Source organism: Podarcis raffonei, chromosome 16 (genome assembly GCF_027172205.1).
Source record: "Podarcis raffonei isolate rPodRaf1 chromosome 16, rPodRaf1.pri, whole genome shotgun sequence".
Lineage (NCBI taxonomy): Eukaryota > Metazoa > Chordata > Lepidosauria > Squamata > Lacertidae > Podarcis > Podarcis raffonei.
Window position 1 is genome coordinate 15,390,106 of NC_070617.1, and position 104,886 is coordinate 15,494,991.

The following is a 104,886-nucleotide window of genomic DNA, read 5'->3' on the forward strand; positions in this document are numbered from 1 at the left end:
CCAGCGTACAGCTTCCGGGTCATGTGGCCAGCATGACTAAGCCGCTTCTGGTGAACCAGAGCAGCGCAAGGAAACACCGTTTACCTTCCCGCCGGAGCGGTAACTATTTATCTACTTGCACTTTGACATGCTTTTGAACTGCTAGGTTGGCAGGAGCAGGGACCGAGCAACGGGAGCTCACCCCGTCACAGGGATTTGAACCTTCTGATCAGCAAGTCCTAGGCTCTGTGGTTTAACCCACAGCGCAAACAATTTTGGTGGTTTGCTTAAAAAAAATTGTGCACACTAGGAACATTTTACTTTTTGAAACAGGGCAACTCTAAGCAAGACTGGCTAGGCCAGTAATTAAAAACTATCTTACCATAAGGCTTACTCCCCCCCTTTCCACAAACTCAAAAGCAATGATTTTAATATTTCTCATAACTGAGCAGGGTACAAAGTTTGGGTCTCTGTCCCATGACATTCCCCCCCTAAACCGCTAAATGACAAAAATAGGGGGAAAAAAGTGGGCAAACGAAATTATAAAACAAAAGCTTTTGTCTTAACCCTGGAAAAACCTATAGATTTGGTATATTAGAATTATTAAAGGAGATAATTGAATTTGGAAAACTGGCTCATAATAATAATAATAATAATAATAATAATAATAATAATAATAATAATAATACCAACTAATTAAAAAAAAACCCGTGAAACCAGCAGGTGCGATGAAGGCAACCAAGCCTCCAGCGAGGTTCGCCGTGGCGGAGAGAAGCGGAGGCGGCGCGAGCCTTTCCCGCCCCGCGGCTGCTCCTCCCCGCTGCCGCAGCGAACGTGGCAGGTCCCCAGGAGGAAGAGGAGGAGGAGAGAGGAGGTGGTTGCTGTTGCGGCTGCCGCTGAAGCCGCCGCCTCTCCGGTCCCGCCTCCCGCCATTTTGAGTCCCCGGAGCCGGGAGAGCGAAGAAGAGCTTCCCCCTTGGGCGGGCTGTGGGAGGCCGCGGCGGCGACCCCTTTCCTCCCTACCCGCCAGCGCTTCAGTGAGGCGAGGAAAAAGGGGCTGGCGGGCGGAAGCGTACGCGTGAGGGTCTGAGGTGCTTTTACTCTTAGGTGGGTTTTGTTTTCGTTTTTATTACTACTACTATTAGTGATACGGCTGCTGCGGCCGTTGCCTGTAACGGCCACGCGAGCAAGGGCGACGGGACGAGGGAGGAGAAGGAGGGTCGTAGAACGGAGAAGAAGAGCTTCTCAGTTAGTGAGGGGAGCGCAAAGACGTGGCAGAACAGATGCCGGTGCGCGCGTGCGCAAGGCAAGCGGCCCCCGGTGCATGGCGGGAAGTGTAGTTCTTTAAAGGCGACCTTCACCACCCCACCCCACCCGCATCCTTCAGCAGTGTACAAAGGACCAGGGTGGTGGGGTTGGGGGGGGGGACAGACGGACCCTGCTGTTGAATTGCAACTCCCATCGTCTCCAGCTTGGACAGATGATGAGGATGATGGGAGTTGTAGTCTCAACGCCTGGAGCCTCCACTTCCCCGCCCTTGTACAAAGGGAGCCAAGGTGGGAAGGCTGGGGGAGATTGCTTCTCACTTACTTGCTGGCTCCCTCCGCCAGCAGTGGTGGTTGGTTGTTAGACTGTAGAAGGCCCAGAAGTCATACCTGACCCAAATGGGTGGTTGGGTGCTCAGGGTGGGCACCCCATCCTCCCAATTCCATCCTCACAACAGCCCTGTGAGGTAAATTAGGCTAAGAGAAGGTGAATTTTGCCCCAGGTTATCACAACAGCCCTATGAGGTAGACTAGGCTGATGAAGGATGCCTGGACTAAATATTCCTCTCTCCTTCCCCCAAACACCATACCCTCCAACATTTCTCTGATGAAAATAGGGACATCCTAAATAATAATAATTGGGACGCGGGTGGCGCTGTGGGTTAAATTGACCTGGAAGCTGTACGCTGGTTCCCTTGGCCAATAAAGCTAGATGAGCGCCGCAACCCCAGAGTCGGTCATGACTGGACCTAATGGTCAGGGGTCTCTTTACCTTTACCTTTAAATAGTAGTAGTAGTAGTCATAATAATCATAATAATCATAATAATCATAATAATGGTCTACCCCTCTGACTGGGTTGCCGCAGTCACTCTGGGCGGCTTCCAACATACATAAAAACATAATAAAACATTAAACAACGTCCCTATACGGACTGCCTTCAGATGTCTTCTAAAGGTTGTATAATTACTTATTTCCTTGGCTTGGGGGTCGCACAAACTTATCTTCATAATAACCTCTTCAGAATTTTGCTGAGAAGCTATGTGTATTATAACTTTCATTGTTGTCCATGCACCCACACTTTAAATCCTAATTATCAGGCACCAGGTTGGAAAAAATTGCACCAGCTGTTGTTCTTCTGTGTGTCTGAACACACTGGAAGTTCAGACACCTCTGAGTCAGACTTTGAGTACTGACATATTTTAAGTACTGACAGAGGTTTGGCCTACTCCTGGTCCTGTAAATTGGCAGTTTTAAGCAGCCAGTACTAGATGTACATGATGCAGCAGCTGTTTGTTTCATTTCAATCCAATTTCTCTTTCTTTCCAGCTCTGTGTTGCTGAAGGAAAATGATGGAAGAGAGTGGGATAGAGACTACTCCACCTGGAACGCCCCCACTGAGCACAGCGGGGGCGGGGCCTGCACCCACCACCACTGCCCCAGTCTCATTAGGTATAAGTGTTTCATCAGTGACTAGTCTTGTTTGTTCACATGGGGCTTTTTCCTTTTACATTTAGTAGTTCTGAGTCAGTAAAAGGAAAGGTTGCAGTTCCTTCTGTTTGACGAAAGAAGGGCTCCTCTTCTGGAAGGGACTCGGATCCAGTGGAGGGTCCTGCTGGACGTGGGGGTGGAGGGTTTTTTTGCTAGCCCCTTTTGTAGTCCTACCTTTCAGTCTTTTCTGGAGCGTCTTGCAAACATTCAGAGCAGCATTTTGGGGGGCTGCAAGGGAAGAAGAGACTGGCAGAAGTAATCTGTCCTTCCACTTCCAGGTGAGCATCCCATGCGGGGAACTCTGCTCAGGAGAAATCTGGACCCAGCCCAATAAACTTTTCCACACTATTTTTTAAGTATTTAATTTGTTGCTTATTTCTAACTCACCTTTCGCTAGCTGGTCCCAGGGAGGAATACAATAAGAAGTCAAGAAAGCTGTGACTATATAAATACACGTGTAGGTGGCAGACAGCTTTATACTTTATTATTTGCCCCTCCCAACAGCTCCTTAGCTGACACAAAGAGTTTGAGCAGATGCTAAGAATTACATTTCTTGCTTATGAAATTGTGCTGGGGTATCAGACGTTCATTTTAGGATACGAGGGGAATAGCTGGTTTATGGGCCGATGTCATTTTAGGATATGGGGGGAATAGCTGGTTTATGGGCCAATGTTGGGACATCAAAGCACCTTGCGTTATGAGGTGCATGTCTGAACCCACATGCATGCCCACATGTGCATATGAACCCAGCATACACCATTGACAGGAATGGAACCACTGATACACACCCACCCATGGCTAGAAAGCAGAATTCAAGATACATCTGCATTTGGGAAAGTGCACACATGAGATGCTGCTCTCAGCCGAGTGCTATCTTACATGCCATGTCTTGCCAGATCAAAGTCAGAGTGGTAGTTTAGTTCAAAAAGTGGATTGAGCTTAGAAAAGGTATTTCAGAAGGAAAGGAGGAGCTCTTCTAACTTCAAGGGTCTGGAGCCTTTGCTTGCTGCCAGCCACACTAATTAATTGGGGAGGGTTTTCATTTGAGCTTAAAGTGTCACTTAAATTAATGCTAACATTTCAATCCAATGACCTGCTTCAATTGCATTTTAAAACATTTGCCGTTTGATCTCTAAATTATAACTTCGTTGGTTGAAAATGCTTGATATTTGCAGCTCAGTAATAAACCTTTGCTTTCTCAGGAAGAGCTGGCTATGCATTGTGTCACATGGTTAATCATTGACTTCTTACCTGTTGGGCTATTTCCTTACTATAAGTTATTTGCTAATCTGCTACAAATATAATATGTTTTAGTTCTATTGTTCTGCTGCAGATCTTTAATTTGTATTATTCTAAAAGTTTAAAAAAGCCCCTCTACTAAAACTTGCCTTCTCCTTTTCCTCTCTCTCGCCCTCAGCCTTAACTCCTTCCCTCCCTCCTCCCTCCTCTTTTCCTCCTTCCCAAGCACCATTTTCCTCACCTTTGCCATCTGCAGTCTCCTCTGTTCCATCCATGACGACATCCCCGGTGCCTTTGCCTTTCGTGCCTCCCATGGCCCTTTCAGCGGGAGCCTCCCTTGGGACCTCGAGGCCACCCATGATGACACCGCCAGTCGCCTCGTCCCCTTTCAGCAGCCCCTGTCCCCAGTTCTCGTCCCCTCCACCCCTGAGTTCAACTCCTGGCCCTGTGCTTTCTGCCCCTCCCACTGGTCCTCCCATATCAGGGTTTTCTATGGCATCGACCCACGACATCACCAAAGGCCATGCGGGACGAGCACCACAGACGCCCCTGATGCCCTCGTTTTCTGCACCTTCAGTTACTGGTAATCATAGCGTTTTTTACTTGGCTTTTTAAAACAAGAGTTTAAGTTTATCTATATTGGTTGTTGTTTTACCGAGGAAACCAGTACTGATTCTTTACCAGGAAATGCTGGCTGGTTCCAAATGGTTTGGGGCTAGCCCCTGCACCCTTGCCCTACCTTGCGTGGACCTTGACCAGGAAATGCATATCTATGTAGGCCACACTCACGTGGGTTGCCTTCCTTCCTCCTTTTTATTTTTAAATGCTATTTATTAAAAGTTCTCTACGCTGCTTTTCAGTTATGGAAAACCAAAGCGATTCACATAGCGATAAAACATAACAATGTCCAAGAAAAACAATTGTCAATAACATCAGTAAAATCATCACTGATTTATATTTAATAATAATAATAATTTATACCCTTCCCATCTGGCTGGGTTTCCCCAGCCACTCTGGGCAGCTCCCAACAGAATATTTAAAACACAATAAAACACCAGAGACCAGTAGTAAGGGTCAAAGCAAGCCTGTGTCTTCAAGTTGACTGTGAAAACACCCAACAGTTGTTGCTCACCTGTTCTCATTGTGGAGAGTGTTCCACATTACAGGCTCCACAACAGAGAACACTCCCTCTCCACACACACATCAGATGCAGCTATGTGGGTCACGGTATGGTCAGAATGGCCCCATCTGTAAGACCAGTGTCTTACCTGGTCTTACAGATCTAACCTGGTCCCAAGCTGTTTTCAGCCACTTTTTAAACCCACAAACATTGTATTGCAAGTGTGAGGTTGACTTCTAGGCTGTGGGATATATACAGCCCTTAGGACGTTTCCCAGCCCACATTTCCCCCTCCCTCCTCTCACACCAGCTCTCCTCAGGTACTTTAGCCAGGCTGGAAGGTGTTATTGGTAACATCGGAATGGCTTGTTGATTAATTAAGCAGTGTGATATTAGATGATCAGCACTTCGTGAAATTCACAGCATGGGAAGTCACCCAAAGATATAAAATTCGGCATTTATATTTGGCTTTTTTATTGTATTGTAATTTGGAATGTTTTAATGTGGTTTTTATTGGATTATTAAATTGGAAAACTTAATAAATATTATAATAAAAAGCAAGATATTATTGAACTGTGATAATGCCTCTTGCTTGCCAAGATGGAGGTTGGAAAGAGGCCTGTGTGAGGGTTGAAACTGCCACTAGTTTTACGTGGTCAGAATGTGGCAGTCTCTTCCATTGTACAGTTACCTCCAAACTCAAATTGTGTCTTTAAACTGGTAAAGGTCTTTCGACATAAACAGGTTTTTTTCTGGAAAACTGAAGATGTGCAGTATTGTTTTAATTGTTGAATAAGAAAAGGCAGGTTACAGCAGTTGTGAACCATAGTGGGTTATGCAAAACATTTCCTTGCTGTTGGTTTTCAGGTGTCTTCACCGGCCCGGCATCACAGCAGCCCTGTGGGCCACCCCCACTAGCCCCTGGCTTTGGAGCAGGCTCTTCAATTACTTTCCCAGAGGAACACGAAGACCCCCGGGGAGCTGTTGTGCAGAGTGACGCATCTGCTGGAGGAGGACTATGGGGCTTTATCAAAGTAAGGCTGAAAAGCAAAGGTAGCTGTGCTGCTGGTCCATAAGAAAAGCCTCCAAACCACACAGTCAGACAATAGTTTCTTTGTGACCAAGCATATATTACAGAAGTGAGGCAGGTTTTTGAGTTCTCCAGATCCTTTTATCAGGCAAGATGCTACACAGAGCAGGAGGGCAGCAGGGAGTAAAAAAAAAATTAGGCTGGGATTGTAGCCATGAGAATAGAGTGGTACCTTGGTTTACAACCATAATCCGTTCCAGAGGTCCATTTGTAAACCAAAACAGGTTGTAACCCAAGACGTGCTTTCGCCAACAGGGCTTGCCCAAAAAAATTGTCATTAAAAAAAAAAGGGTTGTAATCCAAAAAAAGCTTGCAAACCAGGACACATACTTCCGGGTTTGACATGTTTGTAATCCAAAACGTATGCAAACCAAGACGTATGCAAACCAAGGTACCATTGTAGTTTTTAGACTGTTCTGAGTTTGAGCACATGGTGTTGGGGCACAGAGAGATATTGAGAGTGGGGCCAGCATGCGTGCCCTCACTCTCTCTGCTTGTGTTTTGCATTCCCTGAGCTGGCGTAATATATTTACTTGTATAAGATATTGACAAGCCGCTCTTCACCTCAGTAGCAATCCCAGGGCCACCTGATGAAAATAGAGATGTCCCCTCTTAACATTTCTCCGATGAAAGTAGGGATGTCCTAAGGGAAAGCAGGACATTTCTGGATCAAATCAGAAACTGGGATAGCTTCTGTAAATCTGGGACTGTCCCAGGAAATTAGGGACACTTGGAGGGTCTGAAATACAACATCTGCAAGAAGCAAATGGCTGAATCAGGCATAGCCTTGAGAGCAAAGGAGCTGAATGAGTTGTGCCTTTTCCCTGCAGGGTGTGGCGGGGAATCCTGTGGTGAAGTCCGTGCTGGATAAAACCAAGCACTCAGTGGAGACAATGATCACGACTCTGGATCCTGGCATGGCTCCCTATATCAGTAAGTGAAGAAAGCCTGTGGAACTTGGGGGGTGGGGTGGGCAGCATGCAATTTGTCCTACTTAGGGCCCTCACAAACCTAGGCTGCAGCAAAGCCTCTCTTTTGGGGTTGTTGGTTGATGAGACATTGTCTCTTTCTTTCTTTTTTTATTTTATAAGATATTTATTAAAGTTGTTTTTTTTAAAGTACAAAAAGCAACATCAAAAAAAACATCTTTTTAAACAAAACAAGATGAAATACAAAAAAGAAAAAAGAAAGATCAAAAAGAAAAAAACAAAGAATTAATATCCATTTAAACAAAGAAAAAAGTCAAGAAAAAAAAAGAAAATACATCAACTCTTCCCATTTGTTTTCTTTCATTAGCTTATTTCCTTGAGCTCCTCACACCTCCCTTTTTTGTATTCTAGGTCACTTTTCCATTTCAGCAAATCCTTTCCCTCCTTTCAAATTTTTGTCCTGTAAATTTATCTTGATATTAATATAACTTTACTTTCCCTCCTTTCACCAATTAACAGTCTGTTTTTTCCTAAACCTTTATAGCATTCCTGCTAAAGTCACATAAATTCATTCCAACATCATTGTAACATTCATTAATTTTGCAGTATTTCTGTAAATAGTCTTTAAATTTCTTCCAATCTTCTTCCACCGACTCTTCTCCCTCGTCTCGGATTCTGCCAGTCATTTCCACCAGTTCCATATAGTCCATCACCTTCATCTGCCATTCTTCCAGGGTGGGTAGATCTTGTGTCTTCCAATACTTTGCAATAAGTATTCTTGCTGCTGTTGTAGCATACATAAAGAAAGTTCTATCCTTCTTTGGCACCAATTGGCCGACCATGCCCAGGAGAAAGGCCTCTGGTTTCTTCAGAAAGGTATATTTAAATACCTTTTTCATTTCATTATAGATCATCTCCCAGAAAGCCTTAATCCTTGGGCATGTCCACCAAAGGTGAAAGAATGTACCTTCAGTTTCTTTACATTTCCAACATTTATTATTGGGCAAATGATAAATTTTCGCAAGCTTGACTGGTGTCATGTACCACCTGTATATCATTTTCATTATATTCTCTCTTAAGGCATTGCATGCCGTGAACCTCATACCTGTGGTCCATAACTGTTCCCAGTCAGCCATCATGATATTGTGTCCAACATCTTGTGCCCATTTAATCATAGCAGATTTCACCGTTTCATCCTGAGTATTCCATTTCAACAGCAAGTTATACATTCTTGACAAATTCTTAGTTTTGGGATCTAACAGTTCTGTTTCCAATTTTGATTTTTCCACCTGGAAGCCAATTTTTTTATCCAAATTATATGCCTCCATTATCTGATAATAGTGAAGCCAATCTCGCACTCTATTTTTTAATTTTTCAAAACTCTGCAGTTTTAATCTGTCTCCCTCTTGTTCCAAAATTTCCCAATATTTCGGCCATTTGGCCTCCATATTGAGCTTTTTCTGAGCCTTCGCTTCCATTGGTGACAGCCACCTTGGGGTTTTATTTTCAAGCAAATCCTTGTATCTTATCCAAACATTAAACAGTGCTTTTCTGACAATATGGTTTTTAAACGCTTTATGTGCTTTGACCTTATCATACCACAAATATGCATGCCACCCAAAAACATTGTTAAAACCTTCTAAATCCAACACATCAGTGTTCTCAAGAAGCATCCATTCTCTCAGCCAGCAAAAAGCGGCTGATTCATAATAAAGTTTTAAGTCTGGCAGGGCAAATCCACCTCTTTCCTTAGCATTGGTTAATATCTTAAATTTTATTCGAGGTTTCTTACCCTGCCAGACAAATCTAGAGATATCTCTCTGCCACTTCTTGAAACACTCCCTGTTATCTAATATTTGCAATGTTTGGAACAAAAACAACATCCTTGGCAATACATTCATCTTTATCGCAGCAATTCGGCCTAGCAATGATAACTTCAGGTTTCACCATATTTCTAGATCCTTTTTCACTTCCATCCAACATTTTTCATAGTTATCCTTAAACAGATTCACATTCTTGGCAGTCATATTAACCCCTAGTCAAAACAAAAAATTTTTTTCCTTCCAGTAGCACCTTAAAGACCAACTAAGTTAGTTCTTGGTATGAGCTTTCGTGTGCATGCACACTTCTTCAGATACACTTCTTCAGATGTGTATCTGAAGAAGTGTGCATGCACACGAAAGCTCATACCAAGAACTAACTTAGTTGGTCTTTAAGGTGCTACTGGAAGGAAAAAAATTTTTTGTTTTGACTATGGCAGACCAACACGGCTACCTTTCTGTAATATTAACCCCTAGGTATTTCACTTTCTTAACCAGTGTTAACCCTGTCTCCTTCTGAAACCTTTCTCTCTCCATCACTGTTAGATTTTTCTCTAAGGCTTTAGTTTTCATCTTATTCAACTTAAATCCCGCTACTTGTCCGAATTCTTGAATCAATTCCAGTACTCTTTTAGTACTAGATTCTGGCTCCTGTAATGTCAATACCAAATCATCAGCAAATGCTTTCAGTATGTACTGTTTAGCTCCAACTTGTATACCTTTAACTATTTGGTCCCTTCTAATCATGTTTAGAAGAACCTCCAGGACCGATATAAAAAGCAATTGAGAGATTGGGCAACCTTGTCGTGTTCCTTTCTCTATCTTAAATTCTTCCGTCACCACATTATTCACAATTAATTTGGCCTTTTGTTCTGAATAAATTGCACCTATACCATTTTCAAAACCTTGACATTGTCTCTTTCTGTTTCTAATTGATGGATCACAATCTCGGCTCCTCCTGCAAACATAAGGCCACACAGCCAGTGGAGGCATTTTGCAGATTTGTCAAGTGCATCTTCATAGCAATACAAGCTTCACTGGTGTTGCTACCGGTGTGTTTTGAAGAGTGAACTCATAAAGGAAGTTACAACGGCCGCTAATTTTATAGTATTGGGTATCTAGTGGTGGGACTTTTTGGGAAAGGGCTCCTCCCCCATGAAAAGCCTCTAGTTAAACAGGACCAAAAACTTGTCTAAAGTAATCGTGTGCTTCTCTTAGCAAGCCACGTAGAGAGAGACCACGTTGTACATAAGTGTTGAAGGCTGACATTTAAAAAAGTTGTAGCAGCCAATGGCTGCATATGGTTTTGTGATAAGTGAAAGTGTCTAGCTGGCCTCCTCCCAGCCTTATGTGCTCCCCCACTCACCCATCTTTCTCATACATGGTCAGGAGAAGAACGGTGGGGGGGAGGGATATTTTGCTTCCACTTTCAGTTAACCACAGCTTGGCATGTCATTCAGACCTAGAACAGTCATCAGTCTTATCTATGGTTAGTTTAAACAAGTTGGCTTCCTGAAGCCATGCTTTGAAGTTGGTTTGTTTGAAGGTAACCATAATGAGGATTAACAATTGGTCTAGATTACCTGACAAACAGCATTGTGGAAGCTTCCAGACTCTTGGCCATGCAGGAGGTGGGGGAGTGGGTAACCCCATATGGAAGCCACTTATTCACATCTCATTAAACCATAGCAGAGCACGACGCAGGGCTTTTAGCATGGCTGCAGCTGTCCTGATATGTACCTGCTATCTGCACCTTCGAGAAAAGAATTGAAGACATTTTTGTTCGGTCAACATCTAGACTGGTGTGTGTGTGTGTCTGCCATGAGTGTCTGCATTGTATAGTTTTTTTAAAGCTAGTTTCTGCTGTCTGCTGTTTTCTGTGCCATTTTAAATATATATAGTGCATTGCCTTGAGACACGTGTGTGAAAGATGACAATAAATATGCACCCTGGTCCATTTCCAGATAATTGCTTTGCCAAGAAAAGGGAGGGATCCTGACTGGCAAGCACAGGTTCTCTCCCACCCCAACCCACGGTCTGAATGTATCTGCCTGTATAGGATTATATTTTAATGTTTTTTGTTATAGAATCTGGGGGAGAACTGGACATTGTTGTCACTTCTACTAAAGAAGTCAAGGTTGCTGCTGTAAGAGAAGCTTTTCAGGAAGTGTTTGGAATGGCCACAGTTACAGGAGAAGCTGGGCAGTCCAACATTGCGCCACAGCCAGTTGGCTACGCAGCTGGATTGAAGGCGAGTTGCCGTCGTTTCCTGGAGATTTGTATCACTTTTGTGATATTTTTAAAAATCATTTAAAATGTGTCTTCACTTGTTTCATACACAACAACGTAGCACCTAATAACTCTTTGGCAATGTTTTCTTTTTCACACGACTACATTTTATAATCTACAAAAATGAAACAAAGCATAATCCATTTTTATAAAAGCACAAAATAAGGACTTGGTCACTAAGGAACCAAAGACACACTGAGATTGCAGTTGAGTGTCCCATTTCCCTTCTGTAAACATGAATATTTGTAGTTGGTTTACTTCAGGTCCCTGATTTTGCTTTTGGGTAAGGTTCATCGCAAGCAGTAAGTCCTGAATGAGAGCTGTATTGACTGTATCGACTGCTTCTTTTCCTTGCCCTTTAGGGAGCTCAAGAAAGGATTGACAGCTTGCGCAGGACAGGAGTCATTCATGAGAAGCAGCCTGCCGTGTCTGTGGAAAATTTCATTGCGGAATTGCTTCCTGACAAGTAAGGCCATTTAACATGTTACTCAAGATAAAAGTCAATTAGTGTCATATCCACAGGACTTGTTGATACTCTAAACAGGAGCTGAAATAAGAGTTGTCTGCCTGTTGCAGTTGCTTGGTATAATTCACCCTCTTGTCCCTAGTGCTTAAAACTGGGCATAGTTTGCATAACCCATAATTAAATAATTCACTTTCAAGCGTGGCCAGATCCTGCAATGTTTAGCAAGCAAAAAACCCTGCCGGAACAGACCTCTGACATTTTGTAATTAACTTCCTTAGAGTTTGGAACGTGACTATAAATTCTGGAACAAAAGCTAGTTCTTCCTTGTTAGCTTTTGGCTGGGAAAACTAAAAATTGTTTCCAAAGGGAAAGTGTTAGTGGAGGTGCCTTGGCTGCCTGCCTTTCAAAACTACTAAGCACTCTAGACAGTTAATACGCGGAATTCAGATTTAATATGATTTGATAATAACCTTTTTGTCACTGTAACAGGTGGTTTGATATTGGCTGCCTAATTATCGAGGATCCCATCCACGGCATTCACCTCGAAACATTTACACAAGCAACGCCAGTGCCTTTGGAATATGTACAACAGGTAAGTTTTAATCTCTAAGGGGCTGAATCCTTTTCCAACGCAGTAGGTTGGTAAAGCCTCTTCTAAGGGATGGTAGCCAAGAACCCCAGAAGATCACTCTAGGAGTTGTACACACTTCTAAAAATGATTGCCATTAAATTCTATCACCTTTAGTGTCTCTTTCATTGCATATATTTTTAAAAATAATGGGGATTACATTTTATTGATATCTATACCGCTTAATATATTGAACATTTGTGAGTGAGCTGGCAGTAAGCATTGGGGGATGTTTCTTAAGATGGTCTGTACGCTGGAGGGCTTAGAAACCACCTCATTCATTCTGAGGCACCTTTGAACATCCTGCACTGCCAGGAAGCTCAGAATCACAGAATTGTAGAGTTGGAAGGGACCCCAAGGACCATCTAGTCCAACCCCAGCAATGCAGGAATCTTTTTGCCCAATGGGGGGCTCAAACTCGCAGCTCTGAGATTAAAAGTCTCATTCTCTACCAACCGAGCTAGCGCAGGCTCCTCATGTTTAGTGAGATTCCCCTTCTGATTTGGGCCCATTGGTTCCACTTCCACCCTCTGGAGCAACAGAAAGCAAATGTGAGAGCCTTCTAGCCGTCTATGCTGCATGCTAAACGTACCCAGCTCTTTCAACCTCATCTCAGATAACCTAGTCATGGGCACTGATGGTGCTCTGAAAAAATGTTTATAATCTGCTGTCACTGGGTGAATGTTTGGCCAATTTGTTCCTGAAAAGGAGAAAATAAAGTGTTCCTGTTGTCCCTTAGCCTGTTAAACCAGAGGTTCTTTTCACAACAAATTTCACTAGCAGCACTTTAAATTCTGTAGAATTTCTATAGAACTTATAGCTGCTATAAAACTTTGACTGTTACACTTGTTAAGTCAAATGCTAACAGCAGTATTATTTATGCTTTTTAATGAACTTTGAACTATGGCGATATAGCTCTGGAGGAGGTTGAACTTGCTTGGGTGCTTCTCCTTTTCCCCTGTACTCACTCCCGATTTAAATTATTTCACAGGCTCAAAGTCTAACTCCTCAGGATTATAACCTAAGATGGTCAGGTTTGTTGGTGACAGTGGGGGAAGTGATAGAGAAGCAATTACTGCACGTCAACAGAACGGATTGGCACTCTGCATTCACCGGCATGTCCCGTCGACAGATGATCTACAGCACAGCCAAAGCTATTGCAGGGATGTACAAGCAGCGTTTACCACCCAGGAGCATTTGAGAGGAAACGGACTCTGAAAATGACGCATTCCTTAAAAACTGGTGTTGAAAAGAAATGGTTGCATCTGTTCCATGGCCCTCTGTTGACGCCCCTCAGTTTTGTAATCTACATATAAAATGTAATTTTGTTTTAAAAGTGGTACTCTTTGGATAATGGAAATGAGGCATTCTTAGTCACATAATAAAATGGCTCCCAGAACCAGTAGGCATATTTATAGAGCAAGGTCAGAAAGCATTAAAATGTATTTCATTTCAAACACTAAATCAGGGATGGGAATCCTGATGCTGTTGGACTCCAAACTCCCATCAGCCCCGGCAGACAGCATGGCCAGTAGTCAGGGATGATGGGAGTTGCAGTCCAGAAACAACCGGAGGCCCCTCTCCAACATGTCCCCCACCCTTGAACCAAATGGGTGTTTGACAGACATTTTGGACTTTATTTAAGAGGCATGTTAGTCATTCACAGCACCTAGGATAGGTTTGAAATCCAAGGCCAGAGTCACTGGCATATGTGTTGCAGGTGTGGTCAGATTTGGTTAGGGTTTCAAAGAGGAAGCTGTTTATAAAGTTCCTCTTTGCAGTCATCCTCCTTAACACCAGGGGGTCAAGAAGCAGACAAAAGAAACCTATTTTCTTGGTTATATTTCACAGCAAAGAAAAATATTAGAAATCACCTAGCTAAGTGCCTTTTGCTGCATAAATAGGTACAAGGCTGCTATCGGTTAACTTTTACAATGCATCTTAAGCTATGGGCCATTACTGAGCAATTTGTTTACCTCCATCGCAAATGCTGCCCCAGATTGTATGCTCAAAATTGTGCATATTTATAAACTGCACAGAGTATTTTGATAACTTTTTTTTTAAAAAAACACTCTTTCTGCCTTAAAATAAAAGTTTCTCAATTTCTACTTAGTCTTTATCTTTTGTAGATGCTTTCAAAAGACACTTTTATATAGACTAGTTAGCTAGTTTATTATATTTTTATCCAGCGAAAAATCTGTAGTTTTTCCAGTTAATATATTTTGGCTTGCCATGTAAAATCAGAATTAGATGTTGCTCCTGTAGGATTTTAATTATTCTTCTTCAAAAGGTTTTAATACTTCATTCATCACTGGACCTTTCCAAAAGCATGAGTATGGCCATGGTTTGATTCTGACAGAACAAAGTGTTTTTGGTGAGTTAGTGGGTATATAGGGAGAGAAAATCTTGCTATATTTATTTTGTGTTATCAATGCAACAGGGAAAACTCAACTAGAGAGAGAATGAGTACATCTTTTTCTTCACAAGCACCAAAAGTTCCATTCTTTATGTACCCTCTTGGAAAATCTTATGAGGGATGTATAAAAGCATTAAATGTTTCATGTTCAATCAAGTCTGAGATTTTTCTTTAGGTTTACATTATCTCTGTCCATTGGCCAAGCTGGCACTTGAATTTGTTTTCTCTTTCCTATCCATCATCATTTTGATCCTCTCCACATTTTTAATGTTTATAGACTTTAAAGCCTGGCTTCCCATACATCAGAAAATTCAAGGGCATTAATAAAAGCTCAATAAAGGAAAATAACACCATTGGATGGCTCTTCTCTGGACTTGAAATGGAACTGTGACAGTATGTGTCTAAACCCACATATGTGTCCAACGTGTGTTCATACATATGCACACACCAACAGAGGGTTTGGGGTCTTTTGCTGGGTTATAATATGTGTAAGTTCATGAATGTGTTTCCCCCTATTCTTGCCTAAATAAAAACTCCTGACACCCGATACTTTATTTTATTCTGGGCTGGGGATCCTAGAGACCTTTTAAATGCCAGGAAGGCAAGCCAGTAGTGTTTAGAGGCGAACAAATTAACAACAACAACAATTTATTATTTATACCCCACCACTCTGAGCGGCTTCCAACAAAATAGTAAAATACAATAATTCATCAAATATTAAAAGCTTCCCTAAACAGGACTGCCTTCTAAAAGTCAGATATTTGTTTATTTCCTTGACATCTGATGGGAGGGTGTTCCACAGGGCAGGCACCACTACCGAGAAGGACCTCTGCCTGGTTCCCTGTACGTTTGCTTCTCGCAGGGTGGGAACCTCCAGAAGGCTCTCGCCGCTGGACCTCAGCGTCCGGGCAGAATGATGGGGGTGGAGACTCTTGAGACATGTTAAGAAAGATTGGTTTATTATACATAAATGTTTCAGACAACAAAATCACAACTCAAGCAGGCAGCATCTACCATACATATACACCTTGATCTAAAGAGAGGAAGAATCCCTACCTATTATCAAAAACCTACAGAAGTGAGCATGACAATTTTGCCAGCACCACACACACAAATAGTGAGTTAATGAAATGGGAGCAATTGCCTAATATAATTCTTACTGTGTTTAAATCATATGCAATGTCCTTATAGGAAATCTATCAGTAAAATCACACTCTATAATCTTTGCTAAATTCACAAAAGCACAGAAAGGACAGCAAGAGTTGAAAAATATAGGAGTTGCATTGGAAGCAAGCAAGGACACCGCAGGGACTTGAACCCCATCCTGGAAACCAGGAGTGCCGACCACCAGTGTCTTTTGCTTTTTTTTTTTTGTAATGCAGCAAGGTGAAAAGCAAAACCTGAGAAAACACAAGATTGTTCTCTCAGGAAAAGAAAAACCTTAAGAGAGATTTGGAGATTTGAATGAATCTGCTTCATAAAGCTTCTGCTTCTGACTACTCCCTGATTGCGACCTGAAAGAGTCTTAGCACAAGAGTTGCAACACCCTCCCCAATGCCACTCTGTGGATCACAACTGGAAATCTGCTGCCTAGCCAAGCACATGGTACCCACCCATTATGTCTCACGATCACAACACGTACAAGCGCTGGTTACTGCTTTTATCATACAGCATTTAGATGTTTACTTGTTCAGAGTCTGTGCCTGTCATATCATCAGTATTTTGCTCTCGGATAACGTCAAGGGTTTCAGTAGTTACCTTCCTTCAACTGCGATGTTAGCTTTGGAGTGAGAGGTTACTGGCCAAACAAGCCGATTGCTAGCTCTGGTTTTGAAATTGGTATTTTAAGGGATTACCTTGAGAACAGAAGTACTGGAGAGGATCCAAGCTTTAGTATGGAGTCAACGCTTTGTGTTGGCTGAGTTATGTGCGCAATAGCTGTTCCTGGAAGATTCTTAGCAGAAAAGCGGGTTGCGGCATAATCCCACCCCCCACAAAACCTCTTAAAGCACTTGTCAAGTCAATGACTTAAAAAACTCCAAGATGGCCATGATTCAGTGTTAGCACCACCATGGCCACAGACACCTTACAGTCTGGTGGCAATTCTGCCAGCCCATTGCAGAGTTATCACAAAGGGCCCCATCCTGCCAATGACACTGGGCAAGCCAGTCTTCTCAGGAGGTTCTTCAATTCTTTGCCATTAGTTCTGCCTCCACTCCAACTATGCATTACAAGCTGTCTGGAGAGGCTTTGGAGCATGAAGCTCCTCTTTCAGTGGGGATCCCTTTCGGCTGTTAAAGCTTATCGGGTCTCAACCCACCATTGCCTCAAGCATGCATCCGTTAAGGATGGAATTTACATACAGTATTTACTCCCATTGTGATTGGTGTTTCAGCATGAAGCTGAACCTACAGAGGCAGAACGGGAAGATGCATTAAAAACTTCCCAGTCTCTTAACATTCTGGCTTCATGATTCCTGCTGTGAAAAGAGAGAAAATGTGGTTCACCTGTTCTTTTGTCCATTGAAGTGTGAATTCTTGTGTCTGGCAGTTCCTTCTACTGGTCTGTGAAAAGCAATCTAGAGACACTGGTTTGTCACCAGCCCCCTCCCACTCATCCCATACAAAAGTGCTTTGACCACAACTGTTTCTTACTGCCATGACTTCTGTGGCTCCTCGAGGAGAGCTGGCTTTATTGGGGTGTTGTGTGCTGTTGCTCAAAACTGTGAGGAAACTGAAAAAGGAGAGACCCACACAAAAGCATTGCACAGAAAATACGACCACTAACTGGTGGAATGTGATGTTCGCTTCTTGATGGTTTGTTGGGTTGGAAGGGTTTTATTTCTGGTGTCTGTGAGATGTGAAGATGCATCTGGAAGAGACTTAAAGGCTTCAGTACCCTCGCCCCCTCCCCCAGCAGCCAAAGAAGAACAAAACAGCAGGTTACCTAAAGCAGCACAGTCAAAATGCACGTGTCTCTCAGTCATACAACGAGCGTTTACACGGCAGGGTTTTTACTGGACATCGGATTCAAGAGCTCCTTTCAAACCACAGGCATTTTGTCACTCAGCGATTTATTTCTCCTTCAACAATCACTACTCCACACAAGGGAAAGGAGGCAGATTCATATTCTCTACGCAAGCAGATCAAGCACACTGCCATCATTTATTACTTGCCAACTGAACAGATCTGCTTCAGACACGCTTCTCTCTGTGAAGTCTGCAAAAAAGAAGAGCTGGGACAATGTGAGCCCCTCCCGCCACCCCCAAGGTGATCAAGTCAGAACAGCTGTTAAGTGTACAAGAGCGTCAGTCAACTCACTGCAAAGGCCTTCACATGCGCACAGAGAATGTGGCAACAGGAGAGAGTCATCATCCTGAGCAGCTTCACAAATGGTGCGTTAGGGTCTAGGCATTATGAGATGAAGCCTCTGAAACAAGACACTGAAACAGTTGCCCCCATATCACCCCCCTCAGCCCAGCCCTGCATGTTGTTAACTGGAAAGAGATGAGAGCGCTAGCACTACAGAGATGGATGGCAAGCATATCAAAGGGGCATGCAAGTTTCTACATAGGCAATGCTAGGCAAGACCAACAAGTGTTAATCTTTGGTTTAAAGTACACAGACGTACACACTTGTACTAATTCTGTCCTCCTCCTGTGTCTGGATTTTTGCCTGGTAAAATTGCCAAGGCTCAAGTTCTGGGAAGAACACAGCTTCTTCAGCTGCAAGATGTGAACTTAGGCATTTACTTACCCCAAACCGCTAAGTGTTTTTCCCCACTGGTCTAGTTTTAAGCATTTTAGAACTCCTCCCTTGGTCAGATCATATTCCTTAGTTACAAGACCTCTGTATGCCAAGTGCCTGGATCTACCATCTGCCTCAGTGGAATGGGGAAAGGAGGAAAAATAGGCTGCAAAGATTTCCTGCCTGATTTAGAGAACCAGTCTTCCGTTCAGTTTCTGTGCTTGTCCAATAAAGACGGGGGTGTTCACGGAGAAAGAGTCTGAAAGAACAACAAGAATGCCCCCCTACCCCCACCAAACAACCCGAGAGCGATTCACAAACAGCAGCAACATCAACAGCAGCATGGTTTATTTAAGAACAAAGACGACAACTTCCTATTCTTGGAGTACTTTGGTCATTTTATTGCAAGTGTATTAATGTGCCACCTCTAGGAGGTCTTGCACAAGTGCTTTGAATGCTACCATTACTTTGCTCTCTGCTGCATGCTTCTGCGATTGGACTGGCATTGAATACACCCTCTAAAGGGCAGGGATGCGCCACCTATAGCGGTCTGCTCCTATCAAGTGGGCAAGGCGAGGCCCAGACACCCAGCAAATAACAGAAAGCATGATCATCAGATTAGTAGAGCTGTAGCTCCCCCTTTGAGGGCAACTGGGGGCCATAGGCAACCCAGCAAGAAGCGTGGTTAGCAAGCAGCCAGTAGGGCTGATCCAAATGACTCCGGCACCTACCACAACTTGGAAAGATTAAGCCACCCACCTTTCTGACATGCAATTCTGGCAGAATAGGTAAAACTTATCTGTAACAGATGCCTGCTCGCTTATACAGCTCCCCGATGGAACGAAGCACATTTCCTCTCCTTAGGAGTGCTGAGCACCTGTCTGAGGTAAAGAAGGACAACAGCACAAGGCGCCTCCTCTCCTCTCCAACACACGTTTGATCCAACACTAGCGTGGCTTTGCATTATTCTCTCTTCGTTTCCATTTAGATTTAGGAATATTTCAACATCGCATTATTCTCTCTTCCAATTCCATTAAGATTTAGCAATATTGCGTATCAAATAATGGGCATCACACTTTGGTAGAAAGCTTATTTGCCGCTCCCCTGAAGATTCTTTTTCAATTTTGCTCCCACACTGAAGAAATGGGATCTCTCTCACTGCTTTAATGCCAACTCCTCCTCCTCCTCCTCATTGCATTGATTTTGGGAATTTCACAGAATATCATCATGGCATTTCACACTCAATCCACACACTTCAAATCTGCCTGCTTCATTGCTTATGACCTTGTGGGTTTTCCCCCCTTGGTTGGCACTGGACTTTCACTTGTTTAACATCTGGGACTTTTTCCATCAATCAAAGGAGTAATAGCATAGGATGGTTCTGCCTTTACTTATCCTCCACCAAGAAGCTGCTCCCTCTGCTTATGAGGCCTTGTATTTCTCAGGCTCCTTGAGGCTAGTATTCTGAAGACGGATCTGAAAAAGGGCTAGACAAGAAATGTTTCCCTACCAAGCCCCCCCACCGCCCGTAGAAGACAAGACACATATCGAACTATGAGCATTAGACAATCTTTTTTTTCCGTTTTAATGGTAGGACTTAATCATTAATCTGCTTACATGAGCTGTTTAAGTCTTGTCATTGTTAACGTTGAATTGTTTTCAGTATGTTACAGGATTCATTACGCAAGAATGTTCATCAATGCAAATAATTCCTATACTTGGAACTCATACACAAGACAAAGCAATCAAAAGCAGAATCTTACTTGGAAAAATTATACAAGCTACCATCAGAAGGAATCCCACACCAGGATCATTAAGCTCCTCCTTTCTCCCTGAAGCCTCTACAGTGGCATTAAGACATATTAAGCACCTGCAAAAAATGCCAAAAGAAAACCACAAACCACTAAAGGCATGAAGAGTTCAACCCCACCCCTGCCAACTCTTAGCTAAGCAGGTCTCCCCCGCAAAGACCCTCCATATCTGCAAGTTGTTTTCTGCTCCTGCCCTTTAGAGGGAATGCAAGAGAAGCAGCTCTGTTCATTTTGGACCCAAGGGATTCACAGAGACCTTTCCATGAGTATTGGCCATTACTTGGAAGGAAAGTCTTTTCTGAATATTTCAAGTAGTACTTGCCAGTCTAGAAGCTTAATAATCTTATTTTTTTTCCAGGCCTAACGTTACGATTATCCTGGGAAAAGAATCCGAGAACAAGTTATCATCCCCCGTGCCCTCCCTAAAACCCGCCCCGCCCCCGTCCAACCAGACAGCCCCTTCCACATGATACACTGACGCTGGAGAATTCTCTGCTTTTTAGCCCCCTAAGGAAAACTTAGCTTTCAAGTTCCCAGCTCTTCCGAAAGGAGTGGCTGAACGACCAGGGCTCCAGCACAAACGCCAACTTTAAGCACTGTCCTTTCTTCCTAGGCAAAGAGAGCTCCAGCCTCTGGGGTGGTGACCTTGCCACAATACTGCAGGACTACCGTTCTAAACCAAGCCACCTGGGGACGCTACAGTACCTGCAAAGAGGCTAGAATGAAGCGGGTGTTTATCCCTCTCCCCAGTGCATTCCCCACTCCCCCCATCAAGGCTAGCATGATTGATTGTCAAGAAGGTTGTATACTTAGCACTTTCCAAAGAGAAAACATGCAATTTGACCCCGGCAGGATCCTCGACTGGACATTGCTCTAAGCAAAAGCTCCTCTCCAGTGGCTGCTGCTCCTTCCCAGGTGCCAAGAGGCGGCCACCTCTTTTTCTAAGCGCTGCCATCAGCAGGATGTTCCTCCTCAAAAAGGCTCCTGTTTTTCCCCACACTGGAATCATTCTCAACAGGCTTCCTTCCTTTTTTTGCTTTAAGTTAATTATCAAGACTGGAACATTGGGAATCCTCTAGATCTACATTCACAAACACACCTGAAGGGACAAAAACTAAACAAGATTTGGGTGCCTACCCTCCTCCCTCGACAGGAGGCCCGCAACAGGAGTCCAACAGGCTGGTTTCTCTCACCCCTTTTTCTGTGGGTGTTTTTGCTGCTGCTACCTGCAGTGTTCTGTCTGTCCACCAGGTTCTCGACTCGCTCATTCTGGGGAGGGTTGCAGATGCTAACCATTCTCGGGGCTGGATGGAAAAAACGCTAACCTCAGGAACCGGTGGGACGGAAACGAAGCACGTGCAGACTGCCTGTTAGCTTCTCAGCAATAGCTTCTCGGCAACAGACAACGGGCGCAATTATGCCTGCAAAGAGAGAAACCTACAACACCAACACCCCTGCTCCCCGCACCCCACAAAACAGCCCTTGACAAGGAAAACTAAGATTACAGAGCCTTCCCATTAGGTTACCAACTACCGAGAAGTTCACCGTCTTCACCGCATATTTGCTCCTTCATTCTTGATCTAAAGCTAAGTAAGGCTCTTCCCTCAGGAGGTTTCTTGCTTTTTTTCTCAATGCTTTCAGTATCTTTTCTAGCTTCACCAATTTGCACTGGCTGCTGGAATGACTCTTCCTAACTTCAGAATTAGGTGTCAGGTGCCAACCCATTTTAAGGCTGGTGTATCAGATGCTTATTTTAGTCCTTGACACCTTATATTTTAAGGAAATCCTTCCCACTGCATCCCTTTGAAAAAGAACATCTTTCACAAAGTCCTTGAGGAGAAGCTGCCACAAAATGGCTGCAAACAATTACAACTCTCTGTCCTTTTCATCTCCTCCTTCCTCTTTGCTACCCTTTTCAGACACAGTTGTTACAGATTTTGCTCCTTTTCCTTCCCTCCCTTTTCTCTCTTCCTGGATCCTCTTCTAAGTTGCCTTCTACCCTTCTATCTTCTATGGCTCCTTCCTCTCTTCCAAGTCTTCCCAGTCTTGGTTTTTCTACCTTCAGCAACAAAAGCCTAACCCTTTCTTCAGATGGAAAGGCCTCTCTCTAGTTGCCTTTTAAAACAAAAGCCTGCCATCTTCTCTTCATTTTGCACTCTGCTTGAAGCAGACTTCAGAGCAATCTACTTTTACATTCAAAACTAGTCCTCAATTAGTTTGAAATGTAAATATAGCTCCCCCCTCTATCTTCTTTTATTTCTATCTTCAAATATTTTCTTGTTCTTGATTTTCTTTAAAATCTTCATCTTTATATTTTTCTTAGTTTTCAGTTAAGTTTTGTTTACCTGCCTTTTCTTTTGGGACTTTTAAACGCCCATAATCTGCCAACAATTAACCGTTTCCCCTGTTTTTTAAAGGTTTAGTTCTTCTTCAGTCTTCTGTTTGCTTTCCATTCTCTTTTTAATTAAATTATTTCCTGTCCTAATGCGTTTTAGTTTGCAGTTTTGTTCATCTGTTTTCTTTGGAGACTTTTGAAAAGCCCATAATCTTTAAACAATTATCTGTTCCTACCTCTTTTATTAATATTCAGTTGCCTGTTTCTTTCTTTTTTTTATTTAAGACAACTGCCTCTCCTGATACTGCTTAAGAATACCTAATTATCTTTTCCTGTTTATAAACTACTTAACCTCCGCTAATCTCTTCCCATCGTCCCTCCGTGACGCTCCCTGCAACTGTCCTAGAGCGCCGGCGGAGGCCAGTAATTATACCCAGGAACAGCCTCACTCACTCAAGTGCGCCTGCTCCTTCCGCCACCTAGTGGTCACAATAGCACAAAATATAGTCCCTCAACCAACGTGGATGTGTTTTGTTTTCAAGGCGACTTTTCTGCAAGGTCTGGGTGGGGAAATGAACGTTTTCTCCCAAAATTCCTGAGAATAAGAATCAAGGGCACTTCTTGGTTACCGTGTTGTTAAAGTGACAACCCCCCCCACCCGCAAAGCACACACAGGGGAATCCTAGGGGGTGTTTGCTCAAAAGTTACTATGTTGTTGTTGTTGTTTAGTCGTTTAATCGTGTCCGACTCTTCGTGACCCCCTGGACCAGAGCACGCCAGGCACTCCTGTCTTCCACTGACTCCCGCAGTGGAAAAAGTTACTATACACTACTGCATATTCTGTGAGCCTTCCACCCTAGTTAAGTGTGAAGGGTAGGTAATATATTTACATGAACAACAACAACTTTCTCCTCCATTAATTTGTTCAGTCTTTTAAAGCTGTCCCAAGTTCCTGACCATCACTGCTTCCTGTGGCAGCGAGTTCCATAGCTTAATCATGCACTGCAAGCACAAGGACTTGCCTTTCTTTGTCCTGGCGCTTTGTAGGCAGCTGGGTGGAGCTCAAAGCATTCCTAAAAAGAGGCGGCTAAAGTTCAGCAGCAGCAGGATGTTGGGTGGTGATGTGGAGCTGGGGGATCCTGCTGCATTTGGCCACCGGCCTCCAGGGCTGAAATGACGTGGCAGCAGGTGGCCAGGAGCCTTACAGGCTCCGGTAAGGGCAATTGCCTTTTCTTCCTGCCTAAGTCCAACCCTCTTCCAAGTCACACGTTCCAGTCACATCCTGTTTTGCTGCAATTGATCTATTTGGGGAAAGGTAAAAACATCCCGGAAGGCAGAGGCAGAAGTTCTGTTGTGTCTTTAGGGCCTCCTGGTGGCCAGTGAGAGAACTGCAGAAAAGGCTCCGCTCCAGAATTAAGCCTGATAGCACATTTCTGTTTACACTGACTGCACCAAGTACAATTCCCACTGCTAGTTTGAGAAGTGGTGTATATGGCCAACGTTAGCCACAATCCACATCTATCCTGTATTTATCATGTAGTTTTAAATTAAACATTGCATTTTGATGTGTTGCTCCCACAAACTAGATTCAATCCAAATTGAAAAAGGACCTAGCTGGTCCAGCATGGCGGGGGGGTTGGGCTAGAGACCTCTTGGTGTCCTTCCATTCCTGCAGTTCTAGGATTCTATGCATTTTAAGACAAACCTAGACAGCATCTTAAAAAGTAGAGGCATCACCTTGCCAACAAAGGTCCGTATAGTAAATGCTATGGTTTTCCCAGTAGTGATGTATGGAAGTGAGTGCTGGACCATAAAGGAGGCTGATCGCCGAAGAATTGATGCTTTTGAATTATGGTGCTGGAGGAGCCTCTTGAGAGTCCCATGGACTGCAAGAAGATCAAACGTATCCATTCTGAAGGAAATCAGCCCTGAGTGCTCACTGGAAGGACAGATCCTGAAGCTGAGGCTCCAGTACTTTGGCCACCTCATGAGAAGGGAAGACTCCCTGGACAAGACCCTGATGTTGGGAAAGATGGAGGGCACAAGGAGAAGGGGACGACAGAGGACGAGATGGTTGGACAGTGTTCTTGAAGCTACAAACATGAGTCTGACCAAACTGCGGGAGGCAGTGGAAGACAGAAGTGCCTGGCGTGCTCTGGTCCACGGGGTCACGAAGAGTCGGACACGACTAAACAACAACAAAATGCATTTTAGGCCGGCCAGGTGTATGCTGACCTGCTGACCTATCATGATGTCACAGCTTCACTTGAGAATATTATAGTAATTTAAATACAATAAATGCAAAGATATATAACTTTCCAGTTTAAAACATAACACAACAGTAATGTTTATAACATGATTGGGGGGGAAGGCATGGATAAAGAATTCCTTATAAATTCAGGGGTCACCTGATAAAACTGATGAGCAGTAGATTCAGGACAAGCACAATAATGCATTTTGTTGGTACTATATAGTGTGACAAACTGCGTTATTGGAAATGCTTCATTCTACAGTATTTGGCATGGTTTTATTGTTTATAAGAATAACGAAGCCCATGGAAGTGCCTTCAGCTTAAAGTATGGGCTGGCTTGTTTATAAATTTGTATTATCATTTTATTTTATTTTTTTGACCCATCACTGTCTGATTCCTGTAATAAGGAAAATAGAGAAACCATTAATAACAAAATAGCTGAAATAATAAGAAGCAGATGCTGGACTAGATGGGGCTCTTCCTATATTCTACCCTTTGCATTGGGATGCTCACATCTCCTCAAAGCAAGAAAGAGACTTTGGAGGTCTTGAACTTCTTGCTTTCTTCCCCCTCCAGCAGCTGATATTCTGGCTAATAATAATAATTTATTATTTATACCCCCCCTATATCCTTAGACAAAGTGAGAGGGCTGCCTCAGTTAGCAGCAGCAGCTCCTACACCCTGTTTATCCTGACCTTCTCCACTTCTTTAGCTATCTGCTGCTGTTGGAAGGGCAGAGTTGTGGGTGCCACGTGACCTGTCCTGCACCCCCATAACTAACCAGTGGTCCCGAGGTACAGAGATGACACTCCCCCTTGGGCAACATTGAAGTCAGTTTCAACTACCAACCCAGTTGTTTTGTGGATATGGAGAACTGGAGGGCATCCGAGGAGTGGGGAGAGGAGATGTCAGGGGTCTGGGAGCCCCTTCTCTTTCTTTCTCCACCTGCAGGGGAAACATCTGAGCGGAGAGTCATGGGAAGTGCAACGTGTTGGATACATGAAGCTATCACTCCGGGTGACGCTGCTTCTGAGCATGTGTGGAGCGCGCTTCCAAGGCTGGAGTGGGTGGACGGGCAGCAGTCAGTGTTTGAAACAGGGATTTGGGGTTGATAGGAAATGCTCCCCTCCCCAATCGAGCGGATTCTCTCCCCCACAAAAAAAATTATACCCCAATGAATTGGGTACTGTATATGGGTGGTAAATCCCAATGAATTCAATGGGAGGTTGCAGCGGGTGGACTAGATGACTCTTGGAGTCCCTTCCGACTCTAAAGTTCTATGCTTCCAGGGCCCTCGGGTAAGCGCGTCAAAGAACTCGATGTTGGCGCGTCTCGTGTGAATGCAGCGCGTTCCCCTTTCCCGCCGCAGTACGGGCCGCCGCTTTTTGGCCAGGGGTGCGCCTCCCTCTCCCCATCCTTGCACGTGTGAGTGTAGCGCCGCGAGAAGACCTCGCGTCTCGGAGCCCCTCTCCTCCGCCGCCGGCGCTCTGTGCATGCTCGGGCGCGCCCTCTCTCCAAGCACTTCCGGGGCTGCGAAGAGGATCCGGGGCTAAGCCAGCCTCCCGGCCGGCCGAGGAAAACAGCGCCTGCCTAGCTGGCGGGGCTGGTGACGTCCGCGGAGCCGCCTCCGCTGCTGCTGCCGCCGCTGCCCACCGGGGTCCCCGTCCCCGACCTCCAGCCGGGGAGCCGCCATGTGGTTCTTCTCCCGGGACCCGATCCGGGACTTCCCCTTCGAGGTCGTCTCGCCTCCGGAGGCGCCGCCGCTGCCCTTGCCGGGGGGATCCTGGCTGTTGCACCGCGGCAGGAGGAAGGTCTGTCCGCTCGCCTTTCTCTGTGCGCACGCGCGGGAAGAAGGGGGCGCAGGCTGAAGTCCAACCGGGAGAGAGAGAGAGAGAGATGGGAAAGGGTTTTCTCCCCTCCCCACTTCATTGGAGTTGCCGAACCCATTGCCCCGGGCAGAGCCTCATCTGGGTTGAGGGTGGTGGGGGTGGTGGCAAGTCTTCCCCAGTTCTCCAGTGCATGCAGGGTGGGAGATGCAATGTTGGGGTGCCCTTAAAAAGACGGGAGGCCGCATCTGTGCTGCTGAAATGGAGGAGGGAGCTGGGAGAAGCACCCTTCTCCCACTTTTTGTGAGCTGGAAAAGTGATCTCTTCAGCCCCAGGCGGAGGTCTTCTCTGGGGAGGGCCACAGTGCATAGGAGGCCAAGAATTTCACTTAGTAACTCCAAGCCAGTCTCTGTCTCTTTCCTTCAGCTCAACCTACCTCACAGGGTTGTTGTCAAGCTAAGATATAGCAGCACCCTAAGGACGCGGGTGGCGCTGTGAGTTAAACCACAGAGCCTAGGACTTGCCGATCGAATCCCCATGACGGGGTGAGCTCCTGTTGCTCGGTCCCAGCTCCTGCCAACCTAGCAGTTCGAAAGCATATCAAAGTGCAAGTAGATAAATAGGTACCACTCCGACGGGAAGGTAAACTGTGTTTCCGTGCGCTGCTCCAGTTCACCAGAAGCAGCTTAGTCATGCTGGCCACATGACCCGGAAGCTGTACGCCGGCTCCCTCGGCCAGTAAAGCGAGATGAGCGCCGCAACCCCAAAGTCGGTCACGATGGACCTAATGGTCAGGGGTCCCTTTACCTTTAAGGTGCTATGGCACGCACAAGGGTCATAGGTTCAGCCTCCAGTTAGGAATGTCAGGGAGCTGCTGGTGGGGAAGACTGGGCTAGATGTTTTGACCCAGTCCAAGGCAGTCTGCGCCCTCGCCGCATTCAGGGAATTGTTCTCCTCCGCCAACTTGGGAGCTGCTCCACCCCAGAGGGAGCTGCCGTCACCATTGCTGGTCCGATCCTGCTGCCCCAGGTCCAGTCTTAGAGTGTGAGGTGTCTGCCTCAGGCAAGTGACTTTGGGTGTTGTGAAATGGCTATTTAATTTGTGTTTTTTTCTATTGAAGAACGCGGGGCAAGTTCCTGTATCGCAATATTTACTGTATTTAGCTATGATTCCTGCATGGACCCATTGACCGTTTGGGTCTCTTCCAACTCTGAAATTCTACGGTTCTGCTCTCAGGAGGCCACTTTGGGGGCTTAGTGCCTTGGGTGCTTACAATCATAGGGTCAAGCTTTGGTACTTTGCACCCTGGCTTTGAAGCCTGGGAGGTGGTGGGAAGCCCTGTTCCACTTCAAAAAGCAAAAGGTCTCCTTGCTCCTCAGCAGCTGCAAAGAGAGCTCAACGTCCTTTTCTTTCTTTCTTTCCAACAGGCCACGGGGGAACCAGTGTCTCTGTTTGTGTACGATGTGAAACCCGGCAACGAAGAACAGACTCAGATCGCCAAGGCGGCCTTCAAACACCTCAAAACCCTACGGCACCCCAATATCCTGTCCTACATTGACGGGTTAGAGGTAGTATATTGAGGGGAGTTGCTAAAGGGGTTTTTTTTTGTTTGTGGAGTGCTAGGCAGGCCTAAGACATTTTGGCACCTGAGGTGAGGCCCAAAACGGCATCCCGTCAGCCAGGGAAGGAGTGACTGATCAGGGAAGGTCTCCATCAGGAACAAGGGGGGAACGAACATCTGGGGAACAAGGCTGGGAGCAGACCAGCAGCACCTCCTATTCTCCAAGAGGCTGCTGTCAAGGTTGCGTGGGGTAGGCCTGCTGAGGAGGCGGCAGACCCGACCTCCAAGGTTTCAGGTCCTCCAGAACTCTTCATCGGGCTGGATCGAGGTTTGGGAGCCTGTGAGAGCCCTGCAGATGACACTGGGCCCTCAATTCAAACCTTCCCAGCTTTCTTGCCAGGGCTGATGGGAGTCGTAGTCCATCAGATTGTGGAGGAAGTGGGAAACTGAGGTTGGAGCCACAGAGTTTGCATTTAGCTGCCCTAGTTAAGATGGAATGTGGCCGTGGAAGTTTTGGGCAATAGAATAGACTAGAATAGGATAGAATAGAATCAAAGAAGATTGGATACAAAAACTTATGGGCTATGCAGAAATGGCAAAACTTACCCAGAAAAATAAGAAATCAAGACAACAAACTTTTTATTTATTTATAAAAGATTGGAAATGGTTTATAGAATATGTACAAATACATTGTAAACAGATAAGGACGTTGGCAGGATTATTGTAACAGCCTGCAGTTTCATAAGAGTAAATAATTAAAGTAGATAAAAGAATAAGTTAAGTTAATTTAGAATATGCAGGAAATGATAAATAGAAATGTAACGAACCACAGGAAGAGAAGGAATTAAGTTTTGAAATGTTAAAATGACTGTAAAACTATTGAAATGTATATAACTGAAAATCACAAATAAAATATAAATATAATATAACAATAACAACAACAACAACAATTTTATTATTTATAGCCCGCTCATCTTACCCAGATCTGTCTCCATCTTTATGCAAAACACACAGAGGCTCCTTTGTAGGTATAAAAAGCAGAAATAAAGGGAGGCCAGGCTGCTTGTATATATTTTTTAAAAAGCTAGAAAAACAATTAAGTGATGCCCTATGGGGGAAAAACACATATTGACTCCAGCCACTGAGTTGCTTTCCCCCTTAGATGGCGGAACCTCAGAAGGTGGCCAACTCTCCTTCATTGGAGGTTTTTAAAGAGAGGTTGGGTGGCCACCTTGCCAGGGATTCTTTAGCTGGGATTCCTGTGTTTCAGGGGGTTGGACTAGATGAACCTTGGGGGTTCCCTTCCAACTCTACAGTGCTGTGATTCTGTAACTCGGTTCCAGCAAAAGAAAGTGAGGGTCCTAGTGAGGAGTGTGAAAGGGAGGGGGCTGTGGCTGAGTGGTCCTGTCTGAGAAGCCGCTACATGTGGATGTGTAATAAGGTAGCTTCCTGGGTTCTTAAGGGGGACGTGACTCCTAACATGGTGACGTGTCCTTGGCTTTGGCAGACAGAAAAATGCTTGCACGTGGTGACGGAGCCAGTGATGCCGCTTCCGGCCTACCTGGAGTCCAGAGGTGAAGGGCGAGAGCTGAGCGAGCTGGAGATCTCGTGGGGCCTCCATCAGATTGTGGTGAGATGTGTGGGGTTGTCTTGGGAAAGGACTGCTTGCTGCCCCTGGGCCCAGGACCCTGCATACGGGGAAAACACCTGCTGCTTGGGGCGGGGCTGTGGCCCTCCCCATGTTGCTGGACTACCACTCCCACGCCCCTTACCATCACCCATGTAGACTGGGGTTGATGGGAGGGGTAGTCCAAAAACATCTGGAATTCACTTCCTCCAGAAGCCGTGATGGCCACTCTAGGCCATGTGGGCATCCCATGAAACTGGATGTTGGAGGATTTGGGATGGATAAGAGAAAGTCCTTCTTCCCACAGCACCATGGAACTCACTTCCGCAGGAGGCAGGGATGGCCACCGGCTTGAGTGGCTTGAAAAGGAAGATTGGACAAAATCATGGAGGGGATGACTATCAATGGCTGTGAGCCATGATGGCTGTGTCCTCCACGATCAGAGGCAGCAACGCTTCTAAATACTAATTGCGGGAAATGGCAGGAGGGGAGAGTGCTCTTTTGGTCGAATCCTGCTTGCAGGTTCTCCACAGGCACTCTGAGAACAGGATGCTGGCCTCTTGGCCTGATCCGTCAGGCTCTCCTTACGTTCTCATGGAGGCCACCGGATTGGTGAAGGCTGATGCTTTTGAAGAGTATAATAAAACAAACGAGGCTTTGTGGGAGAGTTGATGGGGAGCAGGGTGGAGATCTCTGTCCTGCTAACCACCTGCTTCCTTCTTGGGGCCGATGGCCTTCCTAGAAAGCCCTCAGCTTCTTGGTCAACGACTGCCACCTCATCCACAACCACGTCTGCCCGGCGGCCATCTTTGTGGACCGTGCCGGCGAGTGGAAGCTGGGCGGTTTGGACTACATGTGCTCAGCTCAGGGGGATGCTGCCGTGCCGAGGAAAGGGGTCCCCGAGCTGGAGAAGTACGACCCTCCAGAGTTAGCAGACAGCAGCAAGAGCGTTGGAGAAAAATGGTGAGCTTGCTTGGCTTCCCCCGCACCCTTTCTTTAAAAAACCAGCCAACCCCCTTCTAGTTTGGTCCAGCCTCTAAAATGCAAGCAGTGGGGTTTCCATTCACCTCTGCCGGTAAGGTGTGGTGGTTAGAATGTTGGACTGGGGAGATCCAGGTTCGAATCCCACTGCTCAGCCCTGAATCTCGCCTGGTGACCTTGTAGCACTCACTGTCTCTTGGCCTGATCTCCCTGGCAGGCTTGTTGTGAGAATAAAATGAGGGAAGAAAGGAAGTGCCTGGTTAAATTTGCTTGTTAAATTTATCAGTCCCCTCATGCCATGAGCCTCTGGGTGACCCCGAGAAGCTTGAGCGGTATATGCATGAAATAAAAAAAATGAAAACAAGGAATGTTCTCCAGATCCCTGCCTCTTAAGAAGACAGCTTTCAGTCAGGGTTGTGGCTCAGTCAAGACCTTAACTATGCAAACCTAAAGTTTTGGTAGGTGCTTGAATTTCCTCCCCCAAAATACGGACTGCCTGTAAGCCCCTGGAGCCAAAACACCCTGCAAGTTTTGAGCAAGCAAATCAAGAGGGAAGCTGAATAAAGGGGTCAACTGCAGGAGCCCTTGGTCTTTGATTATTTTATTGAATTTCTATTCCAAATTTTTCTCCAAAGAGCTCTGGGTGGTGTATGTGGTTCTCCTGCTCCTCCTTTAATCACCACAACAACCCTGTGAGGTTGTGACTGGCCCAAAGTCACACCCAGTGAGCTTTTTTTTTTTTTTTTTGAGAAGCAAAGCAGCTAGTAAGCCTGCTCTTTATTGAACTGTTGCAACAGGGTACTCCCCTCACGTGCAAGAAAGGAGGAGGACCCAGAACCCAGGTGTGCCTGCCCTTATATAGACATTTTAAATTCCCTGCCCTGGAGCTCAAGACCACCCCCACAAACCCCATCATAGAAGGGGTGTAACCCAAGACCACCCCCCCACAAACATCATACCTACATCACAGAAAAGGTTGGTCTACAACAGAAATTTGAATGTTGTTGTTTTTCCTGTCTGCCAGGTTATCTGATAATGCCTTATCTGATTGCCTTTCCTGGTAGTCTGGCCATTCCTTTGAGATGGTGATTACCCAATTCCTGAGACGATGGGAAGGTTCCCTCACCCCCTCCCTCCTTGCAGAGCAAACATTTGGTCAGTTTGGGAGTCAAAATGGCTTCAGGGCGGTCTTCCTGTGCTGCTCCAGGCATGTGGTACCCGGTGAGCTTTCAGGACAAAGTGGGGGATTTGAACCCAGGTCTCTTCCAGGTCCTAGCCAGATACTCTAACCACTACAACATCCTGGCTCTCAGGTGCCTCAGGACTCGCCTGAGCTTGCCATAGCATATCAAGGCAGCTGCCTCACTGGAATCAGAGCATGTTAGGAATATTTGTTTCTCCCTAGACTGTCAGTAAGTTATGGGCATCAGTCAAGACTTTAAAAAAATACAGAATTTCTGTTTTCAGATGGCAAAGTGGGTGGGCTACTTGGAAAGGGATTAGCAGTGGCCAAAATAAGACAGAGGTGCATGGGTGCTCGTGTACCTATATGTCAGTCAGAGCTGTGGGGTTTTTTTTGGGGGGGGAGGCTTTAATCAAACACACTTAACCACCGCTTTCTGTGTCATGACAGGTCAGCCGACATGTGGCGCCTTGGCTGCCTCATCTGGGAGGTCTTCAATGGCCCCCTGCCTCGGCCATCTTCCCTCCGGTCTCTTGGCAAGGTGTGTGTACCTCTCTGTCCTGGAAAAAACAGCAGCCTTGTAGGTTAGCAGGGTGGAGTCACATGCCACTGGAGGGCTGCTGGAGCTGGTGGAACAATCTCAGGCTCCTGAAGACCTTAGGCTTTAGAGGAGCAATGGGGGACCCGTGGCTCTCCCGGTGTTGCTAGAAAAAAAACACCAATCATTAAAAAGCAATTAAGCATTGATAAAATTAAATCTATATCTATCTATCATCTATCTATCTATCTATCTATCTATCTATCTATCTATCTATCTATGTCATCTATCTATCATCTATCTATCATCTATCTATCTGTCTGTCTATCTAAACTATCATCTATCTATCTATATCTATCTATCTCTATCATCTATCTATCTATTTATCTATTTATCTATCATCTATCTAATCTCATCTATATCTATTGATCTATCTATCTATCATCTATCTATCTATCTATCTATCTATATCTATCTGTATCTATCATCTATCTATCATCTATCTATCTAATCTATCATCTATAGCTATCTATCCATCCATCCATCTTATCTATCTATCATCTATCTATCTATCTATCTATCATCTATCTATCTATCTATCTATCTATCTATCTATCTATCTATCTATCATCTATCTATCTCAGATAATTGCAATAAAAACATCACAACACCAGCCCTTTCCTTTAAAATCAGCCAGCCTGTTAGGACAAGAATTCTAACGGGGCAACAATTAGGGAGCCAGTCTGGCTTCTCTAGCAAGGGAGTTCCTAAGGCTGTGAGCGGCCACATTTGACAGGCCTTATCTTCCTAACTGGCTGTAGGACCATAGTAGGAAGGTTGCAAGGGGGGAGTGTGCAGAAGGCCTGGACTGCCCCCCTCTCTCCCAGCTCCTGCGTCTCTTGCCTTTCACGGACGTCATGACTCTTCTCCCTTGCTGCCTCTCCCCCCTTGTCTTCCAGATCCCCAAGTCTTTGGTCCCCCATTATTGCGAGCTGGTGGGTGCCAACCCCAAGCTGCGGCCCAACCCAGCCAAGTTCCTGCAGAACTGCCAGGGGCCGGGGGGCTTCATGGACAACAGCTTTGTGGAGACCAACCTCTTCCTGGAGGAGATCCAGGTGAGTGGGAGGGCGAATCCTGGCTTTTTGCCCTGCAGGGGCAAAGTGCGGGTGTCCTTTGATCTTCTGTTACGACTGAGCCACAGCTCAGTGGTGGAGCGCAGTTAAAAACAGGAATCCGAGGACAGCAGCCTGCAAAGCCTTGACCTGCCCTGGGTAACTACTGCCAGTCAGAGCTGGCCAAAGAGCTGAGCTGGCCTGCTGTTTCCAGAGGGGGAGCAACAGCCCCACTAGTCTCAAGGGGGACACCCAGGGGACACCCAGGCCTCAGCCAGGTCGTGGCTGTGAGCCGGTGACTTCTTTTATCCTCTCCCCAGATTAAGGAGCCCACGGAACGGCAGAAGTTCTTCCAGGAGCTCAGCGCGAACCTGGACTCCTTCCCTGAGGATTTCTGCCGCCACAAGGTCCTCCCGCAACTGCTGACGGCCTTTGAGTTTGGCAGTGCTGGGGCTGTCATCCTCATCCCACTCTTCAAGGTGAGCGGCCCCCTGGACCGGGGACAGGCGCACTCTGTGTGAGCCCAGAGGAAGCGTCCCCTTTGCCCCACCAGGGTGCTCTGTCTTAACACGGACTCCCTCAGTGAAACAGGGAATAGCTGTAGCATCTGAGGAGGCAAGGAAGGGAGAAGGGAGTGTGGCTCCATAGCAGAGCACCTGCTAGGTCTCTGCTCACCTGAGTTTTGGACTACAACTCCCATCACTCCCAGTTTAATCTTGTAGCAGGTAATTATAATAAATATTAATTATAATACTCATAATAATAACAGGGCTATAAATTGCATGTTCATAATTAACAGCCACATCAGGTCTGTTGTTTAAGCACCGGGGGTGCTAATTGCTGTAACACAAACCCACAAGTAAGCCCCATGGAGTTTGATGGGGCTTACTCCGGAATGAGTACGGAATTGCTGCCTTAGCTGACTGATCATAGAATCCTAGATTTATGGAGTTGGTAGGGGCCACCAAAGCGCATCTAGTCCAACCCCAATTGATTCACCAGTTCAAACTGAGGCACGGAACAATACCTTTTTTTTTTAGGTGTCCATGTTACCTAATAGGATATGGGTTTTTGTTTTTTTGCTTTGTCACTGCAGGTGGGGAAATTCTTGAATGCCCAAGAATACCAGCAAAAAATCATTCCTGTCATTGTGAAGATGTTCTCCTCCCCTGACCGGGCAATGAGGATCCGGCTGTTGCAACAGGTGCAGGGAGTGGGGGGTGCACAACAGGCTGCCATGGGGGTGGGGGTGGGGTGGGGGGAGGTGTTGCACCCAGCTTAGGAGGGGTGTTAATCACATTAGAAAAAAAAGCATATGAGCTTGTCATCACCCAGACTCCTGAGCTCAGAGTGTAATGATGCACTCCTAGCCAGGTCTACCTGAATGAAAGTCCTGCTGAGTTCACTGGGATGCTCTCCCAGGTAAGCATGTGTAACAGTGGTTCCCAGTTAGGGCTCCGGGGACCCCTGCGGGTCCACAGAACTCACCCAGGGGCTCTGCAGCCCCATCTCTCGCCTTATCCCTAACTCATTTTTTGTCATTTTTGCATGGTAATATATGTTATGGTCTTTTGCTTTTTAGTATAACTAAAGTCCTTTGCTTATTAGGGGCTACCTTACATTTTGTTCAAAATATTGCTTTGCAGAGGTAACTACCGCAGAGTTATCAAAAATTTCAAAAATAGGGGGTCCATGCCCCATGTTAGGATCCCTTTCCCCCTTCCTTATGAGTTCCAAGTCCTGGATCTGAATCTTCAGCAGGGACGACCTGGGTTTGAAAGCATGTGAGGAAGGGCGTTGTGGGTGGTGGTCTAGGTCCTGAGAAGCGGGCCTCTTTCCCCCAGCAAGTCCTTTGCTGACTACGCTCCCCCCCCCCGCATGTGCCCCTCAATTTGCCAGATGGAGCACTTCATCCAGTACCTGAACGAGCCCACGGTCAACACCCAGATCTTCCCCCATGTGGTCCACGGCTTCCTGGACACCAACCCGGCCATTCGTGAGCAGACGGTGAAGGTGAGGGGCTGTGGGATGTTGAGAGCCAGGATGCGAGAGGCTCTTTAGTTTAACTCGCTTCCACAGGAGGCAATGATGGGCCCCGACTTAGAGGGCTTTAAAAGAGGATCAGACGTACCTCTCTTGGAATAGAGGGCCATCGATGGCTATGAGCCAGGACACGGCTGACCCTTGACTTCTCCTTTTCCTCTCTCCCCGCTGGCAGTCTATGCTGCTGCTGGCTCCCAAGCTGAACGAGAACAACCTCAACGTGGAGCTCATGAAGCACTTTGCCCGCCTGCAGGCCCGGGACGAGCAGGGCCCCATCCGTTGCAACACCACCGTGTGCCTCGGCAAGATCGGGCCCTACCTCAGCGCAAGCGTGAGTGGAGATGCCTCGTGGGTGTGGGAGGGCTTTCTGGAGCAGCAGGCATGGGGAGAGATGCCGATTTCATTATTCGTTTACAGTGGTACCTCGGGTTACATACGCTTCAGGTTATATACGCTTCACGTTACAGACTCCACTAAACCAGAAATAGTGCTTCAGGCAAGAACTTTCCTTCAGGATAAGAACAGAAATCGGGCTCCGGCAGCGCGGCAGCAGCAGGAGGCCCCATTAGCTGAAGTGGTGCTTCAGGTTAAGAACAGTTTCAGGTTAAGTCCGGATGTCCGGAATGAATTAAGTACTTAACCCGAGGTACCACTGTATTGCATTTATATCCCACCTTTCCTCCCAAGGTGGCGCGCTTGGTTCCCCACCATTTATCGTATTTTTCGCTCTATAATACGCACTTTTTCCCTCCTAAAAAGCAAGGGGAAATGTGTGTGCGTCTTATGGAGCGAATGCTGGCTGCGCAGCTATCCCAGAAGCCAGAACAGCAAGAGGGATTGTTGCTTTCGCTGCACAGCGATCCCTCTTGCTGTTCTGGCTTCTGGGATAGCCACACGAAACCTCCTCAGGGCAGCGGGAGGAATGTTCCCCCTGCCCTGAAGAGGCTTTGCGCGGCTATCCTAGAAGCCAGAACAGCAAGAGGGATTGCTGCACAGCGAAAGCAGCAATCCCTCTTGCTGTTCTGGCTTCTGGGATTCAGAATATTTTTTTTATTGTTTTCCTCCTCCAAAAACTAGGTGTATCTTATGGTTTGGTGCGTCTTATAGAGCAAAAAATACGGTAATCTCCCAAACGACAACCCTGCGAGGTAGGTAAGGCTGCGAGGTCACCCTGTGAGCTTCATGGCCAAGTGGGGATTTGAACCCTGGTGTCTTCTAGGGGAGAAGGAAGAAGATGGACGGGTTGTGCTGTGTTGTGATTCCTGCGTCGCAGAGGGTTGGACTAGATGACCCATATGGTCCCTTCTGACTACAGTTCTGTGATTCTATGACCCTTTTATTTGCAGACGAGGCAAAGCGTCCTGATCTCGGCCTTCAGCCGGGCCACCAAGGACCCCTTTGCCCCCTCTCGCGCTGCTGGGGTCCTGGGCTTTGCAGCCACCCACAACTTCTACTCTATGAAAGACTGTGCCTTCAAAATCTTGCCTGTCCTCTGTACGCTGACGGTGGACCCAGAGAAGACCGTCCGGGACCAGGTGAGCTGCGGGACCAGGGAGGAGGGTTGCCAAGTGAAACCCCTTTTGGGGGAGATGGGGTATCCTTGTGCCTCCCTTTGAGGTCCACAGTCTTTTCTGTAGCCCTAAACCCCCACCCCACTGATTTTGCTTTCCCAGATGTCCCTGCCCACCGCCACAATTTGCCACCAAACTATGACTTTCCATGTGCAACTCTCCCCCCCCCCCCCGCACCTCCAGAATTTGTCCACCAGTGATTTTGCATTGCAGGAGGTTGGACTAGATGAGAATTCTGTATGATTCCTGCTTGCCTGGTTCAAGACTCCTGTCTGCAATTCGGGGATATGTTTTACTTATTTTATATCAGAACAGATTGGCATATACTTTATATTGTGCTTAATAATAATATTTTGTGCATTGTGGTTAAAATGCTATTTTAAGCTGACAGTAGAATTGCTCAGTTGCTTATATTATGAATTTAAGAATGGGCTTCATGGAGGAGAAGTCTGCCCGTAGCTACCAGCTATGATGGCTCTTCTCTACTGCGAGAACAGGCTGCTTGGAGTAGGTGGCCCATTGGCCTGATCCTGCAAGCTTTCCTTATGGGGCTCAGGTCCTCTTGGCAGGTTTTCCATGGGCACCTAGTCGGCCACTGTGAGAAAAGGGGCGGATCTATACTCATGGTTCGTAACGTGAAGGAAGGGTGAAGGAATGATTTTCGTAACGTGATAGACACATTCTGTTGTTCTTGTACAGTGGAACCTTGGTTCTCGAACTTAATCCGTTCCAGAAGTCCGTTCGACTCCCAAAACGGTTCGAAAACCAAGGTGTGGCTTCCAGTTGGCTGCAGGAGCTTCCTGCACTCAAGCGGAAGCTGCGTCGGACGTTCGGTTTCTGAAAAACGTTTGCAAACCGGAACACTTACTTCCGGGTTTGTGGCGTTCGGGAGCCGATTTGTTCATCAACTAAGCCGTTCGAGAACCAAGGTACCATTGTAATGTTAATAATGCATTATTAAAATGGGGCACCAGAGGGCGCTGCAAAGCAACCAGGAACCAGCAATAGGGAAACTGCTTTGTAAAGGTAAGGAATGTTTTTAATTTGCCAGTATGCCCTGTGATGTTTTAGAACGATATATCTAATACTGTTCTTATAACGCCTGGCCTCATCCGGCAGGCTCCAATGTCCTTATGCTGTTAGCATATGCTGTGTGTTGCGCGGTGCATTTGAGCCTGACTTCTTCGCTTCCAGGTGGGTGTTTTACAGGTGACCCCTCTTTCTCTCTCAGGCCTTCAAGGCGATGCGGAGCTTCATCACCAAACTGGAAACCGTTTCCGAAGACCCAACTCAGCTCTCTGAGCTTGGTGAGCCACCCTCCGTGATGGCGGGGTGGGTGGAATGGGGACAAGTGTGTGGGGAGGAGGAGGAGGAGGAGGAGGAGCAGCATTTGCCCCTCCCCTCACGTCGAAGCAGATAGCACTGAATTGACCATTCTGCACCCTCCCTGCAGAGAAGGATGTCCAGGCTGCCTCGGCTGGCCCAGGGGCGAGTGCAGCTGCCAGCTGGGCTGGCTGGGCCGTGACGGGGGTCTCATCTCTCACGTCGAAACTGATCCGGACCAACGCTGGGGGGGTGCCAGTGGCTGAGCAGGCGTCTGAGGGGGCCCCTGCCAGCACACCAGAGCCCCCCAAATCAGGTCAGTGGAGGCAGGGAAAGTTAATGGGGGTATCGGCACAGAAGGTGTCTCGTCTCGGGGCAGCAGAGGCTGTGGGGTGTAGTGGTTAGAGTCTTGGACTAGGACTTAGGAGAGACCAGAGTTCAAATCCACACTCACTGGGTGTGGCCTCAGACCAGTCGCTGCCTCTCAGCCTAGCCTACTTATGGGGTTGTTGTTGAGGGAATTAAATGAGGACTGGGACCTGGGACAGACCAGGGTTCAAATCCCCACCCAGACATCATGAAGCTCACTAGGTGACCTTAGCTCAGTCAGTGTCAGCCTACCTCACAGGACTGTTGTGGAGATTAAATGAGGAAGAGGGGAGAACCCTGTTCACCACCTAGAGCCCTTTGGAGAAAAAGGTGGGGTAGAAATGCAAACTAACAAATGAGGCCCGTTCTGTGGGTCTTTATTTGCCACAGCAATTCTGCTAGCCCAGTGCCTTCTTCCACTAGCCAGATACAGATGCTTGGCTACTTCTTTTTTTAAGGAGCGGGCCAACCCTCTGCCCCAGAAGGGGCAGCCCCTGCGTCATCCAGCCATTGGGACCTGGAGGAGGATGTGACAGAGGAGGAGGAAAGTGCAGCAGACCGATGGGATGATGAGGATTGGGGCAGTCTGGAGGTAAGAGGGAGAGAAAGTGGTAGCAGGCAGGGTGGGGAGGGGCACACACCAGGGCGATGGGCTTGCTCGCCTGTCCCTGTGCAGGGCTGTCAGGTGGTGGCATGGGCATTTCTACCTGCCTCTACCCGCAGAGCTCATTTGCCATGGCAACAGCGCTTCTGGGCTCTTCAGCCTTGCACGGGCTCCAGGGCTCAGTTGAGGGAGCCTCCCTTTTATTTTCTTCTCCAAAGAGGCAAGCCAGCCCAGCCGTGATTCCTGCATTGCCCTTAGGGTCCCTTCCTGCTCCACAATTCTATGATTCCATGACGGGAACCAACCTGGGCAGCTAAGAAGGCTGGGGAGAGGGTGGTACATCTGCAGGGGGGCCCCTTCTGCCAGCTGGGGCTCCCCTTCTTTCCACAGGTGGGGGGGCGGGGAAGCTGGAGCCCAGCAGGCATGGCCTTTGGGGCATTGCATAGGAGGAGATATTTGGTGTGGGAAGAAGACAACCCTGGGGTGTGGTATACCCCACTCCCAAACCTCTGGGTTTGGGTGCTTTCTGGCTTCTAAGCTTGCCATGGAAAGACCATTCTTGTCTCAGTGGTCATGTGGACTAGAAACCTCCCCGTTTTAAATGAAAACTCCTATTCCATTTTAACAGCAGGGGTTTGTCCTTGTCGCCTTATTCCCAGACCACCCCCACCGCCGGGAAGGCAGAGACTGACTGGAGTGCCTCTGCCTGGGACCTAGAGCCTTCCTGGAGCCAAAAGAAGACACAGCACCCCACTGCAGATGGGGGTTGGGGCGGCGCCTGTGAGGGGGACTTGGCCCCCGGCCTGGGCCAGAGGTCTATCACAGCCCCGCCAGATGGGACCAAACTGGCCAGTGATTACAACTGGGAGAGCCTTGGCAGCGCAGACAAGCCGGATCCGTTTTCCTCTCTTGTGGAGAAGCCGGCAGCGGACAGACAGGTGCGAGGAGACCCTGCCAGCCTCCTGTCTCAAGAGCTTGCTTTGACTAGGCCAGGCTCCAAGTCACAACTTTGGGGCAAGGGACTTCACTCCGGCACGGGGATAGTGCTTTGCATGCAGAAGGAAATTGGGTTGCCCCAAACCCTAGAGAGCTGCCCATCACCTCAAGGTCCCGGAGTGGGTTGCAACATTTAATCTATTTAGAAAAGTTCAAAACATGCACCCTGCACGGTCAGACTAGGTGGCAGGCACCTCTGGACACCAGAGGCATTTACGCAGAGGTTGGGCAGCTAGCGGTCAAGGATTCCTTAGCTGCAATTCCCACATTGCAGGGTGGTTGGCTAGAGGCCCTTGGGGTCCCTTCCAGTTTGCAGTTCTATGATCTTCCTCTCTTTAGGGGAAGGGCTGGAGCTCAGGGCTTAGAGCACGCAGAAAACCGCTTGCCCAGTTCCCAGTATTATCAGGTAGGGCCTGGGGAAAAGATTCCTGCCAGAGACCCTGGAGGGCCACTGCTGTCAATTGTCAAAGGCGCTGAGTTGTTACAGTACTCCCCATTCCTCTTAAAAGAGCTACAATTCCCAGAGTGGTTTAGTCATCAGCCCCTCTTCCCAGGGAACTCTGGGAATTGTAGTTTTGTGAGGTGGATAGCGGGCATCCTAACAACCTTCATCACCTTTAACAAACTGCAACTCCTAGAATTCTGAGCGGTAAGAGACTGCAGGTATTGTGCAGATGGGGCCTTAGTCTGGCTGGTAACTGTCTAAATATCTTAATGGGTGGCGAAGGAGCTGCAACTTCCAGGGTCTCTTATCCCTATATTCCCCTTGACTCTTTCTCCTCTGTCTAGAGGAACGTGGAGGCGCTGGGCGACTGGGACCTCCAAGACAACTGGGAGGCGCTGGAGTCAGAGCAAGGCAAGTCACCCCTTCCTGCCCCCCTTCCCTTGTAGCTTCCCTGGAGCTGATGGAGAAGCCAGCCTGTGACCCAGACTCAGGGGGGGCTCTCTTTGTGCTTTTTCAGGGCCCAGCAAGGCTGAACTAGCACGGAAAAAGCGAGAGGAGCGGAAGCAGGAGATGGAGGCCCGGCGAGCAGAGCGGAAGGCGGCCAAGGGACCCATGAAGCTGGGGGCCAGGAAGCTGGACTGACACACCCCGTCCCTTTTACTTTTTTATTAGGGGGGTAGCAGGCTGCCGGTGGGGGAGGGCAGAAGAAGGGCTGTTTCTGGCATGTCTCCAAATCTCTTCCTTCCCATAGGTTGGTGTTTTTTTTCTGGGTAGGGGGAGAGGGAGAAGATGCAGAGCCTGGTGGGTTTTTTTTGGGGGGGGGAGTTTGCTACCTCCATCATCGCTTGCCAAGAAGCGTTTCCAGTTCACTGAGTCTTCCCCCTCCAGTGACGGAGACACCTTGAATTCCAAATGCCCTCACCTGGGGGCGGGGAGAAGTTACCCAGTGGGGGGAGACAGTCTCTCTCTCTCTCTCTGTCTCCATAGAGTAGCTATTCTGTACAGCGGCTGGTGTTCCAGCACGGGATGTATGTTTGTATGTGTGTGAAATGTGATTCTTGCCTGTTTCATTGGTTTATGCAGAAGCCGACAAATAAATTAACTCTTTACTGATAATGTAAAAAAGCCTTCCATGCCAGCCGGTTTTGGAAGCTGTGCCGGCAGGGTGAGTGTGCACCTGGGGGACAGCAGAGGCCTGCCTGCGTCTGCTATTAGCCATGATGGCTGTACTGAATGTCGCAGCACAGTGCTACCTCGGGTTAAGAACTTAATTCGTTCTGGAGGTCCGTTCTTAACCTGAAACTGTTCTTAACCTGAAGCACCACTTTAGCTAATGGGGCCTCCTGCTGCTGCTGCGCCACCAGAGCACAATTTCTGTTCTCATCCTGAAGCAAAGTTCTTAACCCGAGGTACTATTTCTGGGTTAGCGGAGTCTGTAACCTGAAGCGTACGTAACCTGAAGTGTATGTAACCTGAGGTACCACTGTACTGCTTCTGAATACCTGTTGCTTGAAAAACAGGAGGGCTCTTTTGCTTAAATCCTTCTTGTGGGTTTCCCACAGGTATCTGGTGGGAAACAGGATGCTGGCCTGATCCAGCAGACTCTTATCATCTCTACTTTTGCAGCTTAAGGGTAGGGGTGGGGTGCCTGGGCTCCCCCAGCGATGGGGAATGCAACTCCCCTCTTCCCCAGCCAGTCATCAGGGTTCATGGAAGTTGGAATCCAAACAATGGCTGGAGGGGACACAGGCAGAGAGTGCCTTTCTCCTCCCCGGAATACAGAAATAGTAAGGGATACACACACACTCACACTCACACACACACACGACTTGTGCACCCGTAAGGGGGATGATCCAAGGGGATGGAGCAACTCACCTGTGAAGAAAGGTTTGCAGCACTGGGGACTTTTGCAATAGAAGTTTATAAAATTATGTATGGCACAGATAAATACGTCCCTGCCCCTCTTGTAATGCTAGAAAATTGTGCCCATCCAGTGAAGCTGGAAGATTCAGGACAGACAAAAGAAAGTGGTCCTGCACATAGCGCATAGTTAAACTCTGGAACTGTGCCTCTCCACGGGAGGCAGGGATGGCAAACTTGGATGGCTTAAAAAAGAGGATTAGACAGGAGGACTTTTGATGGCTCCTAGCCTGTTCTGCCCTGCCTCCACAGTCAGAGGCAGCAATACTTCTGAAGAGCACAGGAGGAGAGGGGGCTGTTGTTTGAATCTTGTTTCCCACGGGCATCTGGTTGGCCATGGTGAGAACAAGATGCTGGCCCAGATTGACTACTGGCCTCATCCAGCAAGCTCTTAAAAGGCTAAGCCAAGCCACAACTTGGCAAGCATCAGCAAGTGGGGAGCGGGGGAGAGACAGCACCCACTTTGCTGCTCCTCATGTTCTTCTGCCCCCCTGCTAATCAGAGGAGAGCCCTGGTTTGACTTCAGAGTCCCTGCTGAGCTGGTCGTGGTGGAGCTGGCCTTGCTACCAACGAGCTGCAAGCAAGGAACATACCTTGGTTCCAGCTTATGGTTGGGAGTGAAACAAACCACCAGCTGAGGTTTGCATGTTGTGCTAAGCCAAACCATGGCTTTAATTTGATTAGCGCACCACAGCAGCTCCAGCAAAGGTGAAAAAGGCACTCCAATCTGTGCTTGTTCATACACACTTCATGCCAACCAGACTGATGGAGGAGCAACGTGGCATCAAACCTTTTATCCCCTCTCCCCCTTTATCCAGTGACTCCCCACCCCTGAGAAAACCTGCCAGCGGCACTGTCTTTTTAACTCTTTAATGCATTTTCTTTCTGGCTGAGATTTTGCCATTCCCTGAGCGGGTCCCTCTGCTCCCTGCGAGGGTGCACATCCTGCAGGTTGGCCCTCAAAGGGCACCCGTTTGTCTTGCCAACACCACCACCCCGCTGCTGCTGGCACGACGGTCTCAGGCTTTACTTAGAATATGGCTGAAAGTAGCATAGCTTTTGTAAAAAGTAAACGTTAGGGACTCTTTTAAAAATGTTTCCATCAAGGCTGGAGGGAGGCGGTTCTGGTCCCATTGCTGCTTTTGCAGTGTGGGTGGAGAGGGGTTCAGGTGCATGTGGAGAAGAGAGAGCTGGTGGGGCAGTTGGGGGCAGAGGTGCTGAGGCAGCTGGGCGTGGCCTGCTGCGTTCCCTGAGATGTGGGGTGGGAGAAGTTCTTGCTGCATCCTCATGGAGGTTGGCCGACCCCCATTCCAGCCCCGGTCCACCTTCAAAGGCTGAAGTGCTGCGATCCAGGCCGCTTCACAAGGGCTGGCAGTCTCCCACTGCCTCTGGGCATCTGCCAGGCGGTGCTTTGCCCTTCGAGTCCAGACAGGGAGGCACATTTTTGTGGCCAGAGTCAAAGGAGCCAGAGCCGTCCAAGGCAGGTCTGCAGCCGGGCAGTGATGCTTCCCATCATGTGGAACTGGTGCTTCCTGGGCACGGAGGGAGGCTCTGCGTTTTATCCAAGATCTGCTAGAAGAGGAGAAGGCACGTGGGTGGGGTGTGGGTGTGAAACAGCGGAGTGTGAAAGCCCTGCGTTTATAGGGTGGGCATCCTATTAGCAAGGGCCCGTGTGGGTAGGGAGGGCCTTCACCCACTGCTGTCTGAACATTCGATTCCTGCACTGCAGCGGGGTGAACTAAATGAGCCTTTGTGTCCTTTCCAACTATAATAAAATATAATAATAATAATAATAATAATAATAATAATAATAATAATATATTATTTATACCCCGCCCATCTGGCTGAGTTTCCCCAACCGCTCTGGGCGGCTCCCAATCAAGTGTTAAAAACAGCACAGCATTAAATATTAAAAACTTCCCTAAACAGGGCTCTAGGGTTCTTGGGAGAAAAGAGGCAAGGATTGCTGCAGAATAGGGATTGGAGAGGGGAATGCAAAAGGGCAGAACAGGAATCCAGGCCCCAGTTTCCTCCTGCCCCTTTTGCACAGGGATGCCTTACCTCTGCCAGCGTGGCACTGCCCACGCCAAAGCTCGGAGCAGCAGCAGAGGAGTCATCAGACATGGAGCTGCCAGACTTGTGCTTTACTGCGGGGACAAGAGGGTGGGCAGCTCAGCTGAGGAATCGGCAGCTGCACCCCCCCAAAACCCACTTGCTTGGGTGCCACTGGGCCACAGCAGAGCCCAGCCCCTGTGGCCCTAGATGACGTCCCCGCCTCCCCTTTGCCATGACCCCTCTTACAGGAGGAGGAGAAGGAAGGACCAGCGGCTCCCAGGGTCCTGCCAGTGCCGCCCGCAGCCGAGGGGCGCCGGGTCTCGGAGAGGCTGCTGCAGCGCATCCGGACTTGAGCCTCTCGCCTCTTCTCTTCCTGGGCCTGGAAACAAAGGCCGTGAAAGGATCATACTTGAGGGAGAAGGGAGGGTGTGTGGGGAGAATAAGCACAAACAGGTCGGAGGACCAAAGGATGCTGGGACCTGGCGTTTTCAACAGAGAAGGACAGATTTCAGCACTGAGGAATGGTAAAGGTAAAGGGACCCTTGACCATTAGGTCCAGTCGTGACCAACTCGGGTTGCGGCGCTCATCTTGCTTTATTGGCCAAGGGAGCCAGCCTACAGCTTCCAGGCCAGCATGACTAAGCTGCTTCTGGCAAACCAGAGCAGCACACGGAAACGCTGTTTACCTTCCTGCAGGATCGGTACCTATTTATCTACTTGTACTTTGATGTGCTTTCGGTCGCGGGGATTCGAACCACCGACCTTCTGATCAGCAAGTCCTAGGCTCTGTGGTTTAACCCACAGCGCCACCCGCAGTTTATAAAATTACACCTGGCATGGAGAAAGCAGATAGAGGAGAAGTATTTCTCCCTCACAATGCTAAAACTCATGGGCATCTCATGAAACTGAATGTTGGAAGAATCGGGGAAAGAGAAAAGAAAGGACTTCTTCATGAAACAGAGTTAAACTGGAATTTGCTCCCGTCGGAGGCAGGGAGGGCCACCAACTTGGATGGCTTTAAAAGAGGATGGGACAAATTCTTGGAGGGCTATTGACAGCCACTAGCCACAAAGGCGCTGCTGCTCTGCTGCCACAGTTGGAGGCAGCGATGCTTCTCAATAGAAGCCACAGGAGGGAAAAGTTGCTGTTGTGTTTGAATCCTGTTTGCGAGTTTCCCACTGGTCGGCCACAATGAGAACTGGATGTTGGTTTTAGATGAGCCATTGGCCTGATCCAGCAGGCCCTCCTTATGCCCTTAAAATCAGAGGCTGCCCTTTTCTCCTCGGACAACCCTTGCAGCAAAGAGGCGTCTTCTGAGTCCACCGCCACACAACTCACCACATGCAGGTCCTGCAGCTGGTGGTGCTTCTCGCCCGGCCCGACGTGGACCAGGTGGTTGAAGTTGCTGGGGCTGGAGATGAGCTTGGAGCGGAGGGTTGGGTCGCGCATCATCTCCCTGCAAGAGACGAGAACGCTAGCGGGGGGGGTGTGTAGGGCTGGAAAAGGGCAACCCAAATCATCCAGGGGCAGAAGCAGCTCTACTTGGGGAAAGGGTACAGTTCAATCTCCTGCAGCACCTTCAGGCAGGGCTGGGAAAGACTCCTGCCTTAAATCCTGGAAAACTGCTGCCAGTCAGTGTCAACAGTACTAGGCTAGATGCACAAATGGCCTGACATGGCATAAGGCGGCTTCCTAACCCAGTTCTTCTTCATGCGCTGTATAGTTAAACTATGGAACTCACTCCCACAGGAGGCAGCAATGTCCACCAACTTGGATTGGCCAGATTCATAAAGGCTATATAAAAAAATTAAATGGTTGTTTTAACTTTTCAAATGTCTTAAATTATGATTGCTCATTTTTCTTACTGATAATTCATTGCCTTATCTCTTTTGTAAATGGCTTTGATGTTGTTGGGTTTTTTTACAATCAAGTGGTGCATAATATACTAGCCACCATGGCTATCCTCTGCCTTCACAGTTGGAGGCAGTAACATTTCTGAATTCCAATTGGTGGAAACCACAGGAAAGGAGAGTTGCTCTTGGGTTCGGATCCTGCTTGTGGGTTTCCCACTGGGGCATCTTGGTTGGGACAGGATGCTGGACTAGACGGGCTCTTCTGATCTCTTACGCTCATTCCACAACATGGCAATGTTTTTGAAAGAAGCACTTGTGAAAACCCACATGCCAAAAACACTGCGATAATTAAGCTTAAAGCAGCTTTCCGAGACAGTAAGACAAGCATTTTAAAGCCTGGCATAAAACAAAACCCTTTTAACAGATGAGAAAGAGCCCAAGAGCGTGGACTGTTGGATTTTTTGTTGGGAGTCTTCCACTTTGTTCTCATGTACAGGCCCCACATCCCCGCTTGCCAAGGTCCCTGAACCAACTCCACCAACGTTTTGCTCCTTGCTTATTTCACACGCACGCTTCCTTCCAAGCATCTCCGCCCTGGAGGAAAGAAGCCCTTGCAGCCAGCTTTTGAAAACGTCTGCATGTCCTCTTAGCCCCAAACGCAATAGCAGCAGTGACAGAGGCCCCACCGACAAGAGGGCCACCACATGCCTCACCTCCTCTGGTGTTGCCGCTCTTCCTCAGAGATCCGGAAGGAGAAGCGGCGCTTGTGCCTGGTCCTCACAAGGTGCCGCCGGCTGTTGTCCGTCGGCTGGGGGATTTCAAACTCGTCCTGATCTGGAGGCGGCAGGGAGGAGAAATCAGTGGCTTCAAAGTTACAAGGAAGGAGATTCCGACGAAACATCAGGATGAACTTTCTGAGAGTAAGAGCTGTTCGACAGGGGAACGGTCTCCCTCAGGAGGCGGTGGACTCTTTCCTTTGAGGTTTTCAAGCAGAGGTTGGATGGCCGTCTGTCTGGGATGCTTTAGTTGAGATTCCTGCCTTGCAGGGGGTTGACTAGATGACTCTTGGTGTCCCTTCCAATTCTACACTTCTATGGTTCTATGATGCTTGGGGTGGTGGTGGTGTCATAATGATGTACATTTTATGCTATGAGGCTCACTTTGGTCAGAACTGAGCACACACTTCCAGAGTTAACGCTAAATGTTAACTTCTGGTAAATGTGCCACCATAGCTGCTAGAGGGCCGTGAAAATTTGTGTCCTGGGCTTTTTAGACTCGTCTACCCATGTACTATCTGCAACCAAAGGGGCACATTGGTTGCCAGATGTGAGATATATTGGTATTATTTTCAGTTCTCCCACCCCACTAAAGGGGATGCCCTGGAAAGTGTGAGGTGATAATTGCTTTCGGTCAATGTCATATAACTTCCCCGCTAACACATCAGGACTGAAAAGTTGCCTGGAAGCAACATGAGCCCTGGGCCACCTTGGTGTGTGTGTGTGTCCCTCACCTATTCCCTTGCTCCCCCTCCCCCCACTTACCAGCTGCCTTGTTTCTGAGGTAAGTCAGGTGGACTTTCTCGCTGCCAAAAGTGCAAAGGGAGCCCTCAGGATTTAGTGCTCGTACCTGGGAACCAGAGAAAGGGACACTTTTCTGAAATATGAAATTTCCAGAGAAAAGGTTTTGTTCCAGATGGGGTACTTGCCAACCTTCCCTGGGGCAGAACCCCCTTCCCTGCAGCATGAGAAGGCAATTCTGCAAAGCTTAGGATGATGCTGGTAGCCTCCCCCCCACCGCCAAGATGAAGGCCTCGATCCATCCCAGCACACCCACCCACCAGAGGACCCTGGAGCTCATTAGTTATTCCTGACCCAAACAATCCTGTTTTTAGCCTGCAGATGCAAAATAGGTAAGAGGACGGCTGCAACCCTGGGAGTAAGGCCCATGGAACTCAGTGCATCTTACTTTGGAGTAGACATGCATTGGGTCACACTGTTAAGTCGTTTGACTGGCCAGGTCAATTGAGCCAAAGACCATCAATCAATTAAAAACACTTGCAAACAAAACATTCGTTTATCGTCGCCATCGTCATCATCACCCGTCTTGCACCCCAAGGACCCAGGGCAGGTTACAATAATTAAAACCCAATATTAAAAACAGTTCAAAACAATGTAAAATCACAGATATGAGTCCTAAAAATATGCATCTCAAGTGTCAAAAGCCAGAGGAAAGGTGTGTCTTCAGCATTCACCGAAAGCTGTATAATAAAGGTACGGAGGGAGGGAGTGCGGAGGGAGTCCCCCAGTTTAGGGGCTGCCACAGAGAAGGCCCTGTCCCAGGTTGCTGCCACCCCAAACCTCTGAGGGTGAAGGACCCCCTCCACCAATCTCAGCCCCTGAGATTGGCTGTAAGGATGTGATAAACAGTTAAATGAAGTCAAGCGATTTGGGGAGTGGGGAGGGTAAACCCTATGGGTGAGGGATTAAGACCAAAAAACCACCCAGAAGAAACCCCCACAAACCTTTTTCAGAGACACCGTCTGAATCCACTCAGCTTTCCTAACATCAAACACATCGACTGCGTTCTCACTGAATACTGACAGGTACGGAGCGTTGTAACCTGGGAGGGGGCAACAAGGACATGAAGACCAGATTGTTGGGCTGGGGTGCACATCTCCCCCCATTCATCCAGTGCTGCAGTCAGCACTACAAATATCTGGGCGCTTGGGGTAGGGCAGACATGTATGGACCCACAACCCTCTGGCTGCATCATTCAGCCTGGCATATAAAAGTACCTGCCTCTGGATTTGGGTTCAAGTCTTGCCTGGGTTGATGCACTCTTTATTTAATTTTAAAAACATTAACATTTCCATTGATTTCCTCCCCCCAAGAAAACACATGCTGCACGCCACAGCTAGAGATTAAAACCCCCAGAACCCAACACCACTGCTACACTCTTTATTAGTGGGTGGGACATTGACTGAGTGATGGAGCACCCACTTTACCTGCCAGAGACCCCCAGTGGCATCGCCACTTCCAAGGATCAGGTCAGTGGCAGGGGATGGGAAACGCTGGCTAGTTGAGTGGACTGTACTGGGATAGATGGACCAATGGCCTGGCTTCTCCACACTTATCAGCCCTTCGCTCTCTCCAGGGACATGCTTTAAAGCTCCATACCCAAGCACCCTTCTTTTTCTTTCCTTGCAAAAACCTGCTCTTTAAAGCTCAATCAGAACAACTGCAGTCTGCAGGAAACCCAAAGTGACGTTTGCTCTGACTGAGTGGCTTTTCGTGGTGAAAGCTCCAAGAATGCTCAGACCCAGAGCTTTTTTTGCTAAAGTTTTTATTATGTTAGTTTACATAATAACCTCCCCTCCCCAACTTCCCACCCCCTTTTCCATGGTGTTTCTGTTTCCCTCTGCTGCACCCCGTCTTCTCTTAAACCTTTACAAAGCTTTTGTAATCTTCAATCCCTTCTGTTGTTCATAGTTCAAATCCTGCTCACGTGTTTATAGGCACGGGGCTTTTAAGAGCAGACCAGTGCCTGGAAAGAGTGGGGCAGAAAGCTAAGGGTGGGTAAGCCCTGATATTCTGTCTCTCTGCCAACCACCAGGCCTTCTCCCTCCACTGCCGCCTGGGGGCAGCCATTCCTTAGGCTGCCTCAGTGGGAGAGATGAGGAAGCAGCAGACTCAATCCATCTGCTTTGCCAAATGCCCAGCTCCATCAGACACCTCTGACCGGAGCTGTGCCAGCTGGTCATTAGAAGAACAACTTCTTTTATTGGTGCCTGGGTTTGGTTTCCCTTCCTCTTCCCTCCCGGTCCCTTTTCCTTGTGTGTCATGTGCTTTTAGAACAAAAGCCTCTTGGCAGGGACTATCTTTTTGGCTGCAGAGCAAGGAACATGAGTATAAACCATGAGTATATTTAAATAATCTAGACCCCCCCAACCCCAACAAAAAGGGCACACTTACAGCAATTGAGGGGAGGCGCGGGCCACATCAGCTCCTGGGGGCGGCTCCTGCGCCCCTGCCCATCCACGTAGAGGCCAAAGCCACTGAAGCAGAGGATCAGCTCGCTCAGGCTGACCTCCACGGCCTTCAGCGCTTCCATGTGGGTCACGGCGGCTGCCCGGCGGTCCTCGGGGTGGGGCAGGCTCACGGGGGGTCCCTCGTTGAGCAGAGGGTAGAGGGAGAAGCTGGAGGGGCATCCAATGCACAGCCGGTCGCCCAGGATGTCCAAGCACTGAACGTAGCCGGGTGCCTGGATCTCCTTGATGCGCCGGTGGGGGGGCCGCGTGGCCGTCAGCTGGAAGCAGAGGACCTGCCGCTTGCAGGCCACGCAGAGGACGGGGGTGGTCCCGCGGCAGACGAGCCCCACAGCCACCGCCTGGCAGCCCTTGGCCTCCACCACTTTGGTCCCCATGGCCTCCGGGGTCTCCAGCTCCGCCCAGGAGAAGATGCGGAGGCTGTGGTTCTTGCCGCAGAGGACGGAGAGCAGCTGGGCCTTGGGAGAGACCAGGAGCAGCTGCACCCGGCGGCAGTCCCCCACCTGAAGCACATCTGGAGTGGGGGGGAATTTGGGGCAGGGAAAGAAGAGGCACAACTCCGTTACCAGCTAAGGACGGGAACTGTGAATTTGCAGAGGGAGGGGAGGAAATGGCAGGTGACCGGGGGGGGGGGGGTGGACACAGACCAGAAGTGAACAGTAATTCCTCCTCCCCTAAATATGTTTACATCTTACATGGGGGTTTGAATTCAAGGGTTTTGCACAGATGCAAAAACACATTAAAAGGGAAGCTTTTAATGTTTGGTGCATTACAGTATTTTGATGTTTTGTTGGAAGCCGCCCAGAATGGCTGGGGAAGAAATAATAAATTATTATTATTATTATTATTATTATTATTATTATTATTATTATACTCAAGTCTTTGGAACAGTACCACCACATGAGAATCCCAGGGCTCCCAGAAATGGCTCCCAGAGTGGGCCTTGTTTCCTAAGCAAGGCAGAGAACTTAAATCCTATTTTTGCGCCAGGTTTCCTCAGTGCAAAAAGCTTTTGAGCTCTCTGCCTTGCTTAGGAAACAAGGCCGTCTCTGTGCACTGGCTTGGGAGGTCCTTGGGTGCTCTTGCAAGATCTTGTGGGGCTGTCCAAGTTCCTGGCATCCCAGACCTGGAGAGATTCTTGCTCCCCATTAAATTTGCTTGTGTTTAAGTCGTGCGATTTCAACCAGCCTGCCTTTGACTGCATGTGGTTGAAATTGCGCAAGTTAAATGCACATAAGACGCGACCATACTGTATTGGGTTTTTAAAAAAAATTAAGGTGGGGAAAGCCGATAAGATATATAGATCGGTAAAAGGAGAATAGAAAACTGAAACTGTGACTGAGTAAAGTATAGAGGTGGAGTGATGACACAAGGTTTGTATCAGAGAGAAATCAGATCAGGAGCCATCAGCAAGCAAAAAATTAACTGGATGAGGGAAGGAGCAGTTTGGTGCAGTTGTAGACTAGGCAAGAGGGATATCGATCTTAATAGGTTAAACAGTCCCCCCCAAAGGATCCTGGGAATTGTGGTTTGTTTCAGAGTGCTGAGAGACCCCTATTCCCCTCACAGTGCTACAGTTTCCAGAGGAGTTTAAAACCTTTAGAGCAGGCTTCCCCAACCTCGGCCCTCCAGATGTTTTTGGCCTACAACTCCCATGATCCCTAGCTAGCAGGACCAGTGGTCAGGGATGATGGGAATTGTAGTCTTGAAACATCTGGAGGGCCGAGGTTGAGGAAGCCTGCTTTAGAGTCCCCAGGCACCCAAAACATTACAGCACTATGTAATTCGAAAGATAAACAATACTAAACCATTTGTCCGGAGGTGAATCAAAAACAGGCCGTCTTCTGTACCCAAAGCAATCCGCTCTCTGTCTGCAAAAGGGAACAGATGACATTAGAAACACACTTCCTTCTCTCGGTTAGGGACTCAACAATTCTGCCCTCAGGCAGATCAGGCACCTCATCGATAGGAGAGCTGAGCGCCCTGCCCAAGCCTTGCTCAGCCCCAATGGCTGAAGCTTAGGGTGCTTTGCCTCCAGCACCCTCTCCCTCCCTCCGAAATCAGGCCTGCCCTCTTCCCTGCGTACCTATGATGGCTGCCGACAGGGCATGGGGGATGAAGGGCAGGGTGTTGTCGTAGGCCTCCTTGAGGATGTAGACGGTGCGGTCGTGGTGATGGTTCTCCCGCAGGATGCGGTGCAGCTCCGCCAGAACCTCCACCCACTTCCTCATCTCCCCTTCGCTGTCAGCCAGGAACAGCATCGAGCTGGTTGTGTGCGGGGAGCTCAGCTGAGAGGCCGTCACCTGAGGATGGAGGCACAGGTAAGTTGTTCTGGTCCCTGAGGGGCAATCCGAGCCCAGAGGAAACTCCAGGTCATCCAAAGGTTGCCAGGAAGAGGAGAAGGAGAAGCAAAGGGGAGCTGGCCTCAGGGGTACCCAGATGGAGGAATCCTTGCCTTGACTACATGGCTTTCAGGGTCCCCAGCTCCCTGCTAGGACCCAGATCTCTTCCTCCCCTGCTCTGCATCATGTTGCTAGTTGTATTGAGATTTTTACTTATTCTCTCTAGCTAAATATTGTAATTGAAATATACTCAGAGTCGCAAAGTGATTTCATGCTCTTTATTCAGCTCATAGTGGTGAGGAGGAATGAATCAATGTCCCCTCAAAGTATCTGCTTTATATACATTATTTACACAATGGGCTGCACATGATTGGCTAATTCCGGAATTCTACTGTAAGCCAATCAGGTTGTGGATTCACTTCTATCTGGAGCATGATTGGGTAGTTCCTGCCAACCAATCATACTGCTGCATTGTTCTAGGACCAATCAGACTGCTGCATTCTGAATCCTATTGTTCTAGGACCAATCAGACTGCTGCCTTTTGGATCCTATTGTTCTAGGACCAATCAGACTGCTGCAGTTTGGATCCTATTCAACTCAGTACATAACAGTAATATAAGATAATTAGAAGCTACTTGAAAGTATCAAATAGGCCTAGGATTAGAATAAGAATGTTGTATAGCAATATGGATTTAAGTCAATAAGAAAAGAGATGAAGATAGTAAATTGAAGGAGTAAATAGTAGTAGAAAGATGATTTTGGAGAACAGCTACGAGGTGATACAATGGAATTCAGTTAGGGGGGATTCGAGGAAGTCAGTTAATAATGGAATTTAAAATGAACTTCAGAAGGAATATGTGTTTTTATTTTTGTTTTCTGTTTTTTTCTTTTAGTATTGTAATGTCGTTTCTTTTGTATGTTTTATATGTTATATCTGTTAAAATCAATAAAAAAAATTGATAAAAAATAAAAAAGAGATTTTTACTTATTCTGTTTTATAGCGCTGTGGGTTTTTTTGTTGGGGGGGTCAGTCTGGATGATGGCCTGTGTCCCTTTCGATTCTTGTGGTCCCCAGGGAGGGTTAGTAGGAAATTGAGGCGGTTGCTGAACAAGTCAGGCATCAGCAAGAAAGGAGATTCCGGCTAAACATCTGGGAAAAACTTTCTGACAGCAAGAGCTGTTCGACAGTGGAAGGTTTCCTTCACAAGGTTGTGGACTCTGCTTCCTTGGAGGTTTTTAAGCAGAGGTTGGGAGGTCACCTGTTGTGGATGCTTTAGCTGAGATTCCTGCATTGCCGGGGGTTGGACTAGATGACTCTCAGGGGTCCCTTCCAACTCTACAATTCTGTGATTCTTGATAAGACAGTGGCCTTAGCTGGCCACTTAAGTGTCCTCATCAGCATCCCAAAAGAATGAGCAGGTTGCAAGAGATGCAGCCAAGTGATGGTGCCCTCCAAGCCTGTGCCTGGGTCTCCTCCACCCACCCAACCCATCTAGTGCTAGGGAGGAGAGCAACAGCCAGTGCAGTGAATGTGAGCTGAGCTGGAAAAGCAGGCTGGAAACTGGAGACACAAAGACCTGCTTGCTCTGTGCTGGATCCAAAGCTGCGACTGAAGGAGAAGCAAGATCTGTTGGGGTGTTGACGCTGTGAGCCCCTCCGTCCTATGCTCAGGTTGTAAAAAGGTAAAGGTACCCCTGCCCGTACAGGCCAGTCTTGCCAGACTCTAGGGTTGTGCGCTCATCTCACTCTATAGGCCGGGAGCCAGCGCTGTCCGCAGACACTTCCGGGTCACGTGGCCAGCGTGACAAGCTGCATCTGGCGAGCCAGCGCAGCACACGGAACGCCGTTTACCTTCCCACTGGTAAGCGGTCTGTATTTATCAACTTGCACCCGGAGGTGCTTTCGAACTGCTAGGTTGGCAGGCGCTGGGACCGAACGACGGGAGCGCACCCCGCCACGGGGATTCGAACCGCCGACCATGCGATCGGCAAGTCCTAGGCACTGAGGTTTTACCCACAGTACCACCCGCGTCCCAGATGCTCAGGTTGTAGAGATGTGTAAATAAAACCATATATCCTAAAGACACCACAATCTCCGCTGACCCTCATTTCAAGGAAACCGAGCCCTGGAACCGCGAAAGTCTCTCACCACTCAGATTGTGGTCGTGCATAATATCACCCACCCTCTTTGTGGTCAGGTAAACTGGGGAGATCATTTCACCAAATTTATTCAGAGGGCAGAAAAATTCTCTTGGGGTTTCTTAGGGGTGGGCTCCCTGTGTGTTGTAGCACAACCTCTTTTTCCCCCCTAAGATTTTGTTTGTTTCTTGCTGCTGCTGCTGCTGCGAGGGTCAGGAGTAGCCATCGTATGGCAGTCTGGCCTCCATTCTGTATCCTCCCCAAGGCCCCGGATCTCATGTTATTCTAAAGGGAATCTCACCAGCCTGCTGCCTTCCAGATAATTTGGACTACAACTCTGATTGTCCCTAATGAGCACAACTCACTGTGGTGTCTGGGGCTGATGGGAGTTGTAGTACAGCACATCTGGAGGGCGCCAGGTTAGTAAAGGTTGTATGAAAGGTGGCTGGGGTGAGGAGATTGGCAGAGAGGAATGGAAACTGCCACAAAAAAACTTTTGTTGGAGAATATTCAGAAGAGAATGGCCTTTTTTCTCTAGAGTAAAAGAGACACCTCAGAAATTTTCTCTGAAAAAATGTCTTCTGAGAAATGGGGGCTCCTCTCTCCATTCCTCTCTCCTTCCTTACCCGGAATATGCAGGGCACGTCTTTGCTGCTGGCATGGATGACGTCTGCTGCCAGGACTGGAGCCACAGAGAACTGTTCATCCCTGTTGCCAAAAGAAAAACAGGAGCCTTAGAGACATCCCTCTCTCCCCTGAGTGGAGGCTGAGGAGGAGCCTTGTGTTATCTGCAGGACCACAACCACAGCAAGCTACCTCAGGGCAGCCATGGGGAACCCAGGGCCCTCCAGATGTTCTTGGACTACAATTCCCATCAGCCAAAACCAACATGGCCAACAGTCAGGTAAGATGGGAGTGCAACAACCTCTGGAGGGCCACGGCTCTCCCATCCTAGTGGATGAGATAATTTTGGCAATGGAGGTGGAATCCCTGTTGCTCCCTCTTTCATTTTGGGCTATTTCCCTCACCCAGGTGACAAGGGAGAATTAAGGACTACCTAGGGCTGCCTCTGAAAATGGCAATTCCTGGGTTGAATTCTCCTAAAATTTGCACGGTGTGCTGGCACCAGCTAAGGTGTGTCTCCCCACCACACCCCCAATATCAGCTGGCATCCTTGGTTACGACATTTGGCATGTCTAATTCCCTTTGGGGGTTAGAGGAATGCCTGCATTTATTTTTTATTTCATTAAATGTATATACACTTTCTAAGAAAAGTAGTTTACAACACAGACAGAGCAATAATATTCTCGGTAAGAAAAGTTAACAGCAATAATTTCAGACTTTCAAAAAGTTAAATCTCGCATCAGCTTTCTAAACATATTGTCTAAACAGGACTGTTTTTAGCAGGCACTGGAAAAAAGCACAGCGAGGACACCTCCCTAACGTCAATCAGCAGGGAGTTCCAAAGTGCAGGTGCTGCCACACCAAAAGATCAAATTCTTACAAATGGGGAAGGGGTATTATTATGTGGCACCTGTAGCAGTCGCAGTTCTGCCAATCGAAGCAGAGGGCATTTGGGAGGAAAGCATGGAATTCTCGGCAGCACAACCCCGGCTGCGTATCCCACTGAAAACCAGTGGAATCAAAACAAAGGAAAAGAAACAGAAGGGGGTAATGGAACCGTTTGTTCTTTACTTGGGCACCCCTAGAGATAATGGGTGGTTTCCTTCTTCATTTAGGGTTCCTGGATAATACTAAGGCTCTGTCAGACCTCCACCCCACGGCCGCCCACAGCACCACTTCCTGCGCAAGTTGCACCTGCTTACCTCATGTCTGTAACGTGCATGATGCTCACGTCGCATTGTGCTGCCTTCCCCTCTGGCACATCAAACAGGAAGATCTTGAAATCGCTGATGATGGCAAAAGCCCTCTGCCAGCCTTTCTTTACCCCGGAAGGCTTGGGCACCTTTTGGGGAGCGAAGGTGGTACAATCAGAGAACATTATTTCAGCTGCAAGGAGTCCGCCCCATTCCCCTTCCCATACCAAGGGTGGCAAATCATTTTTGACCACCATTGGCCAAATCACTAGGGGCCGCATGCCAGAAGGATGTGCGGCAAAAGCCTGGTCCGGTCACCCCACAATCTCGCAGGACCCACCCCCAGGCACCCAGCCCCCCCCTCTTCCTAGCAAATCAGTTGAGGAAGGTTATTCCCCCTTCCCACTCATCCAATGTTCAATTTGATGGTCAGAAGGGGAGCAATTTTCATCCTCAAGGAGGCTGGGCTCCTGCAGTGTCTCCACTTCCATTTTCTCCCCCTTTTTGACATTGCAGTCAACGTTGATGGGCTCTTGGTGTGTATTTGGCAGAATGTGCCCAATCAGATCCCTGAACTGGCCACAGCCACCCTGTCCACATGGACTGCTCCATACTCTCTCAGAATCGGGGGAGACTCAACTTCTTACCGACAGGAACCCCTCAAATGCCGTCCCTGTTCCACTTGTTGGGTTGACCCCCAAGGTTTTCTGGAGCTGTTCAGGGGGTAGGGGGCAGATGGAGGCCCCTCCAGCACAGGATACGTGGCAGACAAAGTTACAGGCTGGGAAAATGGAGGAAGAAGTGTAAGTAGGCAGCCAACAGGCCCCACTGAGCCACTGCAATGATGTATGAATTTTATGAATTAAAGAAAAAATGAATCAACAGACCCACCAGACCCACCCCCAACCTTGTACCCTCTCCTATTCTACAGCACACAGGCTGGCCCACAGCTCCTCAGGCAGGGAAGGGGTGTTTCACATCCCTACTTAGAGACCGAACCTGGGGACCTCCCCTGACCTGGACCCCCTTCTCACTACACCTGACAAGATGCCACTCACCTTCGCAAGTCAAGCCCTGCCGGACCAGCCCCACCAGCAGGGATGTGCAACGCATACACTTGGTGGGTGTGGAGAAGCTGTGGGTTTTGAAGCTGTGCGATTTGGGCTGGGGAAATGGAGCAGAGAAGGAGGCGCAGGAAGGATTAGACATATTATTTAGCTCCAAGCAACTTTCAATGTTTTTAAAAGCACATAGACACACATACACACAATCATAAAAGTTAAGACATCCCCTCCTTAAAAGTGCAGAGACCAGAGTAAACAGGTTTCTTTTGGGTTTTTATCCCAAAGATAGATAAGCCTACAGTGGACCCTTGGCTTATGTTACCCTTGGGTAACGTAAACTTCGGGTTGTGAAAGTGGCAAACCTAGAAGTATTTTTCTGGGTCTTTACGTGCCGCGCGCATGCACAGAAGCGGCCCTCCAGTTGCGAATTCCTTGGGATGCAACCAGACCTCCAGAGCGGATCCCATTTGCAACCAGAGGTACCACTGTATGAAAGCTATTCAACTTAACAAAGTGCCCTTGCCTCCCCACTAAGCACCCTTCTGCTACACCACCCAGAGCTCAGTTTGGAAAGGCCTGGGGAGGAAAAAGGGCAGCCCCCTCAGAAGCCAGGTTCAGTCCAGAAACAAGGGAGGGAAATATATTTAGGCCAAGAGCTTGTCACTACCTTCAAGGATCCAGAACTGTTACTGCTCTCTGAAGAACCCGCAATGGACTGAGTGGAAGACGTTGAATGTGGCACCTTTGGGGAGAGGGGAGAAGAGGAAACAGCAGTGGGAGAGATCATCATGCCTCTGTCTTTGAAGGTCTCCTGGCTCATCCAAACCTCCCAACACCCATCTCCTCGCCATTGTCAGCACAATGCGTAACACTCAAACCTGTGCACAGCCAACTGGAAGATTCAGGACAGACAAAATACAGTGGTACCTCGGGTTAAGTACTTAATTCGTTCCGGAGGTCCATACTTAACCTGAAACTGTTCTTAACCTGAAGCACCACTTTAGCTAATGGGGCCTCCCTCTGCTGCCGCGCTGCCGGAGCACGATTTCTGTTCTCATCCTGAAGCAAAGTTCTTAACCCGAGGTACTATTTCTGGGTTAGCGGAGTGTGTAACCTGAAGCGTCTGTAACCTGAAGCGTCTGTAACCCAAGGTACCACTGTACAGTCCTTCTTCACAAAGCACATCGTTAAACTGTGGAACTTACTCCTGCAGGAGTCAGGGATGGCCACTGACTCCTTCATGAATTTGTCTAATCATTTCTTAAAGCCGCCCAAGAGGAAAATGGCAGCCTTGCCACTCCAGAGCTGGCCTGTTTTGGGATTGCCAAAATGGCTACTCACGCTGGACCGCAGGCTCCTCCGCCCTTCGGGGTGCAGCTGGACCTCTTCGGTGGCCTTCCGAGCCTCCTGGGAATCTGGGGCACCCCCAAAAACGATAGCGTCCTTCTGGCAAAGAGGGTGACACAGGTAGCAGAGCGTTTAACTGGACACAATTCAGATTTTTGCTAACACACAAACCTCCCCAGAAGCCCTAAGAACATAAGAGCAGCTCTGCTGGGCCCGGCCAACGTTCCATCTTGTTCTCACAGTGGAAAACCAGCTCCTCCTTACAGAATGTAAGACCATCCATGGCTACGAAGCACAACGGCTATACTTTGTCACCACGGTCAGAGGCAGCAAAAGCTTCAGCATGGCCAATGGCTGGGAATCACAAGTGGGGAGAGTTGCTTTTGTGCTTGAATCCTGCTTGCGGGTTTCCCACAGGCAAACTGTGGCTGGCCACTGTGAGAACAGGATGCTGCAGGATACAGACCTCTTGGACTGATCCAGCAGGCAGGCTCTTCCTTGCCTTCTTATGAAGGAGTACAATTCTAATTTTACTTCTCTTCTGAGTCCAGAGATCCTGCCTCTTGGTTTCTCCAACTAACATTATCAGATACAATTATAGCTCCCAACTTAGGTGTATTAAACTTGTGTGCATTTTTTAAAAATAAAAAAGGGGGTGGAAAGGGAGCGGGTGTCTGGGGAAAAAAGACTTTGGCAATCCCACCTGCCATTTATTGGTTTTTTAAAAAGCACAAATGCAATAACCATTAAACACTTAGCCAGCAGTGCATCTAATGGTGTTTGTTTTAGCCATTGTCTCTAGATGTACACATTCAACATTCAAACATATTATTTAATGTAACCCTTCCACTGAGAATATGTGGTTTGGGCTTTATGAGCGATCCCCAGAACGTTTATCCCCTGCATAAACTGAGAGTCGCCTTTTATACAGAAGACTATATTTGTTTCACAAAAAGACTTACGCTGGCACTTCGGAAGGAGAGGAACGGAATCAGAGGTCCTTGGTGTTTGGTGCCTGTCAGGAGAGAAGAGAAAGGACACACTCTGGGAATGGGCCCTGTTCTTAACCACAGTTGTCACTGGCCGGCACAGGAACCTGAGTCCATCTAGCTCAATACTGTCTACACTGACTGGCAGCAGCGGCTCTCCAGGGTCTCAGGCAGGGAGATGGTGGAGACTGAACCTGCGGCCTCTTGCAGGCAAGGAAGATGCTCTACCCCCCTCCGAGCAAAGGTGTTCCCCTAAAACGGAAGCAAGGTCCCAGCCCTCATGGATCTGAATAAAGGCCTGATTTGAACAGAAACATGGCTCCATCTAGCCCAGTGTTGTCTGCACAAAGTGGCAGCAGCATCTCCCACATCTACCTGGAGGTGTTGGGGATTGACCCTGGGACCTTCTGCATGCCAAGCAGCTGCTTTGCTGCTGAGCTAAACCCCTTCCCCACAGAATCCCCCAGGGTTCATGGGTATTTTACAGTACAACACAAGACACCTAACCCTACAGACTGAATGCAAACATGGCGTGATCACTGCCCCATCCCCGCCTTCTGAAAACTTCCCCCTTCTTTAGAAGCTCTTGGGGGCCTAGTCCTCATTTAATCCCACAAACAACAACCCTGTGAGGTAGGTTACGCTAAGAGGCAGTGAGTGAGCTCGCCCAGCGAGATTTGTGGTTGAGCAAGGGGATTTGAACCCAGATCTCTCCCAGGTTTTAGTCCAGCACCCTCACAACTATAGCCTGAGCAATGGAGAGACTGGCCCCCTACATTCTGCAAAGGCCCACCTCTTGCCCCACTGCTGGGATATGCCATTGGGGGTGCTGTGGTGGGGCTGTCGCCCACCCACGACCCAGCCTGTAGCTCACCTTCCTGGGACCGTCCTTTCAGCTCTCCCTTGGCCTTCTCCAGCTCCAGGCGCAGAGCCCGGTTCTGCTTCTCTGCCTCCTGCAACTGGCTTTGGGACACAGGTAGAGGAAAAGATAAATATGACTTCATGGCATATAGGGAAATTCAGCCTCCAGTAAGAGGGGCTTCCCTTCACTCCAGGTATAACATTTAGAGGAGAGGGGGTTGTGCCATGGACCCATCAAGGGCTCTTTCTTGGCCAGCTGGTAGAAGGAGGAATTGCAAAGTGCCCCAAAACTCTATCTTTCCTTTGTAAAAATATGGGGTGCAGAATTTCTAGCTTCCCTAGGCCTCCCTCTTCGCGTCAAAGGTTAATTCCAATTAACCCCCGTCTCCGCAAATTATTGCACAGACTCTTGGGGAGGGGGTCTGCCCTCTTCCACTGCGGCTCCTCCTCTCCCAATTAACCTCCATCTCTGCAAATTAATGCATAGACACTTTCTGGGGACATCATCAGATGCCAAGGTCTGAGGTCATCAGGGCCATTTTGAAAGACGCAAGGCTATCAATGAAGTTAACTCTTTATTCAAGGAAACGACATTCAATCCAGCAAATTTTCCCGGTAGGTCTTTCCCCTACGGAGCAGTCGCCAGGACTGAATGTCCCTGCCGTCCACCCTTCCTAAGGCTCCTCCTCTCCCAGATGTTTCCCAAGCAGTCTCAAACAGCATCTGCACACCTCTCACCTCTGTTCTGCTCTGTGAGTTTTCAGAGAAGAGGGTAGGGGGGAGCTTGCTGCAGTAGAAGAGGGAGACTCCCCAGATTCTCGAGCAGCCTCTTGACTCCCCCATCCTCTGCTTCAGCCTCGGAGTCTGAGCTGCTCCCTGTCACCGGCTCTTCCTGCTCACTAAACCCTGTTGCCCCTTTGGCACCCAGCCCCTGCTCCCAATCTTCTCCCTCTGGCCTCTCCTCGGTGTCCCACCACCAATCCCCTGGCTCTGACTCTTCCTCCTCCGGGGTTTCCCCTGGGGGTTCCCCAGCTGGTGCCTCCCATCCTGTCGGTCCCTGACACAGCTTTGAACCCTGAAACCTTATGGTGCAGGATGCAACCCTACTCTTGCCTGTGCACCACCTGCTGCCGCCACCACTGCCGCCTGCTCACCACTCAACCGCCAGGTGCGAGACCTTCAGCTTATCCAGCTCCTCCTGGACGCCTCCCTTGGCCCGGATCTCGGCTTCCAGGGCCGACTGCAGCTCCAACTTGGCAGACGCCTCCACTTTCTGCAGCCGCCGTGCCTTCCAGAGGGTGTCCTGGAGCAAGAGGCAGCAGGGGAAAATGTCTGCAGAGGTCCTGGGACTGTTGCAGCTCTTGGGATGTGGGGTGAGAAGAGGGGGAAGGGGGAAGAGGCCCCCTATCGCTACCAGGCATCTTGAGCCTCTGGGGCCAAGGGCCTCTTCTCACTGGGGCAACCAGAATGTGGGTTGCAAAGGGGGAGACATGCAGAGGGGGGAAAGTGCCCCCCTCCCCACTTCCTCAAGGCGTCCACGGCTCTGAGACAGGCTCTCTTACCGGAGTTTTGGGGCTCTGTGCCCCCGTCTGCTTCAGTGCTTCCACTTCCTCCATCATGTGGGTCGCCATGGCCTGAAGGTAGCCCCTCGACTCCTTCTCATCACTCACCCTGAGATGCGGGCAAAGAGGCACACAGAGTTCAAGACAGATGAAAAAAAATTATTGTATATAATTTTTATTAAATTTTCTGTTTTACAATTTAAAATACTCGTTTTTACATATTTAAGGGCTACCTTTGAAGGTGACCCAGAAACTACAACTAATCCAGAATGCGGCAGCTAGACTGGTGACTGGGGGTGGCCGCCGAGACCACATAACACCAGTCTTGAAAGACCTACATTGGCTCCCAGTACGTTTCCGAGCACAATTCAAAGTGCTGGTGTTGACCTTTAAAGCCCTAAACGGCCTCGGCCCAGTATACCTGAAGGAGCGTCTCCACCCCCATCGTTCTGCCCAGACGCTGAGATCCAGTGCCAAGGGCCTTCTGGCGGTTCCCTCATTGCGAGAAGCAAAGCTACAGGGAATCAGGCAGAGGGCCTTCTCGGTAGTGGCGCCCGCCCTGTGGAACGCCCTTCCAGCAGATGTCAAAGAGATAAACAACTACCTGACATTCAGAAGACATCTTAAGGCAGCCCTGTTCAGGGAAGTTTTTAATGTGTGACATCTTAGTGTATTTTTGGTCTTTGTGGAACCTGCCCAGAGTGGCTGGGGAAATCCAGCCAGATGGGTGGGGTACAAATAATAAATTATTATTATTATAAATGACCTCCCTTCTCTTTGCATGGTTCATTTTACATATCATAAATCCCTGCATATTTTACAAAAATGATACCATTCAGTATTTCATTATTGCACCCATTAAAGCTTATTTACACTGTTGAATTTATCTTAATGCTGCCAGTGTTTTCAGCTGTACCCAATTATTTCCCATATATTCAAATAAATGTTTTCCAATCTTCTCTAAACGTATGTTCTTATTGTTCTCTTATTCTATATGTTAAGTCTGCAAGCTGTGTGTATTCTGTCAACTTAAGCTGCCACTCTTCTTTGGTTGGGACCTCGCTCGTTTTCCATTTTTAGGCTAACAAAACACAGGTCACAGTAGTAGCATACATAAATAACCTTTTCTGACACCTGGGAATTTCAGTCTGAATTATCCCCAACAGAAAGGACTCTTGATTTTTTGGGGAAAGTACTTTAAATCATTCCCCCCCCCCAATTTATTATGGATCATTTCCCAATACTCTTTTACCCTTTTACAGGTCCACCAGATATGAAACAACATTCCCTTCACTTCTTTGCATCTCCAGCACTTATCTCATTCAGTCTTTTTTTTTATAAGACTGAAAAAAGCCCTTCTTCATGCAGCACAAACTATGGAACTCCCTCCCACAAGACACAGTGACAGCCAGCAAATTAGGTGGCTTTAAAAGAGGGTTAGACCACTTCATGGAGGGCATGGCTATCAGTGGCTACTGCAGGCATAGGCCAACTCGGCCCTCCAGATGTTTTGGAACTACAACTCCCATCATCCCTATCTAACAGGACCAGTGGTCAGGGATGATGGGAGTTGTAGTCCCAAAACATCTGGAGGGCTGAGTTTGCCTGTGCCTGGGCTACTGGTTATGACCTGCCTCTACTGCGGAGGACAAGCAGTGGTTACATTTGCCAAAACAAAGGTGTTGCAGCTCAAGCCTGAAAGCTATGCCTTCCCCATTGAATCTGGGAGCAGGCTGTGGTGAATCACCAGAGACTGGGGGGGGACCCACTCTGCTTATGCTCAGGTGCACCCCTGTCTTCTTCATCACTGCTCCGTGCGACAGGCCTTACACAGAGAAGGTGCACAGCTGGTAACTCACCACCGCAAGATGTCCGTGATCTGCATCTCCCAGTTGGCAAAGGCTAACTTGTGGGTCTCTGAAGAGCACTGTTCTTGATCCTGTTGAGGGCTGTTGGCGCCGAGTGAATCCACCTGTTGCAGGAAAGGAAAAAAGCAAAGACAGATGTGAAGAAGACAAGCTTCCCCCCTCCCTCTGCCAGTCTGTATGACTTCTGCAGGAATAAGCCTGCTGAGAACTTTGCAGTAAAAAAGAAAGAGACAAAAAAAGAGGCTTATATGACCATTGTGTTTGAGTATCTTGGAGATCTCATTTCCAGGTGACAAGTATTTAAAAGCACAGAAACAAGGACTTGGAGGACTTCATGCTTTCAGCGTTATTTTAAGTGATGACTGGGGACTTCCTGACTTTTTGGGATCGCACCTGAGAAGTGTGTGGCTCTGGAGAAGCAGCCTGCAGGAGCCACAATCTACAGGCTGCATCCCTGGGCACAACGCCAAGAGTCACAGGTAAATGTATGCATACCTGGTCTCCAAAATGCAGGGCACTGACACCTTCCCTGGGCAGCAAACTGTGTGGTTCTTTGGGCCAGTCCTTTGGATCCAGATTTCCCCAACTAGGAAGGAAAGGCAATGAGAGAGGGGGGGGGGGGAGAGATGGAGAGTCACTTTTCCAAACTCAGAGCTGGGGAGTGAACCTAAGAATGTGGTCTCTTTGGGTTGGATCCAGATTTCCCTAGCCCAGTGCTCCCCCTGCATGTTTGGACTACAACTCCCATCCACCCCAGCCAGCAAGGCTGTTTTGGACTACCACTCCCATCATTCAGATGGGGCTGATGAAAGTGGTAGTCCAAAATATCTGGAGAGCACCAGGTTCGGGAAGGCTGACTTAAGCTGCCCTGCTAGTTCCCATGGGAACTAAATGCAAAGAGAGCTTAGCCTGGATCCAGCCCATAGTTCCTATTTACCACTGGATCATCTGTTCCCCCTACACCATTTGCAGAGAATGGAAACGCCAGGATCATGTTTCTTTGGCCAGTGAAGATGGCGTTGTGGTAAAAAGGCACAAGAGTATGACTGCATCCCGACAAAATCTACTGATGCCACCTCTCAGATTTTTATCTTCTCTTCCTCTTAGTAATGTTTATTTGTTTTTAACGCAAAGCTTTGTTTATTTCAGGGACACAGAACCATAGAGTTGGAAGGCATGTATATCTTTTCTGCATCACGTTTTATACAGTACTATATTTTATGCTGTTTTTTGTTGTATCAATTAAGTGTTTTAAATTTGAGGTTAGCCGCCCTGAGCCCAGTTTTTTGAACTGGGAAGTGCGGGGTATAAAAATATATATATTATTATTATTAATCTTTATGTTCAGAGAATCACAGAGTTGCAGAGTTGGAAGGGGTCCCCCAAAGGCCATCTACTCCAACCTCCCGCAATGCAGGAATGTTCTGATTTCAAGTGTGATTTCTGCAGCCTTCTGGAAGTTTATACTGGGCTATGTTTTGCTGTTTTATTCTGCTGTGGCCTGTGGCCTAACAAAATAGATGCCATTCTAGTTCTCCTATTCCTTTGTTCTGACCAACCCATTGCACTCCATTTTCCTTTCGCCACCCCACTTCCAAGCGGATCCCTCCCTCTCCTCACCGTTCAGCCTTGGCTTTCTCCAGCTGCTCCTGGAGTTGGGCAATCTCAGCTCGGAAGGCCTCCTGCTGCCTTTCCCTGGTCTGCAGCGCCTCCCGCAGGCCTTTCACCTCCTCCTTTGTTGTATAGGAAACACTTCCTGATCTCCTGGAGCCAGAGGCCAGGAAAAAGGATGCGTTCTGTTTCACCTGCAGGGGGCAGCAAAGTCATTCGGAGAGGAGGGCAGATGCAAACCTACCTGGACCTCTTTCCCCAGAGAAATGCAGAGATATGAAGGTAGCCTTCTGGGTTTTTTTGCACTTCTCCAAATTTCGCAGCACAGTTCTTGGCTCAAAAAAAAGTACCAAAATGCATATGGCAATGCACTTTTTTGTTGTTGCATAGAATGTGTTCAAAAATGCACCCTTTAGGTTGAAATGCATATTCCCAAAGCTTGAATTTTGGTGAATTGGAGGTGGGTGGGAATTTGCAGTGCATTGGAAACAAGACAGGACAGAGTGAAAATGAGATGGAATAAAGACGTGGAAAGGGCCATCAGATTTCAGGGGCAAAGCATCTACCTTGCATGCAGAAGGCCTCAGGTTCAAGCACCTCTGGCGTTTGCAGAGAGGGCTGGGAATGTCCTCCGCCCAAAACCCTGCAGAGCTGCTGCTGCTGCTGCCAGTCAGTGCTGACAATACTGGGCCTCTTCTGCCCCTTCATGCAAAACTGGCACAAGCCAGGAACGGACCCATCCCTCCGCCTTTTGCCATGCCCCCCTGGCATGATGACCCTCTTTACAGTGGGGCATCTCCCTCCCCACTTCCCCCACTTTGCCAAACTGTATTTACCCTCAGCTCCTCCTGCTCCTCCTTCAGCCTCCTCAGCTGCTGCTCGGCCCTCTCTCTCCCCTTCCGCTGCTTGGAGACTTCGTTCATGAGACCCTCAATCCGAGCCTCCAGCTACAAAGGGGAAGAAGCACTTGACTGTAGATGCTACCTGACTGTGGTGGGGGAAGGAGGTCTGGGGCCCCAGATTTTTGGGGTCTTTACTGCCCTACTCCCCATCCCCAAGCAGCTTCTGAGGCTACAGAGGCCCAGGAAGTGGCTTCCTTCAGAGTTTCCTTCATGCATCCATGCCATATATGTCCTAAGAACATCTAGCATCTATGGAAACGGCCCTCAAGAATCATAGTGAGGTTACAGGGAACCAGGCAAAGGGCCTTCTTGGTAGTGGCACCCACCCTGTGGAACGCCCTCCCATCAGATGCCAAGGAAATAAACAACTATCTGACTTTTAGAAGACATCTGAGGGCAGCCTTGTTCAGGGAAGTTTTTAATGTCTGATGTTTTATCACATTATTATTATTATTATTATTATTTCTGCTGGGAGCTGCCCAGAGTGACTGGGGAATGAATGAATGAATGAATGAATGAATAAATATCATCATCGAGTTGGGAGAGACCTATCTAGTTCAATCCCCAGCAATGCAGGAATATGCAGCTTTCCCTTATAGGGATCGAACTTGCAACCTTGGCGTTGCAAGCACCACGCTCTAACAACTGAACTATCCGTAAAAAGAGCCTAGCTGCTGGATCAGGCCCCAAAATAAAAATAAATGCAGGATCTAAGAATCACAAATGGTGTTCTCCCAGGTATTTTGGACTACAACTCCCATCGGCCTAACCTACCTCGCAGGATTGTGGTGAAGATTATTTGAGGAGGGGGAGAATTGCATATGCTACCTGGTGCTCCTTGGGGAGGAAAGGAGGAATATAAATGCAAGGAACGAACGACGAAATAAAATGTGGGGGTACCTCTTTGCGCCCGCTCTCTGAGCGAGCCAGCTCCTTGCGCAGCCCTTCCACCCTCCGCGAGGCTGCCTCCGTCTCCTCCTGCCGCTCCCGCAGCTGCCGGGAGTGTCTCAGCAGCTGGGCTCGCAGTTCCCCGCACTTGGCCTCAGCACTCTGCAGCTCCTCAGAGGTGTCCTTGTGCTGCAGCTGTTCTTCCTGCAGCTCCCAGGCCTGAGCTTGGAGCTGCTCCTGGGCCTTGGCCAGATCCTGACCCCCCCAAAAAAGAGACAGTGGTGGTGTAGTGGTTAGAGTGTTGGACCAGGACCTGGGAGTGACCAGGGTTCGAATCTCCACACAGCCATTGTGAAGCTCCCTGGGGGTGTCCTTCTAGGCCAGTCACTGCCTCTCAGCCTGATCTACCTCACAGGGGTGTCGTGAGGATTAAATGAGGAGGGAAAGAATCATGGGCACCAGCCTGAGCCTCTTGCAGAAAAGGTGGGTTATATAAAGGAAATATATAAATAAAATAAAGGCACTGTAGAAGTTGGACCCACATGCTCAAGCCTCCAAGAGAGAGAGCCTTCCCTTCAGAGGGGGGCTACATCTGGGTCTCTAGCTTACTGGAACATAATTAGCCAGTTTCTTCAAAACGTTCAGAAGCTCGAAAATGAACAAGCTTTGTGTAACGCAAAAAAGGGGGACTGTTTCTAGTCTTCATTTTAAAGATCCCCCCCCAAACTATTGCTTATGATGCAGAATCCCCTCATTCTCTTCCCATGGCTAAAGCGTTTGCCATGAAACCCTATTAAAATGACCGTGTTTTAGTGAACATGCAAATCAGCCTCGATTTGCCAGCTACAGAAATGGGAACAATGTAAACTGCACCTCTTCAGGTGAAGATTCAGGACAGAGGGGCGTTTTGTAAGAAGTGAAACCTGCAACAAAATGTTGCAGAATACCCTTGCCCACTAAGGGGACTGGTTCTTGTTCGACAGGCCGGCCACCCATTCCTTCCTTTTGACTCTCCACTCCCCATTTTCCATTCTTCTGACATCCCATCAAGAATGCTCAGTCCTTTTTAAGTTCTTCTGGGTGTCCCCAAGTGTTTTTTCACATGTTTGGTTCTCCTCAACATACATTGGGGCTCCCCGGAGGATGCTGATCGTTTCCCCTTGTCCTCCATTTTGGCTCCACACCCCACTTGAGGTCATTAGAGGGAGTGACTGTCCCCCGCTTGCGGAATCTGAAGGCTGGGAGCTCCTGGGCTCTCTTTGGCAGAACAGACAATGCTTTTCCTTGGCCAGAAACTACCACAACACTATGATGGAATGGTCCAAATCCCCCACAGTGGGCCCACGTGGGATACGGTACCTGTAGTGCTTCATTCTTCTCCTCCTCCAGAATCCTCACACGTTCCTCCAGGGTCTTCACCTGTCTCGATTCCGCCCGGTCAAGCTGCTGCCTTTGAACCTTGTCACTCTCCAACCGATTCTCTGGAAGGGAAGGTCCATGAGCCCCAGATGCAATCTAGAGATCCCCCTTCCCTTCCAGCTGCCGGCACCAGTGACCTTCTGAGCCCGTCTCCTCCACAGCGTCAGGGATCCGTTAGCTGTGGCTCCTGCATTGCAGGGGGTTGGACTAGATGACCCCCAGGTTCCCATCCAACACTACAATTCTGTGATCCTACCAAACGGGGCAAATGTCTTCCCAAAGACATCTGAAGGCAGCCCTGTATTGGGAAGTTTTTATTGTTTGACGTTTTGGTGTGTTTTTATCATGTTGGAAGCTGCCCAGAGTGGCTGCGGCAACCCAGTTGGATGGGTGAGGTATAATAATAATAATAATAATAATAATAATTTATTATTTATACCCCACCCATCTGGCTGAGTTTCCCCAGCCACTCTGGGCAGCTTCTAATCAAGTGTTAAAAACAATACAGCATTAAATATTAAAAACTTCCCTAAACCGGGCTACAATTATTAATAGTAGTAGTAGTAGTAGTAGTAGTAGTAAAAATAATAATTCTGCACCTGAAAGGGTCATTTCCCTCTGCCTAAAGACAGGGCAGGCTGCCCCCTGCGCCCTTAAGAGCTCAGGGAGGAATAGGAGGAGAAGGCCTTGCCTCTCCCAAAGCCCCACCAGCGCCCAGGTACCTGCCAACTGCTTCTGCAAAGCCGCCATCTCGTTCTGGAGGCTCCTGAACTCAGAGTCCTTGGCCAGAGTCTTGGAAGGGGATTTTGCCAGAGAATCTGCACAGGGTTGACATAAGGGCGAAAAAACACAAGATGAGCTCCATGGTCTGCCTAGCCCAGCCTCCAGATGCTCTGAAGGGCAGCCCGTGAGCAGGATAGGTCCCTCCCCACTGCCTGCCCCCAAGCCTTTGAGCCCCACAGAGCAGGAATGGGGGACCTCTGCCCTCCAGATGTGGCAGGACTCCAGCTCCCAACAACCCCAGCCGGCATGGCTAATGGCCAAGCACGATGGGAGTTGTAGTCCAGATCTCCATCTTGGCTTTTAGAGCCATTGTGGTTCACTGTCAGTGAGAGACAGGTCCTTCCTGAGTCAGTTGACGGTTATTTTGAAGGCATTATTCAGGGCCAAACTAGACTTGAAATTTAGACCCCCAACTGCACAGTATGCTTAAGGCACATGAGCACCACTTTAAACAACCATGGTTCCCCCCTCCCCAAAGAAGTCTAGGAGCTGTGGTTTTTTAGGGTGCTGGGAGTTGTGAGGAAACCTTGCCATTCCCCTCACAGAGCTACAATTCCCAGAGTTCCCTGGGGTGAGGGATTGGTTGTTAAACCCTTCTGGGAATTGTGGCTCTGGGAGGGGAATGAGCAGTCTCCTACCGACTCTCAGCGCCCTTACCAAACTACAACTCCCAGAAATGTGACCGACGATAGATAGATAGATAGATAGATAGATAGATAGATAGATAGATAGATGTGGCATATGGCAAATAAGTACCTTGCAGTTTCCGGGCCAGCTCCATTTTCTCCCGTTCCAGGTGGCGGATTCTCTTCTCTAGGCGGGCAGTGCTGGAGGGAGAGGCCGGGTGCCTCTCAGAGAGGAGGCTGCAGGGGATAACGAGAGGAGGTTGCAGGGTCAGGGCCCTTGTCTGTTTTGCATACATTTGCATGAACATAGCAAGCCTCGGGCAAACAACCAACGAGGGTGAGTGAAACAAATTGGCAAGGCTTCACATTTGCCAAAGCTGAGATTGAGGAGTAGCAGTTAGAAGGCTGAGCTGGGGATGGTCAAATCCAGGGTTCAAATCCTCTCTCAGCTACAAAGGGGGACCTCAAGCCACTTTCTCTGTCAGATCCCACCCACCACCCCCAGCCCCAAAGCCCACCGCATATACTGAAATGTGTGAGAATAAAATGGAGACTCCACATACCTCCCAGAAGTGAAGGTAAATCCCACAAAAGGCAGGTGGTGGCCAGAGAAAGCAGCGTGGGATACAGGCGGAAGTGTCTCCTAGGAAGGAAGGGAAAAATTGATAGAATCACAGGGTTAAAAGGAACTTCAAGGGGCACACACCCACACAACCCGACAACAATACTTCTGCAACCCTTGGGATTTTCCCGAATCTGCTGCACCTCCCCTCTTGGGAATGAGTGGCACTGTTATGGCTGCGAAATGATCAGCATGCACCCTTGCACATTGCCATTATTTTTTTATTATTATTATTATTATTATTATTATTATTATTATTATTATTATTATTCCTCCCCTCGCCACAGGCGTTTTCCCAAAAACAAAACAACAAGTGCAGGGAAAATATTAAAACCAACACACTTTAAAAGGTTATAGACCATTGACAGCCAAAGTCCTGCTTGAAGAGGAATGCCTGGCACCTAAAGATATGCAATGATGGTGTCAGACGAGCCTCCCTGGGAGAGCATTCCACAAATAAGAAGCCACCACTGAAAAGACCCTGTTCTCATGTCGCCACCCTCTGGACCTCTGGTGGAGGGGGCACATGAAGAATGGCCTCAGATGACGATTGCAGGGTCTGGGTCCGTTTCTATGTGGAGAGGTGGTCCTTGAGGTATTGGGGTCCTAAACCACAGAGGACTTTATAGGAAAAACCAGCAATGTTGAATTGGGCCCGGAAACTAACAGGTGACCAGTGCAGTTGGGCCAGGATTGGTGTTATATGCTCAGACAGTCTTACCCTGGGTGAGCAACCTGGCTGTTGAACTCTGAACCAGCTGAAGTTTCCAAACCGCCTTCAGAGGGAGCCCCACGTATAACATCTATACAGTGGTACCTCGGGTTACAGACGCTTCAGGTTACAGACGCTTCAGGTTACAGACTCCACTAACCCAGAAATAGTACCTCGAGTTAAGAACTTTGCTTCAGGATGAGAAGAGAAATCGCGTGGCGGCAGCAGGAGGCCCCATTAGCTAAAGTGGTAACTCAGGTTAAGAACGGTTTCAGGTTAAGAACGGACCTCCGGAATGAATTAAGTTCTTAACCTGAGGTACCACTGCATTAGAACAGCCCTGAAAGTGAGACAAGCTCCTCCCATACCGACTCCTTGATCATGTCATCGTCGACGTCGAAGTTGGACGTGTCGGCCGGGCTGGCCACCTCGGGCAAGTAGGGCGGGGGACTTTTGCGGATGTTGTCCCAGTCGATGCCTTTGAAGAAGGGGTGGCGCTTGAAATCCTCAATGCCCTTCTGGCCCAGGCGCAGCTCCTGCCGGCACAGCAGCCCTCGGATGAGGTCCTTGGCACTCTCCGAGACGTCAGTGATGTCCGTCGGAAACTGCAGGTGGTCCTGAGTGTGAGAGATGCCAAGGGTGAATCAGGGGGCGCGGCAGGTAACAGGCATCTTCTATGCTTGTGGGGGCAAGGAGGGCATATCAAAAAGCCCTGAGGTAGAGATTGCTGGGAACTTAAAATAAATCTGCATACTGAACTAGGTGGGCCACTGTCCTGATCCTTCAGGACTCTTCTTATGTCTTTATCCAGTGTTTTTGAATGTTTGAAATAGGTTTTTCAGAGAATCATAGAGTTGGAAGGGGGCATGAGGGTCATCTAGTGCTACCCCCTATAATGCAGGAATCTTTTGTCCAACATGGGCCTCGAACCCATAACCCTGAGGTTAAGAGTTTTGTTTTACAGTGGTACCTTGGGTTACATACGCTTCAGATTACAGACGCTTCAGGTTGCAGACTCTGCTAACCCAGAAATAGTACCTTGGGTTAAGAACTTTGCTTCAGGATGAGAACAGAAATCGTGCAGCGGCGGGGCAGCGGGAGGTCCCATTAGCTAAAGTGGTGCTTCAGGTTAAGAACAGTTTCAGGTTAAGAACGTACTTCCGGAACGAATTAAGTTCTTAACCTGAGGTACCACTGTATTCTGAATTGTATCCTTTTAACATTTTGTGGGTAAACCCTCAGCGCCTAGGACTTGCCGATCGTATGGTCGGTGGTTCGAATCCCCGCGGCGGGGTGCGCTCCCGTTGCTCGGTCCCAGCGCCTGCCAACCTAGCAGTTCGAAAGCACCCTCGGGTGCAAGTAGATAAATAAGTACCGCTTTATAGCGGGAAGGTAAACGGCGTTTCCGTGTGCTGCGCTGGTGCTGGCTTGCCAGAGCAGCTTTGTCACGCTGGCCACGTGACCCGGAAGTGTCTGCGGACAGCGCTGACTCCCGGCCTATAGAGTGAGATGAGCGCACAACCCTAGAGTCTGTCAAGACTGGCCCGTACGGGCAGGGGTACCTTTACCTTTACCTTAACATTTTGATGTTGACTTCACCACACTCCTTTGGGAGGAAGGACAGCGTACAAACTTAATAAAAGGAGAGGAATACCTGTGCTCCCTCAGGAGCATAAGCAAAGATTGAGCCAGAGGAGAGAAACAGGGGGTAAGGGAGTCATTTTCCATGCCAGATCTTTTGGTCTTGCACCCCCACCCCCAGTCTTGAGAGAGCAATAACATGTGGTCTAGCGGTTTGAGTGTTGGCCTAGGCCCTGGTTTGAATCCCCACTCAGCCATGAGGCTCATAGGTGTGCCCTTGGGGCCAGTCACTGCCTCTCAACCCTAACCTACCTTATAAGGTTGTTGTTGTTGTTGTTGTTGTGGGGATTAAATGGGATAGAGGAGAACTAAGTATACCGCCTTGAGCTCCTCAGAGGAAATAAGGGATAGAAATATAAAAATAAAACAGAGAGACCATGTGGCTGAGTGTTCAAGCAGTGGTTCTCAACCTGTGGGTCCCCAGATGTTGTTGGACTACAACTCCCACCATCCCTGAGCTCTGGCCTTGCTAGCTAGGGGTGATGGGAGTTGTAGTCCAACAACATCTGTGGACCCACAAGTTGAGAAGACTGGTTTAGAGGGTCAGACTAAGACCTGGGAGAGACACCAGAGCCCAAATTCCTACTCTTGTCACCATGAAGCTCACTGGGGGATGAGCTTGAACTCAGCCATTGCCTCCCAGCCTAATCTACCTCTCAGGGTTGTTGTGGGGTTAAATGAGGAGGAGGAGAACCACATGCGCCACACTTTTGAGCTTCACGGTGGGTGAAGGGTAAAGGTGGTAGGTAGTTAAGTAGGTAAGTAAATAAATAAATAAATTTGCTTCCTTCTAAACCTCATAAACCCACCTGCCTGTGGTTTGGGGCTGTCCAGCCAATTCTGCTAAGTAAAACCCCAGGTCTCTGCCCTATAGTCCTCCCCCCCCCCAACCTGATGGCGCCCCTGAACCAAAGTGGCATTTCATCCCGGCTGCCCCTCTGGCCCACCCAACGGAGGGATCAACCCTCCTCCTCCCTCCCCAGCCGTATCCAAAGATTACACACAGAAGGCATTAGGAAAACAGGCCCACCACCAATTCTCCCCTTTGCTCGGACTATATGGAACTGGCAGAAATGACCGGCAGAATCCGAGACCAGGGAGAAGAGTCGGTGGAAGAAGATTGGAAGAAATTTAAAGACTACCTACAGAAATATTGTAAAATTAATGAATGTTAGAATGATGTTGGATGAAAAGTTATGTGGTTTTTAGCTATAACGCTATAAGGAGTATGAAAAAATGGACTATTAACAGACAAAAATTTAATGTTACATTATCTTAAGATTAAAGATTAGGATAAACAAAGAGGGAAAGGATTTGCTGAACTAACAAATTGAACGGGAATACAAAAAGGGAGGTGTGAGGAGGTCCGGGAAACAAGCAAATGAAAGATAAGTGATGGAAAGATGGAATTGTTTTGTTTTTTTTACTATGTTTACTTTGTATTTTTCTTTTTTCTTTTTTCTTTTTGTAAAATTCTAATAAATATCTTTTTAAAAAAAAATTCTCCCGTTTGCTCTGCTGCCCCACAGCTGCCTCCCCTACCCCCATCCTGACCTTGCTCTGCCCCACTCACCTCGTGGTTCATGATCTTGCCGTAGGTCTCGACCAAGGACTCGGCATAGAACGGGGTCTCCCCGAAAAGCAGCTCGTACATGCAGACCCCCAGGGACCACCAGTCGCACTCGGGGCCGTATTTCCCTTTCCTGTCCTCCATGGCCTGCAGGATCTCTGGGGAGATGTAATCGGGGGTCCCCACAGCCACAGAAGACTCCACCTGGGGGTTGGGGGGGCAGAGAAGGGAGAGAATCTGGACTCCAGCTCAGCTGCATCGTTCCCCGATGGACAGTGCGATGTAGTGGTTGGAAGATCGGACTAGGACATGGGTAGGCAAACTAAGGCTCAGGGGCTGGATCCGGCCCAATCGCCTTCTAAATCCAGCCCGCAGACGGTCCGGGAATCAGCGTGTTTTTACATGAGTAGAACGTGTCCTTTTATTTAAAATGCACCTCTGGGTTATTTGTGGGGCCGGCCTGGTGTTTTTACATGAGTAGAATGTGTGCTTTTATTTAAAACGCATCTCTCGGTTATTTGTGGGGCATAGGAATTCGTTCATTCCCCCCCAAAAAAAATATAGTCTGCCCCCCCCACAAGGTCTGAGGGACAGTGGACTGGCCCCCTGCTGAAAAAGTTTGCTGCCCCCTGGACTAGGACCTGGGAGAGACCAAGGTTCGAATCCCCTCACTCAGCCATGAAGCCCACTGGGCGTGACCTTGACCTCAGTCGCTGCATCTCTGTCTAACCTACCTCACAGGGATGTTGTTGTGGAGATTAAATGAGGAGAAGGGTGTGCCCCACCTTGAGCTCCTTGGAGAAAAAGCTGGGATATAAATAAATCTCTTTCAGCTTCTGCCTTCTGGGAGGTACAGGGTTATAAAGACTAGGACTAGGACTAGCCGCCTGAGAAACAGTTTTTATCCAAATGTGATTTTGGTTTTAAATGCGGTGTAAGGTAGTCTCTGTGGGAGTATATTGTATTTAATTATGGGGTATCAGAGTTTTTAGGAGGTTAACCAGGCTGGGATAGCTGGGATAGCAGGCTTGTTGGTTTTTGACTGTCTGGTGTAGATTTTTTCAGTTTCGTTGTTTTGTATGGGACAATGACAATAAAGATTATCGTATTGTATCATATCGTAAATGAACCTCCTCTAGATTGGGGGTCTGAGGGTCACCACACCCCAAGGACCATTCATCACAGGTTGCACCCAAGCAGGAGGGTCAGGGTCAGAGTCAGTCCTAGTGATTCTCAGCCCCCCCCCCCGACACTTACCATGCCATCTGAATGCAGGCGCAGGCAGGAGCCAAAGTCGGCCAGACGAATGTGCCCGTTGGTGTCAATGAGGATGTTGTCCGGCTTGATGTCCCTGCAGAGGAGGGAGCCACAGTGGCTAGCAAGAGTCCTGGGGGTCAGTGGCCAGAAGGGACGGGGCCTGAAACTGGGACTCATTGAGGGTCTGTGGGCCAGAGGGACCCCAAGACTCCCACTTCTATCTTCCAGAGGAAGGAGAGTCTGGCAGGCTGGGATGAAAGCCATGGTTGGATTAACCATTAAGCAAAATAAGCACGTGCTTAGGGCATCGAGGGAAGAAATTTTCCATTGCAGGATTTTTAACATTGATAGTCACAAATAGCTCAGCTAGGTGTTTGTTTTCTCAGTTAAAAGTCCCAACAAAACAACTGCAACAAGGAAGACTGGATGCCTTATCTCAACTAACCATACAAGAAGATGTGTGACGTAAGATTAGTCTGAGGATCTGATCAAAGATTTTGCAATTAGAAAAAGGAGGAAAAAAAATCTCAAATATAAGTAAAGTGAAAGTATACAAAAGTATCCACCTTACTGCAGGTTTTATTTCATTTCAAAAAATAAAATTTTATGATTGTTCATATTTTGAATTAGATATATATGGGGCCACCAAAATATTTTAAGTGTTTAGGGCCTCTAAAGATCTTAATCTGGAAACAGATAAAAGGGAGAGAAGAGGAAACTCTGCCTGCATGCCAATATCTTCTGCTTCCACTTGGGGTTAGTAGGGAGACCAGATGCCACTCTTCCCCATTTTGGGAGTGAGGAAGCAGGAGGGCGTTTCCCTGCCAGTTCCAGAGCCAGGCAGACGAGCTTACCTGTGAACGTATTGGAGCTGGTGGAGCGAGTGGATGGCCAGGACCATCTCAGCCAGGTAGAAGCAAGCCATGTCCTCAGGCAGGCGGTCCTCAAACTTGCTAAGGAGGGTGAGGAGGTCCCCTCCTGCGTAGTAATCCATCACTAGGTACTGCGGGAAGGAGGAGTGAATTACAGAAGAAGGAAAGAACGGTGGGCTGAGGGGGAGGACTCAGGAGGGCTCACACATCCACTGACTCTCTGTTGCCTTCAAACGAGGAAGGTCCTGGGTTCAAATCTCCGCCATCTCCAGTTTACCAGAGAGGAGGGCTGGGGGAAATCTCCTCTCTGCCCAAGACGAAACAAAGGTTGGATGGCCACCTGCCAGGAACTCTTCAGTTTAGTTGTGATTCTTGCATTGCAGGGGGCTGGGCTGGATGACCTTTGGGGGTCCCCTCTGCTATATTTCTAAGACCCGAGAGCAGTGTTAGCCAACCTGGTGTCCCCTCCAGGTGTTTTGGGAAGCCCCAGCCAGCCAGGGCCAATAATCAGGGGCAATGACCCTTGCAGCCCAAAACACCTTGAGGTCACCAAGGTGAGGAAGATGGCATGATGCCTTCCGATAGAGAAGTCTTTCCCACCTCCCATTTCTCCCCCAGCACTGCGTTGTGCAATGAGGCTCACCAGGTAGTGATCGTCCTGGAAGGCAAAGTGCAAGGTGGTGATCCATTGCCTGTCCCCGCGGACCAGCACATCTCTCTCCTCCCGGAAGCAAGCCGTCTGCAGGGAGGAAAAGGCAGAGAGAAAGGAGCTAAGATCCAAAGGAAACTCATTTTATTTTTCGTTTCTGGTTCCCCACCCTTGTGCTAAATGGACCCCCCCCCCAAAGGCTCTGTACTCATCAGCCTTGAAAGAAACGTCTTCTGCTTCTCAGACAGGGCCTGGCACATGACGGGGGCGCATACCTCTGCTCTCTTCAACATTTCCCATTTGTGTAGAATCTTCATGGCATAAACCTCCTCTGTCTGTTTCATTCTCACAACCGCCACCTGGTGCAGAGGGGGACGACAACACTTAGAGCGTCACCCATTTTCTCCCCAGCCTACTCTGGTGGCAGACTTTGGGTCATCATTAAAGCACAGCCAATTGTCCATGATAGAGTACGCTGTTTTAAAAAGTGACCATCCTGCTTTCTGGTGCAAAAACCTCTGGCCCATCTTTGCCAGTGTGGCTGGGCGATAGCCAGTAAGATTAGATGGGACCTCTAGGCTCAGAAATATACCTCTGCCTCCCCCAGACCCTGTGGGGTGGGGCTGAGGGTCTCATAACGCTTGGGATTTTGGAAAAAGGATGCCTTCCTCTGCAGATCAATTCAGAACCTGCCCTTTCTGAACTTAAAAGAATGAAGGGCCACTATCCCAGGCATTTGCCCATAAGGAATATGCCCATGGGACTTACACCTGCGTAAACTTGCAAAGAATTGTCCTGGATCAAATTTATTCCAGCAAAAGCTTCAGACAGGGAAGGGGAGGGTATGGTCTCATCCTTTAAAATTCTGTAGCAGGGAGTGAGGGCAGCCCTGGTCCAAATGCCCATCCTCGCAGGGCAGGTGCCACTGGCACTCACCTCGCCAAAAGCCCCTCGTCCGATCACCTTCAGGATCTCAAAGTCATCTCTTCGCAAGCGCAGCTGCTTGGCCTTGGTGGCGAAAGGGGAGGCTGGAAGAATAAGAGACAGGAAGGGCCCCCCTGGTTTTACTGGGGTATCCATTGGCCGTAATTAAAGAAGAAAAAGATGAGTACATGAAGACTCTCTCCAAAACCTGCCCTCATGTACACTGGCACTGTTCCACATAATACCTGCCTGTTCCACATTTGTAAGGACTCAGTCTGTTAGTGTGGCAGTACCTAAACTTCGGAACTCCCTCCCTACAGTACTCTTTTCAGCATCTTCTAAAAACATTTTCATTTGGACAAGCCCACCCAGCTCTTTAGCTGATTCCAGTTTTAGTCTATTGTTATTTTAGCTTTTAAGTCTTATATTCTTCTTGTTCATTTTTCTTATTGACAATTTCATTGTTTTATCTCTTTTGTAAACCACTTTGAGGTTTTTAAAAAAATAATCAAGTGGTGTATACATTTTATGGGACCCTAAACTGTCACTGTCACAGAGCCTTTCGTTGTTAAAAAAACAACATCCACACACATTTCCTGCTCATCCTATAGCCTCTGAGCACCTGCGCTTGGTTTCTCGGACCCAAATCTCTTCCTCCGCACAGTCACTGCAATACTGTAGCTGGGACGGGTCAGTGATATATGAGCAATTCGGAAGTGAAATGCTTTGCAAATTCTGAAATTTTGATTTCCCCTTACAAAGATGCAGAGCTTTCACGCTCAGCCAAAATTCAGCAAAGCTGTTGAATTCAGGAAACAGGAGATGACTCGCTCTAGTTGTTAATTCTAAACCTCCAGTTCGTACAGCCAACCTCTTGCAAACCTTATCCTAAGCTGCAGGCACCAGTCTGGTTTATGTGCAACCCAAAGTGATGCCAGCAAAAGCTTTTATTCCTATTTTTATTTTTGTCTATTTATTTTGCTGTTCAGCCAGAAACAGCTCCCAGAATAGTAGCAATGGTAATAAGGTGGTCTTTGCCCTCCCGCTAGGGTTCCTCGTGATGTATATAACTTCATTTTTTGTATCTAGCAGCTCCAAAACTGCACAAGAGCATGGCAGGGGGAGGTTTATAACAACCCTGGCATGTAGCCCCACTGTTGTGATCACAAGCTGCAGTTCCAACGAAGCCATGCCGGAGATCTCTAAACACAAGTCAAAGGAAGCCAACCGACTCTGAAGCGACTTTTCGGATGACACCATCCATCAAAGAATTAAGCATGCAGAAAATATTTTGTGTATTTTACAGTTGAGAAACAAGAGACAGGTGTCTTGATCCGTGTGTGGACGCTATTTATTTAGTTATATTCTCAAAGCAAACAGCCTTGACAAAGCGGATTATAATACAGCTAAGCTTGGTGCAAAACAATGTAATTTAATTACAAAAAACAACAACGGAACAATTTCCTGAGTCTTTGCAGTTGCACAACTAAGGGGTGGAGGTTTTTTTGGGGGAGGGTATGTTATTGGACTACATATCTCATCATTCCTGACCACTGGGCCCTGCTGTCTGAGGCTGATGGCAGGTGACCCATCCCTGAAGTACATGGGGGGGCAAGTGGGTTCCTGATTAACAGCAGCAAAATGTGGAATGGATCGTTTCTGAGATTGCCTGGCAGACGAAGATTAAGGCATTCTGGGAAATGATCTATAATGAACTGAAAAAGGTATTCAAATATACCTTCCCTAAGAAACCAGAGGCCTTTCTCTTAGGTATTGTCGGCCAAGGGGTGTTAAAGACGGATATAATTTTTTTTATGTATGCTACAACAGCAGCAAGAATACTTATTGCGAAGTACTGGAAGACACAAGAGCTACCCACTCTGGAAGAATGGCAGATGAAGGTGATTGACTATATGGGCTTGGCAGAAATGACGAGCAGAATCCGAAACCAGGGAAGAGAAGCAGCGGAAGAAGAATGGAAAAAATTTAAGGACTATTTAAAGAAATATTACAAAATTAATGAAAGTTAGAATGATGTTGGACTAGAAAATAAACGGTTACTATTAGTAACGGTTAAGACAAGGAGAATAAGGAAGATTAAATTAAATTAAAATAAGGGAAGATTTGCTGAATAATTGATTAGAAATTGGAATACAGAAAAGGGAGGCATGAGGAAGTCGGAGAAGAAAGGTATAAGAAATTAAGATATGAAATTGTACTTTTTTTGTTTTTGTTTTTGTTTGTTTGTGTATTTGTTGTGTTTATTGTATTGTAATGTTATGTTTTTGTGGTTATAAAAAATTCTTTAATAAAAATATTATAAAAAAAAAAAAGAGATTGCCTGGCAGAGCTGGCCAGGATGGTGTGGCCAACTCACAGCAGCAGCAGGAAGCCTGTGATGTCATTGGACTCCAACTCCCATCATCCCCTGCCAATGGTCAGGGATGATGGGAGCTGGAGTCCAACAAGCACTGAAAGGTGCACACATTTTTCATCCCGCCCCATTAACAGAACCTCCAAGTGTCCCTATTTTCCAGGGACATTCCCGAATTTACAGAAGCCATCCCAGTTTCTAGTCCAGGATCATGTTCTCATAGTGGCCAATCAGATGTCCCAATGAGAAACCCGCAAGCAAGATCTGAGCACAAGAACCCTCTTGGTGGGAAGGTATGAACCAGAAGCTAGATTTCTGTCTTTTGCTGCGCAAGGAACAGGAGGCAGCCGGGGTCCATTTTCCATCACCCCCTTCAGGGCCTTTAAAGCAGGCCACAATCCCAGCATGCTGATCCGCACACCTCCTTGTCTAACCCAGGCATGGCCAAACTTGGCCCTCCAGCTGTTTTGGGACTACAATTCCCATCATCCCTGACAGCTGGTTCTGTTAGCTAGGGAGGATGGGAGTTGTAGTCCCAAAACAGTTGGAGGGCCAAGTTTGGCCATGCCTGCTCTAACCACTAGGTATCACTCCTACCAAAGCTGAAGCCCTGCTCGTCACACTCTTTCCCTGTTAGGAACACTCCGAGAGAGGCTGCTAAGCTCTGCCTGTGGCGTGAAAAGCCGCTGTGATCCAACTTGCTCACCTGCCCCTTTCGGTGCCCGGGGTGGGGCCCTATGCCTGCATGCCCCATCATGCCACCCTTGGCAGCCTTGTGCATGCGGTGGCACCTGTCTCTTCCTGTATGGGCCGCCGAGGCATCTCTGAGAAGGAAGGAGGCAGAGCGACTAGTCGGGAGAAGGAGCGTCGGAGCAGGGCTGGAGCACCGCCAGCCTCCTGCGCTCCAAGCATGAAATGCAGGGTCAGGCCCAGATCTGGAGCCTCAGCTTTGGGACAGGGTGGGGAAGCAGTTCTCCCTTTAAGCAGAACAAGTATTGCTGCAGACCGAAGACAGCAAAACCGGGGGTCCAGGGGTTAGGTTTGGAGACTCTCTCTTTCCCCTATCCAGAACAAGCCGATTCATGGAAGGCTCTAAAGCTTCTGTGCATTGCAACAACCAACTGATCTCGGTGCAGAATTTGCACACCCAACCATTCTGGGAAGGAGAAGTCACACTGGAACACACTAAACCACCTTCCCCAGTATACTGCTTCTGTCAGACGTGCACAGCAGGTACTATAGAAACTTCTGTTGCCTACAGGACACAAATCCTGCTTGTGGGTCTCCCATCATGGGCACCTGTTTGGCCGCTGTGAGAACAGGAGGCTGGACTGGATTGTGGCCTGATCTTGTGGCCTGATCCAGCAGGCTCTTCTCTTATGTACAGCAGGGGTGAGGAGCCTCTGAATTTCCAGATATTGTTGAACTCCCATCTCCCTTGACAATTGCCTTGGCAGGCTGCGGCTGATGGGAACTGGGAGTCCAGCAACATCTAGCGAGCCACAGGCCCACCTCGCCCCCCAGGTGACCAGGTCTCTTGGCAGGAGGACATTAAGCAGGAGGCTACTTAAGAGCTGACAAATTGCCCAAGCCTTGAGGTGCACGATTAACAGAAAAACCTCCCCTTCCCTCCAGCGCCTAACTTGTAGAAAACAGGAGATGTGCTAGGGCTATGTGAACATTGGACCTTTGGCCCCTTATTCCAGAGATATGGGGGAAAGTTGGGATGATCTTAATGGCGGGACTGCACTCTGCTCAACCTCAGAGGCACTGTTTTTCAGCCGTCATTTGGTGATGGGGGAAGCTAACCCCTGGTCCCGAAAGCAGGCAAGTTTGCTGGCCAAAATAAGCCCAGCACACTCCTTTTCCCGTACATAAAATTAATCAAGCTGTACAATCTGCCTCAGGCTTGGAACAGGTGGAAAGTGACAGGCGCTGCCAATTTCATTAAGGGATCTCTTTCTCTCTGTCTCTCAAAAGCAACAACATTTGCAGGGTTTTGCTGGGTGAGAAGAAAACCTAAGGAGAGGCGGCTGGGTCAGGCCAGTGGCCCATCCAGTCCAGGCTCCTGTTCCCACAGGGGCCAACTAGATGCCCCAGTGGGAAACTTGCAAGCAGGATTCAAGCACAAGAGCCCTCTCCTCTCCTGTAGTTTTTAGTAACTGATCTTCAGAAGAGGCAGAGCATAGCCATTGTGGCTAGAAGTCAGTGATAGCCTTTTCCTCCTGCAGGGATTTTGCCCCATCCTTTTTTAAAGCCACCCAGGTTGGTGGCCAGCACTGCCTCCAGTGGCAGTGAGTTCCGTAGTTTAATAATAATAATAATAATATATTTATACCCCACCCTCCCTGGCCAGAGCCGGGCTCAGGGTGGCTAACATCAATAAAATCACTGTAAAAACATAATGGGGGGGGGGACCCCAATTTAAAATACAGATTAAAAAGCAATTTAAAATGCAGCCTCATTTTAAAAGTAGCTGATAGATCAAGACCATAAGGGGAGGGCAACATAAAGGTCAGACTGAGTCCAAACCAAAGGCCAGGCGGAACAGCTCTGTCTTGCAGGCCCTGCGGAAAGATGTCATGTCCCGCAGGGCCCTAGTCTCTTGTGACAGAGCGTTCCACCAAGTCGGGGCCAGTACTGAAAAGGCCCTGGCCCTAGTTGAGACCAATCTAACCACCTTGCAACCTGGGACCTCCAAAATGTTGTCATTTGTGGACCTTAAGGTCCTCCGTGGGGCATACCAGGAGAGGTGGTCCCGTAGGTACGTGGGTCCTAGGCTGCATAGGGCTTTAAAGGTCAAAACCAGCACCTTAAACCTGACCCTGTACTCCTCCGGGAGCCAGTGCAGTTGGTAAAGCACTGGATGAACGTGATCCCGCGGCAAGGACCCCGTAAGGAGCCTCGCCACGGCATTCTGCACTCGCTGGAGTCTCTGGGTCAGCTTCAAGGGCAGCCCCACTGCAAGAAGAAGTACGGTACTTCCTTTTACCAGTCCTGAATCTTCAAATATTTGGCTTCACTGGACGTCCACGACTTTTAGTGTTAGGAGAAAGGGAGGAAAAGTTTTCTCCGTCCATTTTCTCCACGCCATGCATCGTTTTTTAAATTTCTACCATCTCGCCTCTTACTCGCCTTTTCTCTAAACTAAAATGCTGCAACCTTTCCTCATAGGGGAGCCTCTCCAAGCCTGTTATCATTTTGGTTGCCCTTTCCTGAATAATAATAATAATAATAATAATAATAATAATAATAATAATAATAATAATTTATTATTTATACCCCGCCCATCTGGCTGAGTTTCCCCAGCCACTCTGGGCGGCTCCCAATCAAGTGTTAAAAACAGTACAGCATTAAATATTAAAAAGTTCCCTGAACAGGGCTGCCTTCAGATGTCTTTTAAAGATAGGATAGCTGCTTATTTCCTTCACATCTGAAGGGAGGGTGTTCCACAGGGTGGGCGCCACTACCGAGAAGGCCCTCTGTCTGGTTCCCTGTAACCTCAGTTCTCGCAATGAGGGAACCGCCAGAAGGCCCTCGGCGCTGGATCTCAGTGTCTGGGCTGAACGATGGGGGTGGAGACGCTCCTTCAGGTATACAGGACTGAGGCCGTTTAGGGCTTTAAAGGTCAGCACCAACACTTTGAATTGTGCTCGGAAACGTACTGGGAGCTAATGCAGATCTCTCAGAACCGGTGTTATGTGGTCCCGGCGGCCACTCCCAGCCACCAGTCTAGCTGCCGCATTCTGGATTAATTGCAATTTCCGGGTCACCTTCAAAGATAGCCCCACGTAGAGCGCATTGCAGTAGTCCAAGCGGGAGATAACCAGAGCATGCACCACTCTGGCGAGACAGTCCGCGGGCAGGTAGGGTCTTAGCTTGCGTACCAGGTGAATCTTTTCCAATTCTACAATAACTGGAAACTCTGCACTCCCAAGGCCCACTCCTATGCTGTAGGGACAGGGAAGAGAGGTGGGCAGGCGGGCAGCAGCAAGCTTGGGCACAAGCGTCTCAAACACAAGCAGGCAGCTCTCCCCAATCCTTGACAGGAAAATGCCCACTGGGCAAGCACCGTACCCAAAGATGCTGCTTGCATGCAGAATTTCTGGATTTGCTGAGCCTGGCTCCCTGGCTGCACCCTGTGGAAGAGAGATCCAGGAGTCCTGGCTCTCATCCAGGCCTGGAGCTTTCCAGATGCAGTTGGAGCAGCCAGCATGGCTGATGAGGGTTGTAGCATAACGATGTCTGGTTCCTCAACCCTAACCACTAGCTCTCCTTTTCGGAGAGGCATGCACAGAGGAAGGTGGAAGCCCAGCTCCAATTAACTCAGGATGCATCTGAATTCTACCAGCTGCTGAGAATCTCCAGTGGGGAGGTCCCATGGCGGCATCACCTGTGTGCACAGGATACTAGGCTAGATGGGAGTCCTTTGGTGTGATCCAGCAGGGCTGATGTTAAGCTCTTAAGCTTTTATGTGAATTGTGTTGCTTTTGTTGTTGTTGGCAGCTCTGAGCCTGGCTTCGGCTGGGGAGGGCGGGATAGAAATTATTATTATTAAGTCTTTAGTTGTGATGCATTGCAGAGGGTTGGACTGGATGGCCTTTGGGTGCCCTTCCAACTCTACAATTCTAAGATTCTGTAAGTTTGGACAAGGCCCGGCAGTCAGCGTTTTCCCTGGGGAATGGGAATTGTGTGTTTGTGTCGTTTTCAGGGGGCTGAAGTTCTCTGTCCTTGGTGAACCTGAACTGGCACGGTATGTTAAAAATGCATTAAAAATCATACCCTCGTTTCAATTCAACCTGTTTTAATTAAATCCCCTTCTCACGAGCAGCCTGGAGAATTTTGTTACAGGGTGGCCCGTTGAGAAGACTGCAGATAAATCACAGTAAATGTACTTAAAACACCTCGAGATCCTTCTCGTTCTCTGCTTGCAATTTGGCACAACTTCACTAATGAGCTTCTTCCCTCTAATGAATTTCGCCTCCAGTGGCACCTGGTGCATCCAGTCATTCTGGTCCTTCTGCTGATCGCCTTTATTAGCCCTGTCACATGATCTGGTGGAGGAAAGCTGGCTTCTTCCAGAACATAAATTTATTATCAGAAGAGATGGGGCTGTGCAGAACTGAATTGCAGTTGTGAAAGTAGCTGGAGAGGAATTCCTGTTTCATTTGTTTCAGGAAACACAGCACCAATGTTGGGTTGAAATGATTCTACCCACCAACTGGAAAATGACAACACAGGGGGTTGAACTAGATCAGGGTTTCCCCAACTTAGGTCTCCAGCTGTTTTTGGACTACAATTCCCATCATTCCTGACCACTTGGCCTGCCAGCTGGGGATGATGGGAGTTGTAGTCAAAAAACAGCTGGAGACCCAAGTTGGGGAAAACCTGGTCCAGATGAGCCTTTGATTCTATCTCTGTGGATGTCAGCTGACCTCTCAGAGAATCATGTGGGCAAGGGCATGCAGTGTACAGTTTCGGCCACTTTGCCGCAAAAAGAATCCTGCAGTATGGGTAAAGATTAAAGGAAGGGCAACCGAAATGATGTAGTGGGAGAAGCAAGTCCCCTATGAAAAACAGCGTTTGGGACTTTTTAGTTTGGAGAAAAGGTGAGATGATAAAAGGATGCATGGCTTGGATAAAGTGTATAGAGAAACTCATTGATCCCTCTCTCAGGTCACTAGAGCCCATGAACATCCAATGAAGAGAAATGTAGGAAGATATAGGGCTTTAAAAGAGGATTGGACATGGAGGAGAGGGGTTTGCTATAGTGAAACGCCATGATGGTTCTGCTCAGTCGAGGCAGCAGTGCTTCTGAATGCTTGAACCTCAGGAGGGGAGAAGAGGGCTCTTGTGCTTGAATCCTGCTTGCCGGTTTCCCTGCAGGTGTCTGGTTGGCCTCTGAGCTTAGATGGGCCACTGGCCTGATCCTGCAGACCTCTCCTTATGAACCCACAGCCTCTGAATGAGAGCAGGGGGTGTAGAGAGCTGGTGCCTTGGCAAGGCGAGGAGGTGTGGCGATGGTGGCAGCGACAGCAGCTGCTGCTGCCTGCCCTCTTTTGGCCCAGAGGAGAGGGCCTCCTTCGCAAATTCTTCCGCTGGTGTTCCTCTGCTCCCAGAGAGTTTCCAGTCTTAGTTCCTCAGTGGAAAACCAGGCGCTGGCCTAGGCACGCCCAGAGGAACCAGCGGGACCGCATTCCTCGCAAGGCGAGAAGGGTGGGGACAAGAGCCAGGTCTGAACCCCACACGCCAGAGAGGAGAGGAGAGGCAGCCCCTTCCCATGGGTCACTGCCCCATTTGCCTGCTCCCAGGCCAAACTGCCGGCTCCCTCCCCCCCCCCCAAGAAAGGGGACAGCAGATGCTGGGACATCCCGGGAGAGCCTTGCCACAAGGTGGCTCCCCTTTCATAAAAGATAACTTGTCAGAAAATGCAGGATCCCACCCTGTCAGGAGGAGCGTGCCCAGTGGACGAAGGGCTATCGCTCGATAGCAGAGCATTTGGTCCCAGGTTCTATCCCTTAAAAAGAGGGGCAGGTAGCGGCAGGTGAGGGGAAAGACCCTCTCTCTGCCTGAGACCACCCTGGGCAGGAGGGGGGGAGCCATAGCCAGTCAGATATGAAGATGGGGAGCTTGAGGACCTGGTATAAGGCAGCTTGCTAGTTGGACTCATGGCAAAACTCAGATAGAAGGTTCAATACCCGGCAGCTCCAAGGTGGGCTGGGAAAGAAACTCGCCTGAAACCCTTGAGCGTTGCTGCCGGCCAGTGTGCAAGAAAACACTGAAAAGAAAAGCGATTCAGGTCTTATCACAGAGGAGGGAGGGAAGTGCTTGGTGGAATTTCAAGAGCCAGAAGGGGTTGATGAGCATGTCTGCAAGCATTCGGGTGTGGGTGTGTAGCCGATGCCTCTTCATTCGCACCCGCAAATAGTGGAAGCAGACCAGCTTGTGCCAAAGAGACCAACAGCTGACCCATGCGAACCACCCTTTCCCAGCGCAGAATGTGGATTATTTCAGCGCAGAGAATGTGAACATGCGCACACCCACCCTCAGGCATGTGCACCCTTCATGCACAAGGAGGCGGGGGTGGGGGGAGAGGCTTCTGTGGGGCCTTGGCTAGGTGTGCTGCTGCTGCTGCTGCTGCTACCTTAAAAAGCCTCCCATCTGAAATAAGAAAAACAGCCCTCCTGAAGACTGACAGACAGGTTGGAATCCAAAACCTACCTACCAGGTTGCCAGACCAGGCCAGGTTGCCCTGACGACAGGAGCAACAAACAGTTCTGGTATTCCTCCTGCCCCCCCCCCTCTGATGATGCATCACCCTCTATCATGAGCCAGGCCAGGCAGCAGCAGCAGCAGCTCCCTATCAGGTGGAGAGGGGAAATGCCACTGGTTTTTACACCCACTCAGGGAGTATTGGTGGGGCAGGAAGGAGATCCCAAGGGAGGGGCAGGCAGGCAGCTCTGTGGATAGACAGCCCAGGTTGCAGAGATACTGGCTTGTTCCAGCCATGCAGTGCACAAGCAGCTCGCCCCCTCCCAAGAGGCTGAGCTAGGAAGGGGGCAGGCTGTCAATTCAGCCAACCAGGAAGGCTCGGCAGACCCCACGGAGGAGTTGGAGCACCAGCTCTGCATGCAGAAGGGCTGGGGAAGACCCCTGCAGAACCCCAGAGTTAGTGCACCTGCTAACTTGCTAGAAGGTGGCTTCCTGCCCTTTATTCAAACCCCATGAGGACTAACAGCTTGCTTAACTTTATGGGGAAGGAGCAGAGTGCATGCTTTGCAAGCAAAAGGGCCCAGGGCTCAATCTTTGGCGTTTCCAAGGAGGGTTGGGCCAAGACTCCCCGAGAGCTGCTGCCACCACCAGTCAATGTAGGAAACACTGAGCTAGATGGGAGGGTCGAGGGTCTGGCAGCTTCCTTGGTTTCTGCACCAAGTCCTCAGGCAACCCTTCTGCTCCTTCCATCCACCTCAGGAATGGATGCACATCCCTTGCCAAACAACCACCACCGTCACCGAGGGAGCACACTTTGGGTCCCAGATTAAAAATATCTACGCTGCAAGATCAAGGACACACCCACCCAGCACCCAGACTTGAAGAACAGGTCCTGTCTGGTTGCGGAGTGCAATTCACGTGGTTAAGAAGGAGCCACAGGGGGAAAGGGGTTGGGTGGCGAGAGTTACATCACATCTTGCTCAGAAGGAACGCTCAAGTGGTTATCCTGGCAGGAGATGGATCCATGCAGGCAAAGAGGAGGGAGGGCCCTGTGCAGGGTGGGGGCTGCGGCCCCGGTTATTAAGATAGGGGAAGACCAAGGTGGTGGTGGTGGTATTGGTGGTTGGGTTTCTTCCTTGCCTTTGAGTTAAATCATGCTATGGGCAGGAAGCCACAGGAACCTCCTCTGTTATGAGAGCTGCTAAGTTCATTCCAATGGGGCAAATTCAACACCTTGCCGAAACACCTCTTTGGCCTTCCTGCTTGGCAGAAGAGCCTAAGAAGACCCCTGCTGGATCAGGCCCATGGCCCATCTAGTCCAGCATCCTGTTCTCACTGTGGCCAACCAGACGCCTGTGGGATACTCACAAGCAGGACCCAAGCACAAGAGCCCTCTCTCCTCCTGTGGTTCTCCAGCCTTCAAAATCATTGCTGCCTCCAGCTGGGGAGCAGCCATCGATTGCTCCCTCCTCCACGAATTTGTCCAATCCTCTTTTAAAGCCATCTAGCTTGGTGGCCATCGCTGCCTCCAGTGGGAGGGAGTTCCATAGTTTTATCTACGTGCTGCGTGGAAAAGCACTTTCTTGGGCCTGTCATGAATCTTCCAACATTCAGCTTCACTGGAGGTCCACGTGTTTCTACTGCTATTTGAGAGAGACAGTTCCCAAGGCTTCATTTCTTGCCACCGGAACATTTCATTTCCCCTCCTACTACCCAAAAAGCCCAAGCGTGAAGTTTTCCTCTCTTCCTGCCTGCCTGCAAGGAAGCTCCCCTCCTTGTCAACATCCTGAGGCTGCCAGTTCCCCCTCTGAACAGCTGCAGCATTGCGGAGCAGTTCCACGACCAACCGGACAGCAGCGAAAGCCCATTTCGGAGGGGAGTGGGGATGCAGGAAGGCAAGGGAGAGCTGGCTTTTAAAGATGATCACAATGGCTTGTTGCAGACCTTTTGGAGTGCTCTCAGGCCACCGGCCGCCCCCTGCACCAAAAGCTCTCAGAATGAGAACAGAAGAGCCCTGCTGGATCAGGGAAATGGCTCTCTTAGTCCTGTTCTCACAGGGGTCAACCAGGAAACCTACAAGCAAGACAAGAGCCCCCCTCCCCCTCCGGTGGTTTCCAGCTACAGTGGTACCTCTGGTTGCGAACGGGATCCGTTCCGGAGCCCCGTTCACAACCTGAAAGGAATACAGCGCATGCACAGGTCGCAATTCACCGCGTCTGCGCATGGGTGAGCAGCGAAACCTGGAAGTAACCCTTTCCAGTACTTCCGGTTCACCGCAGGACGCAACCTGAAAGGGCGTAACCCGCAGTGTTCGCAGCATGAGGTATAACTGTACTGGTATTCAGAAGCATTGCTGCCTCCATCTGTGGAAGCAGAGCAGAGCCATCATGGCCAGTCGCCATCAATAGCCCTCTCTCCTCCATGAATTTGTCCAATTCTCTTTTAAAACCATGTAGGTTTGAGGCCTTCACTGTTTCTTGCGGGAGTGAGTTCCATTGTTTAACTATTCACGGCCTGAAAAAGGTCTTTTATCTGTCCTGGGTCTAAGAATGTTCAGCCACATTGGATGCTCACTAGCTCTAGTGTTCTGAGAGAAAAAACTTCTGTCTGTTTTCTCCATGCCACACACAATTCTGTATACAGTTGTGTCACCCGTTACTTACCTGTTTCCTAAGCTGAAAAGTCCCAAATGCTGCAACCTCTCCAGTCCCTAAACATACTGAGGTTAGGAACAAGGCGCCGAGAAAAAGGCAGTGTCCCGACCACCACCTTGACCTACACATCCCCACTGCTTGCAGAATTAGCCTCAATATGACAGTTGTGGGGAACCTGTGCCCCCCCCCCAGATGCTGCCAAACTAGTACCCCCATCATCAGCATCCCTGACCATTGGCAAAGTTGGGAGTTGTGACAATGTCAAGGGGGGTACAGACTGGCTTCAGCACTTGTTGGGGAAGCTAGAGAAACAGCCTTCAGATTTTACATCGTCAACCTGCTGGTTCCTTCCTCTCTTGACAACGAAGGGAGGAGTTTAGGGATATTTAAAAAATAATAATTTTATAAGTTGTGTGTCCTTGTTTCTCAATTCGATCCATTTACATGGTTTTGTGGTGTTTTATGCATTGTGACTTGCCGTTATTTTCATTGCTTATAGTTTAGTCATTCTTTATTGTACTTGTTACGTGTAAACTGTTTAATTATTGTTTGCTGGTATTTAATTTTACCGTTTACTGTTATACTCTAATGGATTATTGAAGATTGCTTTATTCAGTGTAAGTTGTTTATTTTAAAGTTATGGTTTTATCATGCAGGGCATTTTTTTCTAGAAAAAGAGGTGTTGGAACTTGTTGACCTTTTTTTAGGGGGAGTACCCAGCCAAAGATAGCCCCTAAAAAAGCTTCTCTTCTTATGCCCTACACAAATCGCCTCATGTATAGTAATATAGAAAGGCGGTATACAAATTAAAAGTGAACTGAAATGAAATGAAGATGAGTGAGAGAAGGGGTCATTGTGGCTGTTGGCTCGCAGAAAGCCTTGGGTTCAATCTCTGATGGCATCTGCAAAGAGGAGTCTTGCCTGGTCGTGGCAGAGACCCTAAAGAGCTGTAAACTGCTCAGTGACCCTGGAACCAGCTCCTAGTCTAACACTCTCACCGCTAACACCACACTGATGCGCATATAATTACTAGCAGGCTTAGAACATCTGCCTCATAGCCAGCCAAACTACTGTTCCATTTAGCCCACTCTGGCCTGCTCTGACTGACAGCAGGTCTCCAGGGCCTCAAGCAGGGATTGAACCCGGAGCCTTCTGACACATGGCAGGTGCTCTGTCATCCATGGGCTGCAGACCTTCCCACAATTCTCTGGGACTGGCTAGTTGCAAAAAGGCAGAAGAGGGAAGCAAGCTTTCTCAGATGAGATGCATACCCCTCAACTGTCCCATTTAAAGCGGGAAATCCCTGAATCACAGAAGCCAATCCCGGCTTCTGTTTGGATCCCAGAATTTCCCATTTGTTGGTCCAAAAGCGCCGGACCAAAAGACACTCACTCTGGTGCAAGTCAGCAGGGTTGTGCCAGAACACTGGAACGAAAGCCACTCATTTGTTGGTCTCGCAGGACAAAAAAAAACCAGAGCGGCTTCAGTTTCACACTCTCGTGAGAGCTTGAAACCAAAAATAGAGCATCCGGATTTAGGTGCCGAAAATGTTGGAGGGTATGGCTATGCGTTCGTGGAGAATGGCTTCAAGCTGTTTGGAGGAAGCTTCATACAGGGCCGGCGCTATCATTGGGCAGAAGGAGGCAACTGAGGGCAGCATCAGCATCGCCCAGCCCTTCCGCCTGAGCATCCTCTCCACCCCCGGCCATTACCCCTCTGTTGCAGGATAGAGCTCACATGCCACATGGCCTGCCCTGAGCCCACCTCAGACAGCCTGCTGTTCCAGGTGCAATTGAGGAGACTATGCCCTTTGTCAGGCAGCAAAAGGACTTGGGCTGGCCCTGATCAGACAGTCCAGTGGGCCTCTTTGTCTCGAACTGCCTTCTTCTATGGAGTTCAGCAAGTAACAATCTGGACAGCCTTTGCACACCCTTTCAGAGTGAGAAAGAGGGTAGAACAGACACCTGTGTAAGGACTGAGGCCGCCTGAAGCCAGACCGCTCTGCCACCAGCAGTTTTCCTTATGGTTTGCAATTGCCAGAGCGGTCCTGAGGGATTTTGCTGCCTGGAGGAAGGCAAGATGGTGCCCCCACTAAATCCACACACACAAGGCGACAGGATTGGGAGACGAACCTTACTTCCATGCCTGCAGTGGGTTCCTGTCCTCTGTTGCACTGGAGGACAACCAGCAATTTTAGGCACTCCGGGACAGGCCACGAGGGCACTCCCACCCAGCACTGTGCTCTGAGAGAGGAATGCCTCTGGGGAACAGGGGAACATGCCTTACTTTGTCTAACGATAGGGCCGGGCCGGCAAACAGCTCATAGAAGACTTCAAAGTCATGCAGATATTTACAAGCTGCATTTCTGAATATTGCAAGGTCCAGATAAGCAGCCTTGCTTGCTCTGAGGGACTCCCACAGGGCTGACTAAGACTCAGATGGAACCATGGACAGAAGAACTATCTTCAAAACAGGACTAACCCATTTTGGAGCGGGGGGTAGAGTGGGGGAGGTTATCTAGGGATTATAGGAAGCTGCCTTATGGACTATGAGCTAGCTCAGTGTCAGCTACACAGACTGGCAGAGGCTCTCTCTCTCTCCAGGATTTCAGAAAGGCAGTTGTTCCCTGCCCTACCTGGAGATGCTGATGGGGGGTGGATCACACCTGGGGAGGTGGTCACACTTGGGACTTTCTGCTCTCTCTCGTCTTCTGCCCCTTCAACACAAAATTCCAGGGCTGTGTACAAATGTGTGAATAAAACCCATGCAACACAGAACTAGTAGACAGCATGGGTCCCAGCTAGAAGACCGGGCGGGAAAAGTGCATCATTAGAGAACTGTGGAACTTGCTTCTGCAGGAGGCAGTGACTGTCACCAGTTTGGATAGCCTTAAGAGAGGATTGGACAGATTTGTGGAGGAGAAGCCAGCTATCAAAGGCTCCCAGCCACGATGGCCATGCTCTGCCTCCGCTTTTGAAGGCAGCTATGCTTGCTGGAAAACAGAGGAAGGGAGAGGACTCTTGTGCTGTGAGCTTTCTTGTGGGTTTCCCATATGGGCATCTGGGTGGTCCCTGGAGGAATTCACCAAGCTCTTCTTAAGTCCTTATATGTGATAGAATTATATTTCCTGATACAATACAATTCAGCTCTTTTGTAACCGTCACAAAAGGGGATTGTTTTGTGCCAGCATTGGTGTTGGGAAAAGGGGATGGGGATGGGCCTAATGCTATTGGGGGGGGGGGGTTGAACACATATGCACACTGATAGGGTTGGGGAAATGTTTCTGGTCCACAGCCACTGCAAATATCACATTTCTGGAACCAAAATCCAACGTCCTATGTCCAAGGCACAAAGGACCCATCTAAGTCTCCAGGCTGTATGTTTCTTTCCAACTTTAAAACCCAGTGTTAATGGATACAGTCATACCTCGGGTTACGAACACTGTGGGTTGCACGTTTTCAGGTTGTGGACCGCACCGAACCCAGAAGTACTGGAACGGGTTACTTCCGGGTTTCGGCACAGACGCGGCACTTCGGGTTCACGTTCGCAACCCGAGGTATGACTGTAATTGGAAAAACCTCTCTCTCTATGGGAAACATAAGAGAGCTGCTGCCAGTCAGAACAGGACAAACTGGTGTAAGCAGTATTTGGTGGTGTGGTTTAAAGATGTGAAGGCTCGGGGGGAAAACAATAAACATGGGGGGGCAGGAACTGTCACCCCCAACCCCCCCTTTTCCCCCCAGGCCTTCACATCGCCAGTTGTGGGGCAAGCCCTCTCTGACCTCTGCTTATAGTTCCACTTCCCAGTGTGAGGGCCTGGGTTTCATTCAGTCTAAGGCAGCCTCCTGTGTCCTTAACAAATGATGCTGAGGGAGGGGTAAATGCTCCACTCTGAAGAGGAGCCCATCTGCTTGTTGCATCCTGGCTCTTACCTCAATAGGAACAGGTGCTATAAGACAGCTGTGCGGTTAACCAAGGCTTGCCAGTCTCAGCAGAAGCAGCTGGCATTCGGAGATCTCAGCTGGCCTCCAGGCTGTTGCTGGGTGCAACTCAAAGGGGTGGATTCAGCTGCAGAACTTTAGGGACCAAGTTACCTAAAGGGGTGTCTTCTCCCGTATGAACCCAGGGCCTTCAGATCAATGGTGGCCCCAATCCGCTCCCCCCCCCGGCCACACCTTTAGAGGCTCTCAGGGTGGCAAGTGGGACAAGGCAGTCTGTCTGTTGGCATCGTGGTTTATGGGACTCTCTCGTCAGAAATCCCTCTCCCTTGCCAAGTTTGTCATCCTTTAGGCAGCTCCAGCCCTACTATTAGGCAAAGTGAGGTTGTGGGAGGTGGCAGCAGGCAGCAGCAAAGGGATGGAAAGCAAACCAAGGCACTCACCCACCAGCTAGCAATTAGCCTGCTGCCTTCAGGTACTGTGGAGGTGGTTGTCCTGTCACCACTGTTGAAGCAAAATGGTGTTCTGGTTGGCTTCTGGAAGGAGGGGCACCATCCGGCCCTTTGCCTCGGGCGGCAAAATGTCTTGGGCTGGCCCTGCCTTTAGGCGCCGACTTAACACCACACTTGTGGCTTCTCGGACAGTTGCATCGGTCTCCTTTGCTGCCGTTAGGTTAAATTCTATGTTTCAGGTTTTTATTTTTATTTTTGTTTTCAAACACCATTGTTCCAAGCTGCCCTGACTGCTTTGAAGCAGGAAAGTGGGGCACCCTCACTATTCTAAATGAAACAGAAGTCAGAAGTATCCAGGAGGGCTGTTTCATAGAGCAGAGAAACACCCCCCAAAGTTGTGTCTGAGCTCCAAGGCCTGGCTCCAAGGGCCTCCTGGCCGTTCCCTCACTGTGAGAAGTGAAGTTACAGAGGGACTTCTTGGTAGTGGTGGAAAGTGAGTGTGCTTATCCTTTTTATGCTCAGAAGTTAGGAATAAAATTCTGAATAACACACAAGCACACACACACCGCAGATGTTGATGAGAGGAGGAAGAGAAGAGGATCTCCCAGGATCAAGCAAAACCACACAGGCTTCAGCAACCTGGTGCCCTCAGATGTTTCGGACCACAACCCCCATCAGCATGGCAAAGAATGCCCGTTACATTGATGGTTCCACACCCCAACCTGGGCAATAATGCAAATTCTGAGTGTGTGAATGTGTTAAAGAAACTGGAGGTGGGAAAGAGCCTTCCTTGCCTCAGATGCCCCAGAGAAAGGCTGTCAGTCACAGCAGCAAATATTCTAACCTGGCATGAAAGGGTCCTGATGTCCCTAAACCCACCACAGAGTCCTGCTGTTTCAGAGAGATTGAATTTCCACCCCTGGACCTGTCACCAAGGTCCTTTTTACAAGCAAGAGACAGGATGCAAAGCCCACAGGTGGCATGGCTGGCATTTGCCCTGCCGTGTCTTTGCCCTCCTTTACCAAGCCATAGAATCATGGTGCTGGAAGGGACCTGAAGGATCATCCAGCAGAACCCTCTGAAATGCAGGAATAAGCCCCTGACTGTGATAGAGAAGCCACCAAAGGCTGGCATCTCAAGAGGTAGGAAGGTCCCTTTCTGGCTTGGCTACATTCTCAGCGCATCACTCGAGGCGTGTGACATCGCCACACTGCTCCATGACTTAGTTCCCCTCTCTGTGACGCAAGGGCACAGCCGGTCCATTCATTTCCTACTATGGCCTCCGTGGGGCATGACTGTGGGTGGTCCCAAGCAGGGAGGATAATTTGTGGGTTGTTGTGGAGGTGGGACAGGCCAACCCTAGCGGGGAAACTAGCCAAAAGGAGGCTTCACCTGTTCCATTCTAGATACACACACACACCAAAATCAAGCCCAAAGGTATCTCCCAGATTCAATTCCTGGCATCTCCAGGTAGGCTTGGGAGCGGTCATGGATAGCTGCTGCCAGTCTGTGTAGACTGCACTGAGCTAGCTAGAGCCAATGGTCTGATTCAGTATAAACTGGCTTCCCACGTTGATGAGTTCTGCGTAGCTAAGGAAGCTTTGCCATTCTTGCGATAAGCATCAGCCCGGTTCGTCCACCACTCACCCCAAGCAACCAGTTTCCTTATTCCCACAGCCATGATGGTCAACAGCACGCTACAACTCCCATCACCCCTGACCATTGGCCATACTAGATTCTGGAGCGGATGGGAGTTAAAAATCCAAAACATCTGGGGAGAAGCCCTGCTGATGGCCCCTAGTCTATAGTGGGTGAAAGAAGAGGGCTTGGGTGGTCCCTTCAGTAGCTCTCAGTCCCTCCCGCAGGTTGAATCAGTGGGAGGGAGGCACTCTGCACATGCTTAAAGAGAAGTACCCATTCTACAGCAGTTATGTGGACAAATTGGAACAGGTCCAGAGGGAGGCAGCAAAGATGGTCAGGGGTATAGAAAATGAGCCCCAGGTAGTAAAGCTGAACAAAATATGGTGTGTTTAATTGGTGCCGGTTTGCAGGTTGTGATACCTCTGCAATTCAGATACTCGAATGAGTGTCAGATAAGCACTGGACAGTGTGGCAGATGCACAACATACATTTAAGGCCCACTTAAAACACATGCCTGCCCCCAAATAATCCAGGGAACTGCGGCTCCCCCCCCCCAGAGATACAGGTGCCATGGAATCACAGCAAACTACAGTCCCCAGAATTCCTTTGAGAGAGGGGAAGCCATGTGCATACTAGGTATGCATCTAGGTATTAAATCTCTGCTGTCCCAGAAAGCCTTGATCTAATAGTCTTTAAGATCCAAGGCACCAGATTTTGGTTGAACGTTAGGAGAGACTTCTTGACAGCAAGAGGGGTTCACCAAGGGAGCCAATGGCCTTGCCGGGGGTTGATGGTGGTGGGGCTGTCCCTGGCTGGAGATCTTCAAGCAGAGGCACCTGTTGGACACATGCCAGCCAAAAAGCGGGTTGGACTAGACCGCCTTCATGAACCGCGGCCCACCTTCACCTCTTCTGGTATTTTATGTTACTACTTTACATGCTTCAGAACTCAGCCTCAGACCTTCCTCTCCGCCACGCTAAACAAGCTCCTTGCTCTCCACCTGGGAGAAGTTTTAACTCCGAGAAACTGACTGGCCCCGGCCTCGCAAGCCACCCGTCGCGCCGGAGAAGCGCTCTGCACGCGCCCAGGAACCCTCCGGCCCAGAGTCCTGCCGCTGCCCACTCACCCCAGTCTAGGAAGCGCTGCACGTTCTTCTCCCGCCGCAGGGGGGCGCCGCTGCACTCCTGGTGGACGCAGAGCAGCAGGTCCAGCAGCGCCTCCAGCCCCGGCTCGGCCGCCGCCCCTTCGCCCAGCAGCGCCTCCCGCAGCCCGGCCAGGCGCCGCTCCACCGGGCTGCACATGATCGCCGCCGCGGAGCTGGAGCGGGACAGGCGAGGACGCCGCGGGAGCCCGGCCAGCAATGCCGCCGCCGCCGCCGACGCTGGAGCAGCCAGAGGAGCGCCCCGCCCCGATGCTGGTGGGATGGGCGCAACCCGACACCTGGCCCAGCTGGGAGCGGGAGGAGGAGGAGGGCGAGGGCGCCGCCGGAGCGGGAGCGCCCGCAGGGACCAGCGCCACCCTCCTCCCGGGCGCCGATGCCCCAGACGCGCCCCTGCGGTTACGCTATGTTGCCGGCACGGGCTGGCAGCAGCGCATCGCCGGGCTTGCAGGTGTGGGCTCTTTCACAGCCCAACGCGGAGACGCCACGCGGGGCTCACTGTGAAGACAGGATGCCGGGCCACGGGGCAGCGAGGCTCCTAGAGTTGGTAAGGGTCACGAGGGGCATCTTAGTCTGGCTCCTGCCACGCAGGAATCTCTTGCCCAACGTGGGGCTCGAACCCACGACCCTGAAATTAGGAACCTTCTGCTCCCAGTTCCATCCCTGTGGTTGAGCTCTTGGGACCATCTGCATGCATAGCTGGTGAGATGGGATGCAAGATGTGACCCTTCCTCTAATTCCAACTGAATCAGTCGCAAAGGATTTGAATAGTAAACAAATAACATTCCTGCATTGCAGGGGGTTGGACTAGATGACCCTTGGGATCCCAGCTCTACAATCCTATGACTCTGTGCTTTCCCCCCCACAGGGTTAAAACTGAGAGGGAAGGGTAATGGTGGCAGGGACAGAATGTCAGGTCCAGCCCTCCTATTAGATCACCTGAGGTGTTCATCACAGGCCACTGTCATTTTGGCACCTAATGGGAATCATAAAATGGCAAAAAAAGAGGAAAGGTAAAGGACCTCTGGATGATCAAGTCCAGTCAATGGTGACTATGAGGTGCGGCACTTATCTCACTTCAGGCTGAGGGAGTCGGTGTTTGTCCACAGCTTTCTGGGTCATGTGGCCAGCATGACTAAACTGCTTCTGGTGCAACGGAAACACTGAGGCGGAAGCCAGAGCACACAGAAACGCTGTTTACCTTCCTGCCGGAGTGGTACCTTTTTATCTACTCGCACTGGTGAGCTTTCGAACTGCTAGGTTGGCAGAAGCTTGGACAGAGCAACGGGAGCTCACCTGTCGTGTGGATTCGAACCGCCGACCTTCCCATCGGCAAGCCCAAGAGTGGTTTAGACCACAGCGCCACCCCCATCCCTTTGGTGCACAAAATGGCACCTCCATCCCCACCTGGGAGGAAGGGGAACAAGGAGGGAATGAAAATCTACATTGGGCTCTGCTGCCTCTGTGGATCTCGCCGCCTGAGGCAGAGATGGTTGCACCGGCCCTGCACTGGAGGGATGCCCATTGGCCACCAACTCTCCCCTTGCAAAGAGCAGCCCTGAGAACACCTGTTGCACAGGGCTGCAAATACAATCTGGACCAGCATTGCTCACTCTGCCTGGCAGCAACTCTCCAGGGTCTCCCTCTGGAGAAAGGTTTCCCCATCACCAGTTACCTGATCTTTTTACCTGGAGATACCTGGGACCTCCCTGCGTGCAAAGCAGGTGCCCTGCTTATCTCATTCCAAATCATAGCTCAATAAGGCAGCATATGGAGACTGATCAGCCATCTGCACTAGGCATTCAGAAACTGCATCTAGGTGTCACCTGAGGCCCCCTCCAGTTTTGACAGCAGATGGCACTGGGTTGCCTCCCTAAGCCTTGGAGTTGCATATAGCCACCATGACTAATAGCCATGGACTGCTTATGCCTGCTTAAAGGTAAAGGGACCCCTGACCTTTAGGTCCAGTCGTGGCCGACTCTGGGGTTGCGGCGCTCATCTCGCTTTACTGGCCGAGGGAGCCGGCGTACAGCTTCCAGGTCACGTGGCCAGCATGACTAAGCTGCTTCTGGCGAACCAGAGCAGTGCACGGAAATGCCGTTTACCTTCCTGCCGGAGCGGTACCTATTTATCTACTTGCACTTTGACGTGCTTTTGAACTTCTAGGTTGGCAGGAGCAGGGACCGAGCAACGGGAACTCACCCCATCACGGGGATTCGAACTGCCGACCTTCTGAACGGCAAGCCCTAGGCTCTGTGGTTTAACCCACAGCGCCACCCACATCCCTGAGAGATCCATCTAATTCCCTTTCCAAAGACATTTAAGCACCGGGGGACTGCAAGTTTCATAAATCAGCACCACTGCCGCTGTGCTGCCTCCTGCATGGGGCTCACCTAATGCAACCTCTTCCAGCTGCGGAATCATAAACCTGAACCCCTTGCCCTGCGCCTGTCTACATGCCCAATCCAAAAGTCCTATGTGGGGGCGGGAGGGGGGGGAGATTTCCAGCTTGCATGAAGCTGCACTGCCCTCTGCTGGGAAAAACAGCAACAATAGTTAATACTCACACTTGGGAGTAGAACAAATACAGCTACCGCCAGACGGTTCTGCACCCACTTGCCACAAAAGCCCCAATCGCCTTCTAAATCTAGCCCATGGACGGTCTGGGAATCAGCATGTTTTTACACTAGCCCAATGGTTGCCATTAATTTGATTTTGAATTGATTTTAAAATGCTACTTAAAATGCATCTCTGGGTTATTTGCGGAGCATAGGAATTCGTTCATTTTTTTCCAAAATATAGTCTGGCCCCCACAAGGTCTGGGGGACAGTGGGACAGTGGACTGGCCCCCTGCTGGAAAAGTCTGCTGACTCCTGAGTCTAAACTAAAAAATCCGAAATGCTGCAAGCTTCCCTCACAGAGGATTTGCTCCACCCCCTTGATCATTTTAAGTTTCCCTTTTCTGAACATTTTCCAACTCTGCAACATCCTTTCTAAGGTCGAGAGACCAGACCTGTACAAAGTATTCCCAATGTGGCTATGCAGACAGCATCCCTGACCTAGCAGGGGTTACTGACTCGGAGTGGCTAAATTTCAAAACACCCAGACCTAGTCATATCACCGCTTGCTCCTAACTTTACTGTCTCAACACAAGTACCCTGCTTTGGATGAAGTTACACCCCTCCAGTCTGGAACTGCATCACAAACATAGGAATCACTGAGCTGCAATACCTGCATTCCAGGGGGTTGGACTAGATGACCGCTGGGCTTCCCTTTCCAACTCTACAATTCCAACTCTGCAGTTTTACGGTTCTATGTTTAGACATGCAAACAGCGACTTCAGCCAGCAGAGGGCAGCAGCCTCATGCTTCCCCTTGGTAGGCACCCACAAAAATGGGTGCGCATGCCCAGATTGCAAGTGTGCCCCACCTCTGCTCCTGCAAGCAAGACTCTCTAGCTCTCTCACACACACTGCAAGGAAGCAGGACTTGGACTCTTGTGAGTTACCTTCCTTGGACTCTGCTCCAAACAGGGCAGGAGATGATGGGCTCAAGAATACTGCCAGATGCTGAAGATGGCCTGTGCGATGATGTGACCTTCTCACCTTTAGGGAAAAAGAGATAAGCATCCACAGGATTATTCTCTCTGCAGGGAACAGACTTATCCTTGGAACGTGGGAAGGAATCTTTTTGCTTTTTAAGAGGGGAGAGCAGCCAAAATAAGCCCCTCCCATAGAACTACTAGGTTCTTCCTCTTAAGCCCCAGCCCTATTCTTGCTGCCCCCTCTCGCCTGATCCCAGGCTTCACAGGGGAGGCTGCGGCTCAGTGGCAGCGAAGCTGCTTGGCACACAGAAGGAGCCAGGCACAATCTGACCCCAGCCATATTTCAAATTCTCAAAACCTTTATTGGCGTATATACAAGGCTCCAATAAGGTCCAGTACAATAAAACCACTCAGCAAAAACGTTCACGAATCTTCACCGTGTGTTGCAGAAACCTGGCTACTATCTCCATCTTAGCCCCATCCTGAGTAAACATAAGGAAGGCTACCTTGCATTCATCTGAATGCCACTCCCTGCTAACAACCAACTGATTAATGAACTTAGATCAAATTGTTTGATACCAGGGGCAAAAGAACAAAGTGCTTTTTTTCTGGGGGGGATGCAGGGGGACGCATACCCCTAATTTTTTGTGTGAATCTTTGTACTTTTGTCCATTTACTATATTTATTTTTCCCAATTTGAACTATAAAATGGTGATTTCCTCGAGTCAAAATGAGAGTACCCCTAAACATTTTTTAAAGAAAAAAAGCACAGTGCACAACTGATTCTATTTGTCTCTGTCCACAGGGTCATAGTCTCTGCGCAAATGGTATTTTCTGAAATCTCCCCTGTAGTATTGCTGAAAGTAATACATTCAGTCTTGCCAGCATGTACACCCTGCGCTGATTCAGGTTGATCAAATGGGAGAGATAAGTTGCCACTGGCTGTCTACCCAACTTTGCAGAGTTGCGGGGATAAAACAGGAAGAGCGCTCTGGCATTTCCTAAAAAAGGAACTCACGGGAAATAGGAAGAGAACTCTGGTTCCTTCGAGGAAATAATTTGAACATCTAGGTCTGGCTCAAACTTTTGGGTGAAGAAGAAAGTGAAGAAGAGGGCGGGGGAGAGATGGTGGTGCCCAGAACAGATTATTGCATGCCTGAAACTCTCAAGTCCAAAAAAACTGCAGGGGGGAAACGAGGCTGATTTTCACTTGGGTCAAAGACCCAGTTTGGCACTCATCTCCATGCGCATTTGCGTACACAAAAATCACAGGCTGGGAGCCTCAATGGCACCCCTCTGGAGGTTTCACGCAGGGCAAAAAACATGGCTAGTACCCCTGTAGCTACGGCTCTGAAAAACTGCTCCCACACCTGACTGCAACTGGAATCCCCTCTGGCCCCCCGATTGCCTGTCACAGAGCACTTGGCTTTGGTGAGGGCTGGGTGGTGGCACCAGACACAACCACACTGCCAGCCAAGAAAGTGCCCCCTCCCTGCCCAGCTGTGATCCTGGGGCAGGGGCAGATCAAGGCTTCACAAGGAGGAATCTTCCAGCTGCCATGGCCCCCACCTGCCTAGCCAGCCCCTTCGAAGCTATTGTGGCATTACAGACAAGAGCCGGCTGCTCTGCAGGCCCAGAGACTGGGCCTTGTGGGTCTCCACCCACCCACCCCCTCCTCGCTTGCTCCGGGCTGTTTCTTGGCCCCTGGGACCAGCTGTAAGCAAGAATGTTGGCATGAACCCAGGGCAAAGATAAGCTGGAATGCTTGGACTGCAGGAAACCCTTTTCTAAATGGGGATGGGAAGGAATGCCTCATCGAGCCGCACACCGGCATTCCTGGGGGTGACAGCACCAGACGGGAATCAGACCAGCTTCCAATCAAAAAGTCCTTTAAGGGCACAAGAGAGACTCCTCTCTCTCTCTGCAGCCAGCGTCACTTTTCCCAGCACACTATCTCCAGTAAGTTAATGGGGTAATTTGCTCCCCTCCCAATAAGGACACACCCCTTTCTCCATAATCTCTGCATTTGCATTTCTAGCCCCCCATTTTCCCTGGCCTGCTCCTCCTTTTGAGAGCTACCAGTGCAAAACTCCCCCTCCTCCACCCCACATCTAACTTAGTGGCTGGTTTTTTTGGGGGGGGGGCTACATCAATTCATCTCCCACCTTATACAAGAGCAGAAGTACCCACTTTTGTTTTCAAATGAGAATCGTTTTGTGCAAACCACGACAAACTATTTTAAAATACAGCTTGTCTGAACGACCCACCTCCAAACCACAGTTTCCCGTTCTGGCTGGCACAAAGCCAATCCTATTTTAAACCGACTAATCAGCTGGATTTCTCGGTTGGTTAGAACATGGTGCTGATAACGCCAAGTTTGCAAATTTGATCCCCGTACGGGTCGGCTGCATATTCCCTGCATTGCAGGGAGTTGCGCAGCTAGAAGATGATCCTCGGGATTCCTTCCAAAAAAAATCTATGATTCTAACGACAGTTTGTCCTGATTTTGCTAGAACAGCAACTGGT

General features: G+C 48.9%; 3 protein-coding genes across 6 annotated transcripts; 2 read left to right on the forward strand and 1 right to left on the reverse strand.

Moving 5' to 3' along the window:
* The first annotated feature begins 780 nt into the window (after positions 1–780).
* PRRC1 (proline rich coiled-coil 1) lies at positions 781–14,880 on the forward strand. Its single transcript, XM_053368913.1, has 9 exons — positions 781–1,085; positions 2,571–2,693; positions 4,150–4,554; positions 5,958–6,124; positions 7,011–7,113; positions 11,017–11,184; positions 11,585–11,684; positions 12,174–12,276; positions 13,304–14,880. The coding sequence occupies exons 2-9, from the start codon at positions 2,591–2,593 to the stop codon at positions 13,511–13,513; spliced, it is 1,359 nt and encodes a 452-aa protein (XP_053224888.1). The 5' UTR covers positions 781–1,085; positions 2,571–2,590; the 3' UTR covers positions 13,514–14,880.
* An 11,387-nt stretch (positions 14,881–26,267) lies between these two features.
* Positions 26,268–42,166, forward strand: SCYL1 (SCY1 like pseudokinase 1). Its single transcript, XM_053368910.1, has 17 exons — positions 26,268–26,682; positions 28,125–28,265; positions 29,766–29,888; positions 30,628–30,848; positions 32,500–32,590; positions 33,547–33,702; positions 34,020–34,178; positions 34,796–34,903; positions 35,599–35,712; positions 35,918–36,073; positions 37,089–37,277; positions 38,545–38,620; positions 38,767–38,952; positions 39,464–39,597; positions 40,269–40,547; positions 41,395–41,461; positions 41,568–42,166. Exons 1-17 carry the CDS (start codon positions 26,563–26,565, stop codon positions 41,690–41,692), a joined length of 2,445 nt encoding a protein of 814 aa, XP_053224885.1. The 5' UTR covers positions 26,268–26,562; the 3' UTR covers positions 41,693–42,166.
* Positions 42,167–43,618: 1,452 nt separating this feature from the next.
* Positions 43,619–99,231, reverse strand: CDC42BPG (CDC42 binding protein kinase gamma). Of its 4 annotated transcripts, none has more exons than XM_053368909.1 (37): positions 98,785–99,231; positions 79,400–79,491; positions 78,739–78,822; positions 78,458–78,553; positions 77,797–77,945; positions 76,943–77,036; positions 75,689–75,889; positions 72,843–73,091; positions 71,704–71,783; positions 71,271–71,377; positions 70,454–70,549; positions 69,672–69,793; positions 68,325–68,567; positions 67,359–67,469; positions 66,532–66,716; positions 65,407–65,497; positions 64,903–65,015; positions 63,044–63,152; positions 62,636–62,784; positions 61,495–61,583; positions 60,594–60,646; positions 59,626–59,730; positions 58,952–59,026; positions 58,279–58,384; positions 57,868–58,001; positions 57,230–57,369; positions 56,030–56,111; positions 53,010–53,226; positions 52,732–52,794; positions 50,850–51,437; positions 49,400–49,497; positions 48,420–48,504; positions 47,592–47,712; positions 46,364–46,481; positions 45,272–45,404; positions 45,032–45,117; positions 43,619–44,542 (listed from the first exon to the last, which is right to left on the reverse strand). In XM_053368909.1, the coding sequence occupies exons 1-37, from the start codon at positions 98,957–98,959 to the stop codon at positions 44,483–44,485; spliced, it is 4,899 nt and encodes a 1,632-aa protein (XP_053224884.1). In that variant the 5' UTR covers positions 98,960–99,231; the 3' UTR covers positions 43,619–44,482. The 4 variants fall into 4 exon arrangements, with proteins under 4 accessions (XP_053224884.1, XP_053224883.1, XP_053224882.1 ...); XM_053368908.1 differs by having other exon boundaries at positions 43,619–44,539; positions 59,626–59,727; positions 98,785–99,028; XM_053368907.1 differs by having other exon boundaries at positions 59,626–59,727; positions 98,785–99,028.
* Positions 99,232–104,886: the final 5,655 nt, after the last annotated feature.

Excerpts from the sequence above, each read along its gene's own strand:
- SCYL1 (XM_053368910.1), top strand. The coding sequence starts at position 26,563 with ATGTGGTTCTTCTCCCGGGACCCGATCCGGGACTTCCCCTTCGAGGTC. Across the intron at positions 26,683-28,124 it reads TGCACCGCGGCAGGAGGAAG|GCCACGGGGGAACCAGTGTC; the intron begins GTCTGTCCGCTC and ends TCTTTCCAACAG. Across the intron at positions 39,598-40,268 it reads AGGATTGGGGCAGTCTGGAG|ACCACCCCCACCGCCGGGAA; the intron begins GTAAGAGGGAGA and ends CCTTATTCCCAG.
- CDC42BPG (XM_053368909.1), bottom strand. The coding sequence starts at position 98,959 with ATGTGCAGCCCGGTGGAGCGGCGCCTGGCCGGGCTGCGGGAGGCGCTG. Across the intron at positions 70,550-71,270 it reads GCTGGCCCGGAAACTGCAAG|ATTCTCTGGCAAAATCCCCT; the intron begins GTACTTATTTGC and ends AACCCTGTGCAG. Across the intron at positions 59,731-60,593 it reads TCTCCTTCCGAAGTGCCAGC|AAGGACGCTATCGTTTTTGG; the intron begins GTAAGTCTTTTT and ends CCTCTTTGCCAG.
- PRRC1 (XM_053368913.1), top strand. The coding sequence starts at position 2,591 with ATGATGGAAGAGAGTGGGATAGAGACTACTCCACCTGGAACGCCCCCA. Across the intron at positions 4,555-5,957 it reads TTCTGCACCTTCAGTTACTG|GTGTCTTCACCGGCCCGGCA; the intron begins GTAATCATAGCG and ends GTTGGTTTTCAG. Across the intron at positions 6,125-7,010 it reads GACTATGGGGCTTTATCAAA|GGTGTGGCGGGGAATCCTGT; the intron begins GTAAGGCTGAAA and ends TTTTCCCTGCAG.